Genomic DNA, 144,179 nt, shown 5'->3' with positions numbered 1-144,179 from the left:
TCCAAGTCATTATTTATGCTAGATGCACCCAAAATAGGTGCTTTATAGACAAATAATAAAGAGCCTGGTTCCTATCCCAGGGAGCTTGCAGTCTAGACAAAAACATCTCTGCTATTCCTAATCATATCAAGCTGAATCTGGTTGTTCACATTTGGAGCCCAGATGAGAATAAGATTTCTGAGGCATGCCCCATGACTACTTCCCCTCTGTGAGTTGAGTAATCAAGTTATAAACCATATCATGATGGGCTTGGCAATTAAACATTCTCTAGCTCATCTGAAGAGATTGCTATGGTAACAATTTCTATACCAGCTCTATTGTTGGTCCCATTTCTTCTACCCTTCTTCTTTATTTAGCAACAGTCATTCTTTATCTTCTCTTTAACCATACAAGGTGATTGTCCTGATAGGAGCAGATATACATAGGCTAAGAATATGGCTATATAAGGAAAATGTTATGGCTATGATATGTCTGGATCAAAGAGAAAGATACCACATACCTAAACTGTGATATTAATTCCCTGTATGAATGAGAAGCTTTATGATGGTATGCTGAAAAAATTAACAGTAAGAGAACACAATACGTCATTAAGTGACCTCCAAACAAGTACTTTGGGGGACAATCACAGGACAGCAGCGTTCTTCCAGTTGCATAATTGTTTTGACATTGATCAGACCTAACAGCTTGATAGCTGCAAGATACCTACAACAGCTGCAGTGCACTGTGGCCATTATCTGAGTTAGCTTTAAATTAGCTAACAGGAATACCAACTACTGGTCTAAAGTTCGCTGCTTTAAAACTTCCAGACTTGGGCCATACATTAAGATTCATCCCACTCGCAGATGAAGGAAACCATCTGGGGCAGAAGCCCAGTTATCATTGACTGCTGCACAGCAGCACTGCACAATAAGATCAGGAGAGGTAATGAAGAATACTGTGTATATTTGAAATATATGAATGAACTAGGTTGATTATAAACTTGAATAGAAATAACTCTCCTAACAGTTTGGACAAAGGACAAAGTACTTCTGCAGAGCAGGGAAAATTCTGATGTTACATCTCATTCAAAGGACAGAAGGAAAAAAAATCTTTATATCTTTAAGTTTTAAAGACGACCATTTTTATGTTTTCCACTGTACTCACCTTTACCATGAGCACAAAGCACATTTCATGGAATCAAAGTTCTTATGCATTTCCATAATAAGTCAACTTTTTGTATTGGGAGAGAGGACTCAAAATCATAGTCTAAAGATACTGGTCGTAAACTATTCCTATAGTTTCAAATTTTACCTGCCACCAGCAGAAGTCGCCCTCACAAGAGGAAAGTCTATGCCAATGTGAACAGATTGGGGTTTTTTTTAAAGCCCATTACGGGGCAAAACTGACAGCTGTAGTGACTTTTAGCTGTTTCTTTTCTTTCACACTTTCAGTTTAAGAGGAAGGACAGATAAGAAAAGAGTTTGGAGTCCCAGAAAAGTGAGACAATCCAAGAAGAAACAAGGAACTGAGAAAAAGCAACAATTGCTCTGCTTTGACATATTGATGGGCAGAACTGTGCACAGGTAAGTATTACAGAGGAAGGGAGAAGAGGAAATGACTGTTTGATAAAAGGCTCCCACCTGTTCTAAGCATCAACAAATTCACCCTCCCAAAAGAATCAGTCCCTAAGGAAGGTAAGTACATTTTCTGCTTGTACCTTAGTAGGTAGTACAGTTGATAAGAGTCTGGATATGATAAGTCATACACCACTGAAGAAAACAGATAGTCAAGATTCCATTTATTCATGTGTAATAGCATGAAATTTGTGATAAGAGTGAACCAGCAGCAGCAATGCACTGCGTTGCAAGAATGTAAGCATGTCCTTTATTTTTATGATGCAGCAGTGGTTAACTAGGGCTAACTACACAACTCGAAAAGTCACTCTAGCCCAGAAAAGCAGTTTTCAGTAGCATAAGTACCAAGGTCCTAACTATGTGAAAGACTACAGCTAATAACTCTAGTCATGTTTCGATATTTCTGCCACAGAAGGCAGAAGTACATGAAAACCTTAGGATAAAAGTTGTCTGTGGCTTAGTGAAGATGCAAAGAGTTCCAACACAGGTTTGGTTTAAACTTGGAACAATTAATTGTTACAGTGCAAAACAGGAGACAGATTGGGAGTCAGAGCTGGCATTAGTGAAGTAAGACAGGTATTTTTCATGTTATAATCATACATATGAAACAGCATATTTACTGGATTTTTGTTTCCATCATGGACAGATATGACCTCTGTTGCAAGGCAAGATATTTATTCTAAAACTTTATCACACATTCCTACCAAATCCTCTTTTTTTTTCTAAACTAAAGCAACAACTGAGCAGTGTAGATCTATTCTTCTACTCTCAATAGGACCTCAGCAGTAAGAAAAATTCACCTATTCTGGTAATTTTTTGAGGCTGAGTTTCAGGTCAGTGTGAATGTGAACATATACAAGATGAGGGAAACTGACAGAACAATGATAATGGAACTTGACTTGGGTGCTGATGCCAAAAGAAAATGACAGCATTTCTTACCCTTGTTACTGCATCGATATTGACTGCCTGCCTAAAATAAGCACGAAAAGCAGAGCACATACACACTGCACTCTGTTCTTTCTATCCAGATAGATAAAAATTACCTGAAGGATATGAATCTTGCAGGAATTTTATGAGCTTGAGTACCGCCTCATCTCACATCTGTATTCCAGAATGATTGTGGTTATGTTTACACATCACAGTCAAAGCTTCAGGTACTGCTTACTGCCTTCTATCGAGGATGATGCCTTTGTATCATCGCACCTGTTGTGAATTTTGCTTTTATTGTTTGGGGGTAAGGGATTGTTTTTAACACTTAGTTGGCTCCATGTCAAAAATACCCAATGAAATCTTGTGGAAAGGTATGGAAGATACTAAGAAAAAGACTGTAGTGAAAGTGAAGAATACCTAAAGGGATGCTCTTCAGATGTATGCATTTCCTCCAGTTGTTCTACCTCTGGCTCTTTAGTGTTGCCACCTATCCCTCTCCTTACCCTTTATCTTTCACAGGCGCTTTTTCCAGTTACAGCTGCTGTTCCTCCCCATAAAAGGTACATTAATAAAATAGAAATGCCAAAGCCCTGCTCTCTTCTGACTGATGTGCATTTTGCAGAACATCAACAGCTGGATTTTTAAGGTCTGTGTTCTGGATTACATATGGCTGGAAGACGAAGGAATGAGGGGTAAACCACCCTAAATTTACTGTTTATATTTTACACATAGAAGAATCTAGGGAAACAATTAGAGTGTTCTTAGTCATGGTGTGTAAGAGCTGATACCCATTGTGCCATATGCAGTTATTACTGAGTAAAGGTCACAGTGTCGAATAACACCACATTACCACATTCCTCGATATTCTAAGTATGGCTGACATACAGGGCAATATTTGTCAGTATATCTTTATTTAAGCAGTTTACAGCAGGGATGTGTTTGGTCAAAAGTGAATTAGCATAATTCTGAGGACTCCTTAGAGCAACTTTTGAAGTAATAACCTTTTCTCAAAGGCAATTATTTTATATCAAACTGAAATGTAATTGAGATCTAAGCTTCTCTCAGGAGAACCCAGATACTACAGTGGTCAAATCATTAACAACCAAATTCTTTCCTTACTGCAACATACATGGCGTTTCAATTTGAGGAAGAAGTGAATGTTTTCATTAGGACCCTGTTGTGCCATTTGATACTTGTACCACTTGATGCATCTATGATTTTCATATAAGAAAGGATCGTGATGTTACTAAGAATCTCAATGCCATTAAACTGTGTAGAGAAATGTCAGTGGGCATCAAAGACAGAACAGGGTTCCTATTCTGTCAGAAACGCCTCTTCTCTCAGCCAATCTCTCCTCACTAGAAGGCTGGACCTTCCCCAGGAGCCTTTTCCCGGTAGTGCCCCCAAACATGTTGGCCTGTTCGTTTTCCCTTCCATCATGCTCTTTTGTGGCGCATGAACCACAGATTCTCACTCTCCCTTCCTGTCATCAGCTGCCCTCTTGTGAGCAGCACCCTGTCCTACCCTGAGCCTTTGGTAGGAAAAGGGATGCACAGTATCAGCAGAAGTGGGGGGAGAGGGGTCAGAGTTCACTTCCCACTTCTACTGTCTTCCCGTTGCCAGAGCATGGCAGCTGTGAACGGTTGAGACAGCACCGACACAACGGGGCTTCAGTTGGCTCAGCAGGACCAATCTGGGTTCAACACGCAGCGTGGCACACGGCTGGGCACAAAACACGTATCACAGAATCAGCACCTAATAATTGACTTTTCTTTGGTTCTGCATCTAGTAGGAACCACTACATTACCCTGTCAGTCTGTTTCAGCCATTATCTCTGTGCAAACAGGCAAAAGACCATGCTAATAATTTGCCACTCAGAGAAATTATTTAGAGAAAGCTAGCACTGATATGGACCACAAATCTCTCTAAGGGGGAGAGATGTCAAGTTGTAATGTTGCATTTCTAGTGTATTTACATTGCCATTGTCTGTGTTTTCAAGCAGTATAGTGAAGTTTGTGCATTTTAAGAGCGTGAGAAGCATTTGCCGGAGTGTATCTCCCAAATTAATAAATGTTTTTATTTACAGAATCACAGAACCACAGAGTAGTAGGGGTTGGAAGAGACCTCTGAAGATTATCTAGTCCAGCCCCCTGCCAAAGGACTTTCACCTACAGCAGGCTGCACAGGGCTGCATCCAGGCGGGTTTTGAATATCTCCAGAGAAGGAGATTCCACAACCTCCCTGGGCAGCCTGTTCCAGGGCTCTGTCACCCTTAATGTAAAGAAGTTTTTTCTCATGTTGAGGCAGAATCTTATCTACTTTGAAAATAAAAAGTATCGGTGTACTCCCTTCAACAGTTTAAAGCATTTCATACTTTAAGGAAAATAAGAGGTTTCTTGAAGAGTCCTGCTTGGGAGAGGGTTCTGTCCTATGCTCTCCAGTTCTGAGAGCACAATAAACATTTCAGCAATGCCTTCCAAGCTCTTTCTATTTCTTGCTCTCTGTATTCCCTATACCAATATTTTCTGTAACTGTATCTTCTTCAGGAACTCTCCTTTTTCTGTGACAGAACTGATTGTACACTACTTGGTTTCTTCCTAATAAATGCCACCTCTCCTGTTAAGCCGTCTCAGCTTCTCATTTCTCCCTTTTTTTTACCACATGCAACACGAACTACCTCTCCTACTGTCCACTGACAAAACTGACAAGCCATTGCTTCAGGCTAAAGATACTCAAAATCCACTTTCCTCAGAGCCAAAGATATGCTCCCGAGCCAAAAGGTAAAAGCACAATGAAAACTCTCGCAAAACACTTCACAAATAATCTCTCATGTACATCCGTCTTCTATTAAAACACAAAACCTAGCATAGTCAAATGGACTTCTGCTCCGCAGCCATACTTCTGACCAAGTCTCAAGCTGTTCTTTTCCCTTCCTAGCTAATACTTGTAAAGGAAAAGTATGGATTTCTTTGTAGCTTTAATTAGAAGTTGCTGACTTGATCCTTTTCCTATAAATTTGAAGTAAATAAAAGCAAGACTTGGCATCCCTTTCTAATGCTGCTTTAATTCAAAATACCCTCCACTTATCACCCATCACATGTCTTACAACACTAAGCACTAAATGTAGTAGTGGCTTTTTCCATTTCTTGTTTGTTTTGTAGCTAAACACAGAATTTCATAAAAGATCCATTTTATTGATCTCTTCATCTAAATAGGGCATCTAAAATCTATTTTAAAGGTAAGCCCCCGTTCCAGACAGCACCTTAACCTTATGGAAAATACAGTGTACATGCACGCTAAGGTGCTTCTATTATGCTCCTTTCTTGGAAGAGGCTAAAATGTTATTAGGTGTAACTGAATCATAGCTCTAATACATTTTTGTTATCCAGAGGCCTAACTCGTTACTGTTATGTACAAAAACAGCATTAGAGCTTTTATATGAAGAGTTTGGGAATACTTATTAGAACCAGAAACAGTGCATCCTAGAAATTTCTGTAGAGGGTACGTTTGTTGTAGCACAAGTGATAAAGCTATTACCAACAGCCAAGTTTCTTTCCAACTTTTCATTTCTGAGTAATTTCTGCAATGAAGACAGAAGTGTAATAGACATGAAGGAATGTGGCAATCCATTTGTTTTATTTCTATGAAATTATTGCTGATTGCAGGTTTGGAGGATGTGTGGGTGCAGCTTGCTGATTTATTTCAGTTTGGTCAGGAATGCTTTTTTAAAACACCTTTAACCTTTTTCTTCCAAACAGTTAATTTGGGTCAATACTTTTGCACTGAAGCTTTGATTGTTAGAGGAAATACTTCTGCATACTTTTGCTCTGCTGTAAGAGAGGCAATATGTTGTGGGCCATATGCCAACAGATTTTAACCACAAACTTAGGGAAAGGAGATAGATTAGATTGTGGTGGTCTTATAATCAGGGTTTCTCAGTATTCTTTTCCTGCTAAGAGCAAGTATTCGCCACTAAAGTGGTTCTATGTCATATGGATGGCATATCCATCGTAATAGGCAAACCAAACCCCCTCAGCTGCATTCCTCTATTCCCTGATAAGCATTCTATAATAATTTTATCACAGAAGAACTTCTTTAAAGCGCCCAGCCAAATAATATACTTTAAGATCTTCAGTGAGCTCTGAACTATTTTTCAGCTGTTTGCATGCAAGAATCTTATTCCATAGCAGGAGGTATTAAACAAAGCCCTGGAGGTTTATGATGAGGAGGAAAAGCCCAACTCCTGTTCAAACATTTACAAACACTGTTCCTTTTGAAAGCTGGTGGTCAAGGAACAAAGAGAAACAAGATCTGTTTGGTCATAGCATCTATCTGCCAGCCATTGCACGTTTGCCTCCAGTAGCAGACTTCCTAGTTGTTTGGGCAATCTAGCTTCAGCCACCTAAGGCACAGATCAAATAGATCCTCCACCAACTCTCTAAGGAGACTACTCAATCATTTCATAAATTTCTGTGAAACTTTCCTGATAGAACTGGTTAAAGTCTTCCCTTTCTTAAAGTCTTGCCTTTCTGTGAAACAGTCAGCGACCGTGTACCCTTATGCTGTGCATGCTTTTATTCCACCCCTTGCTCTTCAGCAGCCGACGTGGTGACTCACAGAGTTAGCATCTGGGCCTGTCTAGACCTGAAAGTGCGTGAATGCCCTGGTCAAGAAAATGTATTAACACAGTGGGTACTCCAGGGAGCTGGGAAGGAAGGGTGAGCCATGCACACCATAGGGTAGAACTCCAGAGTTTTTGAAGTCCGTAGCAGGCTACCCAGATGCACAGGTTGTGTAATGCGACAGCTGGGGAGGGACATTCCTCTCCTGCATCGGCACTGTGACACAAACGTACTGCAAAACCTGACTGTTTCCATGCTCGATCTTCACTTGAAACACAAACGTGCAAGTGAAAGCATAGTCTGCTGTCAGGCTGCTGCAGTCAAGAACGCAAACACGTTATTTCTTAGGCAATGCAACAGACACCAGGTAGAGCACGAACCCACAAAACCACTGATAAATTTTTAGATAGAGGGAGTGTTAGGAACCACTGATTTCTATTTTGTATCCTAACAATTCTGAAATTTCTAATGAGGATGCTGCCTGTTTCAGTGTTGGTTTTGTTTGGTTTTTTAAAATATTTTTCAAGTTTACAGGGACTTGATTTTGTAATTTTTAATTGCCAGAAGCAACAGCTGCAGCATACTAAAGGCTTTAAGTTTTAAATAACTTCCTGTAAATTAAACTTTCAGGGTTTATACCCATATTTCCCAAAGCCATGTTAGTGCAGCGCTAAGCCCGTGCTAAAAATCTCCCTACTAAGCCTGACACCGATTTGCAGAACAGGAATCCATGCAGAGTGTTTCTTCTCAGACCTTATCATCTCTTCAGTGCCTCTGCTGTATAGAAAGCTGGAATTTGTTATGGAGGAATCAGACTTGAGAACTTGCAGAAGGAACCTCTTTCTCCTGAGAAAGAATGACTAAATGATGGGCACCCACATGAGACAGTAACTTCAGCTTTTGCTTAACGTGCCCATAACAAATGCCCATAACTAACTGAGGAAGCATTTTGCTGGGGGGGGGGGGGGGTGGGGGGGGGGTGGGCAGGGAGGAAAATGCAGAACTAGCAAAACAAATAACTTAAATCAGCTTCCCACCTTAAAAAACCCATCAGGTCACAATTTAAGTTTCCATGTGAAAAGTAGCCCTGTAATGCTGGCACATGAAAAAGGATGGTTGAAGAGCTTTGTTCTGCAAATTAAGTCACTTTTTACCCAATTAATAATCTCTAGGGTTATCTCAGGAGCAGAAGCAGAAAGCAATGGCAGTTTCTTGCCCTGCTTAAGGGGATCTGAAGTATGAACTTCTGATGGTCACTTCTCTTTCTTGAATTACTCAGACACCTTCATTTGACAATTCAAATACATATAATACAGATGGTGTACAGATTATATACAAATTCATATAGTACAGATGGGCAAAGTTGTAACTCTAAGTATGAATAAGCAGTCTCATACAAATGAGCATAGTAGTTAATTGGGTTGCTGTCTCCTCAAGAGGTATTATCATCACTAATGCATTTAGCTTAGCTTTAAGTATATAGAACTCAACTGAACACACTGGATCCCACACTCAAAGGGATCCCCAGAGATCAGCTTTCCATAGGATCAGACACACTGCTTCACATTTAACTCTCTCCATCCTGTCCTTGTTTACCTCTTGAAAGTCACCCTTGTACAGATTCTCTTCAGGAGAGGAGGTATGATGGAGACACACCTCATTAAGGATTAAAGTGACACTGCTGGTTGACTTTTTAAAAAGGTAAAAGATAAATCTGAACAGCTACAGATTAGCAAGCCTTTCTTCCAGACTGAGCAAGTGATTTGACACTGTAAGAAAGAACAGAATGGCATGCACAGATAAAAATACTAGAAGGAAGAACAAGCTGACCCTTGTAAATAGAAATCAAAGCACAAATTTTTCACAAGACACTAGAAAAGACTCTCAGCTATCATGTAAAAAGACAAAAGATCATAGAATCATAGACTAATTAGGCTGGAAATGACCTCTAAGACCATCATCCTTTCTTTTAAATGAGAGAAAGAAAAAAGTAGAGATTCAATGGTTGTTTTGCACCACAAGTTGCAGCAGAAGTTGGTCCCAAACAGCTGGGACAAGTACCATTCAACCTATTCCAAATTGTGCAGAAAATGAAGAGAATGGTAAGAAGGCACAGACTACCGACAGCACAGAATTCAGGATAAACAAAATTTAAAATAACTATGAAGAGCTGAAAAAAGTGAAGTCTTTGTCACATGACACTGAATGAGTAAATAGAATAACAGGAGAAATTCACTGCTGATAAATACAAGGAAATGCAGAAAAGTTAAACCCAACCTTAATTATACATGTTAATCAATAGGATCTATGTTAGCTATGACCTCTCAGTAAAGAGATCTCTCGGTCACTGTTTTTCAAAACCTGTTTATATCAACTCAATGCTCAATAATAATTAAAGAAAATGGATTGGTAATAGTCATCAGGTACAAAAGTGAGAAAAGAAAAACAAGGATCATCATACCTCAGAAAGTATTACGTGTGCAGCCTAAATGGACAACGTTGAGAACAGGCCAGCTATCTCTTAATTAGTTACACAGATTATGGTAGAAATGTGCATTAATTTATTCTTACGAAGAGAACAGATTATGATGCAGAAAGAAATAATTGGTCTGTAATGATGGAAATTAGCCATGCTGGCAAAATAACACCTTTGACTGTTCTACCACTTTGTCCTTTCAGACACAACACTGTAACTTGTGGGAAACAGAGTCCTGGCAAAGTATGCTGTATCACTTTACCCCAAATGAAAGCTACCGTGTAAACATGTAGGTTTATTAAGCTATTCAGAGCAAGAAGTGATTATGAAAAAAGTAATTTGGTAGGAGTAGTAGATTCATTTTATTGTGTTCCAAAACAGAATAACTTTAATCACCATTTCAGTGCAAAAATGAAGAACAACTTCTCTAGCCACTCTTGTCTGGCTTTACTGAACTCTAGTAGAGACATTTGAAAGTGTCAATGGAGATGTGCTGTTCTGCTATTCTGCTATAACACACTATTTTGTATCTTTTACCCCTAAAGCAAAGGTATAAATATATTTATCAGCTTCTTACCCCTTCCATCCCTTCCACAGATAATTTTTCCCTTGACAAAGCTTTGCTGTGAACAAATGGTGCCTTCCAGACCTCCTCAGAACATCAGTCTGAGTGAGTGTATTTTGCTATCTGTGTTTAGCATATTGATTAACTTGTTTTTAGATAAAAGCTGTGAAGGAGAAGATGCTGCTTTCTTCTGTTCCTCAGCAGGGATCTCAGCAGTTTCTCATCACCTCCAAACTACATGCTGAATGGAGGTGTGGGGCCAAGTTGTCTGCAAACACCAACAGCTGTGCTTGGTGTAGGCAGCAACCCAAGCACATGTCATCTCAGCACTTCCTGCCAGGTAGGTTATTTACTTTTAGTGGGATAAACATGAGAAAGAAAAAACTTATGGGAGAAGTTCTTCTACACAACATGGTAGGAAATATTATCCTGTTAGCTCATTGTTCTTCAGCTATCCTGTAGAGTTGATACTAATAATATTCCACCTAGACTATTTATCAAAAAACATACAAAACCTACAAGGAGAAATGAGGTTCAACTTGTTATTCGCTAGTACATGTAGGTTTTCAAAAGTCCCTTTCAGAGAAACATATAAATGTTACTCCTACCGTATTCTAAAGGCTCTTCAGAAAGGAATGGGAAATCTAGGATTCAGAATGATTCAAAATATCATTCAGGAATAACAACTTCTGTTTGATTTCTCATTTTGGTGACAGACATGGCCCTGCTTTCCAGTCTTTACCACAGCTGCAGTTCTGGTAACCCACTCCCCAAGAGTTTTTGAAAGATGAGGCAACAGCCTTATGACTAGGGATTCACAGCATTTCATGTTCTTCAGCATCAAACACTTCTAGCACGTTTTTAAGCATTTTTAACAAAACCTGCAAAAGTTATTTTTCTCTGTGGAAAAAGTCTCTGCCCTGCTGCTCACACGAATCTTTGAAACAGTTTTGTAGGGTCACTTATTAGCCACGTACTGTTTGAGGTCAAAGAGCACGTAGGCATTCATACAGCCACTGCTGGATTTCAAGATCACTCAGGAGCACTTTCCACACCGACCCAACAGTGATGTGTCTGCCCTGCAACGGCAACGCCTGACTGCAGTCAGTGGTAACTTGCCAAGACTGGCTCTCCCCAAACTAGTCCAGCACAACAGCAGTGAAATCACGAGAAGACAGACCATCAGCTTGATGCTGTTCAGGGGCCCAGGGCATCATACAGGCTTTCTCAGGCTTAACCGAAGTTTTTGTGGAGCTTCAGTTCACGCTATTGGCCCCGACGGGTTGTATCTTGTTGTGGGAAGACTGCAATGACAGGGGACGACGTACCAGAAAATAAATTGCATACAGAAGCTGCTGCAGATCACTGCATGGTAAAAGCTCTCCTGCTGGCAGGGGCATTCCTCACAGTTAGTAACAAAGCAGAGCGTTTCAGAACCCAACTCTCCAGTCCTTCCCTGACATACTGAGATAGAGCAGTGCACATTCTAATTGGATTATAAGAATTAAAGCAACAAAGCAACCCTAAGTTGCCTCCCCCCAATTCAAAGCTTGGTGTTTGTTTCGTAAGAGGATGCAAAACCAGAAGCACAAAGTACTCTCTTTAAAAGCTAGGATGCAGCTGAGCAGCACTTTCTGTCAAATTCAGGTACCATGGGAACAAGGCCATGAAGTATGCGATGAAGATCCATATGGTCTAACACTTCCATTCCTTCTCCTGAAAGAAGTTATTTTTTTAATGTTGTTGGAGTAATGAAGAATAGTTGCAATCTCAGGGTTGACAACTTCTCTTCAGTGTCATGCTGCTTTTAAGTTAACATCTTTAGAAGAAACGCAGTCATAGTCATGTCCTCAGCAAGCACATGAAAGAATATCACCAGAGAACTGGAAGTTCACTAACTAAACACATGGTTCAGAAGCTGGCCATTTGTTTGCAGGCATATGTAACATTTGTTTAAATCCCCATGCTGTTGAGATGATTAACAAATAGCTCATTCGCCCTGGGTTTTTTCCCATGTCCTAATAGCTCAGGTAATAAATAATCCTTTGCAAAAGGTAAAAAAATAATTCCACAAACTCTTGTAGGAATCCTTTGGATCCCAGTAATTGGAAAATACTAATTTGAGAGGCATCGCATCAAAACGGGACATGTTGTATTGAGTATAGATGCTTAAAAGGTATATGCCCAGGAATAGCCATTTTGGAAACTAGCACACATTTTTCTTCATCTTTCTACATCTGGGGTCATAATGAAAATTCCAAAAAGTTGACTCCATACCAACAGTCCAGAATGTGGTCAAGCAAAATGTCACCCAACATCATCACATCACACATTAAAAAAAATTAAAACCAAATGTACTAGGTCTTTTTCTGGTAGCCTAATACTCATTTAATCCGAGTTAACCACTGAAACATATTGATGTACAATTGTTTCCCCTTTACTATTTCATATTCTACGAAATTAAGTATTCTTGGAGTGTAGAGATATAGAGTAATCCACTAGAGATTCTTCCTCATTTGCCCATGAAAATCCTAGCTCCCTGATGTAGCAGAAGTTACCTATTACTATTACACTTCTTAAAGAAAAAAGAAACCCACGTAAACTGCAGCTGGCATATGCAATCCAACCTGCTACAGGCAAAACAGCAGTGTTTACCCACCCTGTATTTGAATTTTACTTGTATATCTGCACCTGCATGAATTCTATCCATATCTATACTAAGTGCTTTTTATGAAACCTTTGTTTTTCTTTTGAATTCTCTGTATGATCCAGCTCAGATCTATCTGTCCATGAAAATATCTCATGCTATTAATCAGAGGCTGTATCAGAATCTTTGTACTATGAGCAGGTTTTACAGGCATTAGTACTTGTGGAAAGCATGTTGCCTTTGGATCTGCCGGTGTTCTGCTGAACCACAATAACATTTAATCAAAAGTATCATGAGAGGAAAAAGGCCTGCAAACCAAATTATTGTTTTCCTTTGCAATTTACATGGCTTGTAAGTGGAATGTATAGATGACCTGCAGGCATTTCAAATACACAGAGGAGCAACCTCAGTGAAACTCCTCCAGTAGGAGGAGTTGACATTCTGATCAAAATTTTTGTATTTTCAGGTCAAGTTTTCAACTTGATGACCACTGCAACAAATTGGATTCTTAGGACATGTGACACATTTTCTGAAAAGGCAGGGCCCTGAAACATGTTTTGAAATACTCGCTCAAGAACTGAAGCACAGAAAGCCATAATAATTTCTGCTCATGAGTTATCCCACCTGATGGGAAATGGTAAGAGAACATAGAACAACTTGGCACTTGTTCTAGTCACTTGGAGCTTGGAAAGGTTTTAAAGGACATATATAAAGACCAGTTTAAGAATGGATTGGAAAACATAAAAAATACTTCAAATGGAATTTGAAATTTTCAAAACTACTTTAATGTCAAGGCAAATAATTTTACTTTTGATCATTCATTTAAAATTTGTACTAAAAATTACTCTGACATTTGGTTTTTATACTCTCATTTCTCTGTTTCCTTTCGCTGTTTGCTCTTGAAAAAAAGGAAGATGAAAGCGTGGAGGACAAAATGTGGAAAATGCTTTTGTCTGTTGGTATTATTCTACAGAAGAGAAAATACCTACATGCAATTCACTATGAGAGAAAGTGTGTATACACACACACCTGTCCCAACAGTTACACTTTATATGTGCAGTTGTCTGAGGATGGAAAATCTCTAGTCAAAACACTCGTACTTCTTTAAACCTTTGAGATTTACATTGGCTATGCAGATAATTATCCCATGGATGAATTTATCTATTTGTCTGTAAACTGAACCACAATCTTGTATCTAACTAGCTAAAAATCAAAGTTCTGCTTGGGTTTATTTGATTTCATATGCAATGCAATCAGGTTATGGTACTTTGTGAAGGCAACAGCTTACAGTTTGGCTAGTGTCGTATCCAGCTGCCTTGGCTTGCCCAGTCTATGTGAGGAGGTATCCATTTGCACCTGGTTTGGGAGGGGCAGCTTGCAGGACAGACTAATTCTAGACCCAAACAACCTGATCCTTTCTGCTACTTTATGCAATTTACCTTCTGAAACACAAAACCACATTGTACCCACGTGCAATTTTAATATTGCTTGAAAAATCTTTATTCCTAAAGTAACTCATACTGATATCTCATGTCCTGTTGAGATTAGAAAATAAAGCCAACTGCAGTTCTATACAACTCACAATCATGAGCATTGCTATGTCATTACCAAGCAAAATTATATGTTAAGTAAGTTAGACATTACAAACCCTTCACAGAAACACTCCTCATAAGACTTTAAGCATTTGAATTGTCCCAGCAGCACTGCTTTGTCTGTCATGAGTTTTTTGTTTAGCAGCAACTCTGCAATATATTTTCTCATGTGCCATAAGAAAATAATTTTCTTAAGCTTATTTTTCCCATTAGTAATTTGGACCTAATCTTCCCATATCTTCCTCAGATACATACAAACCAGAATAGATTCTGTCCAGAGACACTTGTCAACAGGAATACTTGTGAGTAAAGGATCTCAAATCCTTTATTAAAGCCATCCAGTTCAACACTAGATACCACAAGTACCATGTATTTGAATTTTCTCCATACTTCATATTAAAAAAAAAATATATATATATCTGAAGGACGGAGGCTTCTCTTTCCCAATGCTAACAGATTCTATCATTGGACAGGTCTGGTTGTTGAAAAGGAGCTGCAGAACCCAGCCCATGCATTACTGTCTAAGCCATTTGTTTTGTTAACTACGCGTCAATGTTGCAAAGTGATAATCTAGCTGGGGAACATAGATTCACAGCCTTCTTGAATAAACACTGTACTTCCCCCACCTGGAACTTCTAAAGACAGAATTCAAAAGAAAAAGCCAAGTTCATTTTCATACACCAAAACAGGCAGTAATTAACAACCCTTAGTTAAACAGAAAGGGGTTTATTCCTAACTTGTCAGTTTACTTGTCAATGCATTTGAGCAACTAAGTAATTGAGCTGTGTCTGTCTATAATGCTAAATCTGAAACTCCACATTAAAACAGAAGTTGTGCCTTTAAATGGGATGTGGTGTGAGACACATTTCACCATCCCTATTAGTATTTTCCAAAATATTATTCAAAATGGGAAATGTATATCAAGGCAGCTAAGCTATTAGAATAGAGAACACAACTGACAAATCCAGCGTTCTGCTGAGCCTTTAATAAATTTTATTATTTTATGCAGCACTGTAGCACATTTATTAAGTCAAACAGCAAAGATTTCTCCTCCTTACTAGGCGTTGCAAAAGCCATAGCGTAACATTCTTGCGTCTTCAAATTTGAGCCCAAAGGTAACAATGCATGCATCAAGCCTTCCATCATCCTAATGGCAGACCACTGGGAATTAGGATAATTTATAAATGTTTTGCTTCGTAAGCAATCACCATTTCTCTGATGTGTTTGCCCAAGAATTAACACAAATTATTCCCAAAGTACTTTTTTTTTGAGGTGTAGTATCTGTTGGAATAGTCCAGCTAGCATTGGAGAAGATCTTACAACCCTGCCAAAGTAGATCTACTTTAAGTTGCAGCAGTAACATTGCTGTTAACTGTGGTGAGCAGGGCAGCACTCCTAGAATGAAGTGATACCCCTTATCAGATGAAATCACAGAGCTGGGAAGGACAGACAAGATTTCAAGCATGCAGGTCCATCTATTGATTTAGTATCTCACTGCCTCACTGGTATTTTTCAGCAGAGTGTCAGTGGAATCAAAAACCCTTTTAAGCTACAAAAAAGATGACTCAGGGAATTTGCTATATTACCAAATAGGTGTGTATAAGGCAAATCTTTGAAGTAAGACAGTTTTCACTTCGGAAGAGAGTATCTGTCATTTAGGCTCCTGAGCTGTCAGACGTGCTGCAGTTCTGGTACTTCACCACGGTTTCCATTTGACTAACCCTTCTTTGTCTCATTTCTCCATTCTTTTTTTTTTCTGCATATCTTAAGTGACTTTTGTGTTCTATAGAGACTATTTTTGCATTTTCTTAGCATGAATGTCATTCCTCATGGAGCCCTTTAAGAAGCAGAACTCTATGCAATAACGTTGCTTGCTGCTTTCAGAGAGGCAATGCAACTGTAGAAATGCAGTTTTAGAAAGGCTAGTTCTTTACTCAAAAGGCCTTGAAAGATGTTTTATATCTGATCTCACAGACACGATGAACAGGATGAGAGTTCAAGGTGCAAAAAGTCAACCTGAGTGCTGTTACTCCAGTGTTGAGAGATACAGAAGTCAGCAGTCTTGTTCTGGCTGCAGCTGATTCCAGTGAAGAGGTTACTGGTCCCAGCTGCTTCCCAGCATATCCAGCATCACTGCCCCACCACTTGCTTCCTAATCTATTTCAATTAAAGTGACTAGGTTAGCTTAAACACTTAAATATATGCATAACTCTTTTCTCAGATAGTCTAGAGAGCATTTACACACAAAGTTATCATGGTAGATCTCTAGGGAGTGGGAAAAGAAAGAGAAGAGAGCCCTTGGGCAGTAACCTGTTCACCCTGCAAAGCTGCATCAGAGCAGAATGTGTGACTGTATTGTATCTTCACATTATGGTTCCCTAGATAGCACTGACGATTGTTCCCTTTGTCCATAGAAACAATGGCGTGTATAACTCCACATGAAAAAGTTATTTGCAGAAGTTACATGACAGTATTGTATTAATCTGACAGAATTGGGGGTAGCAATTAAATTGTGAAATCAACAGAAAAGCACAATGTGTCCATGCAACATACATAATGAAGGAAGTGGATATGACAAACAAGCTAAGGAAAGGTCAAGTTGTAATAGGTACCAAAGGACACCAGAGGGATTGTAATGGAGATTCTCCAGAGAGAATTGAGCTGGCATGAGACTGACAACAGCTGGTAATTCCCTAAGTGAAGAACGTTATGCAAGTCTGCAAAGCTGGTAGGCCCTGAGGAAAGATGGACTTCTTGTAATTGGAGTACTCACCACAGGAGGTATTTGGTCAGTGCCACAAACATCTGAATGCCTGGACTACAGGGAAGATGTTGAGAGAGAAGGAAGAATACTTGTAGAAAGCAGAGTCTTTTGTTTAAAGAAATGTGGGAATAAAGAAACTGCAAAGCCTGAATAGATAAATAAAGCTGAAGAAGAATTCAGGGACCAGTTTTAACTTCCTTTCAGCACAACAGTTCAACAAGCACTGAAGATTCTGTATCATTAGCACTGTGTAAGTGATGTCATCCATCCACATGCCAAGGGACGACAGCATTTGATCTAGAAAGGGGCAGTGCAGTCATTCTGCCAAGTATTTGTCTCTGCAGGTACAACTAGAAGTTTGAAGAGACCCCAGATTAAGTCCCTCTGTGTACTGAACGCTGTGAATTAAAACGTGGAAGCCCAACAGACTGCATGCTGGGCAGCACAGGACAGGCCTGCTGGAGGAGCACAGGAGAGGGGTTGTATAGCACTAGAGTCTTCATGGGTCATCCTGGTCAGCACAACCTGCAGCAGCCCAGAACACGAGATGCTCTGGAGGAAAGCCCTCTGCCTCCAGTCTACCTCCAGCTGATTACAGAACCCATGAAGATGACCACTTTGAGCCCTTTTTTACTGTCCCCACTAGTTATTTGCCTTGAAAAGTAACAAATACTTTTTTTTCCCCTCCTTTTAAAATAAGAACAAAATAAAACAGTAAAATCGAGTTAGAAATAAATTCTGACTTATTCTGTGACTCTAGCCATACAAACCCTCTGCAGGATATTGAGTTACACAATAGCCTCAACCAACAAAAAATAACTTACAGGCATTACATCATCTGATCAAACCCAGAGGCAACAGCATTGTTACCTAACAACTTCAGACAGCTGATTAACCACTTTTTGTAGGGTGTTGATTACACCACACCCTGCTTGTTCATAACTATGTTGTTGACAGCACAATACAGCAAGAGAAAAGCACACTACCCCCCACATACACACCACCCCATGTACACACACTAATGCTACTGCCAGAATGATGTGTTTCATTTGTCACGAACTCAGCTAGAAGTACTTAGAAACCTTCAGTAAATAAATAAACAAGCACAGCAACATAATGGCACATCTGGGCTGGTTACAGTATAGTGCATGGTATAGTGAAATTTTAAATTTCTTCATGTTACGTCACTTGTTTGGGGAAACGGGGTTATCAGAGGAGCAATGAAGACCTTCATGAAGGGAGCCATTCACTCTTGACTCTTGAGATTCGAGATTCGTGCTACGGAAAAGGGTCTTTTCTTAAAAAAAAAAAAAAGCAAACCAACTTCGTTTTATTCATTTTCTCTCACATTCTTTCTGTTCATCTTTAAGGTACATTTCATCATTATGTACATTACTGGCGCTGAGGAATTTAAAGTGATCTTTTCAGTTTGACGCAGAACTGCAGAACTGATAATGCACACTTCCCTTAGAACCTCTCCTTTCCATGTGCCTGCTGGAAATTGTTTTTCATTGTTCATAAATCCAAGGCATGTTTACACTGAAATACAGGAAAAGCTAAAGGAGAATGCTAGTGTGTAAGCCATAGTGGCTTTTTTTGGCTTTTGCTGAGAAGTGATAAATGATTCTTGGTCCCCCATGGGTTAGAGGGCACCAAACTTCAAATAACTACAACATCCGATAACAAAGTTTTTCTCCATCATTTGCAATCAAAACACCAAGAACACAGCCCTCTGGACCTCTCATCCTTCATGTTCAATTGTAAATCCTGATTAAATAGCTTGCAGGTGTCAGGATTAGAGTATATTCATTGGGAGCCTAAACATAGCACCAGCTGGGTTCCTCATTTGCCAGTTGTAGTTGCTTCTTTGTTTTGAAACTGTTGACAGTACAACTAAAAATATTCCTTTGGGTAGAGACGGAGTTAAATAACAAGCAGGATGAGTAAGAGAACAGCTGTAGATATTTTTCTGTGTTTAACATACCTGCCTTGTTGATTTATAGTAAGCCCTCCATATAATGTATATTCTGTGTAATCCAAAACATTTAACCTTTCGAGCTGGGGCTGTGATAAAGCTATCAAACACAGGAAAGGGTCTTGACAAGTCCTGTATTACCAGCCTTTTTCTCAAAGGAAAAGTGAAATATACTTTCACCTCACTTTTAGTATACAACAACAAGCAGTATTATGCCTTATCAGTTGCTACCAACTAAACTGTATGCCAGACACCTACAGAAACATAGAAGACAAGACGTAACTACGGCAAGTTCTCCAAATCTTGCTCTAGTGAGCGTCCAGTTGGTCTGAGCATGGCTCCCGTGAAGGGAAGAGAAGTTCAGCTCTTCTTTAAAAACAGAACAAAAGCGAGGAACTGCTTAAAGAACAGAGAGGCTGTTTTCATAGTCCTTTGCACAAAAGCAAGCAGCATCTGCCAGCATGCGAGACCATCAGTTCAAATAAATTTACTATGATTCTGTAGTGCAAAGGTTCTCCACTGCCAGTACTGTTGTCTTAAGCTGTAACACCAGGGTTGCAACTCATTTCCATCATTAAAGATTTTCTATTGTTTTCGCTATTTTGTCCAAAGCCATGTTCTCTTTGGAAATAAGTTCTGGCTACTTGAAAATCCCTAAAGTTTTCAAATAGTTATTCACTCTAACTTCCTGTCCCAAACTCTTGAGTAAAACGTTACTATGTTGTAATCCCAAAGGCCACTTCATTTCAGTGGGCAGTGAACCAAGTCATACAGAATAGATGTAAAGAGAGAGACATGTGTGTACAAAAGACATTACTACTTTCCCTGTAAAAGAGTAGAGGGAAAAATCTGAAAAATTTAATAGTCTTTTTATTATACAGCACTGAAGCAAAGGAAAATTTTTTTAAGGTTTCGGATAATCAGTCCAAGATAAGCTTAAACAAAATATTGACTACTTTACACATCTGTATTTATGAGGGGGGAGGATCATGAGTAGACATGGGCCAAATGGTCCCAAAGCAATTTGCACAGTAGTGAGGCACTCACCTCACTCATGACTAATTGAACTCACTTTCCCCAACGTCAGGTCTCTGGAGAAATTCAAAGCACATTATAGCGTCTATCTTTAATACTGAGATTTTAACAAGTTAGCTTGCAATGCTGTTAGAGTTTTAAAGGCAAGTTCTTCCCAGTAAATAATATAATGAGAAAACATCAGCACTTAAGAGGATGCCACAGGGTTAATGCCAGGTTTTAAAAGAGTTCAAAATGGATTTTACCCAGTTCACATGTCAGGAGGCACAGCACGGAATCAATTTACAGCAGGAGCCAAAGATCACAAATTTTAGGGGAGCCTGGGGACTGATTCCCCCAATCGGTGCCGTGGGGTGCACAGATGAAAGAGCAAACTTGTTTTTTTTCTTTAATGGTGACAGCGTATTCTGAAATTACGCACAGCAGGCAGGAGAAACCTGCATAGATTTCAAAAGATACTGCAGGTTTGTGTGCTGAAGTACACATTTAAGGTCCTAGTTAATGTGCTAGCCTTTCACCTCTGGAGGCCTGGGCTCGGATTTATCTAAGGTAAAGGGAAGGAGAATTCGGGACTTCTATCTTCTTAACCCTTCTTGGCCTTTAGTCCACATCACAGAACTACAAAGCAGTTATCAAACGTTGGATCAAACTCTACTTATTTTTACTATTCTGAAGTCAACACGAAGTAATTCATCTAAACGCTAAGAACACAGTTCTGGGTTTCCACTGATTTAAACTGGACTTGTTGAATGAAAAGCCGAATTCTGTTCTTGTTTATATCAATGGAAACCTAGACCTGTACCAGTATTCAGGGAAACCACACAGAGAAATTAAGACATGAAAGAACAAGACATCTACCCAGACTGGAGAGCAGACTTTTTTCAGGTCCAGCATATTTGCTCAGAACCTGCTTGGAAGATGCCATGTTCTCTATTTCACTGGTCATGAACTAATGCTGTGTAAGTATACCTTCTGAAACTGCGTGAATACATTTGGCTTTTACTAATGTTGTTCCAGATAGAATTAGAGCTCAAGATGTGCCAGGCAATTTCAAACACACCAAAATAATCCTTCCTGAAAGTAGAGAGCATTACAAACAAAAGAAACAACTCTCAAAAAACCCCCTAAAAAGTAGCTATTTGCATGGAGACTATTCTGACTGAGTGGTAATCTAGCATCTGTCCATTGAAGAAATGAGTTCTTAAAACAGGGAAAGAGAGCTTAGAAGATCTATTGGATTATCCAGATCTGTAATTTTTAGGCCTTCTACAGGATTGTTCCTATATAGTCATACTTCCAAGTGTTTTTCTTAATCCCATTTCAGAATTTCCAAGCAACAAAGTACTCACCACTTCTGCAGCCCAGTTCCTCTTACATTTAAGAATTTTCTTCGCCATGCACTCATTCTTTCTCCTGATTTTCATTCTACTCACGTGAATCAAATAATTTGTGTGACACCTATCCTTCCTAGATCTACCAACTACAATACCAAGGTCGTGTCTAATTCTATGTACTTTTATGACAATTCTTATTCTGTGTAAATCTACGTCTCACATGAGTGGGTGTATTTTCATGTAGAAGAGCCATTTCTCTTGCAGCATGCTCTGAGGATAACGATGCTATCTTTAGCCTTATGTGCAATAGAAAGCTAGTCTGCATTCATAGGTCTCATATACAGAATTTTCTCTCTCACATCCTCTGTGCTATCAGGTCTGTCAGCTGAAGCAACCACACCTAGCCTTTAGGCTGACCAATCTGTACCCTATAGGAAGACCAAATGAACCTTTATCGCACTCAAGTACTTACTAGAGAAAGGTACATTATTACTGAGTTTAGTTCCATGATGATGCAGGTGAGGCTAATTTACAAAATCCACTGGTCCTGTATACACATTCAGTCCTTAAAAAAGTCATCTTGAATCTTTATCATCCTCTCCAGCAACAGCATGCCTGTTATCTCCTGCTAGTATAGCCATACTTGTTGCAGACTAACTTTTTGTCCTAAGGACAGACATAACTTCTAGTAGGACAAGGCATTCCTGAAAAGACATATAGCTTTTGTTTTAATACACAAAGTCATCTTAGGCAGAAATTTATCCTTCCATTTGTCTTATATCCTATATTTTTATGATGAACATCACCACCACAGTAACTCATATTCACTGTTGCATTTATATACGAAAGTCCACTTTCTTCTCAGCGTATCTGGTTGCAGTTTTCTTCCAAAACAAATTTAACCACCAAATTCTACTAAAAAAATACCTTTTTAAACTTTACAGCTTCATTGTCTCCAGAGTAGCAGAAAGAGCTCTAAGTGATTATTTTTTAAAAATATCTAAATAGCTTTGCTTAAACTGATTTGGGAGGGGTGGAAATCTTAATTTCCTCTGCAACCATTACCTTTTAAGTCCCTCTGAAATTTAACTTTAAACAAGGCTTGTAGTTTTAATCCTTAAAATACCTCAACAGTATTGTTTCCACCTTGGTTGGAGAAGTATTTTGTTGGAAAACACGATAACCACCATATCTGTTTACTCATCAGGAATGTTTGTCTTTTCCATGAAGAACCTGTGAGTAAATTCAGTTGATAATGAACTTATGAAGCCCTCAGCAGGCTGAGAGACTATCAGTATCACTTTTATACCCACCAAACCAAAAAACTTCCTGTATGTACTCACCAGAGTCTCCTTTCCAAGTTCATTCGGTAATCATGAAAAAGAAGCCTAGCGTACACAGCTGTTTCAATATTGCTGGCTAAGGAGTCCGACGTGAACATACAAGTTTGAAGTTTGGCAGTTGTTTGTATTGCACATGTTCAACAATGTTTTGTCTGTACTTCAAGTGACAAACTGATTTCAGAAACAGGTTTAACATGACAACATAAATAGTGATGAAAAGGGCCACTTCTAGAAGGTAAATGTCACACACACATTATCAAAGCTCTCACACAGAGAAAAATATGTCAAAACAGAATAAACAGACAACAGAAAGGAGTCAGCTATGCCCGATCGCTTATGCTAACAGGAAAGATGCGTTATACTATCCCATGCAGAGGAAAAAAAAAATAACTGTGCGAAATACGACATATTACAATCTGACACAGTAAACAAGCTTCTAATACACAAAAACATGAACAAATACACTAGACCGAAGGACTGAACGCAAAATGACAACTACACCTTTGCACTGGGAGAGGCAGTCATAAAAGATGTATTTTGCTAAAACTCTAGCTCTAGGATAATTTCCTTTGGTTTAGAAAAGTGTTTAAAAAAAGAAAAAGAAAATCCGTATTAGCTCATCTGAGCTCTTCAAGTTTTTTCTAAAGAGGACAGGTGAGTGAAGTGAGGAAAACAGTGCAAACTTCCCTAGCTACAGCTTATAAGTGCTGAGCCACACTGCACAGCAAACAGTCTGATGAGAACATACAGAAAACAGAACCTTTCTCTTTATAGGTTTCCTGCAGGTACGAACCACCAAATAACCTGAACGTCATCTCCTCTGATCAGACACAATACACGTACATTCGTTCACACAAAGCTGATGTGTGTGAGATGTTACTTTGTAAGCAGCATAAAACATCCTGAAGCTTTTCTTCAATACTGTTCTACGGGTAAATATGAATAAATATATTGCCCCAAACAGTAATGTCTTCATTCTGTTCTAATTAAATGACTGAGGATGGAAACTATGTGAGAAAATTTTATTTTAATTGGTGCTTTAACTGTTTTCTTACTGACAAAAATTAAGTGTATTATACATTCTTTACTGGACAGACAAGTCATCTGATCTGTTCTGACTGAACCACATGCATATAATATACACATGTTGTGTGTGAATATGTGTAAACAGAGAGAAATAAAAAAACCCTCCATGTCTTACATAAGCAGATGGTTAAACAACTCATTTGCCAAGTCGAAGCTTTGATTTCATCATTAAAATACTGTCAATGCTATGAAGGTCATTTCAGGCAGCTCAAGTATGATGGACAGTCTCGTGTCCAGAGCTGTCTGGATTTTGTTTGTCAAAAATTACTTGGAATAAATCTCAGTCTATCCATAGAGGCTAGGACAATGGTGTTCCAAGCCAAACTATGGAACTACCTTCAACTCAACTTATTTTAAAGGAGACTTGTTTGGTTTCTAGCAAACAGATCAGCCTGAAGCACGGCCACCACAAGCAAAGCATGAAGGCGTTAATTTAACTTTAAACACTTGAATGGGGCTTTTGAGATTCCTAATCAACCTGTTGCTCTTGTTGTCATTCATTTTGAAGATACATTCATTGTTTTCACAGCTGATACTCAACACCACCTATGACAGTATTTTAGCTCTACCACATGCAGATGTTAAATGTGCGTCAGACACCCAGCAATGTGCCTTCTGCATCCCGTGCCTCACAATTTGCACCTCACTTTTGTACCCAAACCACAACAGAGTGGTTTGTTGAAACTACAGTATGCTAGCAGGAAACAGCATCGTCAAAAACAAACAAACAAAACCCCAACAGTGGCCTATAAGTGATACTGCCTGTAATTGTTAGGTTTTCACCAATTTCTTAGTCCAGCTAAAGCAGAGATCAAAATGACTATTCAACAGAAATCTAAAAAAAGCTACCAGAAATGCCAATTTATACATTTTAGAAAGTATTTAGCATGGTACAAACTGTAGTTTAATACTAACAAAAACATCACCTTGCATAAAAAAGGATGATTTTTCAGTATACATTTTCATAGAGCACATGAATTCCACAAACTTTTATTCATTAAGTAAAAGAAATTTAAGATCAAGACACATGGACTGAAATTGATACAGCTATCTTGGTGACATATGGCAACTTAGGGTTTTGTCTAAAATAGGCAAAGTATTCCTAACCAATACAGGTAATTATTTTCAGAATAATTACTTTCTGAACAAGTTGCTGCCATGTGTTCTACAAATTCTGCTTCAGTACTCCTGAATGTTTCCTAAAAACATGATGGGACCCCTGCAAATTCTTCCTAGTCATAAAAAACAACGCTCCTATACAATCTCAAATTCTTAAATTGGCAAGAACTAATTACGAAATGATGTTTCACTGAACTTATGCCTGATCTACCATTAAGTATTTTCATCAAATATATGGCTAATTTTACTATAAGTAATAAAAACCTCTTTCATGTAGTGGCCACATTTTTCAGCAAATGAAACGACATGTTGTCAATGAAATTTAAGCATCCTCAGGAGCATCATAGCGGTTTGACTAAATAATGATCAGATGAAAAATCAGTTGATTAAGTCTTACCACGGTTGTCCACACATTAGAGTTGTCTGCACTGAAATGCTGCATAAACATATACTTCTTTAGGGTGTCTTTTTTTTTTTTTTTTTTTTTTAAAGTGAGTGGTTTTCATTTGGAGATTATATCACGAACAGATGTAGGATAACGTTAATAGCCCCTTATGGAAACATTAATCACAAGGTTTTACTTATTATTTGGTGTCAGCATTTAAAAAAGTTAAAGCATTTCCAGAACTGTCACCACTGAAATATTCCTTTTGCTTAAAGCTAAATTACGAAACAGTAATTTATTTTACAGTCCCAGCATCTTTTCTAAAGCATATATAAGCATATATAAGAAGGAAAATGGCAGGCAATGCTCTGTTCTCATGGCAGTAGTGTAGACCTGTTCCTACTTTAGGAAGAGCACCGAGAACCCAACTCTACCAAAGTCCTTGAACATTTAAGCAAATTTAAGTCTCCACAAAAGAGATTCTGGTTGTCAGTGTGATACTAACATGATGCTTTCAAAGGTGGATTTCCCATTCCCAGCTCACTGAACAAACATTAACCAGAATCAGAATAAAAGCAGGCTAGAGCCTTGTTACAAAAAGAGACCTCAATCTGTCTTCCATATATATTCCACATTTGGAACGTTGTGCAGGTGAAGCAGACTTCTACTACTTCAAAATACTTGATGTATGTGCAAAAATGTCCCACTAACTATATTCAAAACACCCAAGAAAGTAACCAAAACAAGTCCATATCCTTCTATTCCCAGGTAATGACCTTGTTGGTTACTTCAGTGTCCTGGAACTCAGGAACCCTATAATTCTTTCAGTTCAAGATGTATCACCCTGGACAGTTTCAGCAAAGAGCTCACATGCACTTTTGTATCTGGGCTCTTGAAAAGAAAAAATAAATAAAAATTAAAAAAAATACAAGCCTGTCCTTAAAGTGTCAATGAAATGTAATCAAACACTGCAGCACAGTCTCAGCATCCTCAAAATCATTCTCCATTCATATTTGACCAAGGTGAAAGTTAACTGCCTCACATGAGATTTACCGAAGGTTTAAAGCATGCAGACAAGAGAAAGACTACTCACTTGTTAAAACAGTGCTATATTTGTCAGCATTTAGAGGCCAAGAACTTTTTCTATAATGTCCTCCATCACCTCTTCCCTTCTAGAACACACAGGATGAACAACAAGTAAAATCCTCCTGGAGATGCCTGTCTCTCCACTGGCTCTAGAACTGAACCGGCTTCAACTAAGCACCAAGTATTTAGAGTGTGGAAGGGATGTGAAATCCTAAAGACCATTTAGCTATCTTCACATCTTCAGTTCTGAAATGTCAGTCTTAATCCTCCTCTGCCTAACTCCACTAACTGGTCCTTTAGATCTTGTTTGGCACCTCTGGAGAACAATAGCAAAGAGCTAAAGTAAAGATGGAACTGCTTTTGCCTCCATGTTTAGTCAAAGAGACCGCATCTTGCAGTCTCTACAGAAAAAGTGGCTTAAGCCTGCTCCCTGGCAAACTGATTCTCTATTTAGTTTCCACAGGATAATTTTCAAAAACATCCATTTGAAAATGCAAGCACGTGCACCAAGGATTATTTTGACACATGGTATCCATCATTTGGATTTACTAATTTTCCAAAATAAACTGTTTTGTCAGTTTCCCTGTGCATGTGAATTTTTGAGTAAAGGCAATGCATAACGTTACAAGACACATTTATGTGCTGACCTTTCAAAAAACCAAAATTCTTAGTAACGCTAGGGTGGTGGGAAGCACTCCATTTTCATTTTGGCCACAAGACTGAAACACCCAGAGTTGAAAAGAGAAGCTGACCGGCACTAGCCTGTGGCCTCATTCTGCCACCTCATTTGTGTGATCTGACTGAGGATGCAGCGTTATCGCAAGTTACTGGCGCGACAAAATGTTTATATAGGTAGATCCTTTCAGAAAATTTAGCTGATAGGTTCTGCACAAATCAGGCCTGTGCAAGTAATGGTAACTAACCACAGCTTATTTCCAGATCGGATTCCAAAGGTTCTATGTTCCTTTAGTTTGGCACAGGTATTTCCACAGCACACACATACAGAGCCAAGTTCTGTGTATTCCTTCCTATAATCACAGCTTAACCCCTACTTTCACACAATGTCCCCAACTACTACCCATTCAAAGGGTGTTTACATACATTCAGTTTATCAACAGACTGAATTCTTCCTTACTTCACGAGATTTTTTTTTTTAATGTCTCGTATTTCCAGTTAAATACTTCACTGTATTTGAATATATTTAGAAATCAAAATTCCAGCCTTTCTATATAACCACCCAGCAGCTATGGGACTCCATGAAACTTAACCACAGAAAGAAGAGTTACCAATGCAAGTCACTTAAAGCTGCAGCATGCTCCCCTCCCAGGCTGCAGAACAATGTAACTACAATTTCTCACTGCACTCCAGTCTCCCTTCTGGAAAAGGTTTATACTACTGCACACATTTGCAAGAGAGTTTGCATGAGATCAGTTTATATGCACTCTACTTTGACCAAACCATAGCTCACATTTTTACACAAACAAAAGTTTTTTCAGCACTCATGCATGCTGTCTCATAAAGTTAACCCCTAGTTGAAAGGGCTTACAATAACACAGGTTTTTAAGCTGCACAATATAAATTTTAAATACACAGAGTTAAAACTAGCTTTTCTTCAGTTCAGGCTGGTCTCCTAGGGGGAGGAAGCTTATGCAATCACATGCTCTATCCTTCTTTCCATCTGTCATCAAATTTTGAAACCATTCACTCATTTCAACTAAATGCAATAAAGACCAATCAGCTATAACTCCTGTTTTGTTACGGTAAACCCTTAAGAAGCCAGCCTCGTTCCTTCTCCTTTCACTTCCACCAAAGGCAGGAAGAAGCTTCGAAGAAGCTTCAAAGAAACCACAGGAGTCAGAATCACCATCTTCAGAGAACAGCAAATCTGTTTCATCAGGCCTGTGTTCCCCAGATCAACCTTAACTTCCCATTCCCAGCTCAGATATGGCCTAGGCCTATCCGGTTACTCCTCAAGGCAGTGAAATCTAGTTTTGCCTGCAATGACAAAAAGCCTTTAACTGGCAGTGAATAATCCTGGTACTTCTCCATGAATTACAATAGTAGAGCAAAAATTCCCGCTTTGTGGACTCTTAACGTCCACTTCCCTACAGCAGTGACGTTCAGAACAGCCAAAACACTCTGAGGGTCTAAAAACACATCTTGTTGCAGCTTCTGGGTACCCAGCTCTGGACAACAACATCAGAACTGTCAAGGATCATCATCAACTTAAGTCCATGTTCAGAAAGTACTTCTGAAAACAGAGTTACAGACAAAATAGTAACACTGAGCAGCTCTTAACTAAGAATCTTTCACAGAACTAAATTAAACCCTTACATAGTCCTTGTAACATTGTCTGGAGCTGCACTCATCCTTTCAGGAACTGCTGTGGCTGCATGACCTGAGCTGTGCCCTGACATTACTACTGGAGATATTAACTAATTCCATACCTTATTGCAGCTTCCAACTCCAATTCTTCTGGAAGATAGAAAGGAATACTTCTCTCTCCTCCTTCCCCACTCCTGCCCTGTATAAAAATCCCCATATTCCAAAAACCCAAACATAAAAAAAAATAATAAAACTTTTCTTCCCCTCGAAGCACTGTTCCTGCCTTAAACAACACCAAGTAAAAGCACTTCTCTAAGGGGGAATAATCAGTTTATCTTCTTACAAGTATCTGTATATAGAAATAAGGAAACAAACCTTAAACAGTATAATCAGCCTCTGTAGCAGAAGGAAGTTCATTCTGGAAGGACACAGAACCTCCTGCCCACACAGCTCCAGAGTATGCCCGTCAAGGACATCTGACTTTGTACCTATTGGATTACATGACTCGGTAACAGGGGCTAATGTGTTCAGTTTGCAGTTTCTGGCAGGATCCCCAAAGTAATTTTCAATTAAAAGGTTAAAAGCTGGTACTTGTCAAATGTGAAGACGTACAGTGATGAAATATATGAATATGAAATAGCTTCCTTACAATTATATTAATTTCAACAGGTATTTAAGTAGGGGTTGCAAATATTATGTCTTCGGGTAACTTGAAGAAATACCTAAATGAAGTGCAATCATTTTCTGTCACTACTGTGTCTAAAGTGGAATACGAGCCTGGCCTTCAAACCCTTTCAACTGAATGATTCAAATACACATCAACAAACATTCAAATATTTTTGTTTCCATTAATTGCCTGGTTTTGTTAAGTTAGCCATATTGATAAAAAAAAAAATGACATTTTTGTTTCCAGTGCTAGTCTGGTTTTCTCCCCAAATATTTAAACTAGCCATAAATGAAGAAATAGTGATGCTTCCAGATAATCACACACAGAATCAACAACTTTGACACTAAAAAGAGGCAGTACTGAATAAATTAAACCCCTTCAAGTTAACCTTCTTCTAATCAAACTGTTAAATAGTAGAATTACTTCTCTTTTATATGTCCGTAGAAAAAGATTTGGGAAATAGAACACACCTGAAACAAGGAAAACATGATAAATGATAGATAACTTCTAGGAAATGAAGGCTGAGTCTTACTCTCAGCAAGCTCAAGAATAAGACTTTCATAACCTTCAAGACATATATGACTGGGCCTCTAATTCTTATATCTAATTTGATTGAGGAATGAGAATTACGAAAATATACGGAAGTATATTTAGCCAGAATTTTGAAGCAGTCTGGGCCTGTGGGTAAGGCTCTGGCCTGGACTCAGAAGGTGAACTACCAAGACTTTCATAAGTTTCCCTGGTTCTAATACTCTTGCAAACACTTAACTTCTACATGTTCCAGTTTCCTCAGGTGTAAAGGGACAATAATGATGCTTACCTTAATTTGAAATGTACTTAGACATCTGTTGATGAAAACCCATTGTTTGAAGTGTTGCAGGATTTAAAAAAATGTATGTGATTAAAGCTTTGACTCAGCAAAATCTTACAAATTAACTCAATGTAAGTGATGCGGTTATCCTTGTATTTAAAATTAAGCATATACACAACTTATGTGTTTAAATACAGAAGTTCAGCTTGGCTGCAAGAAACACTCCGCATACAGAAACAAAGCAAGAATAAACCTTCATTTTCCTGTGCAGATGTAGGTGACAGCCCCCCGCCCCCAGCCTTGTAACTTGTCCTCCATTCATCAGCTGGAGTGTTTATTTTTGCTATATGTGATGTGACTAGCAGAACTTAGGCAATGAAAACTTTTTAATCAAGTTAAGATCTTTTGAAGAAAAAAAGAGGACCTGCTCCACTTCTCAGAATGCAAGGTCAAGAGTTATATACGCGCATTTACAGCCCAGTTTCATTTAGTTAACTTTACAACTAAGAAAATGAAACATTTCTTCATGCAACCTGTGAAACCCACTGCCACATAGTTACCGAAATAAATAATTTTTCAGCAGTAACAGAACAGAACTAGTACGATACTAGACTATACTATACTAGAACTATACTACTACAAGTATATTACCATTAATAATCTATGTACTTACGCAGATTATAACTGTTATCACATCACACAGACCACATGAGTAAATCAGAGAGAAGTTACTTCCATCTACACACAGCACTACTCTTACCCCCAGACAAAGCATCACAGAAATGTGTTCTTATGCACACACCTACCACCAGAGTATCAAGTTTTTCAACAAGTAGAAAAGTGAGCAGTCTTGTATTTCAGTACCTAGAGCACAGAATCAGAAATTAGTCTCTTATTATCAGGAGTTGGCCCTCCAGCTGTAACACAGGAGTGCCATAAAGGCTAACAATAACTTGGAGTAAAACACATACATTGCTATGGAGTAAGAGAGGTGGAAAGGCAGCAGAGATTTTTGAGGATTAACTCACCTCACCTCAATTTTATCAACTTCAGTGAAGGGCACTATCTTATACTTATCGCAGAACAAAGACGTAAGACTGAAAACAGTCCTACCTCTGCTAACTATTTCCCTAGAGACATGACCTTCTCAAAACCTCTAAGCTCTTTCTTTGTATTCCTGGTAAATGCCCTGGGGAACCATGGGATATGTGGTCTTGACTTTAAAGTGCTAGCAGCATTTATTAGTGGTGGAAATGAGAAATTAGTTATTCCTACACTCTGAGGAACGAACAGGAAAATAGGGAGAAAAGAGGAAACTACATATTTGTTCCTGATTTGTTATTTATTTTCCTTGTTTATTTCCCTTCATTCTTTCTCTATAGAGGCAGAATATGGTCATTTCTTGTCTGCTTCCCAGGCTTGGTTAGAGAAATAATCAGTTTATATGAGGCTTAGAAGACAAACGAAGTCATGGGAGAAGGAAGGAAGGAAGGAAGCATACATTAGCAGAGGAGATTATACCTGAAACTTAAAGAAGACAGGGCAGTGAAGCTGCCCGCATGGCTTCACTGGTGCAAGGCACAGCTGCAGACAAAACATTGCACTGTCTCTAAAATTATGAAAAGAAACAAGTAAAAACTATAGGGAGCCTTTTCCATTCTGCCTCTGTTACTTCCTACGTATGCCCAAGATTACTTCTCTTTTTTTTTTTTTTTTAAAGCAAAACCAAAAATCACAGCTAGGTTTCTTTCTGCCTTCCAGTGCAACAGTAAGCTCGCTTTGTGCATGGCCCCTGCGACACAGCCACAGTGCCTCTGCTTCCTTCCAGCCCCCAAGTGCCTTCCAGGAAGACGGCCTGTGCTAGCCATGGGCAGATGCTGCAGCTCTCACCCGGTAAGGGCGCTCGACATTGCTGTAATCAGCTTGGCAAGCAGAGATGGATTGTAATGTCAGTCTAACAGAAAGTTTTCCACATCCTCGCGCACCACCAGGTTACCTGAAAGCTAGGTTATGTCTGCAGTGATATATATACCTCAAATGTCTGTGACTCCACGGTAAGTACTTCTGTGTGTGCTCTTACACACCACTGACCATCATCAGTATGAGTTAACTTGGCCTTCTCTCCTCCACCTGTAACTGCACCATGAAGGTCCTGATACGGCAGACCCAGAGCAGTGACAAAGGCCGCTAACACAGCATACCTTATGGACTGTGGTTTCCCTTTCACTCGTACCTCAGAGTAACTTTTTTCTGCACCCACCTGCCCAAGCATGTGAAGCACACTAGCAGCTGCCAAACCAAAGATAAAGATATGTTTCCTTACATTGGTTTGTAAGACCATTCCAAAATAAAAGGGAACACCACCCGTGTCAGGAGAAAAAGCTGGGGAAAGCAGGAAGCAAGTAAACATGAGAAAATGAGGGAACGTGTTATAAACTGTAGACATCAGGAGTTTGGGTCTGATAAGAGAGAGAAGGGGAGAGTGGGAGAGAAAGAGAAGCTGAAGCTTAGGAAAGAAAGAGTAGTTTAGCAAAAATATTTGACAAGACCAAAAATGAGATAGGAGAAAAAAAAAATAAAAAAAAAAAAAAGGAGTCAAGTAAAGATGTCTTTTGGGCTTGGTAAGGTAACTCTTTCAGAATGCTATGGGTTAGACTTAGAGCTTTTTGATTAAAATAGTTTTATTGGAGTTAAGAGCAGAGTCAGCTTCTTAGCTCAGAAGGAAATTTCCATTCAGGAAATCCTTAATTGCAGCCTTCAGTACCAATCAAGAGAAGAAGATGGGATTGTTTTCTTTTTCTTTTTTTTTTTTTTTTTTAAATTGCACAGGAATTCAGAAGGAAGGGCTGATTACTCCGCATAGGTATAAACTGTGGGGTGCATCAGCCCTAACAGCAGAACGGCCACGCTTTGTTCTAAACTATCAATAAAGAAGCCACAATTAATGATGAGGTCACATTCAAAACTACTCAATCCTTTATGGCATTTCCATGTCATAGGACTATGGCACTAAAAAAGGACTTTTATGAGTCTGCAATTGTTTTATCAAGCTCTTCACAACAATCTAGTTATTTCTATGTTTCATACAGATGGCTACAGCTTTCTTATTAAAATACAACCAACTTACACTAATTTAAGAATAAGTTTTAAAGTTATAGGCAGCTTTATCAAACTCTCACTCTATTTTCACACGTATAGAATCCACCCACCTATTTTGTCAGGTTCAGATAGTTTAATTCCATATCCAGTCAGACTAGATTCCTTCTGGGAAGCCTAAACAACTGTATATTTAGCTTTCTGGTTTATTTTGTCAACAGCTATGCTACTTACTTTTAATCTTCTACTGCAATATCCACTTTCTAGAGAACTGAAATTCAGTGAATTTACCATTACCTTTAAGCACCAAAGATAAGACACTATTAAGCCCAACAGAGGATGAAATATGGCCTTAGGGAAATCAGCAATGTCAGATGTTAACTCAGTATCAGAAATTACACGGGTCCTGGTCTTTGCATTTTGAAAAAGAAATAGTAGAATTGGAGAATAGAGAGAGAGAGCAGCTAAAGTGATCAATGGTTTGCCGCAGTTGACTTATAAGGAGAGACCAAAAAGTCTAGAATTTATCAATCTGGAGTGAAGATCAAGGGGAAATACTATCAGGAAAATGAATGTAGAAATTTTATTCACAAAAATCCTGCAATTTTCAGGCTATTAGAGGCACCGAATGAACCCATAATACAAAACAGATGAAGTACTTCTTTACAGAGTGGGCAGTATACTGCCTGACCTTGCTGCCACAGGAGGTGGCACTGACAGTGTACCAGCAGGTTCAGAAATGAATTATACACATTCACGGACAATAGGTCCATAAGTGGATAATATACAGTGATTATTGGTGGGCTGTACACAGTGATATCCCTATGTAACAACTGCAGATGCTGAGGAGTCTAAGGAGAATGGGCTGCAGCAAATGACTCATGTGCCCTCCCTAAAGAGTGTCTCCTGTTGCAACTGTGGGAGCCACAGGCCTCCTCTGACCCAGTAAGGTACTTACCTTCTTATTTAGATGACCTTACGGGAACAGTCACTTTCTTTAACCATTCACCAAGGAAATATTACCGGACCTATATAGGAAAAACTTCCAATATAGCCGCACACAGGTCAGATTATTCATGAAACTCACAGACAAATTAGGATGCTAGAGGACAGCTGTGTGCAAATGTCATAATGCATTAACCTGCACTGTATAGAGACTAGGAACGCATAAATAAAAGAATGGTATCCCTATGTTTAATTTGGAAGATCTGATCAACAGTGTTACTCATGTTTATCAGGAGTTCAGTGCACTGGTGTATATATATTTATGAAGAGTTTTTCACAATTCAATAAACGTCCCAACTGCAGAAGTCGTACAAAATGAAAGCTTCATATGGAAAACCATTACTGTGTCAAACCAGCATGCAAACTTTGAGATTGTGGGTTCTACGGGTTTTTTTTTTTAGAGATATAACATCAAGAAAAACATCACCATCCTTCCTGTGAGTAATGAGCATAGCAAGTTCCCTGAACTTCTTTCAAGAGAAGTTCTCCTAAAACCACAAAGAGCATAGAAATATATCTTAAGTAATGCATCTTAAATATTTCAGGATATATTACAAACACAGCTGTGCAAACGATAACATATGAAAAAAAAGAATTTTGGCCAATTAGCACGTGAACCATTACTTAAAAGCCCCTTTGGTGTCATTATTTTGTTTCAGTCAGAAGAACTTAAATTCCAATTGCAACTATTCTGGGATATTTATTTTATGGTAATCCACTTTTCAAAAGTTTGAATCTACTTTACCTTCATCGAAAAAGATGTTTCTAAAGTGAAACATCTGGCTAAAAGAAGAGGAGGAGGTTTGGCATTGCTGGGCTTTAAAAATCTTGCATATATGAACCATGGTGACATATTAAAAAAAAAAGAAAAAAAAAAATTAAGGAGAAAAGCTGTCATAGGCTTAATCCTGCCAGAAGGACAATCGTTTTTCTTCTGAAATAGAAGTATTACAGCAGCTTTTAGAGGATTTCAAAAGTACAACTTATCTTGACCACAGAACATAAAACCCTGATCGACGTCTCTATAAATTTCCACATACTGTATTTATTTTCATACGCTGCTGCATTCTATTGTTATGAGTGGGAAACACTTATGAACGATTCTTCTTTGAATACCACGTCATTCTCATTAGACCATGGATATGTTAACAATTTTATCAACAAGATTTCGGCTGTGTATAAGAGAGTCCTTTTAATGAGAAGAAAATTATTCTGGTTTCATGATACCTTCCTTCCTTGGGTGCTCAGAGATGGAAGTGGATACGAAGGGACTTTAGCAAAGGTATTTTTGAGCAAGTTCTAAACCAAAGATAACTGGGAATGTGGAATATTTTCTTTACTGGGAAGTAAAGATATCTATTCCATCTAAATGCATTAAGTGGAATAAGTATGCCATTTGTATGATTAATTGGTGAAAAATTAATGTTATAAAAAAGAAATTATAAAAGAGCATGAAAAATCTGGAAATCCATGAAAACTGGAATAAATGTTAGCACTGCTAGCAGCTTGTAGCTCTGTACGCCGATTTGCTAATCTTTCAGGGGGGTAATGACAGATGACCTTTAGTGCAGCTTTAATGTCTTCACTTCCAAACCCGTAAGTATTTGTCAAATTTTGTGGCCACCTAGAAAGGGTAGTTTTCCCTATGGCATCAAGGTTTGATCTACTACAGTGAAAATATCTTAAGGCATTACCAGTTCTCATGTTTAACCACTGAATCAAAAACAAAATCTCATGCAATTTCTACACACTCCTTAAAACACTGCCATCCAAGTGCTAACCAAAGGGGAGTAACTTAGGAGCAAGCAAGAAATTACAAATCTCCTCCACAAGACCTTTGGGTGACGCCATCGGTTTCATCCACAGAAAAGCATACTGTACTATTCCTCTAATAAACAGATACAGCTCCATCATAAAACTGGCTGGTTCTTCTTATTCCATCCCGCTATGCTTCTTCCAGAACCTGGCTCTTCTGTTAGTTAGAAATCTAAACTGCAGCTCAAATTTCCTCAAGGCCAGTTTAGATAGATTTGTTTGTGTTTAATTGTTGTCTTTTAAATAGCACTGCTTTTCTGGTATTTTTTCCCATGGATATATTTATAAGTCACATCTCAGATTTCATTTTGCTAGGCCAAATAAGCCATTGCCAATTTAGTTTCTTCTTGCAGATAAGCTTATCTTTCCCATGATCCCAGTAACTCTTCTGTGGATTTGTTGTGACTTCAGTTACCCTTTTTTCAACAAGGAAAATTGGAGTTGTACATTGTATTCAGATATAGCTTTATCATGCCTTGTCGGGCACAAATACTTCCTTATTTCAGCTGGGAAGACTTGGTCAATCTCAAGTTCCGTTTGCCCCTTTGTGCCTGGAACATATTGCTGGCTACTAGCTAACCTGTGATCACCTAACGTGCACAGGTCTGGGCCTTTTTCCATTGTTTCCAAACAATGAGCTTTCGGTTTATATCAGAAATTGTCAGTGATCCCAAAGCGCCTGATTTTGCACTTCATTCCATTACCTTTCAGCCTGTTCCTATTAGTCCAAACCTAGAGGTCACCCATTTCTTCCTGTAAGCTATTCCTGCCCTATCTGCATTAGCAATGGGTCCCAACTGTATAACATCAAATTTCCTCAACATTCTCTGTCTTTTTATGCCAAAGTCATCAATAAAAGTATAAGACCTATCCAGTCCCCTGACTGATCACCAAGGAACTTCATTGGTAATCTTCTTTCCTGCCCAGTACTTCTGCTCTCAGCAGAACCCACTCTCCTCTCTCCTTCAGACAGTTCCTTGTCCACAGTGCCTGTACAAATCCCCACCTCCTACAGCCTAACACTAGGAGTCCCCTGTTGCTCTCTACTAAATATTTTGGTGCAAAACGTCTAGAACAGACACAGTTTTGCTAGACAAGTTGTTGTTTTAAATACCTGTTTAACGGGCTATGATCTAACTTTGGCAAGCACATCTCATCACATGTTGTCACTTATTTTTAATCTCCGTCTTCCATTATATTTTGTCTTTAACACTTGTTCTCGAGCCTTGAAATCACATTATATCCACTACAGGAGAGAATACGGAGTGGCACACAGATCCAGATCCTGAATTGTATCTAGTCTTGAAGAACATTTTAAAATCATTTTTGACCCACATTGCTTTTCTGCCAATGGATTAGAGGATAGACTGTATTACACAGAGACTGTTTGGTTCTAATTCTAGATCATTTGTATGATTGAGATCTTTACTAGAAAGTGATGACGGATATGGAAAAGCTTCTACACAGTGGGAAACAAAATAACATTTTAGTTGAAAAGAGGTAAGTTGAAGGAGATAGGCTTGAACAGGGAATGACTAGTCATTGTTTTTCACAATAAAAGAATAAAAGTAGGAGTATCACATAAAATGATGTAAAACAAACAAAAGAAAGAATTTGTTGCCATAGGATATGGAGAAGTCAAAACTAAGAATGTCTTACGAAAGGGGTTTGATCACTTCACAAAAGATAGATATGCCCATATCTATTAAACACTATAACCCAGCACAACATATTCTCAAGCTGCCAGTTTCCAAAACTTGAGAGGGTCTACACATGACCTTATAAGAAATGGCCACTGTTGGTACTTCATTAAATGAGTATTTGGTCTGTCACTGTGATTTTCACTGTAAAACATGATTGGGTGGAACACCTAATACAGCTTATTCATTTAACAATCTCCAATTATATCATCTATGGCACTGAACAGAACTCAGGCCCCTTCACCAATACATATGCAATATCCCTTAGAAATTAATGGAACGTATTCCAGTTCTCTATTCATCCACCCACACAAAATTCCAGAAGACTGTACAATCCTATTTTATCATGCTTCTCAACAATTTACTCAGCTCTCTGATGAAGTGAACTTCATCCCACATCGCTCTTATATAGCACAGAAAGTACTTCTTCCCTTTAACTTTTACATTATTTGAAATTGTGTAGTAACAAAACATAAATAACTAGTCATGTATTGAAAACCATGAAGACCAATTTTACAGGAAATTTTAGTGCTTCGATGCACCCAAGTGAAGCACCTCGTGTCCAACACAAACTCTATCTGACGGGATACCTGTAAGATCCAACACACCCCAGAGAGTTCAAACTCAGCCAAAAATATGTTTCCTGCTGAAGCACAAGACAAAGTCATAGCCCCCCCAAGGAGGTTGTGGGTGGAAGAGAAATGGGGCCTGAATCATTTTTCTCCCAAAAACCAAGGAATTGTTTTGGCTTCTTCTTTGCTGAGGTAATTTTGTGTTTGCAGAGATAACAAATAAATAAATAAATACACACACTGTAACCATTGTGGATTTATGAGGCAACTGCAGAAAGCAAGGCTAGGAAAATAAGCTGGCAGGTTTTTTGATGTGTCATATGCCCAACTAAAACAAGCTTAAATAAAATTTTCCTTATTCATCTATACTTTTTTTTTTTTAAAAAAAAAAAAAAAAAAAAAAAAAGGAACCAACCACAGCTAGCATTAAACCCATAGTGTGTGGGCAGCTATATTACGCGCCCGCTTTGCAGACTTCAGAAGGAGCGCTCACAGCCTGGTTACAACACTGACAAGGCAAATCCTACCCCAACTGATTCTCACACACACTTGGCAATCAGTTCTCTTCCTGCTTATTTTTCTGTCTTAAATTAATGTCCCAAATCCTACACCACCAGCTACACCCTGCTGACTTTGTGTCATGCTTACGAACACAATACAATCATCAGAGGGTTTCTCCAGATGAGCCAGCACAGAAGTAAACCTCACATTTTATTTTGTTTTCTTTTTCCTGAAAGGAAAAATTCTTGATGTGGCACCTTAATTTGGATATTTACTGACCAGTATAGCAAGCTGTCACTACCTTTAGGATCCCAGCTGCTTCCTCTACAGATGTTAAACTTTTGGAGGTTCTACAGCAAAAGGCCAAGATTCAAAATATTAGGAAATAATACCATGATATTTCCTGAAGTGGACCTTATAAGGTCAATTCACCCAGACACGTAACTTGCTAACGCTGCTATTTGCTGAAGTGACTTTCAAACTCTCATTAAAATGAGTGTTGTTTTTTCCTTAGCAATGCCTTTCCCACCATAAGAACAGATTACTGGAAGCTACTAATGGTGCTATTTCAGTTCTAATTCCCCACTCATGTACAGCTTTGGCATATGGGGCCATAGGGACCTGCTTTGGAACCCCTACCAACATGCTCTACAAAAAATACATTCCTCAGGCTTCACACTATTTTATTGCCAGATTTTTGCCATTTCGTCCGTACATTTACTTAGGTAGACTTACTTAAATGAAAAAGATATAGTACGTTGCTTTTCCATTTTTAAGTTCTCCCAAGGACTGTAGATCTCATCCTTGTACCTAAGCCTTGCAGAGATAAGAGACAAGGGCAGGAGACACAAGGAGCCCCAGCCATTTCACTTGTGAAGGCACAGCTTTTAAGTAGTCAATTAATTGAATTTGCCCTGTCCCCAAACATAAAACTACTGAAAATAGACAGATCTTTCACATACAGTGAAAATAAAGTTCTGGCTGACTTAGCAGGAAGAACTCAAATGGAGTGAACAGGATAAAAAAAAAAAAAATGTAACAATATTGGCAGCCTTATAGGACTCCACATTCAAAGCTGACAAAAAGATATTTTTAAGGAAAAAAAACCCATTCTTATATCTTATCTAGGGATGGTGGCACATCTCTAAGGATATCCATGAACAAGTCCCAGAAATTAATCCGTATTCACTGGCTGAACAGGCATTTCTCTCTGGTAATGTTGCAATCAGAGGTGTCAGTTTTCTTAACAGAAAGCACTTTAAATTATCTTAGTAACATGACTGAATATTATCTATCACAACTACTTCTTGAGGCCCACATCATGAGTGAGAGAAAGGATGTGGACCTTAGTGCCTAAAGATCAAACAAGACCAGGACCCCTTCCTAGTATTGCCAAAGCCTGCATGCGCTGAAACAGTTTAAGAGAACAGCACAAATGCAAGGGATGGCACATACAAACAAGCAGAATAAGCAACATGAAACTACATAAAGTCGTGTTTGTTCTACATTTATGCATTTAATTTTCATGGGTAAGATAATATGCCACTACCAGGAGCCTAGCTAGCTGTAGGGAAAAAGCCTTTCATTTCCCATTTTTGCTAAACAGGAGACCCAGAGCACCACAGATGCATATTTGCCCACCTATGAGATTTTGCAAGGTTTTAAGAACTAGGAACAATATATTACACAACATGGGTTATGCTGTGAAGTTCCAGCTTCCCTGAAGTCCACAGCAAAATTCCAGTTGACTCAAGCAGAGCCAGGACTTCCTATCAGTTCCCAAGAGGTCAGCTGTGCTGAGAATTGTGAGCTGTGTGCATTGCAAAGAGCGAGTATCACCAACCCTTCAGCTTGCACTCGCTCTTCTTGTGATCGTTTTTGCATGTGGTTGTTTCAGCTTTGCATGCTTTACAGATCAAGAAGCCACCACAGCATTCTGGTATTGTTTTATTTATTTCATGCAGTAACAAGGCACGCTTAGTTTCTGTTTTCCAACTGAAAGTGCTGCAGGGATGGAAATTAGATAAAACCTCATAATTCACCTTGTTTCCTACCCCCACCACCTTGCTTTCTTTGTAATTACTCATTTATTGCAGCTCAGTTACTAAAACTTTTCCCTGCTTCAAATAAGCTCCAAACCTTGTTTCTTCAGCTTCAGTTACACATTATCAACAGAGCTTAAACTGTTCTTGCCTTACCGATGCACATATGGAACCTGAAAACAAATTTAGATTTGAATGAATTGCTGTCCCCATAAGGACAGTAGTTGACCGTGGAAAGACATCGCAGTTCTTTGGCAGTACTGCTCCTGACAGCTACCACTATCTACTACCTCTGGCCTCCACAGTCACGTAGCAAAGAGGAGGAGACTAAGATAATCTGCGTAAACGGACAGAGCCCAAGCTGTAGGAAATGCAGCAAGTTTGGTTTGCATAGGTTCTTCTGAAATTTTCCCTTGATTCTTCCGTATCATGTTTTTGCACCCCCTGAATTTCACTTTGAGTTTCAGGTTTGAACAAGAATGTTAAAAAGCTCAAACTGAAACTCAGTTGAAACCATCAGGTTTCATTTGCAAAACCATAAGTGGGCTTCAAGTCATTTGAAAGGTGCAAATTAAGGACTTTAAGTGAAACTCACAACAGACAGTTTTATACCTAAATGCAGAGCAAAACTTTAAAGTAGGCAAGTTCTGTGTGGTTCTGTAAGAAACATTTCATGCAGCAGTTCTCCTGGGCTTACTCTTGGTGAAAATGTGCTCTCTGCACTCACCCAAGATGTTGCAGTACTCTAATATGCCAGACTATTTTTTCTTTAAACCTCTGCTTAACATCTTTCCTCCTCACTCTCTCTGGAGCAGAACCAGCACCAAGATCTTTGGGCAATGAACTTTTATAATAATTCCCCAGAAAGCTCCTCTTCTATTTTAGGACCTAAGGGGTTCCTTGCTCATGGTTATACACCATCTGTCATTATCTACAAAGACTAAAATGCCAAGGATGGCCTTCAGCTGTCAGCTCTGCCCCTCTGAACAGGGTGTTACAGGATGTCTCATTCAGCATTTGCAGTCACAGGAGAGGGAAGATTCTTTCGTTCAGAGCAGGGAATAGCCTCCACAGCTGCAGAACATGGGAGGCCCAGGGAACTTCCTAAGGCCAGCAGCTGTGGAAGCAAATTTTGGCTGGATTGGTCCATTATTGTTGATGTACATAAGGCCTGAAAATCAGTGTCTGGAAACGGTGCATATGCAGAAAGACTCATGGTCTTATTTTTCATATTTAGCTATTCAACTGTGTAATGGTTAAACCTTGCTTTGATGCTATGCTCAATATTGTTAGTATTAATAAAAGCTTATGCCAGCTCTTCTGGTGAAGACATATTTAAAGAAAAACAGACCTGCCACTACCTTCCTTTTCAACTAAACCAATCCACCAGTCCTGCCTTGAAAAAACTCGTCACAAGCACAAAGTTAAATTAAGTCAGACATCGCTTCTGTTACACTGTAGTATTTATGAAGTTGGGAATATTCAGTTTTTACTCTTACTACGTAAGCACCAACTACTTAACCATCTTAAACTACCCAGCAGTATAGCTGTATGTCCAGTCTCATTGCAAAAGTTCATCTTTCAGAAGCTTCCTAGGAACTTGGATAATGAAGATAATGAAACCTAATGCAGTGTTTGGCACTACATTGTTTTAGTACTTCTGGCTCTGTCATGATGCACAGCCCTGAAGATGGGGAGATCTCCTGTCACTCTGCCTCCAAATTGCTTGAGTCTTCTTGTAAACTCTGAGCTTACTCATATTATTTTTGCACCTTGGTTTCACCCCTGTAACACAGAGGCAACTCTTGCCTAACTTCACGTAGATATGCGTTTAGCTCATGACCCTCTGATATTCTCAGATGCAAATTCAGAACATTATTAGCAATACCTGCAAGCCCAAAAAGGGCTAGGAAGACATTTTCCCCACCACATTCAGGCATACGCTAGGCATGGTCTTTCCATTTCCTTCCAGTTTCAGCCTGAGGCGAAGTGGCAAAGACTGCCCCTCCAAACCCAATGTTCTGCAAAGCACTGGCAGATCCAGCACTCCCTACTCCATACCCCGCAGAGCAAGCCAAAACCTAAGAAACAGACTGGCTCAACAGCTGAACAACAGAGGCAGAAACAGATCCATTCAGCAAGGAGAGCCAAAGAAGGAGTCAGAGAGAGCACCAAAGCCACCAGCTTCCTCCTGCTGGCTACGCAAGTAAGAAAGGAGCCCAGAACAATGGAGGCAGCAGAACAGGATTACGCTGGGGTCATTTGGTTTAGTTCCCAAATGGCTGCAAACAGATGCCTCGAAGTAAAATTTGCTCCACATTGCTGCTGCCTCATCGCCCTGGAGCCATGCACCCCATGCTCAGTTTGGCAAACTGTTTCTCCCTGTCTGCTTCATCTGCCCAGGCTGAGACCCAGACCTCGATGGGCCCATGTGGGGGGCCCAAACTCCACTGGCTCCCCTATGTTTTGGGCTCATCCCTAGAACTGGTATTTATTCCTTTGGCAGTGCTTGCCTGCCAGAAAGCATCTTCCAGCCCACCCCTGTGGGGTTATGAGAAAAGCATTGATGTATAATGGGTCAACTGACAAGCAGAAAAGGATCAAAGACCATTTGATAAGCACAGGAACAGAGGATAGCGAGGCAGGAGAGGACACTGAAGGACGCCAAAAGGAACAGATCATGGGAAGGGACAAAGAATTTGGGGAACAAGAACATAACAGAAATACTATGAAGTGGTGGTTCCCAGCCTACGGCTTGAAGGTGACACATTGTAATGTTGCTTGTGACAAAGGAAATGAAAATTGTCGGAGGAGGACAGGGAAAACAAAGTACAACGTTGCCAGCAGTGTGATACTTGCTCAGTGTTGTAGATAAGGCAGCACAGGTTGGGGAGCTCAGCTCTTTGTCTCCCATAGCTAGAAGTTAAAATTACTCCATCTGATTCCCCTCTGAATTTCTGCATCTCTTGTTAGAGGAATTTGGCTCTGGAGCTGGCCAGCTTTAGCTGGCTACAGCGTGTATAGGTGCATTCTGCAGCCAAGACAAAATGGTCACAGCCCATTTCCCTACATCCAAGTGAATACCACACAAAAACGTCCCCAGCACTGCCCGTGGTGCTCGTTTTGGTGCTTGCACCAACGAGATGGAGACAGGCACACAAAGAGATGCTCTCTGCTGCTTTCTGGGCTGATCCTCTTTCTGAGGGTATGAACTTAACTTCCAAAAGTGCAAATTTGCCACACTTCACAAGTACCCAATATATCACCAAAAAAAAATAAAGATTCTGCTGGAGATCAGATGAAGGAAAAGACCCTCCTGTGAGAATCAGAAGATAATGAAATTTCTTCATGTCTAAGCAAATAAACACTGGAATGTTTATTCTTTGGTCCCCATTTTATGTACATGATGATTTTGAAATATTTCTGTTTATTTTATAATATGCAGCAAAATGAATGCTCCTTAGACACAGAAATAAACAACCCTTTTTCTCCCTGTCATACATGCACACACAAAATTCTAGCAAGAAACATCCTTCCACATCCTTCCTCTGTGGTTGTGAACTCCTCTGGGGCTGACACAACTCCCAGCAGAGCCAACAGAACACTTGCCATTGCCTTCAGTCAGAATAGGATTGTGCCCCTTTCTTGTAGCAGGCAGAGAGTTAATTGAACAGAGCTGAAGATGTATTGTAGGAGATGGGAGTAAATCAAATTATATGAAAACATTCCCACGGTTTTGATTTACTTCACGGAAAGAAGCAAAATATTAGACATCTTATATTACTTCACATTTGCCTGGAGGGCAAATGTGAGGTAAATGTTCAGAAAATTCTAAAAATGTAGCAATAAGCCCTTCTACTAAGTTCTGTACGAGTTCTGCATTACTGAGAATGCAGTATTATTCTCAGATGCTGAATAGCAGTCTCTAATCCTGCTTCAGAGGGCAACAGATTCCACCGGTTTAGATGTGCTATGCCTTTGCAAAACCGAAATTAGAAAACTAATTAAAATCGTAAACAGGACTCTTGAAGTGGTAAACTGAGCAAGTTTGTAGTGTTGCTGACATCTACTGAGAGAAAGCAAAATTGCACATCTTAGCAAGGGCGAGGGGGAGACTTGGCCCTTATTTGCTGTTTTCCGGTTTAGTTTTCACCTGCATTTTACACAGGCCTGCATATTTATCTATTACTTACCTTGTATCAATATTGACTTGCTTCATTTAAGGTCGGTGAGTCAACAGCGACTTTGTAGGGACCATTTAAGAGGAAATATAAGGGACATTTAGGAGACGGCTGTATCCCTTATATAAATGCTGCAGGCTTGTTCTCATAGTTGCAAATGTCTGAGTGCCCAGATTGACACACAGCATCCTGTATATCAGGACGCATGCCTAGTTCATACTGACTGCACATAAAGCCCTCAAATTGTAACAGCCGAAGCCAAAACCCACATAATACAAAATAGTGGATTTAGGAAACCATGCTGCACAAGGGATGTTGAAAATTTACGTATCATGTGTTTTCTATAGGAAATGGATAATTCACTAAACTATGGCAGGAATAAAAATATCACCACTAAGAGAATGGTACTCAAAACAACAAGTCAGAGACACTTCCTGATCTGTGCATCTGTTGTCATGATGACATACAGCAGTTATACTATTCAGGCAGTTCAAGAAAAATTTTTGCTGGTATCTCATGCATTATAAAGCGTATTCTTTCCCCACGCTGACCAAAGAATCTATAGCCATCCTTACAACCACCGAACAATAAACCATTACTACAGATCTCATGTCTAGGGATTTCATTCTACAAAGCTAACAGGAAAGGTCTCAGTTTGGGTAGCAGCAAAACTAAATGGGGGGCTGGGTGGGAAGCAACATACAAAACTCTAATATAAGTTGGAATGAGTCAGGGTGATAATGACTGTGAGTGGATTTGTGTTTCTCCACTTCTGGGCGAATTTCGCATCACTGAAGTTATACTGAATTTACAGGATTATAAATAAAAACTAATTTGGACAATCAATATTTGTAACATAAGACAACACTATCAATAAAGTAGCTTAATGAATTTGCTTTCTGTAATAATAGAAACATCCACAGTCAAAATTAAGTACCACGTTACAAGATTTGATGTGCGATGAAGTTGTTAGGAAATGCCCCTCTTACCTTGACAGGGACAGGACTTCAGTGTCTGCGAGGGCTTTACACATTCATTTCTGCAGATTCTGAAGTGGATATAAACATGAGATCTTTGGCTCCCGTATCCGATGTATAAAATATCCCCAGTAATCACTACTCATCACATGGGGCTAGACCCCAGCTTTTTTACATGAATAGATCCACCGGATGAAGCCGATACACACTCAGCTCCCACTTCAGTTTGGCTTTGAGTAACACACATAGATTAAAAACTTCAGTGCAGTGCTGAAAAGCCTCTCCCAATTGTCCTCTAACTGAAGGTACCTCATTTCCATCTGTGTTCCAGTTCTCACCTTGAAGTTTCCTTAGTACCTCAAGCTTGGGTTCTACATGCCTTCTGACATGCCACAATCCTGGGAGGGCTATACGACTCGGCACGCACTTCTCACACCAAGGTCCACCAGGATTCACGCAGTCATCACTTGTCTCTGATCCAGTACGCATTCTCATTGTTCACACTGGCCTCCTCAGAAAAAGTAGTTGCAGCCTCTTCTTTCTTTCTGGAGTAGGAAAAAGTGGGTTAGATATCTTGTCCACCACAACAATCCTTCAAAGAGCTGCTGGAACCTAACCTTTCCCTTCCATGTGTCAGACAGGTTAGAAACCCAGGCCATGCTCTCTCTCTCTCCCCAAGGCTTGCTAAACTGGGTAACATCTTCCCCAGAGGAGAAAAGCTTACACCAGTACAGAATAGTTTGCAGGCCTGTGGCTAATGAATTCTTCGAAGGCATACAAGAAATACACTTGAAGGGAATAGGCTCTCCGCAATGAAGGGATTTAATTCCAGCTGAATTCTAGAGTCACCTAATTTCTGAAAAGAAATAACCAAGAACCTTCTCTCCTGTCAGACTGCAAATCCAGAATACCTGGAGGCACTTCCTTACTGGTATGACCAGAATTTCACACAGATCTTTCAGAGGGGGCTTCTCATGTTGTATAAGAAGCCCTGGCACTTAACTCATGGCTGTGCCTTTCACTCTGTGCTCAGGCTTCTAAAAACTGCACAGCACAGTGCTCAACACCATAACATCTAAGTCTCAGAAAATCTCTTAATAAAATGGCATTTATACACTCATATTCATGCCCTTGAAATGGCCATTTATAGGAGGGTTAAGTATCTAGCAAAGCAAAATCCCACAGCCTGGTACTTGGAGGGAGTTCTAACACAGTGTTGTATTTAAAAAGACATAGATCAGAAATAAAGATAAGGGAGCAGATATATTTGAACAACTGTTCCTGAACAGAAACTGTTTCCTTATTCTATTATAAATCTATTTCTGATTACCTAAAAAGAATGTTGAAACATTTGGCTTTCTAGAAATAACTTGGTTCTAAAGATGAGTCTCTGAAAAGGCTCGTTCTGGCTTGCACTCATTGAAAACCAAGGCACTCAAATTAATATCAACATTTTGGCAAGTCTAATAACAAAGACTGCCAGAAGTATGTTGTCTATCAAATGTACATAGAAGAAAGATGTTAGAATATTAAGAACAGATGTCACAGATATCTTCGAAAATACTCATGCTCCCTAAGTACCCTGCAAGGCAAGACGTACAAAAGCTCATGAAAGATTAAAATGATACATTTTGTCCAAATGCTTCCAAATGCTGTATATGTGTGTAAGCTTACTTCTAAAATAAGTACATTTAAACATGTTAGAAAGGATTGTGTCATAATTTGATAATGGCCTCTTTCTTAAAATTTAAAGCTTCAATAGCTCAATAACGTATTAGAGACCTCTTTTGATAGGCTGTTACTTAAATCACTTTGTTCCGTTTCAGAGAGTGTTTTACACAAGGTTTTACAGTTATCAAGCATTCATTTATTTACATTTTAATTATTATTCTACTGACAAAGAAAGTTTACCAAAAAACTCCTATTAGAAAAATATCTAAATGACTTAAAGTAATCTTTACACAAAAATAGCTTATTGTCTAAAATTAAAAGACCACTTAGAAAACCTAAATATCTTGGCAGTTTATTTCAATGGGCACAGAACATGCTTTCCATCCTCTGCTCCAGTTATTTTCAGTATTGACAATTCCAAACCATAAAAATAAAACTAGCTTCCAAACAGAAAACCATGGGGATTGGCAGACTTGTTTATTTATTTGTAAACACATGAAGCATTGGATTATTTTTCATTAACAGAATTAAGAAAAGATTTTACCTCCAGACCTGATGTTTCCAGATTTCAGGCATAGAAAAATCACCTTACACAACCGAAGCCAAAATTTTCATCTATGACAGAATCAGATGGTGAAGTGTTAAGAAAACAAACAAACAAACAACCCGCCCCAAAAAAACCCTGTTGAATATTTTAAACCTCATAATAAAATAATGAACAATGAAAACACTGTCTGTCTTACAGGATGATATTTTAAAGTCAACAACCAAGAAACTGGAACACAGCAGTCTAAGCTAATGATTTTGATTCTTTAATTTTCTTACCAAAATCAGCATTTCAGGAAAAAGTGGATCATGGCTCTATAAAACATGCCACCAACTTGCATTCGCTTGAGCAACCAGAGCTGAATATGACTTGTCTTTATTTTAAGTTTAGATCTGTCTGCATGCTAAGCTGAAAGAAAGATTTTCTGAGGTAAAAGACTAACTATCGGATGTTGAAAGAGCTGTGCTGAACTCAGAAATAGGATGTTGTGGATGATATAAGAGCAACGTGATAACACAATAAAACAACAAAATCATAATGTAACAGAAGCAACAACAGTGACACTTTCTATTCTTTAAAGTTTTTAAAACAGTGCTCATTTCCTCTTACAGGCCTGTAATGCTGACGGGATAACAGCAACACAATACTGACAACCACAACAGCAACAACCTCGTGGCTACAGGCGGACTGGGGTGCCCTTGCAGCTTGGTGGGACACAGCCTGGTGGGCCCCAGCCCCGCCATGGAGGCCGGCTCTCCTCCCACCACTGAAAACCATGTTTTATTTCCATGAGCACCAGCGTGTGCGAGGGCTTCACTTAAGAGGGATCGATCTAAGTCCGGTTTTGTGAAGTACACTTGTACAGGCACTGCTGAATCGGGCGCTAAACCCTGACCGCTCTTTCTTCAAAATCCTCCCCTTAGAACTAACAGACCTGAGGGCAAACTTGGCATATATGGATGGCTTCATTCTTTCCCTTTGAATAACCTGGTTGTATCCAGCCTCCGCAGCAACTGTAAGAGTGTTTACGTTGTTTTGTTTTTTTTTTTCCACTTCCCTTTTTTAACAATACAAAGCAGACGCGGTGCTGCTGATTTACCTCGGCAGGGAGCGGGAGAGGAAGGGTGCTGCCGGCTCCGCCGCGGAATGCGCTGAGGGGGTGGAAGGGGGCGCTGCGGTCGGAGTTATTTATTTTGTTAATATCTTCGGACCCCAAGGGCCCCATTCTCGTCCTCCCTGGCTGGTCTCCAGACCCAGGCTGTCAGCCAGGGAGAGTACAATATCTTCAGGCTATGGCCCATTTAAAGTTTTCCCTCAGCTCTCACCGAGCTTTTCCCGCCGCTCGGGGGGAGGCCGCGCCATCCCGCCTTGCCGTGCAACCGCCGCGGCCACCAGGCCCCACGGGGCCGGCCCCCGGTGCGCCCGCCGAGCCCGGGAGTCACCGCCCCGGCCTGCCGGCACACCGCGGCCTGAGGCCGCCTCCTCCCGGCCCGAGCCCGCCGAGGCCCGCGGTGCAGCTCAGCCGCCATTCAGGTTTCTGTCAGCCCGCGCTTTTCTGCCCCCTCACGAACAGAACCCCCGGGCCAGTACTTGAGGCTGGGATTTCCCCTCTCCTGGCCCCCGGCTTGGGGGGTGACTTGCAGGGAGTTATCCCTGCTTTCTGCGTTTCCCTCCTTCTTCTTCAGCTCCCTAAGGAGGTCTGGTATTTAATTATATCATGAAAGAACTAGATATTTAATTACATGACTATGTCAGATAGCCTAACTTGACAGAACATCATAAATCCAAAATGTTTTAATGTTGGTGTTAAGCTGCTACCCAGAAACTGCAAACAGGCCAGCTATATTCTTCAAGCAATGGAAACAGAAATAGTATCAGTCAGGGCTGTACACACCTGTATTTTTCAGTAAAAATATCAAAAGACATTTGAAAACCCTCTTAAACAATATTCAGAATTTATCTGGATTGGTTACTCTGCTGACACAAGAGTACACGACCTAGCACACAACGTCATTCATTAGCAGGGCTTCATTAACCCAAGCAGAGCTCAGCACTAATGAGGCTATATTGCCCCCAGTGCTCTGACAAGCCAGCCAGCTTTCTGGGCTGCTGCCTGGTGCCATGTTGATGTCTCTAATGGCATTACACCAGGAACGTACTCGCCAATTATACAAAAAACTAGTTACAATTATCGAACCCTAAAGCTAGTTCCAAACAAGGCCATTTTTGTGAAAATAAATTTGGCTTCTCTCTGCCTTAGGATTTAGGTTTACTATAGCAGCCTTGAACCATTGGCACAGTGACAAAACCCACAAAATGCCTTGTACGACACAGCTCAGCTCCGCAGTGGGGAACGGGGCGAACACGGGGGGACATCACCTCTCCAGCCAGAAGCACAAATTGGGATTTCACTGAGGTCATGGCTCCATCAGACAGCAAGCCTGGTTTTGAGCACCTAGTCCCAACCACAAACAAAATACTACTGGGCAGGTGAAACAAAGAGCTACACTGATTCAGACTGACCCCATGAGTTTCATATTTGGTCCAGCTGTTCTGAAAACCATCTTTCTCCTGGCAGGCTGCGTGCCGGATTGAGTATTGCCTGTCCTTACATAGCTGGCATAAAGGCACCATGAACAGCACGCTGGCTGCTCTGGCTGAATAGACAACAGGAATAAGTTGTGTATCCACAGAGTGTCCTAGTTGAATTAGTACTGGTGGGTGATCCTGTATCATACATTACCAGGGGAACTAATAGTAAAACCATAACCTGGAAAAACGTTTCCTGCTGCAGTGGCAGTCTGTACAGTGGGGAGTTTGTCTTTCAGTAAGTCTCCTGGTTCTCCACTGGCTAGACACGGCCAGGCGGTCCTTGATCAAAGCTCATGTACGATGTATTTAAATGAGATCTGATCCAGGGCAGCCCTGTGACATACAGCGCTCCTACAAACATACCACAGACATCCACCTCACTGCAGTGTCCAGGCAACAAAGTATGGATTTCATCTCAAGTTCCATGATAAAGTGTAACCTGACTCTCACGTCTCCTCTACTCCCACCAGTAAAGCTATTTACTCAGACATCAGTTTAGCAGGGAACATACAAGTACTAAGCACAGGCTAGGTTTAAGGATGAGTGTCATGCTCCCCTTCCTGGCACATGGCTGGAAGGCCTTCTAGGCTTTCATCCTGATCTCTACATCATGGAACATTAGACCCTCCAAATATTTTGGAGCTGTCCTTTCTTATGCACCAACACCTGAAAGACAGCACACCAAGTTCTCTGGAGCACTTGCCTCCTAAGCTGTGGCAGAGAGTTATGGACCACGTACACAGGCTAGACAGATGTGACACAGGCTGAAACACAAACTGCTGCTCCCTTCAGACCTGTGAAACTTTATCTCTCATCTCCCTGCTTTTAAAAAGTAGGAAATGTACACTTCGGGTGGCAGTCTCCCACAGATCCTCAATCCACCTGTAAAAGCACAGTCTGATCTCTCTAGCACAAAACCAGAGGCAGAGCCCCTTTTCTGTAGAAGAGGAGTGTGATACCTCATAGGACAGGCATAATGGGTGAAATCTGAAATGGCGCTTTGTCGATTCCCTTTATGCTAAAGGCCAAACACAATTGATAATCCTGAGCAACTACTTGCAAGACGGAGAACAGGGCTCCTCTGAACATCTGGCTAATATACCTGACCCATACTCTGTTTTGCAGGAGGATTCTGATATCCTAATAACAATATATGCTGTTTGCCGCGGGTTTTTTTGGTTGTGGGTTGAGATTTTTTTGTTGTTTCTTTTTTTTTTTTTTTAAACAAAGTGCTATTTATAAAGCAGCAAATTGTAGCTTTATCATCTAATGAGATGTTTACTTGATAACATTTTTTTCTACATCTTGCTTTTTTTCTTTTTTAAACTTTATCTGCATATAATGTAGGTATGTGGCACATGAGTATAAAAGTCAGCTTGTAGTGTATGTACTTAAGGGTTTGTTATCTTTGGATCTCTATAAAACTTTATAATCATTTAGGAAATAAAAATACCCAAATAGAGGAATGACTTAACATTTTAAATGTACGTATGTCAAGTGTCTCAACAGCCACTAAGTACAAACCTATAAAGCTCACTTCCTCTCTACTGCATGGTAGTTTGAGTCAAAGGAGGGGGGTCAAGACATAGAGCTTGAGCTCTTTTGCCTTTACACAAAGTGCAAAAAGAATGCACAGAGAATTTACATCTGCTACAAATACTTTGAAGTTAATTTTACCACTGTTTTCTATCAGCATTTCTGATTCTTAGAAAAAGTAATCAATGTTGGAACAGGGCACAGCTGATAAGTAAGGCAGTTACCCAGACTGCCCCATCCTTTCAGCAAGATCAGAAAACAAATCTGGAGGAGGAAACCAGAACTGCCGATTTATTTCAGTTTTAAGATCTGATGAGCAATTTCCGTTAAATTTCATGGGAGTTAAGGTAGCCAAACTAGACCTTCGGGTTTTAATCACAAATAGAACCGAAAACAATGGCTGCCATGTAAGAGAGGTGTATACTGTGGTTACGGCACAGGGCAGCACCCAGAACAACAGCAGCACATCCTGGTTACCCCATTACCAGCTCAGTGCAGAGCTGTTCTCTGCAGTCAGTACTTTGTCCAGTGGAGTTCTAAGCACCTGCAGATGAGAACCTTACACTTTCCCGTAGGGGATCATTCAACAGATAATTTCTCTGTTACAAGAGCTTTTGCTTAATAGTCACAAACGACATTTTCCTCTTAGCTTTATCCAGTCAGCTTTATTTCCTGTCTTTCCTCAAATGCATCTCTCAGTAATAAACCTCTAAACAATTTGTCTTCCTCCTCTGTGTTCCTGTAACAATGAATAGATTACACTGTCTGAACTATAACACTACAAATTTCCGGTGCATAGTTTTAGCAATAAGGAATTAGGTATTCTAATAAATACAAGGTTAAAACGGGGGGAAATTAATTACCAAGCTATACATCAACGAGCAAGAGGTGAAACTGCCAAAGAGATGCTCTCATTAGATTATCAGACTCAAGGCTGATTTATAGCTTTCACTGGGCTTCCTTATCCATCATTTTTATAGTATGTAGAGAGGATTACAAAGCATAAATTGGCTTTTTTTAAAATTAATGTTGAAGTTTTAGATAGGCTCAGATCAGGACAGCCAGGCTAGGTTACTTTTTTTTTTTTTCCTTCTAAAAGATGAAAGCAGAAAACATATTTTATTGATCTGGGAGAGCTGTGACAGAACTGAATAACATAACACGCTTGTCAGCCTGCAGCTTCCCAATATGCTTGCCTACGATTTGCCCAGGGATGACAACAAGCTGGGGAGCAGCCCTGAAAAGGCCCTGCTGAAAAGGCCCTGAGGGTCGTGGCCAACAGCAAGCTGCATGAACCAGCGGTGTACCTGTTCAGCCTGGAGAAAGGGAGAATTCAAGGGGACTGAACAGCAGCCCTCCAGTACCTACAAGGAGGTCACCAAAAGACAGAGCCAGGCAGAAGCTGAAACAAGAGAGGTTCAGACTGGGTTTAAAGAAAACTCGCCGCCCGCACCCCTGCCGGAGGACAGTCATACATAGGAACAGGCTGTCCTGTGTAGCCTTCATCCTTGGAGGTTTTCAACCGGACTGGATTAACCTCCTGAGCAACCCCAGCTGGCCTTATAGCTGGCTCTGCTTTGTGCAGGAGGTTGGCCAAGAGCACTCCTGAGGTCTCTTCTAACCTGAAATGCCCCATGAACCCCAGCCTGACTCAGCACACCATTTTGACAACTAGCATAGAAGGGACTCTCTGAATTGTACACAAACACAATTCTGCCTCTTCCACCTCTGAAAGGGATGATGATCTGCAGGTCAGACTAACACAGCAGTTCCCTAATGCTTTCTTAACCTGTTGATGTAGCAGAACTCAACCCATGGCTCAGCCACACTGGCAGCCAGCTTACACGAGTGCTCCTGCTAGGGACAGCCAAGGTAGGAAACCGTAGGAACGTGTGCCGATGTTGACAGCCTGGGCTGTGGGGAAGCAAAATTAAACTGAAAGTGGCAATGAAGATTACTAAATCCTTAATACTCTTCAGAAGAATCCTTCAGCTTGTCCAGAGCCCCTGGCAACAAAGATACAGATTGTCTCAAAATAATAATAATTTTTTAAAATAATTTAAAAAATGCCTGTAGTCATTTTAATGTAATGTGTAAATAACCCTTCAACATCATAGACATCATTTATTCCTTCTGAAGTAAGCCATTTTGCAATTATAGCCCACACAAGAAGCTTTTCTAAGGAAAGCAAAAGTTGCACAAAAACTGAGCATGCTTTTTCTAGCCATTCCCTCATCACAGTTGCAAGATCACGATCGGATCTGGACGGCAACCAGTGTTTCATTCAGTCTTGTAGCTTCATTGCTACCTCTTTCAAATACTTTGGTACATATAAACATCTCTTCACTGTCTGTAAGGGATACCACGTTCTTCGCACTACCACGTTGCCAAAAGTAAAAAAGATAAGGAAAGAATCCTTAAAAATATTGAGAGCAACTTTTAAAAATGATTATTTATAATTTTCTTTTCAGCACAACTTAAGTGGTTACCATAGCTGGAATGAATTACAGTGCACTGCCAGGATTTTCAGAAAAGGCCCTTCCACCCCAGGAAAAGTTCAGTTGCATTCTGCTTTAATGACTCTTGGCAAGCTTGCGCTATTGTTTTTGTGCAAACAGAAGTAAATTTGATATAAATAAAAAATGGAACTTTATGTGAATGAAGCAAACATCAAATTCCTTAATCTTCAAAAGAAATCCTATCCCTGACTAATTAACTATGATATATTTATAAAACTAGAATAATTGAAAACAGAATTCTAAGTTGATTCATGTGGACTGTGCTGAAATATTTATTATTGCAAGTCCAGAAGATCTGTCTGGGTTTTGTCACTGGAAATGTCTAAACTCAGTGTCCAGATGTTTATTTAAGTTGCTCCCACATAGTTCTAATGTCAATTACCAGAGGTTATCAGAGAGCATCACTGTGTATCTTCCTTGACTAATATTCTCATTTCTTCTGCATCTTTGATGTTTTCTTTCATTAAAATTCCTGGCTCACAGCCACAAAAATCTGCTGTGCAGGCAAAAAACTGGTCTGCAGACATGACACATGAGGATGCCCAATGTCTGTGCAAGGATAATATTTATCATCAGCTATCATTTAAGAAGTACTATGATCAGTACAATGCCAATTTAAAGCAGCTCAGAGAAATACATGTGAAACCAGGGAACAAGAACTCCTAACCAATATGAAGTAACTTGGGTCAGTAAAGAAAATATTCTTGCATATCATGAAGATTTTGTGAATCTGTGTTGGGGTTTTTTTCCCCTTCAGGAAAAAGCAGGGGGAAAGCCAATGACAAAGTAATTTCACACATAATTACAAATGGAATTGATGGATCTGTAACTCTGGAAACCACAATTACATTGAGACTTTTATAGTAACCAGGAGACAACACAGGCCACTCATAACAGTGACTTAAGCAGAAAGAGCTTATCACAAGTCTCTGAAGATTTCCTCCATTCAAATGCAAATAGTTGGCTAACACAGCTCATTTTTATATGTGCACACACATACATGTCTGTTGCCCAAAACCAGTCGGTTCATTTGGTTTGTTGGCAAATTCTGGCAGATTTATTTTTTACGTCACGTTTTCACATTAATACCCAGATACTAACACCCGGTTCCTCTCGGTGACGAATGTTACCCATTTTAGTTCCAATCGATCAGTAAAAGACAGATGCCTTGCGACTTCAACAGATAATGGTCTAAATTACTTGGAAATGTAATTGTCACGGAATACCTAATTTACTGCTCTCCCTACACTATCAGTTTGGGAAGGCATAGCAAGCAATATCCACCTACCAGACAGAGCTCTAGTAGCTAAGCCTTCACCCTTGCTGAGAGTCATTCTCCCTCACCAAGATCTTCTATAAATGGTGTCATCGCACCTTCAGATTCAGTTGTGATTCTGTTGCGCAGTAAAAAAAATCCCAAAGCTTCTTGCAGACTCCCAAGTTTCATCACAGAATTTGCACTCACGCAGCCCAAGTTGCACGCAACCTGCGTGCGCTGGGAGGGCAGCGCAGATGCCAGCTTCGGTTCAGAGATTCTGAGTAAATGGAACGTATTTGTTACTAGCAGCAAGTAACAATTGAGAAAACATTTTTCAGAAAAGAAAAAACAACAGAAGAAAAACACGGGCAGAAATTTTGCGACTGAAATTTCTATTCAGGGTAAGCGTACAAAGAATATCTCCTTTGAAGTGCTCAGCTTTGGAGACTCAGCAAAACCTTGGACTACAACTACTTGCCCCGTTATATCACTGCCTTGATCTAATAAGCAACTACATTAGTACCAGCTGTGTGAATAGAGAGAGGAAATATGAACATGTTCATTAAGCGTTATGGCCCCACTTACCTCCCTCATGACTTCAGTGGGGATGTACCAATTCGTGCATGACACAATTATGGTCCCCAATATCAAACCTCAAAGAAAAGCAATGAGGGTGTCACTTAGTACAAATTCTTACAAAATTCCCTGTCAAGAATTCGCTCTGACACTTACAGCTGGAGGACACTTTCACTCATACTTGGACGATTAAAAGTGAAATACTTAGTTCATGATTCTAGCAAGTTGAAAATCAATTTGCTTCCCACATGCATTTCACTGTGCCCATTGGTGTCATCTCCTCACATTCAGTAATTGGTTCACAACTCTCATTCACAAATTCCCTTTCACACAGAGATTAAACAAAACTCAGAGCCAATATCCCAGTTCAACAGAGCACTTGCACATAAATGTTCCTAGAGGAATCAGGCTTTGTCTTCAGTACATGCTTCCATGCTTCACCTAATCAAGGGCTAACTTAACAAAATCTTAATAACCAAATGCTTAAAACAGTTGCTTTAAACAAGAGACGACTAAATGCCTCTAAAGCTTTGCATACATATGGAATAATGATTACAGTATTTACTGTAAGGAGTCAAGTGGAGTTAGGCACTTCTACCCCACAGAAAGCCAATGTAAGTGTAAAATGTTTGGACTACAGTTAGATAACATTTGCTCGCCACGATGTCGGCAGTGACACAGCATTGCAGAGGTATGAGAACAACACACAATTATTAGCTTACTGAAAAAGAAAAAAAATACCACAGCAAAATAAATGTTGTTTTCACACAGCTGTCTTTTCGACTTCCCTTTCCCTCCCAGAACGTGGGAGTTCACAACATAAAAACAAACATTAGGAAACCAGGAAATCTCAGTGGCAATCTCCACACATACCACCCTAAAAGCAATGGACTTGCAACAAAACACAAACCACAAACTCACAAAAAAACCCAGTTCCGTTAGCACCTCCCCAGAACAGGACCACACCATGCAAAACCTACTCCCTGAAAAATTTGTCCTTACAAGACACTTGGGAGAAATTACGCTTGCTGCGTAATACCGCTCTGGAAAAGCAGCAAGGCTGGCAAAGCAGAGAAAAGCCACCTTGTCCTACGGCAGAGCCCACAGCATAGGGCACAGCTTCTTCCAACACAGGGCTCCCATCCGCTGTCCCCTTTATGCCAGCCATTTGATATCAAATGCTAAGAACTCATTGCCATTCACCTGGCCCCAGGATACTCCTTGCAGGCACTAACTTGCTAAAGACAGATCACGAGCCGGATGCCACCCAAATTAGGCCAAAAACGTTCGGAACGCTACAGATCATTTTCCCTGGCAAACCCCAGCCTGGTACACAGCTGAGATGACAGCCAAGCCTCCTGGCTCTGCAATGGGGCTGCACGAAACAGCCAGCCAGCCAGATCACCTACAGCTCGGGCTAGCTCAGGTCCTGCCTCCTCCGAGAGACTGCTAAAGGCTGCCGGCTTGTGGCCTGCCTGCGACATGGGAGCGAGTTGTCTGCCAGTTCCTACACAAACCCCCAAACGACCGCCCGGGGCTGCTCATGGAGCACGTCCAGCTTTTGCCACGGCTTCCTGCTCAAGTTTCAGTTCAGCAGTCTGTAGCATCTGGATATTCTTTTCTCCAACTCCTGATCCTGCATCCCTGTGGCAGGTTCAGAAATTCCACAGCACAGAGCCATGGTTTGCAGAGCCTCTCCATTTGCAGGCCCCATTTCCTCCACACAGCAGCTTGCAGCTGAATGGCCCTTAGAAGCAGTCCACAAGCCATCAGATGGAAAACTGCTAACAGAACTGCTGACCTCTCAGCTAGGTCTAGCTAGCTCTAAAATCCAGAAAAAGCTTATGCATCTTTTCCACCCTCAAGTTGCTCTTATAGTCCCCCAAAATAATTAAGTACAGCAGCACGTAGATGTTTCTTCTTTCAAATGTTATTTCCAAAAGACTTAACATAAATTTTTAGGCTGCTAAATCCTCTAGATCACGTTATCACCACAGCTGGCAAACCAGATTGCATGTTCTTCCCCTCAGAAAAGGTTACAGCTGTGAACAGAAGCTCTAGCACAGTGCTTTTCTTCCGTGCAGTTTGGGGATCAGGCACTCCTAACAATGCAAAAATCGAGGGGCTACAGCTGCTGCTGCTGCACAGATACCTGCCCGCACGCCACAGCTCTCCGACTTGCGGCACACATTTCAGCCCTGTCTCTGTGCCATCTTTCAGACCTGCATGATCACCCAGCTTCAGGTCTTACGGATCTTTTCTCTTCTATTTGCATTCCCAAAAGTTTTCTTTCCCCAGTATAGCAATTCTTTCCTAACTCCATCTCCAGTGTTTTCCTTTTGGAGCACTGAAGTAAAAGGTACCAGTTGTCCCCAGAATTTGACTGCAAACTTTACGTGGTCAAAACAAAACATTATTCACACAAAGAACTTCAGAAACATATTATCAATTCTTTACTTTCTGCTGGGTTAACAGCCCACTCCAATAAAACAGTTGACTCCCAAAAAAGAAAGGAAGCTCCTCAATTCTCAATGTACATTTTGAAATGTTCTGGAAACGAAGAGCAGTGAAATACACAACAGTGATATCATACTTGATCAGAAACTTAATTCAGTATGATTAAACCATTCCATGATTCATCCTCTTATTTTCTAACCTTTTACAAACTTCGGGATTGCACATCCTCCTTAACATAGGACTCTCTTTATACCCGACTCTTTGCTTTCTTATCACTCACAAAATCTTAATTCAAAGTACATACCTGTGCTCAGAACCGAGGACCAACAAACCCCTACAAAAGCTTCCAGGTGCGCAGTGATACAAACCCTTTAGCAATAACTTAAAATTGATACCTTGAGCTTAGGTTTGTGTTCATGCAGCACTCTCTTCCCTCAGGACTCCCCCAGCACTGTGCGGCACAGCTGCAAGTTGCCTAACAAATGTATAACGCCCTTCACCTGTTCCTGCAGGGTGTTGGGGTGGTTTTCCCCTTAAGGGTGAAGTTTGCCCATTCAGGGGATCCACTCTGGCAAAGCCCCAACGTGTTGAACGCTATCAAAATGCAGATCAAGAAAACTGCCTCTGCTTCATGAAGTTTAGAGAGCAAAAGTAAGCCTCAAAGGCGCAAGGAAAGAATGATTTTAGTTAGCAAAGGAGACTGCTCAGCAGAAGCCTACATTGAGCTAGATTGCAGTAATCTAGAAAACAAATTCTTAACTATGTAGCTTTGTGTAAATTCCTTTAGCAGAGAAAAGCCAGCATGGAAAAACCACACACAGTAACCTAAAAAGGTGTGACAGGACAGTCAGTACCGGGACAAGGGTGATGATACTAAAAAGGGGGGGGATGCAAACAGGCCTGGAAGCAGTAACTCCCGCAACAGCAAGGGGACAGACAATACACTGCTGCGGCCTCTCATCCTTAAGCAGCACGACAGACTGAGGTAAGGGGAGGACTGATGACAAGCCCCAGCTAGAGGAGCAGGTGGCAGCACAGAGTTGACCCGAGAGATGAACTGCATCCACAAGAGAAGAGTGCTCCCCTGGCCTCAGGAGCCACATGCTGAAGGCAGAAACACACACAACTGAGGGTCAGATGGGTCATCAGCATGGGTGCTGATGGATGAATGAGAGTAACGGAAAATGTGCCAAAGAATAGAGCTGATAGAAACAAGTGACGGTGAGAAACTGGGAGGATGAAGCAGCAGCACAGAAAAAAGAAAAAAAGCAGCAGGGAAGGGTGGTAAAAAGGAGGATATAAGGCCTAGAAATGGCAAACACTTGGACCATCTGAAACCGAAACAGGCAATAAGAAAGGAAAGCCTCAGTAGGAGGTCAGCTGCAGCAAAACCACAAAGACATTCAGGTCTCTGCGAGACATTCAAGCAACTGAGGTACGCAGAAGGTGCTCAGGTGCCCAGCTGGTATTTAGCTGGAGTTACAGAAAGCAAGAGAAGACAGCAGGAGGGTGCGTGACACGTGGCAGAAGTTAAACGCAGACACAGGCAGCAGCATGGCATACGAAAGGGAACGGGTGGTGCAGGGATACAGAATATTAATTCGGTTTAGTGACAGAGGTAAGTCTTTCGAGGAAAAGGGAAGAACAGGCAGCTGATAAGGAGCCAATGAACAATGAGAACAAGAAACCTGTAAGAAAGGGTACAGGAAAGGGGTATCACAGATGAGCAACAGATGACTTAGTCAAAAAATACCACATATTAGCTTGGCAGCAGTTCCACCCGTCAAACTGCATTGCCAGGGGCTGCCTGGGAGAGCTTGTGGAGCGTTTGGGAGAGCGTTACTGCCTGCTAGTGAGGTGCTGTCGGCACTCAAGAAGTGGCCGAGACGTTCATCCCCCGTTTCTAGATGGTATCAAGCAGCTTTTTGAATGACTCACATCTGGAGCGCCCTTGGTTTCCAGAGACACCATTCCCGCAAGAACATGTCCACAAGGAGAGCCCGGCACACGCAGCCGCCCCGCACACACTGCTGCTGCAGCGCCTCGGAACACGGGTGTTGCCAGGCTGTGCGAGGAACCTCTGAGGTTTGTGTTTTAGAACTGAACTCATACTAGGCTTGGAATACCCTAGTCAACAGTGGAACATCATTGCGAAATACTGCTCAGGTGTGCTCCTTGTCTTTCAAAATTCATATGAAAAAGCAGAAAATACTACTGCAAGGAAGAATTTTTTTTTAATCTTCAAATAACAGCTAAAACTTCAAAATACACAGAACATTTTCTCCAAGAAAACCAGAGGGTGGATCTCTTAATTTACAATATCAGACTATGAAAAAATAGTATTCCAAAGTATGAAAGCAGTGTACAAAAATATGGAAAAACACCAAGAACTTTAATAAAAATATTGAACTCTTCAGATTAACTTGACCTCAGGATGTGCTTTGCAGTAGTAACCAAAAATGAAACAGCAGAGTCCCTTAAATCTCAAACAGAATTTGAGTTACAAAATAACTTGAAATTCTTACCTATTTACAACATAAGGACATAAAGTGTTATTTTAAGGTGCAGGCACAGAACCAAGTTCTCATGTGATAAGAAGCTAACCTACAGCCTAACTATCAAGCATTTATTGTAGCTGTCCAGGCAGCTAACGGTAAAAGCAAGATAATCTTAAATAGATAAAAGAAATATCTCACATTTATACAAGACAAGAGCTTTCATACACGTGAGCAGGTCTCGGGCACCTTAGCTCGCTCTATGGCCACGTGTGCCAACACCCTTTGCAATCGCATTTCTGTGCGGAAGAAACCTTCTCTTGTAGATGACTCGCCACGGCCTGCAACAGCGTATTAAAGAGCTCACTTTGCTGTAGCTGAACACTATGGGGCATTCCACGTGGATTAACTGCCCCCAGTGCTCAAAAAACAATCCCCAAATAACACTTAATAACACTTATATTTATGGGGTTTATATCGAACCCTTCCCATAGCTGTAATGTTAAAATTCTAAGAAAAAAATGACTAGATCAAGCATTCTCAATATCCAGGTTTGGGTTGTAAGAAGTACTGCATAAAGGTCAGTTACGTGGCCCATCCTCAGACATCTCTTCTTGAAGTCAGTCATCTGCTGAAAAATAATCTTCATCTGTCACTTCTCTGTATTGCATTGAGGCCTCCCCCTCTGGTTCAAACCTGAGCATTTTTATATTCAGTCTCTCTGCAAGCTTCTGTGCAGCAAGCTTGGCTTGCATTGCCTGTATAAAAGAAAATTAAAGAAAAGGGAAAAAAGGACACGTCAGAAAAAGTGTTCATTTGTCATTTTTATCCTGGTCAGGAAAAAACTACTATACTAAAGTCTAAACTTGACATAATAATATTAGAGTAGGCTTAATTAAAAGTTTTATTAACTAGTAAAGAAATTCCAGGTTTCTTTTCAGACTTACACATAACTGTGCTATTAATATCTGCAGGCCTTTTTGTAAGGGTTGAAATTCCCCCCCGTGGCAGTCCTCCCCTGCGATACACGAATGCCAGCTGGAACAGAACAACATCAGCCCTCCAAAGAGAGCAGCTGTGCACAGTAACCGCGCAGCAAGAGCCACACTCGTCAGTGAGCAACCTCCGCAAAGAATCTGGCTCCATTTTCCAAATTACCTCCCTCAAAGGTCGAGATGACTAAATTAGCAAGTGCTTTTAAAACAACAGCAGCAACAAACGCTTTCATAGTAGTGTCTAATGCGAACGTTCGCTTGGCACCACTTGGAAAGTCGAAATCAAATTCCATTACAACAGAATCTGAAGAACCTCAGAACTCTAATCCTTCAGGCACAGCCTAAATAAAGGCAAATGCAGATACTCACATACTGCAGGAATAACAAATACCGCTAAGCCTTCGTTTAGGTAAGGGCCAGAGCCTTTTTCAGACTAATCGGCAAGGTACGCACTTAAACTTCTAGCCAGAGGCAGAGTGAGTGCAATGAGGTTAGTGTATCCACCCACAACGAGTAATTCTAGATTCTGTTTAACACAGGAACAACAGTTGCAGAAGAGATGAACACATTCTTTAATCCTATCGTTAAAAGAATCAAGTACAAGATAAAGTGCCTTTCCTCAATGTCTGCCCACCTCAATTTCATCATCAAAGTAAATCGGTATGAAAACAGCTCTTCATGCTTTCTTTTTTAGGACCGATCCCAATTATATAATTACTTTTCAGACTAAATCATAAATTCGTACCTCGTAAGCTTCTTTCTGCTGTATCTGAATTTTTATGGATTCCTCTAAGGATAAGAGCTTAGCAGGAGAATGGTGAAGTGGTGGCAGCCGAGCTGCGGTAATGTCATTCAAATGTTCTTTATCTCTAAGTCGCCTTTCTTCAGCAGTAATTGCAGAGCCAAATCCCCCACTGGACTGACTGGATGGGGAACCATGCGATGACCCACTTTGCTCTCCTGGTAATCTGGAAGAAATAAAACATAAACGTTGTGACCCAAATCTGCAGCACAAGGTTGAACAACTTCGGTTCCAAAACTCATTATTTTCAACATGTAAGAGCTGAAAAGAAATCCGCAGTGTTACACCACCATAAACAATTAAAAAGTGAGCAGCGCTCAGAAAAACTAGAAAGCTTCCTCTGCAGAGAGATAATATTGAGGTTCCTCCTGGCAGCGACCAACAAAGGTACGCCAACGCATGAGCAACGTGAAACGAAACAGCAATGCCTTGCGAGTCACACAAAGGATCGACTGCTGCTGCCACCAGCACGGCGCGAGTTGTACTTTCTCCAGAGGCGCAGGACACGCAGCAGCCTTCCTGCTGTTACAGTTCTGCAAGTTCTAGAATCGATCCACAAGAAATTTTTGCCAATTGTTCAACAGTTTTGTAGCTCAAGTTATGAAACTCCATGGCAGAAATTCATGGCAGCTGTTTCAAAGGAGCAGAATCAGACTGCTGCTCCATACTGAGATGCTGTGGCACCTCATGCTAACGAGGCCACCTATAACCTCGCACGCTGTGTGACTTTGCCTCTCTGACATCATCACAAGAGAATAAACCCGCCACGATCGTCCTGTACCATTTCCAATTTTATACAAGTCAATCATTTCACCAGAGGTTTTTTGGTTCCATAATACTTACACATTTGGTTTAAATTTGTTTTTTTTCATGACTGGGTTTTTGGCTCTAGACTCTAGAACTTCAATATAATGAGGTGTCTTGGGGTACAGGCTTCCAAAGATATTGCCCTTATGTTTAGCCACATTCTGCTCTTTTTCCAATACTTTTCCACTATTATACTCATCTGCAATTGTAACTTTTTGAAAGGCATCAACCAATGCGTCTTTACGGTTGTCCAAAGCACCTGTACTTCCTGTATCATCCTCAGTAATGCTCCAAGATTCCTGCTGCTGATTTTTGAGGTGACTGCTCACGGCTGACTTTGAGACAACTTCACAAAAAAGATTCTGATCTTTTGTAACAGTCTTTACATTATCATTTTTCTTGTGAAAATTTTCCAGAGCTGTATTTGTGGCATCTTGCTCAATACATTCTGCCTCCTGCCTTTGGGAAGAAATCTCAGAAACTTCTTTAATAGTAGAGTTTTCCTTAAAAACTGAGGAATCTTCATGGTTTAGTGTGTCCTTGTTTAGGATAACTTGCTGTTTGCTTGTACGAACCTCCTCCTGTTTCACCTGAAACTCTGACCTGACAGCTGATAACAGCTCAGCCGTCCTTGCTGATTCTTCCTCTTGTAAAATGGCAAGCGTCAGCTTTTCAGCAAAATCGGAGATCTTCTTACCCTTATCTGGAAGCCTAGCAATGAATTTCCTACGAGAAAAAAGAATTTATTTAACAGAGTATAAACAATCTTATTTCAATCTGAGATACAGAACTGCTTTATTAGAATAGTTGATGTGTCGGGTTTCTCACTCTAACATGAAGTTTCTTACGTACATACCAGATTTCTGGAAAGCGGCAAGATGCAGAGCACTCGCAGCTCAGGTGTACGCCGTCGTAAAGCAACTGTCACGGGTTTTCTGTTCGAAGCTGCGGCCGCTGCTCTGAAGAGCGCAGCGTGCAAACGGCGTTTACGGAGTTTTCACCAAAGCGGCGCACACGCGTCTCTCCGCCCGCGCTCCCAGGAACCCCCACGCAATGGTTATGGGGACGCCCCCCGCTGTCACACCGCGCAGGGACGGACAACGCGACCGGTGGCCCCCGGCAGCCCCCACGGGAAGGCGCCGCGCGGGCACAGGGAGGCCGGGCGGGAGGCGGCCCGAGGGGAAGCGCTGAGAGGCGGCAGCCCCGCACCCCGCGGGGAGCCCCGTCTCCAGAGAGCGCCTCTGCGGCGGCGGCGGCAGCGGGAAGCCCCTGCGAGGCCCGCGCCGCCTCCCCAGCCCCCGCACGGGGCGAGGCGAGGGGCAGAGGTTTGCCCGGCCCGGCCCGCTCCCCGGCGCCCGCGCCCCGCCCCTCCTCACCGGTCCGCCAGCAGCCGCTCCTGCCGCCGCAGCATCTCCCGCAGCTCGGGGAGGCTCCGGCCCCGCAGGCCGCCGCCGCCGCCCGCCTCCGCCATGCCGCCCCGCGCTCCCTGTCACCGGGGCAACCGCCCGGGCCGGCGCCGCGGGCGCCGCTTCCGCAGCTCCGTTGGAGGCCGCCATCTTACCGGAAGCGACGGCGGGCGGCAGGGCCGGAGTTGGGCGGAAGGCGAAGGCCCGGCCGCCTCGGGCCGCTGCTCCTGCGGGAGCCGCGGAGGGGCCGGCTGCGCTGAGGCGGCGTTCCCGCGGGGCGGAGCTCCCCCCCCGGCGCTCGGGACGCGCGGTGATGCCTTCACACAAGCCCCAAGTCACCGGGGTTACCAGGTCCCGGTAATAAAGAACGGCTCGCCAGCCTTTAGGAAACCAGCCTGGAGAAAAGAGCTGCTGACCAGCCTTTCGAGAGGGGGAGGGAGGCCGATGGGTGCTAACCCTTATGCAGATGCCCATTGCTGACTGACGCACTCTTTAGAGATAAGAAGGAAGCAAAGTTCGCCAAGTGAAGGACACCCGGTGGAATCCTCCAGTCAGGCTGTGGGGCTCAAGGAACACAAAGGCCTGAGCAGCAGAAATAGGGAGGGCAGCGAGCAAGAGCTGGTTCTGTGAATGGGAAAAGACCCAGGATGGTGCAGGGCAGGCGCCACAGGACAAGTTCAACCCTGAGGAAGGCTCGGACCTTCATCCCCAACGACCACCAAGGACTCCCGACGGAGGCGTAACTTGGGCGGACTGAGGCAGGACTATGGGAGTTAATAAATTCCTGGAAATGATCAGAATAACCTGACCTTTTCTCAGGAATGTAATGAATAAGCATGAAAGCTGTAAATATAAGGCAAGAACCCTAACACTTGGGCACGCAGGTATGGAAGGAGCCATCCCCCGTGCTGCCCGGTGCCGCAATAAAGAACACCTGCTGAATAACACTGAGTTGTTACTGAGTTCTCTCCAATTCATCCCTGCTGCAGGAACTGACTTCACATTCAGGAGACGTTCTTGGCGTTGGCCTGGGCATGAGAAGGCGTGCAGAGCAGGGGCAGGTTGCCGTTCCTGAGCTCAGTGCTCTTCGTATGCTCAAAAAGCTGCGAAAGCTCACGTGTTCCTTCCATTAATGATTCTGCATTTTCACTGACAAAAGCCATGCCATTTCCACGTGTTTGAGGAGCTTTTAGCAGAGTATCAGTCCTATTTAGGACTCCTAGTTTACTTTTCAGAGATTTGTTAAAGTTTTCATTACACAGCATGCATTTTTTAACGTGTTTAGGTATGATACAGGGGCTGAATATAGAAATTCAGACTGTAGCATGACGTTGGCCTGCTTACTCCAAGCTTTCCTAACAGATACACGTGCCACGAGCTTTAGGGAGTCCACTCCACCTAGTAGTAGTAAGGTCATTAGCTGAATGGCCATTCCCAGGTAGCAGATGCCAGCCTTTTTAAGTTGATCCCAGCTGAGGTTTCTTGATCCAAGCAATAGTGAAGAGGCACATTTCTCAGAGACTGCTAAAACAGTTGTTCTATGAGCAGGATGAAGGGAGGGCCTAGCCCGGAGGGACTGGAGGAGGAAATGTATTAAAATGGCTGCCAGCCCCTTTGTTTGCTCAGCTGGACGGTGAGTGGAGAGGCTGCGGGCCAGGGGAAATGAGGTTAATCCAGTAGGCAGCTACCCATGGAAAGAACACCACGACCAGGGAGAGAAAAGCCAAGTGAAGTGACTAGTTGAAGAGACCGCTTTGCTGTTACGCACAGCCTGGATCATCTCCTGTGGAAAATCCCTCAGGGAGTTTTCCCTAAGAGTTCAGGGAAGAGGGGGTCGCTGTGCTGTTTTTCGCACCGGGAGACCACCCACTGTGAAAGGGCCCAAGGTCTCCGATTTGCTGCCTCTGCCATGCAGCCCTAAGTTATGCCATCTGTGTAACATTCCTGCATCTTGCAAGAAGGAACACTTTATCTTGCTTTTTAGCTGCTTTTCTCCTGTGCAGATCGGAGGCAGTGGGAAGGCTGGGCATGGAGACAGAGCACGGCTCTGCCTGCGTGGAAGCGAGAGTCCAGAAGGAACCATCTCATTAGACCACTGCTCTGCACTTGCATGGTGATGGCTCACCTCAGTTCAGCTGCTCTTGTTACCTGGACAGAAGAGTAATGCCCGTATTTAGAGCAGGTTTCAGCTTATGTGCTAAACTGCAGAAATAGAGAAACAGTGCAAAAAATGAAGAGAATAAAGCCCGAATAATGTGACTGCTGGGAATCACGACTGATCATTCTGTAGCCTCACTTGGGATACCGTTCACTCTGTATTCGCCCAAGGTCCCTGGGAAGGAGTATTGCTCATCTTTATTTACAGTCCGGGATGGTTCCGTTTTGGAATGCCATAGTCTGTTTACAGGTGACACACAGTTCCAGAATGCTGAACAAAGAGCTGACATTTGGAAGGTGCCAGAACAAAGACGTTCTTGCTCAGGGAGAGATGGGCAGCATCTAGATCGATGCGACTTTCTCAGTCAAGGAGCAGAAGTATGGAGCACTTGTGGGACTGAGGAAAACCATATACTTGGGCATTGCTTGCCCTGGGGCAAAATCCAGGTGCGTAGGAAAATCCTCGCTAGCCACACTCTGAACACGAGCAATCACCATCCAGCAGCACCTACTGCAAGATTTAGTCTTAGGACTTTGCTTCTGGTTCTCCTGGGAGACTGAGAGACCATCAGTGTTTGCAGTGCACAGTCATATTTTTATCGTTTTCCTCAGAGCATTCTTGACCTTTTTGGTTAGAGGCTTTATTTGGTATCACTTTTTGAATATTTTGATCAGGATCCATGTGAGCCAAGCATATAAAAAAACTGGGGTTTTATTATTTCTTACCTAATGGCTTTCCTATGTTTCTCACTTAAGACATTATCTTGAGCTAATATTAGATAACAGTTTTCAGTCAGTCTGTTTTCTGTCACTGAACATCTAGAGTTAAATATAATTTATTCTGCAATATCTGGAATTACTCTGCAACTTATTTCTACAAGAAAATTAAATTATTAGAATGACAATGAAGAAGAAAATCAGATATACTAACAAAAAAGAATAAACCGCATGAAAAAACCAACACAAAGCAAGGTGTGACCCAGGAGCGTTCATCTTCATATATAGTATAGCTAAAAAGAAAGGTATTTAAACAACTAAGTAACTTATTCTGGCATAGATTTTTTTAATAGATTACACCAGTTACAAGGAACATTACAACAGACACTTGTGTCTGAATCTTTAGTATTTCTGGTTTATCAATGGCAGTTATGGCTACGCTGATGTATTCTAGTCATATGACATTTTGGGGGTGGAAAAATTTCCTGTCAGAAATATCTGAGTCTGCCCAAAATTCATATTAAAAGGAAAAATTAACACACTTGCTTCTTTTCTGTTAAAGGTGTAATTTCCATTGTCGTTTTCTCCTTTCTTCAACTTATTAAAATACGTAAGTTACTTCTTTTCACTAGGAAAGGGGGCAAAAGAGACTTTAGAATGTAGGGTATGTAGGCTTTGATGGGAAAACTCCCTACTTTTACAGTTTCTGTGCTCCTAGGTGGAAATATTGAGGGGCAGGAGGAAAGGAAAGCCATATGCACAAAATAAACCACCCCCAAAATAACAGATAAAATGGTATGAATACTTGGCATTAAAATTAATCACTTTCATTTAAAAAAGAAAACTTTTTTAACCAGCATGATGCACCTTTGTAGTAATGAATTGTATTTTCCTTAAAGAAAATAACTCCTCCCTTAATCTTATTTCTCTAAAAAAAGCCCCAGACACTTTAAAAGCAATCCTGGATGTGCTTATACCTATCAAGAGACTGTTTTACACAAGGGAGGCAACCATCAGATTATTGTAGTGTGCCTACACACCACGTACACCTTTACAGAGCACTGCAACCTCAGAGATGTTCACTTCTACGTATTTTCTGTTTAATCCATCAGGTCCCTTTTTCTTTTGAAGATTTTCACGTACCTTAAGTTGCAGATGGCTCCTGTCACCTTGTTTTCCTGTGTTTCTTCCATGTTCTAGTGCTTAAGGTAGGGCTGGAAGGACCTGAACTCATCAGGTCTCTTAAGCACATTTCTTCTACATCTGCACGTAGCCCTGGGTGCTGAATGGGAATGAAATAAAACGTAAGTGGAATGAAACGCTCAGCATGTACGTCTGTCTTCTGTGGAGCAGGGATTTCCTGTACAGAATGACAGACTTAATGTGGAGAGAACTTATTTCTTACCTATTTGCTCATCTGTCCATGTCTAAAAGTCTTCAGATGTCACAACACGGATTTAAAGCCTCTCTGAAAAGCAGTAGTATCCAACTCCCAGAATCCTGTTGTGGATTCAGCACTGAGCATTGCTGATCTCAGCAAGATTTTACGAATACACGTACAGAGGGAAGCATTACTCAAGTAAAAAACTTCACATTCTTCAGCTGAGCGCTGCAGACCAGCAACACTGTGGTTGTCACGTTTGCATGACCTCATTCAGCTGACATGTAGAGTGTTTCATTGTGACAGTCTTAGAGACAAATCTCTGTTATCACCGAGTGGATATAAACTGTAAGAAAAGATGGGCCACGGTCATCCCAGTCCCACCGTGCTGAAGCCTGGGGAGCGTCACCCCAGGCGCACTCAGACGTTGTCTGTGGGATCGGAAGCGGTTGGGGTTCTTTTGCAAGAGCTGCACTGCCCCGGTCTTGTGTATCCTGTGCAAGGCAACAGTTCTTTATTTCATGAAAGAGTTCATCTACTTTTGTTACTGGGCTTTGAGAAGAGCCTTCAAGATCAGTATGGGAGGGCCTTCCCGTCCTCGAGAGCCCATCTGCCAAAGGAAACACGGACAAGAACACCAGGGCTCCAGAGGAGCAGCTTTTGCATTCATACGTGTATTGAGCAATCACGATTGGGTAGAGTAAGAGTTTGCAAGGCTTTAAGGTAAGTTTATTTCTAAATGAATGTTAACACAACAGAATAGAAAGTTTAAATACAATATTTATTGCAATTTATCATTTTCACATCCTACATACAGGATGTATTAAAAGCATACAATGTAACTGCATTATTTATACAGCATATATGAAAAATGCATCCCAAAATACTTTCCAGAGTATCTGGAACAAATCACAAAAGAATACTTACCACGGTACAAATGCAGTCATACAATTGACTTACAGTTAATGCACTTTCTGGGACCTATCTATATGGCTTTTAGTGATGTTTACAGAAATTTTACTACTTTCCATTGTTATAGTGCTAATTGACCCAATCTCAAATTGACAAAATTTATACTGAAGTGTTACAGGCTTTTCAGTCAGATTTGTTACTATCTATGCAAATTTACATGGCTGCTGATTTGACTGGAAAGCTATACATTTCGTGTAACACAATTGTATAAATACTGTTCCTCTCCTGTTCTTCACAGCTACCAAATTTAGACCAGTGGTCCGTCCAATCAAATGATGGTCATCCAGCTCATTGCATGTCAAAATGCTCTTAAAATATAGCAGAGACTTCAATCCATATTTGGTTTAGGAAACACACACACACCCCCCCCAAAAAAAAAAAAAAAAAAAATTCATCAAATAGTCAAGACAATTTATACAGAAAACTTTTGCAGGAAGATTTCAGTGCCTTGCTGCAGTCTTGGTAAAGTCTTGAGCAGATGATCACAGTTTTGCAAGTCTCAGAGTGAAAATAGCTTGCAGTACTGTCAGAGGAGATCCTCAGGAGTACATTAAAAGCAGAATGAACTTCCTTTTGAAGTCTGTGTCAAAACAGCATTTTGATACTTCATCCTGCCCTCTCCTACCACTCACTGAGCATGTCACAGTCATCAGGTTCTGTTTTCTGAATTCTGGCCAAAACCAGAGGGATGAAGTATTCTTACTTATTTAAACTTGTCTTTTACAACAATATGCATTTCCTTTTATCTATAAATACCACCTTCATCCATTGATCTTAACTCTGAAGGTAACTTTCACAAACCATGGTTCAGAATTAAATCCCAGAAGTCTAGAGGGACTGTGCAGGCACAAAAACTGCTAAAAGGCATTGTGTACTGAACTAAAGCTGTGTCCCTCATGGACATTAACATGGCCAGCTGAGAGTAGTCCTTAGTACTTCTCTCTTCGAAAACAGATACTGTCCAAATATTTCCTGTTATCAGCCACTAGAGGGAGATACGATTACACAAGTACAAAGCTTAGCCCTGAAATCTGAGTTGGATCATTACCCATCATTTTTCGGGTTCATCAACATATGCTTCCAATTTAAAATGTTCTCTTTTAGAGGTTCACGTCATGATCTTAGTTGTTCATAATCATACTTCATTTAGTTATTGATCAAATTAACTGTTATTTGGGAACTCTGTTCATCACTCAGTCTCCCAGGTTCACTCAAGCATCAAAACTTCAATCCAGAATCCCCTGTGCGCTGTGCAGGCCGCAGCTTCGCCATGTGTCAGCTGGTTCCATGTGCTGGGGCGCAGGTACAAGGCAACTGTAACAAGAGGGCCTTTTGCCTGAACTCTGTTTTCATGGGGAACAGACTTTGTTCTCGGGGACCTTCCCTTCAGGCCATATCCCACTCCAGAGGTTTTTGCCCCTCTTCTCTGGGAGCAGCTCTCTAAGCAAATGTGTGGCGTCAGGCCTGTTGACGAACGTGACAGCTGCAGGGTTTTCTTTGCCCTTTCCATATCCATGAGATCTTTTGCACTCCCTCATCACATGCAAAGTAAACAGAATTTCCTTTCAGAGCTATTAAAACTAACAATGTTTTTTTTAATTATTCTTTTCAAAAAAACCCAAACATTAAGCAGCTGTTAACGTTTGCAACTTCCGTACCAGTGAAGGTAACAGGCTTCCTTCACACAGCAAAGAATTTACCTTTTTGTTAATGGCTTTGATTACAATTATTTCTTGAATTTTGTGCATAATACAATCTGTAACATTGGGACTTTTTAGAAAAAAATACCATTTTTAAGTTCTCAGGAGTTGAACAGGTCACGAGGAATCAAATAGCTTACGTGCAAACAGAGGATGATCTGAGCACAAAAGCTGGAGAGGTTTGAGCTTGCCATTTTATTTTGTGTATGCTTTGATTATATCAAGCAATTCATGTTCCTGCAAGATACCTGTACCACATCAAAACATCCTTCAATCCATCCTCCAGTACAGGCTTCTTTATTTAGTAGTTAAACAGCACAGCTACAGAATAAACAACGTTCTCTAACAAAGTCAGAAACCCATGAAATAACGCAGGAATAAGATTTGGATTACGTGGTCAATGTTATTATTTTAAATACAGCTCTACTGAGTATACTTAATTTGGACAGTACTGAATTTAAGAACTTGCATTAGACTGGAGATAAAAACAATCGCTTTGTGAAGCCCTGTAGCAAGGTAGGTACCTCCTGGGATTGACATTCAGTGCAAGAATGGTATTAATCATACAAAACTGAAGTTGTTTGTTTTCTACAGCAGTTGCTGGAATTAAAGAAAAATGCCCTTCATTCATGTTAGTAGAACTACATGAAAATAAAATTCATTTTAGTTCACTAAGACTGGGAGTTCAAAACAAGATGTAAAAAAATACCCTATAGATATATTTAAATAAGTTCAGTACTAGATGCAGTCAGTCCTGCTGGTACTTTGACTGTGCTTTGGGGGCGTGAGGCGGAAAGTACTCAAAAAACCAAAACCCTGGTTCAGGACTGCCGTTGCTATAGGAATTGCAGGGACTGCTGCAGGTCGCTGTAGGCAATATTCTGTTTAATGACAATTCCTTCCTCTAATGGAAACATAAAAAAAAAGCAGCAGCAGGGATTTTCCTACACAGTGACGACTGAATGTACCACCAACAGTCACTCTGTCCCGTGACTGAGGAAGTACAAACCAGTGCCTCAGTCCAGCAAAGCCAAACCCGTTATAATCCGCTCTGTCGCCTACTGTTTTGAGCATCTGCATGTGCTGAGGGGATTAATGGAGATAGCCCAGTTGCACCTCTCCCTCCCAGCAAAGGGTGCTGGTTGCGAGTGAACTTCTTCCAGGTGAACGGAGCCCTCAACCCCACCAGGTCTGTGCCAGGCGTGAGCAGCCCTCACGGACAAAGGGGGAGCTTTCAGACTAGCATACTTTCAGATGCTGCTTCTAGTAGTGTGGCAAATAAAATATATTAGAGCTCGATTACACAAACAGAATTACAACACAATTGAAGAAAAAACTGTACAGCTATACAACTCCCTCCTGGCAGGCATCGGAAAGGACCCACTGCACTAGGCAGCTTCTAAAGAAGCCACGCGGACTGCTGTTTCACTCGTCGTGCTGCCTCCGTATCCCCCTCACGGTTAACGTCGGTAGTAACTTCAGATACGAAGTCACTAAAAAGCTGCTTTAAGGGTACATTTAGCAAGACTCCATGCTGCTGTTCTGCTCTATGACTTGATAAAAATTTATCTAATCAAGCTGCAAAGGCGCAAGATATTTGCTCGTGTTTAGAAAGCAGGTGGACTCGAATGCTCAAGATGTACTGTTCTTTGTGCTGAATTCCAGCACTCTCTTGAACGGGGTGTACGTCCTCACCGGCCTTGCGCTTTCAGGAGATCTTCTGTTCTCAGTACTGGTACTGTTAGGGAGACAAGAAAAAGCTACAGAGTTAATGTCAGAGTATCAGACAGCTGGGCTGGAAATGCCACGCAATGAACTTGTGCCTTGCTACTGACATTGACGGGCTACAATCAAACTATTCAGGGTCTTTTATATGTTCCGTATTTCTTTTCTATAATGCCACAAGGATTATTTGATAAAAACCATGGCAGATGCTGACAAGTTTATCTGCAGGCATGTGCTGGAGCTCGTATTGGAATGTCCAGCAATACAGCTACTAGGACTAAAGACTCTGCAACAATAAAGACAGCAATATTACATTTAAGAAGACAGTTAATTGTGAAGAGTAATTCCATAACATCTAAATTGTGTAGATGTACATTTCTGCATAGAGGTAAATCTCAAAACCAGGAAAAATACAAGTTAAGTGGGGGCTGTGGTTACATATAGAGAGAACAACAAAGAAAGCTTTGTGTTGGAACGCCGAGTGAAAAACACTGGTTTTGAGGTTTCAAAACTCATGCCATTAATGTATGCTGAACTAGGCTGAACACTGAAATGAGAGCGTTTTTAATTGGGAAGGAAATTTTGGTTAGTATTGCAGCTTGCTGATTGCATATGCTAATTTACATTCCTCAAACTAAATGATTCAACTTGCAGAGCAGTTAAGATGAACAAGCGTACTGTTGGCAGTAAAAGTCATGCGCAGTGTCCTCCTTACCTTACTACTTTGGCCTCTGTTTCGCCCTCCCCTGTGGGGACTTGTAGGGAGGAAGACTGAAGTGCAAGTCCACAGCCTTGCCCGCAGGGCGCAGTGCACCGCTCAGGGCAGAGCAGAGGGAGGAGGAGAAGGGGAGGTGGGATCCCTACATCTGTGCAGAGCCAGGCTACAGAGCCCTGGCCACCACCGGTCAGAGACAACCATTCTGGTGCAGAAGCGGAAACGTCACCGTGCCGGTTACTTGGCACTGTTCCATCGAGGGCTGGGAGAGCTCCGGGAACCGCGGCAGCCCCGGATGGGTACTGTTGGCGTTATCTGCCCTCTGTACTGGTCCTGGAGCCCTCTCCCGGCCCACAAAGAACAAAGCATTAACCAGCCTCAGAGCAGAGCGCTCCCTTGTCTGCTGCTGAGCTGCGGCAGACGCGTTTCATCCATATTTCACACATTTCACAAAGTCGGATCTCTTGACTTCTAGCTTTCCTTCCTGCTTCAATCATGTTACTTAAGTAAGTACTCCCCCAGGGTTTGCATTTTGCATCTTTAAAAAAATAATATTCCTCCTCCGTAAGTCACTGGTGTACACTACACCTAGTAGATGTGCTCTTTTAAAATTAGGAGAATTTTGCAAAACTCCACAATTCACTCTTAACAGTTTATTAGCACAACGGTTTACCAGGACAGCAGCAATAAGGAAGGGACATTATGAAGAAGTTTCTTATGAACAAGCAGAAAAAGTAAATACCTGTATGGAAGATCACATCCTACACCAGTATCTCTGGTCTCTATATTGGTCTTTGGTTGGTTTTCCATTAAGTAGTCCAATTTATCTTGTAATTCTTTATTCTGAAATACAGTAATTTTTATCGCAAGTTTATTTTATTTAAATTTTGTTAATTAAACAAGGAAATAAAATTGCAGATTGACTTATCCCCACAAGAAATAATGTAACAGATTTATTGAGAAAACAAAGGAATCCTTACTTCTGGGAAAAAATATAAATTAAACCATCAGTTTTATTCAGAAGCTTCTGTTTTAAGTAACTGTAATACTGTTATAAAATTGTATGTTAAGAAACTTAGCATGAAAACTGAGACTTTGCATTACATGCATTCCTCATGTGACTGGGGTCATAAGTTTCATTTCTGTACTGAAGAACAGCAAATACATATAGTAAATATGCATCTAGATAACATCAGGTGACATCAGTTCACATTCTACTTGGTTCCATAAAATAATCACAATAATATAAACTTAAAAGGTAATGCCTTACCTCACATTCTAAGAAAGAGATTTTCTCTAAAAGCTGTATTATAAATAATTCCTTTTCTTTTACTTTCTTCCTTAGCATTTCAATCTATGAAGAAAAAATAAAACAAAGACATTTAGTCTAATGGGGATGGGAAGAGGAGGAAAAAGACCTAGACACCATGGGAGGAAAACATGTTTATTGTTCAGCACCAGCTGAATACCTGTACCTCTTCATGAACTGCTTTAGTCCACGGACCAGCTATCATCCTGTACCGTCAGGACCATCTATATACAGATGATACACGTATACTAACGGGGATTTTAAGAATTTGTATTTTTGTCGAAAGAGAACAGAAACTCAAACATTGTCACGGAACAAAGCAAACTAGAGAAAACTCTGTCTTTGATTCAAAGGCATTTGCTCTAGTCAGTTTTTAACTACACCCAAAACCACAGTGCACATTGGCTGGTTTCTTGAAGTTCTTAGTTGTTCAGTTATGTCCTCACATACCAGACTCCTTGAAAAAAAAAAAAGCGCATTTTCATTTTACACCTAGGAAATGGAAACAAGTTATTTGCAAATTTCATGAAAATTAAAGTTAGCTGCACCAGAAGCGTTGCATCTTAGTACTGTTCTGTATGGGACAGAAGACAATCTTCCTTGGGTGCCGGGATGTCTGCTGGTCAGAGCGCCACACAGCAAGAACTGCTGCATTAAATCTTCCCCTGCTACCAGCACAAGCAGGTGTGACCAGAGAAACCAGGTATGACCCAGACTTCGTACCAGCCCCTTGCTGCTGGCCCAAAGCTGTTCTGATGGTGGGGAAAGGGCTTTCTAAGGCGCCTACAGCCACCGGTTTCCGCTTCCATTCTTCTGAACCCTTTGCTTAAAGCCAGATCCGCTGTGTGAGGTCTGTACTGTTACCAGCAACGGTCTAAGAGACCTGTCGACTGGCAGAGGGGTCGGTTCCTTCCAGGTAACCGCACTGAGGAGACAACAGCCTCTTGCGCAAACAAACTGAATTTTCCCTTCAGACCAAAGGAAACTCACTTGTTATTCTCTCTCAGCCTCTGCTGACTACACCTACTAAAACAGTGGCTAATAAAAAAGGCAAAACAAAACAATAGCTAAATACAACTTCAATTATTCCTGCTTCCCCAGGAGGCAGCTCAGGCCATTGCTCACAGCCAGCCATAGACACACACCACTTCAAAAGCACAGAAGACAAGGCGCTTCCTATATCTGTAGTTACAGTCTACTTCAGATGCAGAAAGCAGTTTTTGAAATAATTCTAAGGAGAATCATCTGAACTGCACCAAAAGCTCAGCTTGAGGGAGAAAAGGGATCCTGCATCACGTTTGCATGCAGGCAGGAACTGGGACAAGATGGATTTCCCACTGTGTTCTGTGCTCGTGCAAGTCATGTCCGACAGCGACAGCAATGGAAGCTGATAGCAGCGGATCATCTTTTTGCCCTCAGTATTAAATGGCATCAGGTCAATAATTTTTCCAATTAAATTTCAATCCACCTTTCTTGAACAAGCTGTTTCAGGCCAGACGACATGAAAGTCAAAACCCCTTTTTCCCCTATATTTACGTCCACGGGAATGGGTCTCTCAACTGAGGTGCTGCAACATCAGTAGCTAAACCCCTCTGCCTGCTCACTGACAGCTCGCTCTAACTGGGCAGAGCCGACCCAACAACTTCTGCTTTACCAAACAGTGTGTTATCCGAGGCAATTGTCTCCATAATTCATTAAAGTAAATCAAAGATACAAAAAGTTTCTCATCTTAAGCCTGAAAGCAGAATCAGAAGTAAACCAAGCTGGTAAATGGAGGGACCACATCACAAATGGCATGCTGGAGTCTGCCATGCACTGCTTCTAGTAAAGTCTCTATTCCTGTATATATTAAAAAAAGTGCACCCCTCAAAGTTGGGAGGAATTAGATGAGGAAAGAAAGATACTCAAACTGCCATTACAGCACTAGAAAAGGGTGTATCCTGCACGGTCCTTCACGGTTTTGGGCAATATGCCAACAGTGAAAAAATTCAGATCTACATCTATAGCATTTTAGCACAAGAAAACTATAAAAATACCTATGCATAATAAAGAGGTGTTTTTGTTTTCTACAAAACTTCACATTAAGTGAGGTAGCTTTATTTTGTCAGGTTGTTGATTGGCTGTGGATCCAATTTTAAGGAAAAAAGTAAAAACTATTTTTAGTAAAAAATTTAGTGGACTTTTACTGAAGTGAACAGCCAAACTGAAGTCAAGGAAAGCTCAGAATACATTAATTTTTCCTGCCAGTATTATGTTGCATTGCTACATTGATATGCAAGAATGAGCATTTCTAAATTTTCCATGCACTCTCACCAGTCACTTTTTAACTCTGTATCTTAAAATCAATTTTGTGAAAGAACATTAACAAACCCTTTCAAAACCATCAGTGTAAAACTTTTCAGCATGTCTGGAAACAGTGGTTAGTAGAAATATCCACATCCTGCTAAAAGAGAATGATAAAATACTCAAAGGTACAATAATCAAAACAACAGTAATACTATCACCCTCCCAAAAATTTACTGCTAGGTATTATGAAACACTTCAAACAAAACATACAGGACTATGAAAAAAAATGAAGAAAAACAAATGCATAAGTTAAACCAAAAAATGAAAAGTTATGCAACCCTCTCAACTTTAATTTAGCCTCCACCATCATCAGGTTACCACATCTCATTGACGCGATGGTCAGTCACTGCTTGGAAAAGCTAAAATGCAAAGTCCCCACAGTCAGTGGTTTCAGCTGAGCAGTCACAGAACGTATGAGTGCTATCATCATCCATCCCTCTCAAAATCAGGTCTTTCCTTTTTTTGTTCTTTTACTTTAAAGTGTGTGTAAAAACTATCCGCGTCATCTAAAGCTATTATCATTTCCGTTTTCAAATCACAAAGCTTGTAGCATTTTCAGAGAATCACAGAACATATTTTGATCTTCATATTTAATTACAACTTTAATGGTTTGACTAAATTAAGTCAGCTACATCTTCACTGGTTCAATAGCTTCAGTCCTGCCAATAAATTCCGCTTCAGAAAAGATAAACTGTGCTTTTAGGATGTCCAAGTGGGTCTTCTCTATTAACATTCTGTTCTCCTGCTATGCATGCAAGGACGTAACGTTAACACCAGTAATCAGTATGACTACTGGAGCCAGGCACATCTATGTGATCCGGGTGATTGCTTTGCCCTGACAGATCCATTCTTTTTACTGAAGATAATATACCTCATCAGCTGCCTATTCTGGTTTTTACATCAAACACAAATTATTTCTGTTTCCAAATAACTGATCGAATTACCTGTTATCCAACAGCAAGACCAAACTCTTGTGTTTCATAGCCATTTTCCTTAGGTTATATTCACTCTATGATACAAAGGCTCTAAGATGTGAAATAAACTGTGACAGTAACCATTATGTTTACCAGTATTAAGTACAAATAGATTTAGTGCAAGTTAAAATTAAACTTATATTTGTTTATTCTTCACATGGCCTACAGAGACACAAACTCCCTAAGGATGTTTTTGAGTTACTTAACTAGAATAGTCTGAAGGCAAAAATGACCATGGACACCTTAAAAATCTAACAAAGAATGCAAAGATGAAGACCCTGACAAACAGCTTCCTCCCCTTCCCAAACACAAACCCAAACTCCAAAAAGATATTTTGTAATTTGTCAGAAATGTTACTGGTTTTACCTTTGATTTTTCTTTTTATTTTTTTCCCCCAGTCCCCTGAGGGCTGGCAGACTGAACCACACACAACAGTACTCCCTGCCTTGTTTTAGCATGTTTACATAGTACCAGTCAGAACCCATTAAATCAATCTACTTTGTCCCTCTGAAGAATTATGCCAGAATTTTAAAATACACCTTCTCTTCTACAGTATGAGAAGAGACAATGTGGTACTATACCATCACACACACAAAGTCTATCAGTAAAACCGAGCGGAATGATTAGACCATGCAGATCACAGATATGACAAGGCTGTGAACTAGGTAGCTTCTCTAAAACCTTTTGGTGGGTCTTTAGAACATCACGAACCCAAAGTCAAAGCCACACAGGCCAAACACATTCCAGAAGAAATAAATTCAGCGGTGGCTGAAGTGAGAGGCTGTTTCAGTGCCAGGAAAAACGTCCTGCAGTCCCTGCTCCCCAGATGGAGCAGAGCCACCCTTGGAGGCCACTGCAGGAGGAGAGCAGGGCCAAAAGGTAGCAGGGCACCCCTGTTACTTCACACAGGCATGCTGCTCCCCCCCGACATGTGGCCAACTAGTTGTCTCAGCAGCCACTGCAGTCCGAAGGCTGAAACGACTTCCAAAACTCTGATGCACCTTTAACCGACCCGCAGGCCTGACACAGATGACACATCCCACCAGAGTAATTCACTACAAAAAAGTTTATTTACTGAATAAGGCTTTGAGTACAGATCATCTTATGCCATTATCACCAGGAGTGAGAAAACCTGATTTGATTAACCCTTGAGGGGATATGTCACAGGAAACAAGAAAAAACAGGAATAACTTTAGAGGAATATATTAATATATTACTATATTAAGTAAGATGCAGCCTTAATTCAACACATTTATATAAGTCACACTGCACAAAGTAAAAGTGATGGCTTCCTTTGAGAGAGGAATGTAACAAGAACACTGGATCATAATGCTCACACTGGGTAAAAGCACTTAAAAATAAAATTCATACCTTGCTATTTAATGTCACTTTGGTTTTCCCATAACCATGGTAGTTATGGCACACTAAAATAAGACTGTAATATTTACAGCACCATCAACCTGTATTGCACAAACCCGTCTCAAGAGTGTCTCTTTTTCAAGGAGTTGCATAAAGCAAGTGACAGAGCAACAGATTTCGAGTTTTGGTTGAATGTAAGGTGAGGAGAGAGAGAGAAGCAGCAAGATAGGTCAAACAAATACTGAACTGAGAGCCCAAGCAGTAGCCAGAATAGTCTAACATCAGAAACAAATCAGCACAAGCCAAAGACACTCAACTTCCATGGACTGACTCTTGGATCTGAGTCCCTTCTGAACCGACTCCAGGACAAAATTAACACCAAGTTGTTCCTACGTTTTCTTTGCTCAATGCCCAAGGCCCATAACCTACCTCGTCCTTGCTGTGTCTGCAGACTTTAGCATTTCAGCTCACTGCCAACTCAGCAACTTGCTCTCCAATCTGGCTTTTGCACAACTACCCTCTCGGGTTTCCCCACCATTTTCTACAAGTGCTATTCAGGTACATCCTTCAGCCTCTCCTCTTCCGACCTCCTCTAGAAGTGCCCAGACAGACCTTCCCTAGCACTTACCTCTGGACCCAACTGGCATTATGAGACTGACTAGATGTTCTTTTCCCCTCCATGTTTCTACCAGTATTTCTACAACGGTGATGTCCACATTAAGCAGTCAAACAAAACCAGCCACCGGCTTAGCAACATCATTTTACTTTAATGATCCACTCTTCCCTTTCAAAACAGCTCTGCTAACAGTAAAAGCATTAATTTAGCAGCCCTGGGCCACACCACCACCCTTTCTCCTGTCACTTCAGTCTCTCTTCCCTCCCCCACCCCACTGTGTTCATCGCTCCTGCTTTCCCCGCTCCTGTTGGGAGACGTCTGACTATTCCAAAACTGAGAAGGGAAGAGCTACAAGGCTCAAGTTTGTCATTTATCTGGTCTGCCAGTGACTGAGAGGCACCACGTGCTCTCAGGCCACCCCAGGGGCTGGGCAGCGTTCCTCCCAGTGCTGTAAGAACCCAGAGGTGCGCTCCCTGGCTCAGTCGCGCAGCGCACACACGCTGCTCAGGAGGTCTGCGCCCGGTGACGGGCCAACACAGCGGGGTGCACACAGCTCAGCCCTTCGGCCACCCCGCTTCAGTCCCCGGCATTTGGCTGTCAGGCACAGGAAGGGCACCTGATCTCTCTCCATGGTGGCAGGATCCACAGAGTTCCCCGCAGATCGTACTGGGTGCGCAGCTTGCATTTCACATACTCACGGCGACTGCTAATGGTCTGAATCGCCCCTAAGACCCCACGCGCAGTGTGAATCATCCTGCATTTATCCACTGGCTCAGGATTAATATGGCCACAGCACTTCTTTTCAAGCTGTCTCCTCCTTGATTCAGTCCCATTGCTGTTGTCACCTCTATGTTTTTGCTTTCTCCTGAAACACTGAGGTAATTTCTCTCAAACTCCATCAACCTCCAGTTTGTCACCTTATCTTGTAGCAGCTCCCAGAAAACTCAATTCTCCTTGTCCTTTCCATAAATGAAGATCTGTTTCTTTCTCACTACTGCACCTTATAGAGTCTCAAATACATCTCCTCAAATACCAAACAAAATTGTCATGCTAGTTCAAAGGACTGTGTAAATACTTTGTAGGAAGAGCTCCACTTCTGAATTTCTCTTGCTCCACCAAGCAACTACACTTTGCTTCGCTAAGACAGAAAGCTAGATGTCAACAGCATTAAATGGATCTCATGGATAGAACATGTAAGAAGAACAGTCAAGAGGAGAATCTTGAGATCTGAAGGAGAGGGTCTCTGAACAAATGCTAGAGATGCGAGTAGTGATAGAAGAAGGGAAGTCAACAGAATTACAAAGCAGAAGGAAAAAGCATCTTAAGAGAAAATTACAGTTGTGTCCAACTGTGGAGCCTTTATAAAGAAAGTCTGAAATAGTAAACTTTATTTTATTTGTTCTGTGTGCTCAGACACAGTTGCGGAGGCTTGAAACAGAGAGTGATCTCTTGGGTTGGAACAGATCCAGCTGTTAGGTAAACTCAGTCAACATTTACCACTTGATATCATCATCCAGTTTAAAATATTTATCAGAACATGATGGTGTTATATATTATTCAAGTATCATCTATTTTCCTTATTCACCTACCATTAATGGATTTGGCATCTGTAACACTTGATACAGAGACATGAACAAGCTGGTCACAAACATGACTAAACACAGGACAAACACATAACTATAGGATACAAAACAAGACAGACAAGACATTGCAACATCAGCCTGAACTCTCAGAGGTAATTGCTGTACCAGGGGAACAAGATTTTACTCAGTCCAATACTTCTCTGGACCTTAAGTGGTATTTATCAGAGGCTAGACAAGAGTGTTGAAATTTTTACAGGGAACATAATATAGTAAATAGGAATGAGCACCTTGGCCTTTTAATCCTCCTTAAATCACTTGAGCAACCCCTCAGTACTTTTTGTATTTTAAAACTCACATTGTATTTAAAGCAAAAGTAACAACTGATTGATTTAAATTAATGCATCAACTTAAGAGACCTTCCTAAACTAACGAGCTGCATGACCACATGGCACTTGGCTGTACAGCTATTGCTAAAGCAGCCCACAGGGCCTAGATGTCCCAACGAGTTGCAAACATTGTCTAACAGTGTTGAAACCCACCTTATGAAGAGCTACCTTAGGAACATGCAAGTTTTCTAATTAATGACTTGGCCAGGCAATTCCCAGCTGAAAGAGCTGATGCTACGTGTGCATAAACGCTCTCAGCGAACACCCGCAGCGATTCTACTTCTGCCAACAGATAAGCAATACACTGCATTGCTCCAAGTCCACTCAGGCAGGAAACACTCGAGTTGCGGGGTGGTGAGTTATTTATGTTCTGCCATTTATCTTCTTCCTCCAAGCTCCCAAGGTAGATTTCTCTTTCTACATTTGTTGTTGCATATTTTGTTGTCGTTCTTTTGTTTCTCCTGTAGGCACTATGCAATGCAGATCTTGGTTTATAAAATTTGGCATCTGTCTGCGGCCGGTAATTCCATCTTCTCGTCCTCTGTGGTTCTGTTTGGCTTCTTTTACTTGACCTAAAATTGAAACTCTACTTCCATATTAAAACTGGGATATTTTGCTATGTATCTGGAGGTGGAGTATCTTGGTACAGAAGTTTTCAGCTGGTTACTAAGTCTTTGTTAGGAAAAGTTCTTCTTTATTCCCCATTTGTGCAACACAAAGTATCTTCTGTATTTGGGACATCGTTTGCTCATGAGCACTTTGTCCTTTCACGCAAATGTCTTCCACAACAGAACTGGACACAGCTTCTCCCTGGTGTTTGGTCACCATTTATTATCCAACGAATCTGAGACTAAAGCTGGAGAACAGCTCATGGGCCATGACCTAGAGACAGTTCAATTCAGTAGTTAGGGGAATTTCATGTGAAATCCGAGTTCTGTAGGTAATTTCTTGTCATGGAATCAAATATCCTTTTCTCTTCTCAGGCTCCTTCAGAACAGCTCCCTATATCTGCATCAACCCACTCGCCTTGCTTACAAAATGCAAATGCTTGTTTCCTTCCCTCTCCCGCTTCTCAATAACAAAACAATATTACATATAAAATAAGCTTATTGTGCCATGGAACTGCAGTCCGTTTCAATGTCAACTGCACAAATCTCAAAACTAAAGCTCTTAAATCTCTCCAGATTGGAAATTGAGATCAAGCCAGGAAATACTTGAGTTGCTCATTTAAAATCAATGTTTTGTATTGCATTTGAAGACTTTTAGTTTCATCTTACACTAAACTCTCTCCCATCTCCTACACTGGCACAGACAGGATAAACTGATTGACCACAGACAACTTAAAAGACAAGCCTTCACCCCTCCCACAGAACAACAGAAATTTCAACCTGAAAGAAACAATGTGGTAGCAGCTTCCCATGCCCTCCCATAGTGCCTCCGTGCCCACATCTGCCTGCCCAATTCACTGGAAACTCCTTAGTGGAAGGGCCTCAAGTTCCCATGCTTCCACCTTTCATGCTGTGAGTCTCCCTTCAAATTCTTCCCCTGATCGAACTGGCATTTTCCTGGATTGTCTTTGAAGGTCTCTCTCTGCCCAGCCATACTTCAAGATGGCTACAAAGGCAAGGGCTAAAAAAAAAAAAAAAAAAAAAAAAAAAGGCAAAAAAAGCTGCTAACCAGTCCTACCTTTATTAATGTTTACTGATTTCACCACTGAGCTTTAGGCGACCCACTCTGGCCATCTGTCTCCTCTCTCTTTTTGAAAGCCTGCTATGTACAGATAGTATGAGAAAAGGGCTGGGTTTCTACACACCTGCACTTTCAGCTGCCAGCACTTCATGTAAAATGTACTGCACTAAGCTGGGAACAAATAGATTTATCTAACGAACAAGTTCAACACAGGGATAAATCTGTCAGCCTTAAATCATCTGCAACCTCTCTTTAACGAGAACACGAGGCTTTTAGACTATGCAGGATAACTTTCTGCTCAGCTGGTGCTCTAATGGGCTGTGATCTTGGCTCTCACAGCAGAGAATCCCTACAAGGCTGAAAAATGGGGGTGTGTGGGATCTAACACACCAAGATGTTGAAGGTCACTGACTCCAGCAAAATTCCATTTTATTTCTTCCATTTATTTTCTTCTGAAAGTCATTTTCCATGCTCCTATTTAATTTATGACTGGTCTGACTAGGTCAAGTTGAAAAAAAGTTCTGTTAATGCCCGAGATGGAAGGATTTATGTTTAGAGAAAAAAAAATTAGAAGCAACTGACTTCTTTGCTAAGAGTATAAGCACACTGAACTGTGATTGCCCTTCCCTGTCTGAGCTCAGTTCCACAGGGCACATATCTACTGCATTCAGTACCAACAAGATGGGTCCTGTGAAAAGGAAGGCTTTAATACTCTTTTCCTCCATGGCCTCCCACATTTGATGCTCCTCTGCCAGCACCCCCTTTCACGCATGCCTAGATCAGGACAGACCACAGCCTTCTAACACGTTTTTAAATGCCATCAGAACAGCACTGGAGGTGTTAAGGAGCTGCCTACTGCATCACAAAACTCCACTATGAAGCTTCTGTCACTTCCTTCTGACTGCTTGCTGTTCTTTTACAGAATGCCCTGCATCTGTCACTTGCAAATGATCCATGACCTCTCCCTAAAAAGGCCTGAAGAGCAATCTATTTTGTGATTTTGCAGCCAGCAGATTCATCTCAGTACTTGTTCAATTTTAACTGTTCTCCGTATGACTTTGAAGCAGTGTATCTTATTTGTTCAGCACCCCTTTGAAATGATGTTCATTGCTGTAGCTGCATTTTGTCTAAATTGGAGATGATAACAGCATAAACCTCTTGTGGCTTACGCTGAAAGAATAAACCCCTCATTTAAACTTCAGATCTGTCTCTGAATATACCACGATTCATACTAAATAAAGCTCATTCTGTAGTCAAACCAGCATAGGCTTAGCCATTATTCTCACCTCGTTCACACAGTAGCTTTGTTTCAGCTTCTAACAAAAGCACTGCTGCTAATTTTGGCTATTTTCTTTCTTTCCCCTTCCTTCCAACTTCTTAGTCTATTCTCATGCAACAGAGAAGCTAAGTGGATCAGAAAGCAGGCTTTCCAGCCGCTTTGAGCATTCTTTCTTTCTCAATTATATTATTTAAATATTATTTTTATTATTTATATATTCTTTATATATTATTTAAATGTAAGTTACTGATCATTATAAGACCCTCGTAAACCCTAAGATGGAATGTTATTTTACAGATACCAGCCATGAAAGCATTGCAATAACATGTAACATGGCAGGTTTTCATGACACTTTCCTAGATATTCCTATCCATTATGTTCTGCATTCAGTTAAATTTAATGTAGAGAGGACGCGCATTCAAACCCGATGAACACATTTTCTGGGGCTTAAATAGTAAATCTTCCCTATTTACTCTAGAAAGTATGTTTAGTGCCACTGCTTACTAGTTTCTAACTTAACTCCAGAACAGACTCTTCAGATAGCATTCTCTGTCAACAGCCTACCCTTTAAGAAGTATTTTTGTTACTGATTTCTCAGCTTCTATGGCATAGTTAGTAAGGGTTGCTTAAAGTGAGCCTGAAAATAATTTTCTAATGTTTACACAGAGAAGAACACAAAATCATGAGAAATACCACATGCATGGGTAGCTCAGGGCATACACATCTGCAGTGCTTTTTATCTTCCCCCATGGTGGACAGCTTCTCTCTCTGTACTATTAAAGCTGCTATTTTTAGGCCTTTAATTAAGGAGTCCAGTTTAAAACAGCGTATGCCAACTGTATCATAGCTATCTCCTCAAACACAGCACAAACACAAACCATGGAGAGCACATTAAAAAAACATTAAGGGCCTAACGCATTTGGTACCATCTGACCTGGTCAAAGCTCTGTCACAAGACAGCTCCCTAGTGAAAATACAGACGTAGCTGCAGGTGTTCGTACAGTTCTTAAGGAAACCGAATTAAAGAAAAACTAAACCACACAAGGACTAAAGGAGGGAGCAAAAATATATTCCCTATGGCTACATGGCAGTCAAGGATTTGTACAGAGAGCTAATTTACTTTGAAAAGCTGGTAGTCGGACATCAATTAAAAGCAGGCATGTTTGACAGCCAAGTAGTGAGTTGGTCACCTAACTTGTTAAATAGGATAACCAGAAGATCTAGAAGGGCTTTCTGTGTATATGAAGGCATCAGCAGAGATACATTACAAGGAATCAGGAAGCTAAACTCACCCATTAAAACTAATATTTATGAAATAATAATCATTGGCCCTAGCTTTATACATGTTTTTGCCAGAACACCCCATGGAACTGAAAGTATTTGTTTTACCAATGCAGCCCACTAGAGGTCAAGTTACATCGAGCAGTTTAAAATATATTTAGCAATAAAGGGCAAAGTTTAGGCAACTGTCCTCGTATATATTACTAGAATCATCTGGGTTGCCACATGTATCACAAAGTGACGAGTCCTTTAGAACTTTTGGTTAGAACAAAAAAAGCTCAAAATATGATGGTTGGTTTACAGAGATACAAGACAAATTAAATAATTGTTCCCATAATCCATTAATCAGATGGAATTGATTATTGGATCAGAGAAGTTTTCCTGAATAGAACAGGTATAAAGATTGTTAGGTCAGTTTTAGACCACCTGCTATGATGCTTGAAAATAGTGAAAATGGCAAGCTGAACTAGAAACAAAACCTCATTCTACACCAATGACATGCCAGAAGAACTTTAATGCAAAGAGGTAGATACCATTGCATCCCTCTGTGTAAAACACACTTAGTATCACATATCTGATCATACAGCAGGACTACATCAGAATGTCATAAAACAAAACAGATATAGGTAAATATATATAAATATAGATTTACATATATATATAAAAATATCACCTTGACAAAAATGGAAAAATTCCATACTTAATCAGAAATGCTGTAAAAGCACATTGTGAATGCAGAAAGAGCGCCTTAGGCTAGAATGGTTTCCAAACATTTGATTTTGTGAACGTGTGATGTCCAAATACCAATAAAAGATATCTCATGAATGTCTATTCTCTGGGCAATAGCAAGGCTCAGTGTAACAGTGGTGTCAGTCTGCTTTGTAAAGCTCCAATTTAAACCTCATTTACCTATTTCCTGTGTCATTCTTCCATCCACTTGGAGAAACAGAAATGTTTGCAATTACAGCCTTCTGACTGCTTAACAGTTTCTTGCCAGGTAGGTAGCCTGTAACTTACAGCAGCTTTCCAGCAGAAAGGCACTTAAAATTTTACAGGGAATTACATCAGCCAAGATGATGTCCCAAAACTAGGGCAAAAAAGATGAGTGGTGAAGAACTGTGTTTGCCTGCCTGTTTCTGTGAGGAACCACATTAAAAAAAAAAAAAAAAAACAAACCACCAGGGCAGTTTTTGCCTTCCACTTCTGTACGGGAAGGAGACTCCTAATGACTAGTCTGCGTTGTTCCTGCAGCTACCTTCTGAATGCTTCCAATGAAGTTGCAAGCTGTAGGTTGGATTTCCTGGACTACCACAAAGAGCTCCAGAAGTAGTGTCAGCATAATCCCAGTATGTAACCCGCAGCCACTGGATTAAACTGCTTTCACCCAGTCCTTCTGCTTCACTAGCTCGGGATACTAAACTCTTCTTCCACTGTTTGTAACTAAGGTGGCACAAGGAAATTGCACGCACAACAGGGCGCTCTCTGAATTACATACTAAGAGAATCAGTGTTCCCAAAAGACTCAGAACTGATTTACGAGATCTCACCTCCTCAACCATGTGCTTGACTTTCTTCTGTTGGCAGTGGACCATATCATCCAGATGTTTGATTCGCTCTCTTAGGCTAGCTGCTACCTCCTCCAAATGCTGTGACCTAGCAAAACGGGGAAGAATTAAGCACAGAAGTGGGGAGCTATGCAGTAGAAGCAAAACAAGAACCACCTTCACGATCGCACCATAAATCAGGAACCCTAGGTCAAGAGGCAGGCAAGCCAAATTCCACCGACAGATGTCAATTTGTCCAAAGTACATTTTAATGGTAGTCTTTTAGTCAAAATGGCTGTCTCCACCCAAGCTAACTCACCTTTGTCTTGCATTCTGGTGTGCTTACTCAGAGCCTGAACTGCTGACAATTAACCAATGTGACAAAGCTCATCTCCCTGAGATGTCTGTTCTTCCTTGAAGTGAAAGGCATTTAGAAAACCAGATCTTTATCATCAGAAGGACACATTTATCCTGACTTATTACCACCTGCAAACTTTTTGGAAATATATACTAAATAAAAGCCAGGAAGCACATCTGCTGGCATCCTTTTAAAAGCTCTCCTACTACAGGGAAGCCTTGAGTCAAGGATTTGGGATAGTTGCCAACAGTAGCAGAACGCTTACCAGAGTAGTATTAACTCATCAACAGTCAGCAGGAATTGTTGTGGATGTTTAAGTTTGTATGTATGATTGTTTAAATAGATTCTGCACTTCTTCAAATCTGTTTAACGCAGTAATTGAACACCCACAGAAGTCCTGCCACAAGTTGGTCTGACAGCTTGCCAGAAAAGTAGTTTCAGAATATGCAAAGAAGCAGGAGGGAAGCTTTTTAATAAGTTTTTGGCACGTTGGCCATGGGAGCCTCCATTTTTATCTGAACATCAATTCCTGAAATTCTTCAAAGCAAGCAATCATGAAATAAACTTCTGTACTCCTAGGCTCAAGACTGGACAAAATTTGAGCAGTGGAGAAGGGGAATCAAAAACAAAAAGGCTTTTTTTCCTTTTGGTCTGTGCACAGCAGAAGAAAGTGTTAAAGCTGCAAATAGAACAACCATTCTAAGGCGAAGCAGCAGATGGCAAACTGTATGACATGATTCCAATGACTGACTGAATTGTATGCTGTTTCCCCCCAGAACGAGTCTCTATTAACGGTGAAGTACTCTACAGAACTGTAACTGCAGCACTTTGACAAGGACTCAGAAGATCCAGGCCTTGCTGCAGGTTTGTCAGCCCTGCATAGTAAGGTCTCACAAAACAGATTTACATTTTGACTGCAATTGTGACACATATTTGGTATCTCATTGAAAGATTCAGAATTTTAAGCACTGACAGCAACGGAACAGAGGTCCTTCCTCCGGTGGAGCTCAAGTGGCTGACTGGGTACAGACAGGTACAGAGAACTGAGAACAGACTTTAGCATCTGAACACAAATTCATTGTTTGCATTGCACAGACTGCAACCGTGTGCTTGCTTGCATTGCACAAATTCCTGTCTACACGTTGCCTTTACCCTTTTTACTGCTGCGAAACTTTTCATGCGGAGGGGACAGGGCAGGATTCACTGAAGTGAGTGGCATCTGTTATCCAGAGGTACAGGAGGAAAGCAATCATCTTTCATCTCCATAGTCTATGTTGTATGCAACATCTGTCACTTTAAATTATTATTTCAGCAGGCTGCTGTAAAAAGCCGTTATTACCCTGAAACCAGATAAGCTGGTCACAGATCAACACAACTAGGTAGCGAGATGATCTTGGCAGGGCCCTCCTTTTATGGTTATGCCTCCTACAGAACAGCGGGATGCGAAAAGCCTTAAAACAGAATTTCTGTGTGCCACAGAAATATAAGTAGCAATCAAACACAATTACTCAGTCTCTGCTTATCATTCAAGTAGTGTCAGATAAACCTCGAGTGGCAGATGCAATTTTCACTCCAATGGCAGTTACACCATTTCAGTGCTGGACAGATTTCTCTTGAAACTTTGCCTCTGGCTTTGCTTGAAGCCTTCTTTGGCCTGGTCGTGGTGCTCTGTCACTCTCAAAGCAGCAGTAATGGATGCACATGCCACCTGTGGGCAGAAACAGCACATCCAGGTGCCACCACACCACGAGATCTTTCTTCTGAGCACATGCTTTTGATAACAAACATTCAGAGCGCTGTCACTGCCAATAACAGCACCCTCGCTTTCCCCAAATAAATTCATAGTTTGTTTCTTCCCTGGGATGCTACATGATAGATTTCTTTCACACCTTCATTTTGTTCATGTGCATATGTTAATGTGCAAAGCACACGCAGACCTGCCCCTCCAAGCCTCAAATCTATTCCCTGCCTTCCCTCTTTTATTAAAAAAAAAAAAAAAAAAAAAAGACAACTCTGGCAGTTACATGCCAAATTCCTGCTCTCTTCAAGAGTCCATCTATTCAAAGGGGATGTCCTACAGCTCAATATAGGCTACGAAATGTCTTTTCTCTTAAAACTGTGCTGAATTTGGGAATGAAGATTTAAGAAAAATGCAGTCCACAAATACATCACAACTTGTTCCATCTAAAATGTACTCTGCATGTTTGCAAACAACTTTTCAAGAAAGATGCATGAAAGCATTTTTTGTTGCAAAAATTAATCCTCTTGATATGTTATATGTAAATAAACTTACACTCAGATATCCCCTACCAGACTGCAGTTTTAAAGTTAGAAAGAGTAAAATTCATGTGTCTTCAAAAACAAACAAAAAACCCCCTAAAGTTTCCTAGCAATACCAGAAGTTCCACAGACAAGACATATCTCACCTTTCACTGTCAGAGTTGTTTTCGGATTTTGCTCCAGATATTTGTATTTCATTTAGTTCGAGTTGTTTTTGCAGCTGATGACGTTCCTAAACAAGAAATGTTATCCTTCAGTTCTTCATGTGCCAAAATGTAAAGGCTTCACAAAGCATATTTCATTGCAATTCAAAAGATCATTTGTGAAATGAAAATAGAAACTGATTAAACAAAATTCATGCACTTCCTATAGCCAGGAGCACAGAATGCATGATAATAAAATCAAATTCCCAGCTATGCATGGAAATAAGATCTGAGTTTTCAATTTCCTACTCAAAGATGTACGGTGGTACTTGAAACTGACTTTTTTTTTTTTTAATAAAAATGAGTCACCACAATCTTTAACTACATAAATGTCAAATTTTCTATGTTATCCCTCTAAAGAGAACTCTCAATCCAAGGCTGAGATAAGAGGTATTGCCCTATTTTCTTCCCCAAAATATTCCTGTTTATTTTCTAGGTGTCCATCAGCACAGTGCTCATGATGATCTAGAAGGACTTGGGGACTGAGTCAACACAAATTAAGAGGAGCCTGCTATCCACTTGAATGAGTGGATAAAACGCCAATTTAAGAGGCATTCAGTTTTACTCTGCAAGTATCAGCCAGATAAGAGCAAATTAAATAACCAATGTGAAGAAACTCGTTTGTACTTCAGAACGATATTGCAATCCTTTATCCACTGCATAATACTGACAAGTTGTAGGCTGAAGCCCAGATGAAGTTAATGAAGCTACTGAAGGGGCACATGAAGCTGAATGATTTCTCAGTGTAATCGCTAGTTCTACTACTAGATTTGCAAGCATTGGACAAAAGGGGCTCAATACAAACGCACATTAGACTAACCAGTCAAGCCAACAAGACTGGCTTATAAAAATCTATTTCTCAGTAACAAATATTTACTATACTGAACTAAAGCTGGTGAAAAAACACTTGACTTGTAAGAACAGAAGATCGTATTCCCTCCACTTACTAGAACGCTCTCTGTGTCTGTATTTCAGCTAGCAAGGCACACGCGTGTAACGATAACGAGATGCCTGCTACGGAATGAAATGAGAAATGCCAAAGTACATCCAAGAGCATCAGAGTCTTTTGGAAAGGCTGCTCTTACACCGCTTGAAGTGACGCTACTCAGCGTCAGTCATTCTCGGTTAGGTGAGCGATACCAGCAAATGAAGAGGAAATTTCACTGTAACTGTGAGACAGAAGATATAAAGCTTCTTCAGATATCTGAAAAGGTTCAACAAATTGGATTCAGATGCAGCGTACTATGCAAGGAGAAGTACTGTGATAGTCTTAGGCTTAAGAATATACTAAAATAATAATCATCTGACTACTAATCTGAGTTTTGCCCCAGAGTGAAGTCCATAACGGAGAAGATGGAACAGCAGGAAATAAAAAGAAGCAACGCAAAAACTGCTACAACTAGTCTTACAGTAGTGCTGCCAGTGTTGCAACAGGTCAACGTATCAAAGCTCTTCTGCTTTCAGAGCTTTAAAAGTAAATTGTCAAAAACCTGCTCTCAATTACAGTTTGGTAGGGAATATTTAGCCAGGGAGAGGAATAATTAAAAGTTTTTTAATGCTAGCAGGAAAGCAAGAACCTAAGTTTTGGATTAAAAGGCAGTAAAAATCATTTTTTCTTCTCTCCTCTAAATATTCTGAGCCATATTCTAAATAAGATATCTGTGTGGCACATTAAGTGGCTGCTACCCTCAAAACCTTTTAGTCTGGAGCTTTCAGTGTAGCATTTCCTTCACATGTGGAGAAATTTGGAGATAGAATTCTAATCGGGACTACAAACAGCTAAATAGTAAGGTCTATTCCTAACTAAAACACATTTTAATGGACCTACCAACAGCACTCCTAAGAGACTTAGGATCATTTATGATTACTACTTCATTAGACTTAGGAGACTTGCACGGAATGGTCTTTTAAACTCTTTCTTTAAAATAACGGTTAATTTATGAAATAAATTTTGACACCTTAGGTAGCCCTGACTGTACAGACCACTAGAAAGATAAAAGAACCACTTAATCACAGTGTCTCTACGGTAGTCCAGGTCCATCTACTTATGCAGATACAATCACTAAGTAAGATGCAAACAGCAATGGTATGTCACTGAGCAGGGTACTGAACAGGAGGCCAAAAAACCAAAAAAAAACCCCCTTCCTCCATGCACTCTGTATTTCCTTTAAAGGCAGCAATTGACTAACTCTCATACCTCTTCCATGCGTTCAATCAGTCGGTCCAGCTCACCAATTCGCTGGTCTTTTTCCTGTATGCTTGTTTCTGTAATCTGCATCTTCTTATTTGCCTCTTCGATAGCCTTCAGAAGCCGATTCGTTTCCTCCTTCAAATAAGAACATTTACAGTCACATGAACATCCAATGTATGAATGAAGATTTTATTTATGTTTTTTAAGGCCACAGAGCCAGGCTAATAGCTTTTCAGCAGAGCTCAAAGCTTTTCACTATACCTGCCCAGAAGTCTGGAAGAGTTGTGACCCTAAATGTGAATTGTATCGAACAAAAGATTTGGGACACTTTGAAGCGCATAGCTATTTGTAAAGCATAATTATCAAAATCTGAGAAAAACTACCCATGTCTTAGATAGTTGTTTTCTCTTCTGAGGATGCCATGAAGTAACAGCATAAGAAAAATATGCTGTTGCAGAAAATAGCGTTTTAAGCAACAAAGTTTGCTGCGTTCAGCTTTGTACTTTCCTCACATATAAAACAAGAGGAATAGAAAGAGACTGGGGAATCTACCTTCAATGTCAGTCATTATCTTCCTCTATCAGTTAGAAAAATGCAGTAACTAACTGCTCATATAAAGGTTTTACTTGGGGGTGGAGGGAAACTGGGGGACAGGAGAAGTTCTTGCTCCAGTAGTGTCCAGTGAAGTTGCTCCCCCTCCCCTTCTTAAACTGTCGGTAAAATTGGACATTATCTTTTCCTTTTTTTAGAGAATCAGAAGTCAAAACTCCAACTTACTCCATTTCAAATTCTGAAATCTACATTATCATTACTATTACTGTGCTTGAACACATTCATGTCTTAGCTCTACAACCCCAAAAGCTTGGAAGGCTTAGTAACTGTGCCACGACTAGTCACAGAGACGGGAGTGAAGGAGCACAGGTCAACTCTGGAGCACTAAGCGATTGTGAAACAACACCAAGCTAAACACCACTCTTACAGCCTGGCTATACGTACTAGGAGGATTTCTTTCTCAGCTTTATGTTTCTGCTCCTCTTCTCTCATTTTTTCCTCATACTGACTGTACAGTTTTCTTGTCATCTCTCTCATGACTTCAGCATTGGCTTCCTGTGACGATTCCACCTAGGAGAGGGGAAAGTTGACACATCAGTCAGTACAGCACTGCTGGCAGCAGGAGAAACAGAGTTCACACGATATGAGAAAAACACTGAACTCCAGCTCCACCTTGTTATAAATTTGACACTGCTGAAGCAGATTCTCATTTGCATCGAGGCCATTTACAACACTTTGCCAGTATATAAGTCATTTGAACTTGTAGAAGTTACTGTTTCATCAACTTTCACGTTGTCTGAATTTAGCTAATCATTGCTGATCCAAGACCAGGCGATGCCTCTTTACTGAGCCCTTCCATAACAGCCTCCAAGTCACTTGGTTTGCTTCCCCATTGGAAAGACATTGCCTCCCCCCATTTTACAGCAGCATAGATTAGAGATGGTCTAGACTCAACTCCTGTTTCTAAATGACCATGACCACTCAAAGCAGTAATTACTCTAAGCTGGACCTAAGTACGTGTTGTTAACTAGAAGACACAGCTGTGCCCTCCCCTCATCTCTTGCTTTTTCACACACTGCTGTCTGCATAGGCATAAGAACGGGGGTGACCATGGAGCGCAGCAGATCAGGGAACAGTCAAACTTAATACACTGAGGGGTGTGGAAGAGTTAATTTTTAACCACAGGACCAGAAATTTTACTACTGCTACAGGGAAGAGGGCAGGAATGGTAATTGAGAGACAGGATTTCCCCCCCCTCTGTTGGCTCAGAACACTGACTGAACCACACCCTCAGTGATTAAACACCAGATAGGATATTCACAGTTTAAAGCCATCTACTCTGTAAACCCCAATAAAAGCCAAGTAAAATAGCTAGTCCAGGATTTAGTTCTCTTAGCAGAGATGCTATAAATCAGACAAGGTTATAGTGAAATGCTGTGGGTGCTACAAAAACACCAGGAAGAGGAGGAATTTACTTTCATCTGGGAGAAGAATAAAGTGTTCCCTGCTCAACTACAGTTTACACACCTACAAAATACCTGGTTCTGATGATTAAGGTTTAGGGGTTTGGGTTTTTTTTTCATTTCAAGGACTGAAAGATTTATTAAACCTTTGTGTTCATCTCGCATAGTAGGAACATGCTGTTTTACTACCCTGTAGCACAACAACAGGGTATTTCATCTTTTGAAAAGGGACTGAGCTCTGAAGGACTCCACTTGTGCTGCAGCTGCCCCCTTTGGCATCTCACCTAGACCAATGCTGGGGCAGTGGTAGCAACCTGCACTTTGTGAGATGGAGCGCAGTTAAATTAAGTTTCAGTACAACATGAAACCTTTCACATTTTGGGAAGCCTGAAAGAATCATATAATTCAGAAAAAGCCAACAATCAAAACCCAGACTCCTTAAGATACACAGACAATACAGAAAAGGTGAAGTTACTGAACGCTTTTGCTTCAGTCTTCACCGCTAAGGCTGGCTGTCAGGAATCCCAGACCCTGGAGGTAGGGGAGAAAGTCTGGAGAAAGAAAGACTTTCCCTTGGACAAGGAGGACTGGGTTAGGGATCTTTTAGGCAAACTGGACACCCACACAGGCATGGGCCCCAATGGGATGCACCCACAAGTGCTGAGGGAGCTGATGCCTGAGGACTGGAGGAAAGCCAATGTCACTCCAATCTTCAAGAAGGGCAAGAAGGAGGACCCAGGAAACTACAGACCAGTCAGACTCACGTCCATCCCTGGAAGGTTGGCGGAACAGCCCATTCTGGATGTCATCTCTAAGCACGTGGAGGAAAAGAAGGTTATTAGGAGTAGTCAGCATGGATTCCCCAAGGGGAAATCATGCTTGACCAATCTGAGAGCCTTCTGTGATGTCCACTCAGCCAGTCACGCCAAGGGGAGAGCTGTGGATGTTGTCTACCTCGACTTCAGCAAGGCTTCTGACACTGTCTCCCATAAGGTAAGCTTAGGAAGCATATGATAGAGGAGTGGACAGGGAGGTGGACTGAGAACCGGCTGAAGGACAGAGCTCAGAGGGTTGTGATCAGCGGTGCAGAGTCCAGCTGGAGGCCTGTGGCTAGCGGTGCTCCCCAGGGGTCAGTACTGGGTCCGGTCTTGTTCAACATATTCATTAATGACCTGGATGAAGGGACAGAGCGCACCCTCAGCAAGTTTTCAGATGACACAAAACTGGGAGGGGCAGCTGACACTGGCAGACCTGGACAGGCTGGAGAGTTGGGCAGAGAGGAATCTGATGAAGTTCAACAAGGGCAAGTGTAGGGTCTTGCATCTGAGAAGGAATAACCCCACAAACCAGTACAGGCTGGGGGTCGACCTGCTGGAGAGCAGCTCTGCAGAGAAGGACCTGGGAGTCCTGGTGGACAGCAAGTTGACCATGAGCCAGCAATGTGCCCTCATGGCCAAGAAGGCCAATGGCATCCTGGGGGGCATTAAGAAGAGTGTGGCCAGCCGGTCGAGGGAGGTTCTCCTCCCCCTCTGCTCTGCACTGGTGAGGCCACATCTGGGGTACTGTGTCCAGTTCTGGGCTCCCCAGTTCAAGAGAGACAAGGAACTACTGGAGAGAGTCCAATGAAGGGCCACGAAAATCATTAGGGCACTGGAGCATCTCTCCTATGAGAAAAGGCTGAGACTGGGGCTCTTTAGCCTGGAGAAGAGAAGACTGAGAGGGGACCTTATCAATGCTTATCAATACCTAAAGGGTGGGTGTCAAGAGGATGGGGCCAGGCTCTTCTCAGTGGTGCCCAGTGACAGGACAAGGGGCAACAGGCCCAAACTGGGGCACAGGAGGTTCCATCTGAACATGAGGAAAAACTTCTGTACTTCGAGGGTGACAAAGCCCTGGAACAGGCTGCTCAGGGAGGTTTTGGAGTCTCCTTCCCTGGAGACATTCAAAACCCACCTGGACGTGATCCTGTGCAACCTGCTCTGGGTGAACCTGCTTTAGTGGGGGGGTTGGACTAGATGATCTCCAGAGGTCCCTTCCGGCTCCTGCCGTTCTGTGATTCTGTGGCTCTCCGATTCTATGATCTCTGTCACTGTCCCTCCACAGCAATGGAGAGCATAAAAATGATGACACATCAAGGCACCTGTTACAGGACACTTTAGCACCCAACCTCAGTTATTGTTATGATTGTATGAACAAACCAAACCTACTTAATAAGCTACATGGGTGTGTTCTTCAACCCAGAAAATAATCATGCCATACGGTAGTTAGTGCTTTTCAACTGCTAACCTCCCAGATTCCACTCCATTCTTTTACATTCACCCCTGGAATTAAATCCCAGATGTCTTTGGCATCTTTGATATACAATTTTTTTGTTTAACTTTTAAAGACAGCAATGAGGTATTTTATCCACTAACTTTGTAATAAAACTGCAACTTTGAGGGCAAAATTTAAACTTTTTCCTCAATAAGGCAGGGCACATGCTTGAAGATAAACAAATCCTTAAGCATTCCGTTGAACTGGGACTTAACCCACAGTTCTCTGCCCTTAGAAGCAGACATACCTTTCCCTGACTTGTTGGTGCACGTCCTTAAAGATTATAGTAAAGTCCAAATTTCTGTTTTGAAATCTTAATTGCATCAGCTTTGTTTTCTTCTATTAATTGGTTTTTCCCTCTTTTTATTTCCTGCTGACAACAGCAGGTACAAAATACAGCTACTTTTATAGCCTGTAAAGCTTCACTATGAGAGGAAACTAGAACATGAATTGTAAGATGAAATAGACTTTTGTTAATGTTTTCTTTTTTAACCATTCATCATTAAGCATGAAGCAAGTCACTAAGGAGCCAAAAAGAAACACCATCTCTGACAAAATCAACCATGAATAAACCAGCAGTCACCTAATTTCACAGTGACAAATTCTGATACAGTACCATATCCAAATCAGTCTATTTTGAACAATTTTAAGAGACACTAAGGTTTCTGGAAGAGGTCGGTTGTGGTTTGTTCTGTTTTAAATGAGATTAAAGGAATACATTTGGCAGATGAGGAGAAAATGGTCAAACTTTCTAGCATACAAAACCTTCCAGTTTGTGTTTTAGTCCCTTGCGTTTCTCTGAAAGAAACAGCTTAATTCTCTTTCCAAGACACTTGCTGTTACAGCACATACCTGCTGACCTCATGCTCATAAGTCTTAACAGATTATCTATTAAAAATTGTGCAATACCCAATAAACAAATTCAACATCAAGAAATACTTATAGCACTGTGTAAATATTCCTTTACTTACAGCAATGGACACTAATAACTATTTCATGGTTTGAATTTTCACCTGCCAAAATCCCTGAATGGTCACCCCATGTTACCGAAGGACCGACTGCTGCCAGCTGCCATTCTTTGTTATTAAACCAGCATTGATTCACAGAAATATGTCAGCTGTAGGGAATGATGAGGGCATGAAGAATGAAGAACCCATTACAAATAAGGCCAAGGAATTCATTTAACACACTCGTAATGCCCTTACTGTGCAATATTTTAGGGGAGTTTATATACCTCACCTTTAATTTCAGTAACTGATTTTCAATTTGTGCTGTTTCCAGTTGCTTTTGCTTCTCTCTCAGCTTTTCCATAGACTGCTCATGCGTATGTTTTAAATTCCTTATCTGTTCCCTTATATCTGTGTTCTCCAATGTAACATCCACTAGAGTTTTCTAGAAGAAAGAGGCAAACCAATATTAAAAATCACAAATAATTTGGTGAACTAATATAGTCAAGAGATTATGGAACAGACAGAACATTTAAGAGTTTCCTGACGTATCAATGCAGTGTGAACAGTTTTGCAAGTTTTAACATTTAACATGATGGCTTTTGTTGTATTTAGTTTGCCATAAGATATTTCCATGAAGAAACTAAGTCCTGAAACACTATAAAAAAAAAAAAAAACCAGAAAGGAACATGGATAGATTTCAGTAGGAATGCTACTTCCAAAAATCTTCCCTTCTTCTCTCCAAGGGCCGTGCTTTAGAAATTAAATGCACAAGACTGAGAAAAACTGTGACACACAAGAAAGCAGTAACATTAAGTTGTTCAGCTCAGATACATGGGAATTTGGAAGTCTTTAAAACAGAAAATTCATTCCCACCTTCTCCCTCCCCCTACATTTCACAGGTATGTAAAGTCTCAAAGTGTTTAGCATCCAAACATGCCACTTCCATTTCTGTTAACCAGCGAAGGCAGGAATAAGTCAGGAGATGTAGTTTTGCACAATACAGAACAAATCCCATTTTCACCTTAGATATTTTGTAGAGACATGACTAGTGGCATTAGTCTGCGGCAGATCAGTATCTCTTTATTGTACACTTTTTTAACAGGTTTTTTAAAAACACAGGTGTTGGATTTTTTTTTTTTTCTTAGTTGCCTAAATTAACTGCCTTAGATATCCAAGACAGTACTTTATGGGCTTGTTTAGTGTTAGAATCTGTATTCATCATCCATGTTTTATGTATGCTTTTAAATCCAAGTGAGAAAAGGCAGTTGTCAGCTGTGAAACAGCTATTAAAATGTACCTGCAAGTCTATTGATGCTGATGTCAAGGAGCTGTTCATTTCACTAAAGCTATCTAAGGCTGCAGCCTGCACTCGCACATGATTCTCTAAGGATTCCTGATGAGCATTTGTCACCTGAGCAGGAAAAAAAAAAAAAGTTTTATATTGAATAATGATCAAGTTTACCTATTCTTTCAAAGGGAGCCACAGAAGAGAAGGACCCCATGGTTAATTTTCACAGTGCTAGGATGCTTAAAATACACAGGCCTCAAACCATATTCTTGCACCTCAGAAACAAACAAACAAAACTTAGAATCCAAATATACTAATAGAAATAAGGCAAAAGTATCTATCTTTATTGCTAGGCTGTAATCCCTGTAAAAGCTGTTATTTTGAAAGGACAAGACGACAGTTGGCAGATGTCTATTCAGAAAGTTTGTATACACAGAGTGGGCAGCTTGTACAAAGTCACAGAGTGAAATGCAGAAGAATGCAAGAACCAAGGAAATCTAGGTTTGGGTGAACTGTAGAATAATAGCCTTAATTAAGAAGAAACTGACTCATCAGGTCCGTAAAGAAACAACATCAAGAAGACTTAAGGATGAAACATTACAAAGCAGGTAGGAGAAGTCTGTAGAGAGCTTTTTTGTGTGAAAATTCATCATCTGTTACATACAAACACACACTTAAAAACTGGAGGGGGAAAAAAAAAAAGAAGGCGCAAAATGACATCATTTAAGAAGAGACCAAAACCCAAACAGTGTAAATAATTATGAACCATCCAATAATAAAGAGCAATAAAATGTTATTAATGAAGGCCAGCCCAACTCACATTTTTATATGGACCAGATTTGTTTCTTGATAAAAACGTAAGAACACTAGGGACTGATATGGAGAACAATGAGCGTTTAGTAACCAAGACACACACAGATTAGGCCAGCTAAGGGAACAGAAGCCAAGTAGTTACTGTTAACCCTATATACACATCTGCTTATGTAAAAACAAACAAACAAACAAAAGCAGAAATGCTTTGGATGGATTAAGAAAGTTACAAGATAAGAACTTGTGTGAAGAAGCATACCGCCCAGGGCAGGATATTGGAAGTACAAATTTCAAACAAACTTTATGAACAAAAAGTAGTCCTGGAAATTGATAGGAAAAAGGCACAGTGATTCCAAGCTGAAGCGAAGAGTGTATAAAGGATTTTAAACAGGATCCCCTAACAGCGTGAAAGATGGCAGTCATGTAAAACCAAAATGAAAAACCAGCCAACCAACCAAAACAAGCGTACATTATTAGGCAGAACGACATGTGTGCTCTCTTACAGGCAGTCTAGAGTATTAAAAAAAGGGGGAGGGTGTCTCGTAATGTGCCATTTCTGTCAGAAGGAGTGCTTCATAAACTGCCAGAGCTGGTCAGAAACCCTTAACTAAGAGACATGTTCAGACTGAGCGGGATTTCTACTGGTTTGATGGAAGATCTGGAAGTGCAGGTTATCACTTCTACTATCCAGTAAGGATCAGCAGCAAACACAACAAAACTGAGCCTGAATCAGCATTTGCCTACATGCATACTGCGTGGGCAACTTACCTCGGCATCATTAAGACTATTTAACACAGTTTACAGAAATTCAGCTTTCTCTCCCTCCTCCTCTCAAGTTACAGTGATTTTTTTGTTGTTGATATTTTTGAGACTAGTGGCCACAGAATAAAAGTACCAGTTTAACAGCAAGTTCTGATCTTTATACATAATACAGCCTCCAAGTGAGGATGGCCGAAGGGCACAAGTCAGGGTCCCAGTCCCTTGAAGTCAGAAGATGCTTAACTGCCAAAGCTTCATCTGAACCAGGGCTGTAAAAATCAATGTTGAATACAAAATCCACAGCAAGTTTTCAGGAGACATTTTGGACCACAGAACTCAGCAGTTTAATATGAAGGATACTTCTACAGATGCAGCAGCTTTTATTGCTAAAGCAGCATGTCAGAAGAAAGAGAGGTCATCAAATGACCACTGAAAAGTTCACTTAACCAAAAGGTAAGTAATTTTTAGAGCTGTCAAGCACTTTAAGACTAAAGAATACTGCTACTTCTTTTACTATAATGTCTGAACAGTAAAGTCAGTAAACAGAGCAAAGTCTGTTAAAATGACGCCAACTAAGTTGCACATTACTCTTAATTATGTAAGTTAGTTATTCAGTTCACCTGGAAGCTTACTGGTACAAAAACTCCACTAATTACCAATACACAGAGATAATGCTATCAAGATCATTCTTTTATTTCCAAGAAGCAGACAATTAGTAATTCCACATGCAAAAGCATCCCTGTCCTACTTTACCTTCCTGGAGGGAAAAATAAAGAAATAAAAGTATAGATGTCACATAAAATAATGAACTAAAGTGGTCTGAGAAATTATTTCTGTTCTGCTGAAGCAAAAAAAAAGTTTCTAGGTAACACCAGGACAGTCATTCTCCTATGCTTTCCCTACAAATGAATGTACACTTACTTTCAGTTCATTTGTAAGCTGCTGTATTTTTCGTTTCATTTCATCGTATTCACCATACATTTTCTTTCTTACTTTTTCCAGAGTTGCTCTCACCTGGTGTCAGAAAAAAATCAAATACCTTTGTTAAAATTATTGATGATAGTATTTATACTAGGACATGATTTTTTTTCCTACGTCTTCAATTGTTACTTTCAGTAACTTCCGTTATTCATCTACCTTTTCATCAGCAGTAATTTACTCTTAAGAAGACGACAAAAACTTAAGTCTCAAGACTTCTCTACGTAGAGATTATACAAATAAACGTCTCTGAGTAATTCTAAACTTGTCTGTACACATTTAAACACTTGTAAATTAATAATTTAAATAATGAATTTCAGTTAAATTATCCATAACTCATTCTAACCTGATTACTAAAGGAATTAAAATTAATTTGAGCATATAATGTTTTCTTTCAGAAAAAAAGCATCCACACATGGGTTTAATACACCTTCATACTTTTTAAAGTGGTTAATTAGTTTTCCCTGAGTATCCTTTGAAGATAAACCCTTTAATTTTGGACTTTTAGGCTTGTATCTAGCTAATCAAGATATTAGCATAAATTTACCAATGCAATTTCAGATCTGAAGAACAGAGAACTCAATTTTATTTAAGAACTATGGATGTAAATTATACCTTGCCTTTCTAAAAAAATTTAAAAAAAGCATGCTGTAAGGCAGCTTGGGTGTACATGCCATTGCAATCATGCACAGAACCAACCTTCTCAAGAGCACACGTTGTAAACACTAGTTAAATGTTTGTCTACAGTCCGCCTTCCAGCTACGTCATTCAAACTCCTTCTTCCACCCCCCTCAGCTCTATCAAACACAGACTGGTTGCAGATAATCCAGGGCAGAGTGTTCACCTCATCTCTGCATAGGCTTGGGGAAGGAGCGAAGACAAAACACCAGTAGGGCCGTACAGAAGAGGGGACGTTTCTAGCAGCTCTCCAGTATACCCACTCCTCCCAGGAAGAGGGGCATTAGCCACCAAATCTATGCCAAGTGGGCACAAACCTACCCCAAACTACATGCTCCCTTTAGGATGAGAAACAAAGGAGGCAGCTGACTCCTGCTCTTCACCTCGGGAAAGCACCCCTCTCCCCATCCCTACCCACACATACACACATGCACACGCACACCCCCTCCTGCAAGGTGCGAATTTGACTCAGATACAGACAGAGGAAACAGTCAGCAGTTCTGACGTGGCCCATCATTTTTTTTCTATTTAAGTCAGCACACACGTGGCATAAGCTGAGGACTCCTGTTTAAGACTCTACTTTTAAAGACGAAACTTATCTGGCAGACTAAAGTTCACAAATTTGCATAGCTGAACACAGCTTCCACAAGACGGGAGAATAAGGGCCAGGACATCTCTTCCCACGTCTTCCCCACTTTTTCCTGAAAGGATCAGTACCCTGAACACCCATGCAAGACATGCAGTTCACCTGGTTGACATGTCCTTCCATGCCACAAGCCGGCTGTGAACAGAAAAGGGCAGGGAGATGGTCCCGGTCGAAGCAATCTGTGCCAGGTACCAGAAACAGCGCAGCCCAGGAGCCAGCCCTGCCCCGTGCCAGTTCACCCATCACCTGACACCACTCCAGCAGGGCAGATAAACTATGGGTAGGAAACCAGCAGCCCAGGCAGCTCATACCCCTTGCCTGCCCTGCAGTAGTGACATACCCTGACCGTGAGTGGTGAGTACAGGAGCTAACAAACTGTGAGGAATAAAAGAGAGGAGCAAGTGGGGACAGCTAGAGACCAGGCAGATGTTAAGAGCACACACCATTACAGTCTCTTACACTGCTGGCTTGACTCAGTGTTCCTCCCTTTGATATCAACTCAGTTTGCACTTGAGTAACGATAACCATTGACCAATAGCTTCCTGGGTAGGGAAGGTGGATGGAAAGAGAAGGTCAAATTATTTGCCCTAGTCTAACTAGGGGGTTATTGCCAAAGCCTGCGAGCCAAGGACTAACAGGCAAAGAGCTGCTGAGTTTCAAGCACAGAAACCAGCAGCATCAGAAATGCATTTTTTTTTGCTTTCAGGAGAGGTTCTGCTAATTACGATAAATGAGCATGCACAGAGAAAGTAGTACAAAGTCATTCTTACTAGGCTGACTATTTTAATGCTGCCCCAAAATACAGCCAAGTGATTTTACTATGTGACCTAATTTAGGAGCCTTTTCAGAACTGAGGGGTTTGGGGACAGGGCAAGCTGAGGAAGAGAGGAGAGAGTTTCTCCTTTACAGTGTCTCCTCACATAGTTTCTTCTGTATCCCATTTGAAAGGACGAAGGCTTCAGGACAGGAACCCTGTTTGGCACTCTGCTTGCCCAGCTGTAGCCCAGTCAGCATGCATTAACAAGTATCACTCGGCACAGAGGCCCCGAGTCTGGACCACACAGTTCCCAGGTAAAGAGCACGCATTTTTTCCCAACTGGAATCCTACCAAGGCAAGCCTTTAACTTCAGAGGAGGTTACCTATTCCAATTCGGGTGTTGGGCTAGACATCAGTCATCCCATATACACTCACAGCTCTACAAGAATATACGGAAAGGGTATTTGATAAATTTTGAAGCTTGAAAGCATAACTCACTTCTTTAATGTAATTCATCTCCTCTTTCAGCTGATCAGCTGACCAGCCATAAACCACCATTTCTTTCTTATGGTTGTTGTCAGTTCGGTGCACAACGCCATACACCATCCCATGGGAGAGCTTCCCTGGAGACATGCCATTTGGTACCTGGTAGAGCTCCTTAAAAGTAAAAAAATAAAAATGTTATTTATAAATCAGTACTAGAATAAAAAACAGCAAACCAAAATACAGTAACACAGGGCCAAGAGAGACAGCCAACTATAGTGAAAACACAACAGTACCCAAGAACACTAGTTCCTAAATGTCTTGGGGCCAAACTGTCAACCTTCATGGTTTGGGGAACATCACTGACCAGTTTATAATTGCAAGAGCTGACAGAGATGTCTAATTTCCACTGGCTTTAATGGAAGTGACATAGGTACAGCTGGAGACAATAGACTGGATTTGTGCAAGGAGAGGTAGAGGCCTGTAAGAGAAAAAGTTATCCTGGCTTATTTTCATTCACCAACATATGCTACTTTTCTGCATTCTTCCAGAGCATTGTCAGCTCTTAAAGTTCCTTTTAAACTCTTGCAACTGCAGAATTGCTGCTCACTCCCCAAACTCCCCGCTGCTGGAATACAAAAATTCACAAGTTTAATCAAAAATTTTAGAAAGTTCTCAGAAGAAACTGAAATTAAAACATTTTAGGCAAGGTTACTTAAAACAGAGCTCAGAAAATATCTGCTAATCTTGCAGATAAGCAAAGCAGAATTTCAGTTTGTATTGAAAGCTAACTAAGGATTTCCAAAGCAATCAAACATTCATTTCAGGGCTGCATTTGTCTTATAAAAGTTGTAGAACTGACATTGTAAGAACCAAAGCAAGCTATGAATCAGCATGCATGTGGGTGTTCCAGTGTTACTAACTATTGCAGGAGGATAAAACTTTGAAATCAGGTCTTGTCAGGTAAATAGAAAGGCTGTTTCAAAGTGCCTACATTTGTTATTTTAATGATCTGCAGATATATATAAAACGTAATAATTGTGTGTTTTACTTTAAGGCACTCTTTGCAACAGACTCCTCTTATTCATCTCGTCAATACACTTAATAAGAAAAGTATTCATGCCAACAGTCAGAATAATTTCCCTCAGCATGCAAATAAATATCTGCAAGGTCAGATGTAACCACCTGACCTGACTACTCACCTAGCCTCCCTTCTAATCAACCCAGAGAAATGTCTTTCTGCAGCAATCATCTGAAATGAGTCAGTCTACAGAAGTACTAATTTATCTTCTTGATTACAAAGAATTTAAACAACCAGTTTAGATGAAGACATCCATGTTATGATTTTTAAAAAGAAGGGAACAAAATATTCTTACATAACTTTGAATATTTGCAAACTAGGAACCTAAAATTAGTTGATTATTTCTGAATAGAAAGTTGGAGAGACACAATCTTAGAAACACAGCTGTTACTGCTTAGATTTGCATGTTGGTTTTGAAAGGCCAGTGCTGGGGACAATCAATTATAAGTAATTTTACCAAACTTCTTTCTCACGCTAGATATATACCAGGATACGGGTATATTGGAGAATATTTACTATATTGACCTTAGAATATGTTTGGTTTAGTTGTTCAGTGATAACACTGTATGAAAATGGACAAACTTTGAGATTCTTTACTAAATTAAGAGTCTAAGCAGTATCTAAAGACTCTCTTTGACATCAAACAGAGGCTGGAAGAGATTAAGCTCAGCATCTTAGATCCATCTGCAGCTGCATCTTAGAAAGTCTCCAGTCCTTATGGTGACAGACAGTGATGACAGCATCTGCAGCCTAAAGCAGTAGCACTTGCAGTTTTTAGCAGCCAAACTAACACAACTATGGTGGCAAGGTAAGAATGAATTCTTCTTTGGGTAAGGGAAAAATGAACAAGAAAATCTACTTGCATTAAGAAGAATGGTTTAAGATAGACATTCATTTCATATTGTGTCCCTCTCACATGGCACTAACAGATTTTCTCAACGCTGTAAATCCTACACATTTTCCTTTACCGTATCATTAATAGCTTAACTATTTCACTAAAGCTTGGGGGGGTGGGGGGTGGGGGGGTCTCTGTGTGTTTCCAAAACATTGGGGAACAGCCCTACCTGTACATGATAACGTTTTGCACTTTGAAAACATCGTATGCAAAGCTTCATATCCTAATAATCAAAGTTTCAGAATTACGTATTCTTGGCTTTTTTGTTTTGCTGTTTGGAGGCATACGAACAAAAAACCCGCACCCAATTTTTTGAGAGTAGAGAAAATACAGAAACTAGATGGGGACATGACTCAAAACTTCTTTGTGTGTGTTTGCTTCCAGGGTTGTACAGTTTCTTTGGTAGTTTCATCACAGCTCCTCCCCTGCATCTGAATAAAGGGATTACATACAAGTTTCCATCTTCCTGGTAACCAAATGAATAATCACTTTGATTGTTTAGGAGGTTACTAAGGCGCCAGATACTGTATTCATAAATCCATACCCTTTACCCATGATCATTCATTTTTTATGAGGGGAACAGCTGAACACCAACAACTACCAAGATCCTTTGTGCTTCAAAACATTAGCAGAATTGTTTAAAGGGCTGTTTGCAGAGTTCTGTATGAAAATTATGACCAAGTTCCTTATTTTCAGAATATTATAAACACATTCCTAAGGAATGCTTCGAAGGGTTTTTTTAGCCCTCTAAGAAAGACCTACAAATTCAGACCAGTGGGTTCACAGCTGGAGAGTCACCCAGGGCACTCACCTCTCTCGCAGCCAAACAGACTTCAATTTACATCACAATGGGCAGTACATGCAGGATGAAGTATGCACAAAGCCAGGCGGGTCATATGTCTCTTGCAACAACGCTAAACTTGCCTGTTGTTTAGACTTGCACAAGCCTCCCAAGATGCCTTCGTCATTTCTCCTTCAGGTGATTAAAAGGACCTGTTGAGTGTTCCAGTTCTACTATGTGCTACTTAATACATAGGGCACTGCTTTCACCCCCTCCTTATTCCTCCTTCGTATCCCAATCCCCAGGCAAGCACCTGTTAAAATTTCAGTACAGTTCTTGCTCAATTCACAGCTGTGTGAACCAACAGCTGTACAAATAACCGCGCTCATATTTCTTTTTCCTTGCTGCTCCATTCCAGCTACACTTACCTTCTATTCCCCCTTTTCTCTGGCTGGTAACTCTTAATTCCCACTCAATGACCACTTGTTTCAGGGTTCAGCATATGCCCTGACAAAAAAAGGCTAACCTGATAAAGTCTCCTCTTAGAGGAAGGGCTACAGTCAGAAAACGTTTCTCAAAGCAGGGTTTGAGAGGTGGATAAGTTGCTTTGCTTGTTGACTAATTTTTAAACACACCTTTGCCTCTAAAGGAGGCCTTGCTGAACGGCTCAGTTCTCAAACTCCTCCACAGAACTCCATCGCTAAATATGCATCAGGAGTATTTTATGGCAGTTGGTCTCCTCTCTGATGCTACTTCCACCCAGCTTTGTTTATTTTTCTCCCTTCAGTGTTTTTTTCTTTTCTGCCTTGTCCTCTGTTCTTCCTCTGTCACATCTTCTCTCCCCCGTTTCCTCTTCCACAAATCCCAGATTTTCCACATTCCCAAGGACTACAGAATTATTTTAAGTCAAATACTTTCATTTGCTTTTCTCTATGCCCCATACATATTCACTCTCAGAACTCAGATATTTTTCTGAGAAGGTCCTCGCCTGTCTCCACTCTGATCTGCAGTAAGGCATCTCAGTGACGATAACAGAATAAGTAAACATGGTAAAGCTAACTTAACTTTAACCATTGCTGTTTAAGGTAAAAAATATCAGCCAGTTCCAGAGTAGAGGGAAGCCCTCGCTCCCCACCTGCCTGGGCATTTGCTGCACTGGAACAAGTGCAGTTGTTGTCCCAAATTGTGCCCAAAATCCCTTCTGATTTGAGCTGCTGGTCTGAAAAGGCGGACTTAGCTTAAGCAATTTGTGAGTATTTCTTTGTACCTATAGTCAGTTATATGACAGTCCAAGGCAACAGCAAGAACGCATCACGTTGATGAACATGAATACTATAGCAGCTTCCAGGAACACGCTCTGTCTGTGTTGCAGCAACAAGCATAATGCACCTGGTGTGATCACACAGCATGTACTGAAGAAACAGAGACTGTGTTTACTTGATTAATAAATATTTAAAACAGAAGCCTACACCCCAAGATTGCAAAAGTTTTGATAATTGCCATGTATCCTGTTTATGTCTCTGTCCAAGGAAGTAGCATAAGTAGCATGAAGACAGTGAAGCAAGGACACTATAAAAACAAACCCTAAATAGGAGTTGTTAGCTGCTTTTTCTATTGCCCATGGGTTTATCTGCATTACGGAAATAACACTGAGGGATGATTTGCTTCCTAACCTATCTCCATTGGTTTTTGAAATGCAAGTCAGATACCCCCATACTTTATACTTTCTCCCTGACCCAAAATTGGAAGCAGAAGCACAGAAGAGATATCTTACTCTGAGGGAAAAGGACATCCAATGTAACGATTAGCACAATTCTGGGATTAGCACTCATATGGCCTTAGAATTTTGCTAAATCATGATCTTCTCTTTACTTACACAATCTAAACACTCTTCTTTCGACCAGAATTGTATCAGTTAAGCGAGACTTGAACTTTTCCTCAACTCCCCCAATCCAGAAGCTTCCAAAATATCCACTTATCTTTTGCTTGTTCACTAGTTATACAAGGAACAGGAACACTCGCATTATTACTTAGCTTACATATTTTCTGTTCTGTAAAATGAGAAATTTATAATACTGAGCTTACCAAGGGAAGCTACTGTGCTCTGACAAAAGGCAGCTATGTTTGCGGGTTTTTTCATACTCATCTACATCCCATGAAACTCATGTTACATTTAGGGATGTTTCATATATAAATTATATTAAAATAGGCAAAATATGCCAAGACATAGGCATGAATGGCCTTAAATTCATGACGCTAAATAAGAAGCATCATTTAACACATTCCAACCTTTAAGCTCCTTGAAACGTAGAATTTAGGTGCCTATCTCAAAAAGCAGAAGTGACAGGTACTATAGAAAGTCGTATCTAATCAATGAAATCCGTACACAGAATACCAACGTTTATACACTAAGAAAATAAGATGCAACAAACACAGCAGCAACCACAGAAGCCAGTGGAAATCTTTCTGCGGTTTCATGTCGTGCTGTTTTTAATGAAGGTGTCACTTAATTAGTACACATCAAAAAAAAAAAAAAAAATCAAGCAATCTGTGCTGGAGAGGCAGAGAAACAGTAACATCAGCCACCTGTAGCAGGTGAACTACCATTTTTATGACACAACTTCTGCTGTGCTGATGGGAGTGGGCTGGCAGCAGCAGATCAGCAGAGAAAACCGGCACTGTCCTAGATTTAATGTGCACAACAGCCCCATGTTCATGACACTCATACTCTTTGGTGAAGGCCTGACAAGTTTCTGCTTGATTCTCTTCATCACATACAGGAGCAAATTCCCCTTCTGGCTTCTTTACAGCCTACTTTTTTTGGTGGGGAAAAATAACATTTGCTATGCTTCAGTATTCCTGCTTAGGAAGCAAAAGCAGTTTCACCTCTTGGTTGTGATGCTTTAAAAACATAAGAAAATTAAAGAGTTGGAGGATATATACAGCCAAAGCACCAACTAGAGTTTAAGACTAAACTCTGTTGAAAGCCACAAAGACAGGAGAGTGACACAAATTTCTAAAGTGTTATCTGATTTTCATTCTCTTGTCCATATGCCCAAATGAAAAAGGAAAATCTGCCTATACGTATCCCATACTCTGCTCTCAAACGCCTAGCTGCAGCTTCCAATGACACGTCCAAATTTAGCCGTGACAGAGAAGAAAGGGACTGATGGATAAAAATAAGCCCAATCCCAAACAGGGACAATACAATTGTCTGGTAGCCCTTTATTATGCAAGGCAAGGCAGGCTTCAGGACATGCAGACTTTGCATACAATCTGACGAGCACAATATTCCTTTGTACTTCACGGTGAAGTAAACAGCCTCACACTACTGTCACCCATTGTCTACCATTAACAGAAGCAATGGAACAAAGTCAGGATAGTTTCAGATTCTCTCTACCTAAAGCACTAACAATTCAGAGATAGTTAGCTGTAGGCTTTTAGCCTGTAAAAAGCAAACCAACCAACCAACCAGCCTCTACTTGTGACTTCAGTTCTCATCTGCTTCTTTCACAGTATCATAGCCTAAATGCGAATATAAAAATCCAACCTGACACACTGGAGCACAAGCTCACTCCCCCTCCAGTTTTTGAGATCAAGTTCTAACCGTGTACCATCTGCCAGCCTTTCACACGAGACAGGAAGAGGCCACCACGGCACAGTAATGCCTGCAGCAATTTTGCTGCAACAAAACTGCACAGCTCCATCGCTTTGTTTTCATCTCTTACATTGTTCATTTTTCTTTAGTGGATGTATGGCAATAAAAAAGTCAATCTAGAAACTTCATGCACTGATACGGATTTCATGAAATACAGCATACATTTGCTGCTACGCTTGGACTACAGTGAAATAGGTTAAGCTAACAGCTGCTAACATAACCAATAAAGAATCAGTTCTGATCTGACATCAAGCTCCAAAACAAGCTGTTGGAGCATCAGCATTAGCAGGAGCTTCTGTGCAGTTCACCAGCTGATGCTGCAACTGAAGCATCTCTTAATGGTGCTGAGCCCCAGAAAGATACAAGCAACAGTCACTAAGCCACCACTATGTCACATTAGGGCAACTCAAAATCACCTCCTTCTAATGAAAGCTTTGAAAGAGGAGATTGCAACCAAATGTCACCCCATGGTGTATTTATAGGCTTCTGGCATTCCCTTTGACACAGCAAGGTCTCTGCTCTCCTCCCTCACCAGCAGCAGGCAGAGGCAGGGAAGAGTCTGTCTCTCTCAGCACTTGTCCTGCCCAAACAGGAGTGTGCCTGGCAGCCAGGCTCAGACTGCCTCAACACCCTGACAAGAAATGTGGAATCCTACAGATTACCCCTGCAGTTCGCCTCCATAAATCACTCTAATATATTTTAAATACCAAAAACATTTCCCATGTTCCCATTTTCTTAACACTCACCATTTAAAGACAGCACAGAACTCTAGATTCCCAGAGACCTGCTGTTAAATTTGATTCTTGGTGAAGCTGTATTTTTTGACCTTAAATTGTAAAGTGCAAGGCAGAAAAACTGAGCAGTTCCCTCATTTTTTCTCTATTATCCCTATTCCCAACAAGGGGATACAGTTCTTGTAGGACTGCACGAGGATTATCTAACATTTGTAAAACCTGTTATTCTCAAAGTGCTTTAAGCCATTTCATCAACATGGAGCCAGTTGAACATGGGTGGATCAGCAGAGACACCTGATCACTGCTTTGAGGAGATGATTTTTTTTTTTTTTCTTTTTTAAATTAAATTTTGCAGCAAGAGAAAAGTATCACGGCATGACTAGTCAAGAGTCCTGTGTGCACTGTAAATTCCTGTGTAACTAATTCAAATACATAAAGCTATACATTACATAGACAATAAAAATCTACAGGTAATACATTATTGTCTTGCTTTAAGGACATGAGGAAAAAACAGGTCGTGATCAGTGACTTTTTTGGTAGCTGTTTCTGTACACTATGACTGTACAACCTGCAGGGCTATTTTTTTAATTACACAAAGACCAGAAAACACAAGTAGATGGCACAATTACTCTGTGTTTTTTAATTGCTATGAAATTGGCTAATTAGATGCCATCTAGCTCTGAAGGCTGTAAGTATGCTTTCTAAAAGTCTTTAAAATTGTGTAAATGTACTGAACTTTAGTAAACTGCTCAGAACATACAATAATTAAATTACCATTTTTTTTGGTCTCAACTAAAAAGTCACATACATACTGGAATGCAAGATAAGCCAAATAACGTATTTATTGCTTTTCATATCCTCTCCTTAACACTCTCTGATATAAACCCCACTTGCCTTGACTTGCATTATGGGGAAAATACAGCTCACTAAACGTAAGGTCCCACAGAGAAAAAAAAATTGGTCACATAAGAAAGTCAGTACAAATTGTCCAAGCCCTAATCATCCATGCTTCTTTCTTATTATTACCCTACTCAGCACAGTAAAGTGAGTAAGCCATGAGTCAATAGCTATCCTCCTCAAAAACAAACCTCCCTTGCTCTCAGGGCAATGGGCCCCTATGCTTAGGCCAGCTCGCAGTCAGACACAAACTGATACAGACTGCAGAGTACGTGGTGGGGGAAGCTACAACTAAACACCTCTGTACAAAATGAATTGTTATTATTTGATTGTGGCCCAAATTTAGTTTGCATTAAGGCCTCTCTAATCCATTCTGTAAGCAACATTTATGGATGCTCAAGGACCTATTACCCTGCCAGAGCAGTATACGAAAAGCTGAGTGTATCCAAGATTCCAGCACAAGATAAGGAATATTTATCTTGACCGTTTTACTTTGCATTTATTTTTATTGCTTTAAAATGTGTGTCTTTCTGAGTAATTTTACAGTTACTTTTGATTCAGAGTACCACTAAAAAATTATTTCAAATAAATCCTATTTTTATTTTGCTTCCTATCGTCATATTGCGGTTCAGACACTTGGTCTGGTAACTTAGCCAACTTCTTCACAGAATCACAAAAATTCTTCTTTGATTTTGGTTTATCGAAGTGTAAATGTGACAAAGTTGTGGAGCCTGTCCAGCTTCCTGTCTTAGTCTCCATCCTTACGTCAAATTAAACATCATCTATTGCTCCGAAACAGTTCTTAGTTAGTTCTGCACCAAAGCAGCTGTAAGATTTTTGTGTGTGCGTGCATGCTACTCGCTTCTACAAAAAACCTGCCCTTCTGAACCCTTCCACGCACATGACCTTCAAATCACTTTCACTTCAGAACAGTCTTGAATTCTTTATTTTGTATTTCTTATTAGTACATCACCTGTCACAAAAATTGGCCAACACAGCAAAACATCTAAGCCCCAGGCAAGCCAGCTTCCACACACATTCAGGCTCAAATCTTGCACGCTGTTAAGCCTACCTGAAACATAAAATCCCCTTCAGGTGAGGAACATGATCCTGTCTCATGCAAGACCATGCTCATGGTAGCAGTTTCCTACTTTTTAACATATAAATAGTAAATAATCAAGCCTTAAAGGTACCTCAGTCACAATCGCCTACAATCTCTGTGCTGTTCCTCTACTACTGTCCTATTTTACATGCAGTTTTGCTATCCCCAGCTCCAAGGCTCAGGCTCAAAGCTCACAGCTGACCTGCTCAGCTTCCACATGTTCTTCAGTCTTCCAAGATGACTGGGCTTTGGGCTCCCAGAACAACTATTACCAGATTCTGTGGATGGAAATATTTACTCCTTGTTTATACAGAATTTAACTTTGATTCTTAAAACTTACGTTTTTCTTTCTGTCAGGTTCCTTTGCTCCCTGTTCAGGCTGTGTGCCCTCATCAGGTGGTACTGTTAAGCGTAACCTACAGACATTCATCTGAAAGAAAAAGAAAGGTTTGCTTTTAGATTGGTGTTACAAAGAAATATTTTAATAACTTGCTTTACAGAACGAACTGTACTAGCATCCAAGTTTTCATTTAGTATTTTCTACCTTCTGCCACACAGCTGACAAAAGATGCTTTTTTAAAGGTTGGAGGGGTTTTTAGCTGGCAAGACATAATTCAAGGGCATTCCCATAATTACATAACTGAAATAGCAAAAATCCATTTCAATCAACAACATGTTCTTATGTACTCATAAATGACATTGAGAGCTGAGATAACAGAACAATGAACATCATTTTCTAGTTTCTCAGTTTTGTTTGCAGATTTGGCATACTTTTATACTTCAAAAGGGATTATTTAGAAACACAAAGTGAATGCCTCTTTGCTGTTCAGTATATATCCAAGTATTTGACCCAAGGATACCTCAGTACTGCAATTCCACTGAATGTGAATAGGAATATTATTAAAATTGGATACATACAAGTTGTTTGGAAAATCTAAGCTTCAAAATGCTTCAGAGAAAATTTAAGAGGTATTCTTTCCTACCTGATTTCAGAAAAGCCATTCTCTTGCTGAGGCAACAGGCCAATAAGGTGGATAACTTTCTATCCTCAGTTGCAGTTTGCCTTGCTTTTGGCTGAAAGATCTTTGGTGTAATGGTACTTTTAAAGCAACATATTTCATACAAGAAACTTGGTTAAAACTTTCAGTCTTAGTCCTATCCACGAGACATTTTCATGGAAAACAACTCTAAGTCCTAAACAGAGCATAGCAAATGATGAAATGAGAAAACTGTCTGTCCAAAGTTGCACAATACCTTCCCGTGAAATCCCAACTGTCTGTTGACAACAAACAGGGCTCTTAAAGCTCTTCCTCAAAATACCTAAAATATCTCTTTCATGATTACTGTAGGCCATCACCACTGTTCTTCTATAGCCCAGCATCTCATCTGATCTACATCTCTCTAGTTTCTCCTGAACTACTTACCCCCAGTCGTGCTGGATGTGTACCTCCTCTCTGAAGTACACCTTTCCATCGCACTCACCCAAGCACACAGCTCATGCCTTGGTCAGTACAGCACTGCCTTTTGCCTTGAAAATGGCAATCACGTTCTGCTCACAGGCATTCAGAGCACAGCAGCAAAGTCCTTTTCATAGACCCCAAATCTTACCATTTTATAATTCACTTCTTCCAACTGCCTCTCATATCAATTGAGCTAACTTCACTTCACTTACACGGCTTTTTACAACACAGCCTCCTCAGACCACCACCATTCAGCATCACGACAAGGATTCCCTTTTCCCTGTTTCTAAACAATGGACCTTTTTCAACTTTTCAAACAAGCTTTAACTTTTTCTTCTTCCCAAGCAAAAGTAATTGGAAGAACTATCTGCAAATATCTGCAGCAACTTCACTATTTTTCTTCCAGCCTTTCTTTAAATCTGGTGACATGACAAATCAACAGTGTTTAGACTAATATAGTTGACAACATGCCAGTAAAAAATGCTACTTTGCATTGCCTTCCATCTTCCTCTCTGTTTGGTCTTGCAGGTCTTCAAGGCCTTCTACGAATAAGGAACAGTGCCCCGAGATACAGATAAAGATCGTATAAAATATGTGAGCTGTGTTTGTATTATAAAGAAGAAAAACAAAAAAAAAGGAAAAAAAAGGAAAGAAGTCTATAAGATCAAGGTGAAATATAACCTACTCTTTAGACACATCTGTGGAGGCTACTTTTTGCACAGTGGGCTCCTCACTATTAATTTATCATTAAGCTGTATGCTAGCAAATCCAGAACAAGAAGCCACAGAGAAAGTGACATAAAATCCCCAAAATGTAGTATAAAAGCAGGTTATGCTTTCATATTTGCTAAAGAATTCTGAAACAATGAAATGCATTTAAAAACAACGAATCCTTGCACATTGGCTTTTCACACTGACTGCTATGTTCGTTCTTCTGAGAACACCAGATTCTCCCCATATACTGCAGAAGCTGGAGGTTCTTCCTGCTTACAAGTTAGTTATCAAGATATATTAATAATAAACTCATCAACTTTTGAGCTCATTGATTCATAAGGTAATTAATACCACCTTTTCTTGCCTATTTAATTTCCATTTGCCCCTGTTCTTTCTTCCCATTAGCTTAGCAAGGCTCTTTCCTCTTAAAACATGCCTGTTTACAACAAGAAGGGAAACAGTCTGGCATTCCTCCATGTAGACGAACAAAGATGAGATCCATAAATAGGAAATAGAACTGAATTTGTGCTTTGCTGTGCAGGAAGCGATAGACGAGGCCAACTTTTTCTTAGTGATTTCAAACGAAGGAAAACTGGACTAAAAGGAATCAGAGGATTGTTAGGAGAAAACATGAAAAATATCTCAACTAAATAGAAACGGATAATGACTGGCGACTCAAAGTCAGGAGAAATGGGGTTGTGTACGATTACCTGAAGCTGGCAAACAGCTTGCCTGTTAATGAGTATGAGACTAATTATAGCCAACACACATAGATTGACAGCACGGTGACTGTAAATAAGGAATTATCCCTGTACCTGCACACCAGTCAGTGAATCATGACTGTCACATTACAGCAATTGATGTGTTACAGGGTTACTATGAAGGAAATCACAGAAGCCCAGTACAGATGGCAGTCAAATAACAACTAGGCTGGAAATATAAATTAATAACAGTAATTTGTTGAGACTAAAACCACTGTACAATCAAAGGTTTTTTTCTTTTCACATTGCCTTCTCTATTAACCCCCCAAATCACTTTTTCCTCCCCTACGTCCTCATTTCCACGCTAGCTCCTTACTTTTAAAACACCTCAAATCAGTATCATATTTTTAGCAGTATTTCTGACCCAAAATAAAGGTTTCATGCTTTACTTTGCACCTTGTGGCATGCAGATGCCAAACAGAGGGTGGCATTGGCAATCACCTAAGGATGCCAGCCTTGAAGTCATGCCCAGTGAGGCTTGTACAGCAGCGGTAAGGTACCACCCCATTCCTTGCTAGGACAAACAGACGGGCTGTGCTCTTGCTATTGTTTGTAACAACAGGACTTCCTCAGCATCCCTGAGGAAACAGCTGCAAACGCATAAAGCAGGCATTCACTCCTGCTCCCCCTGGGCCACCGATGGTGCACTCTACCTAAGGACAGAACTACAGACCAAGCTGTTGGAATTCAAGAACACTACAGAGACTGGAAGGGAAAAACAACAGGCACCACTTTTTCCTCTAATCTCCAGAAGGAGTTATGAATGCTGTACCTATACTGTTCTTGCTATGCAGTACTTCCTGAAGAAACACCATGCTGTATCATTTGTCAGCAAGTTTACTTGACCAAAGGAACAAGCAGGCTCACGTGGAAATCGCAGCAAGCCCTCCGCCAACAGCAAGGCACTGCTGCAGTGATGCCTTAAAATGGAAATGAAATTGCAACAGGAAGAGCCTCAACTCAGTGCCAAGCAGTGGCAGAATAACGTGCAACTGAGGATGAAGGAGTAACTTCCAGAAATAAAGTGGGTTATGCAGAGAGAAAGCAGGGGGGAGAATGAAAGAGAACTCCCCTAGCAAGGAAAAGGCTGTGATTCAATTTCCTTCCAACTGCTGACTGACAGTAGGAACAAGTGAGGAAAAGCAGGGACAGACACGGCTTCCACCCTACCTTTATGTCACTGACATTGCAACTTTGTGAGCATAACTTTTAAAAAGAAATACTGGGTAGAAGAAGAATCAGGTATCAGGTTTTCTAGACTATCAGACTTGAGTTTGATTTGCAGCATCTGTAGCTTTGGCAAGCCAACAACGTAAGTAATCTTGATTGTGCCAACATTTTATATTCGCCTCCGGCTTTCTGACACCAACAACCCACAAGCGGTATTTCCAAAGCTCATCTGACATCATTTGTGAAACAAACACGCAGAGGGGAAAACAAAGACTGATAGGTTCAGCCCAGCACAACCCCAGACAGCAGAAGTTTGCGGAGCGCAATGGGCATTAACAGGTGAAGCCACGCTCTTTTACCAATTTTCTAAAGGCCAGCGGGACAGCATAGACGAGAGCTACCGCAATATGGCAGCGAAGAAAAAAGCCAATCTAGGTCAGTTAAAAATGTTAAGAATTCGTGGCCCAGATCCACAATCCACATTCATGTTTACCATCCTACTCAAATCACTAGGGTGCAAGTTAAAACAAATACATATGACAGATTCAGTTTCAGTAATATTCTTCAGCCTCTTCTTCCCCGCTTCTAAAAAACAAAGCACTCAGAAAGGCATTGATCGTAGTTAATTGTGTACTGAAATAATTACAGAGCTAGCATTAAAATAATGAGCAATGTTTTTATAGAACAGCCAAAGTTACTAGTGCAGCAATAGAAAAATACAAGCTGTTCTAATAACAATCAGTCCCATTCTAAGATTTTTACAGTACACCCACAGGGAAGATGAGGTTCAATGCTGATGTAGCTTCAAATCAACTTCAGAGTTAACATCATCAGAATTTAATATTGTTGATCTTTCTAATGTCTGATAATAAAATAGTTTGGGGGTAACATATTTGTTCGGTAACTATTTGCTAACCTACCAGCTCAATGGCCAAAAATCACTCCATTTGCCTAAGACCGAAAGTTAGTTTTAGACTTTTGAAGGTGAAAGCAGAAAAGGAGTGGGTGTTTCATTTCAGTCAGTCCTAAAAAGCAAAAAAGAAAGTACTTTCCGTGGTCATTTATCTGTTGATTAGGCTGCTCCATTTATGAAATCTCTGCTGTGAGATTCCCCACACAATTAAAGGGCACTTTTCCTGTGACCACAGGCACACAGGAATGTGACGCACATCTTTCCTTTATTCAGCAGTTATTCAACTGTCTTCCTCCTGTCTTTTGAGAACTCATGGTAAGGGGAGTCACATTTCACTTAAAAAAAAGGAACAGCAGCTTCCCAAAGGGTTTTAACTGCAAATTAGGTTTACACCAGTTTCCTTAAGAGCATGTATCAAATGCAGTTCATTTTACATCGTCCGCAGGAAATACATCATGGGTACGAAAATCAGAAAATTATCACTTAAACACAAATTTTCTTAACTTTAACTTCTTTAAGAAATACTAAACCAGGAAAACTCATGGGAACACAGAAGGCATGTGGGGAACATAACTCTTGACTGCCAAGTCATCTTAATTTTTCCACATACGTGAGAAATTTCATTTTTATGAAGGTCAGGGATTTTTCCTGTGGAAGAGCCTGACCCTCATGTCATCATATAAAAATGACAACATGACATTCTTTGTTGTTTCAATTATGAACTCATAATTTTGAGGTGTCAAAATAATCACTAAGTAATTCAAGAAGTAACATGATCACACAATTTTATTTCTTTGTAAGCACAAGCTTATAAATTATTTTGATTTATTTCTTGACTCGTGGAACGTGCTCACAATGACAGCAGTGTAGTGAGAGCAGCAAAAAAGGGCTATTTAAAGCAGGGTGGCTGTGGAGACATTTCTGTTGTATCTGCCAGAGTTTTAACAACTTTTTAGAAACATTTCCCACCAGAACACCGTTATTATTTATCTCATTTATGAAAAATTAAAAAAATACATCAGGTTTTTTTTTTAACAGTATACATATTTCTGTATTTGAGGCACGGATTATAAAAATAAACTACTATTGCCATCTAAATCATTACGGTGAGCTCCCTCACAACAGACAGAGTCTAGACAGGCAACTCCTCAGCTGTAAACATCAAGGTGCGTTTCGCGGGGGGAATGAAAGAAGCCTCCAACAGGAGCACACCTTCCTCGCAGGTTCCCAGAAGAGCAGCCAGGGACCAGCACTAACGGGCGCCTTGCCGGACACCACAAAAGCTCTTCGTTTCCCAGTACCTACTACGAACGCCCAAAATGTTCTCACACCCCGTAAACTTCACCGGAAAACACCGAAAATAATAATAATAATAAAATAAAATTAAAAAAAAAAAAAGAAGAAGAAGAAGGAAAAGGCGCTTCGCAGGTAAACCTAGAAGGGTGGCGGTGGTGGGGTGTCAAACCGCCGCCTCGCCCCACCACCCCGCCCGCGGGACCCCCCGCCACCCCCCCGCCGCGCTGCCCCGCGCACCTTCCGCCGGGCGCGGCCGCCGTCGCCGGACGCCCTCCGGGGGGTGGTGGCGGTGACCGTGAGCCCCGAGCTGTAGCGCAGCATCCCCGCGGGCCGCCGGGCCGGCGCTGGCTGCGGCTCCTTGGGCCGGCGGCGCCGCCGCTCCGCCCCCGCGCACATGGCCGCGAGCGGCCGCAGGGGCCGGGCTGCCCCGGCGGGGGCGGGCCGGGGAGCGGGGCTGCGCGCAGGGCGCTTGCGAGGCTCCGCTTCCCCCTGCGCGGCCCGCCCCCCGCGGAAATTGCGCCCCCGCGGCGGCTCTTGCGCCGCGAAAGCGCCCGATTCCCAAGCGCGGCGTGAAACGGGGCAAAGTGGCTGCGGGAGGGCGCCCCCCCGAGCAGTTTGTCCGGGGGGCGCTGCGGTCCCGGGGCAGGGCGGCATTCCCTCAGCTCCCGGGAGATTGGGGCGTTGGGGGTGCAGCGTGAGGAGGGGGGCTTTGAGGGGTGACCCAGACGGGTCCATGTGTCACCACGCAGGCAGTGGAAAATGGGGGTTAGGGCTCACAGGAGCCACTGGAGCCCACCGAGCCCCCTTCTTCTACCGTGCTCTAACCCGAGGGATCCAGTCCTCCTCCCCACAGGGACCACCCCAGCCTGCCAGTTTGGGTGCCGCACGGCTCAGAAAGCACCCACCTCCAGCCAGCCCGGGGCGAGGGGCGCGACGCCAGCGCAGCTCCAGGCCAGAGGGCCAGGGTGAGCCTTCGTGCCAAAGGCCCAAGGAGGAGGCGAGCCTGGCGCGCTGGCCTTGGCTGGCCCTGGGCCAGGCTGCGGGCGCAGGCTTCGGCATTGCGGAGGCTCAGCCCGTCCCGGTGCTGGGCCGAGGGGACCCTGCGCCGCTGGGCGCGGGCCTAGGCGGGCACATCTTCATCTGCAGCCTTGGGCCTCTGTCAGCAGCTGTACCTTCCTCGGCAATCCAGGGAGTTACAACCAAAGAAGATACTTTCGTTTGAAAGAAATGGCAGAACAAATACCTATAACGGCATTTTTGAAGCAGATTGTCCTTTGCGCAATTACCTTGAAATAATTAAGAGCGTAAGAAAACACAGCTATGACTATGCAATGTCCTTGCCCGTTACAATGCTAACAATTGTGCTGGTTCCTGGTTTGGAGAATGCTGAAGAGAGGGAAGGAATTTGCATTGGAAAAACAGAAATTGCACTGAATTACCAGTGCCTCACCTTCTGCTTGGAATTTGGCTGTTGTCTGGTTCTCGGTTCCCTGTCCCTGGGGCAGAATCCTGAGCTATCGACAGGACACAGATCTGAGGAAGAGAGGAAGAAAGCATTGCTCAGGACCAGAGAAATGAATGAAAGGTCTGCATTTAGTATTCAGCATCTTTTCTGCTGTTCTCCCAGCTACTGTTACCTTCACCTCAGGAAGGTACTATAGCCCAAGGCAAATGAGATAGAACAACCACTCTTCTCTCAACTCAAGGCTGCTTTTTTTTTTTTGTGTGCCAAGGTGTCTTGTGCCTACAAACAATTGCATTTCCATATGAATCATCCACTGTCTTAGCTCCCGGTTGTAATGCTGCTTTCAGAGTGGGTTTGCAGGTGGAGAATAGGTTTACCTTCAACCACAGGAACATGTTTCTTCGCAAGTATGTTGCCTACCCACTGGGCTGTCCCTTAGCAGTGGTCATTGCTTGTTCCTGGTCATTCTGGTGAGCAGAAATGTCTCAACTGAAATTCTGGTACGCAACCAGCTGGTAGCCTTTGGGGTTTCAGCTGGGAAGGAGTTCGTGCACCTGTGAGATTCTCCTGGTTAATGAGAAGTTGTGCCTTCTGGATTTCATTCCCCTCTGGGAACAAGTGTGCACACAGGGCTGTCTAGTCCCCTCAAGGCACAAACAGGCGAACTGCTTTTCTAAGAACAGGCACAGAGACTAAACTTGTGCCACCCCATGGGAAAGGACCTCCCCATATTCTAGAGCATGGGGGAATAAGGTACAATAATCAGATCTCTGGGAGAATTTGCAAGGTCTGCATCAACTTTGAGAATTTTGGTAATTTTGATGGAAATCTTATTGGTGCAGATGAGGAAAAGACTTGTCCATGGAAAATACAAAGACAGATAATACAAATGCAGTTTTCTCAGTTCCATCGATGTTACTATGCTCTCAGCATTTCTTGGAAAATAGCAGCAGGACATGTCTATGTGATTTATCAGTATCTGTTTGAACACGAGCATCTTCTACTTTTGGGCGTGTCATCAAATTAAAATCCTCCAAGAAAGAATAATCTGCATGCACAGTTAGTACTCTGCTGCTTTTGGACACTCTATGAATCATCTCCTTCCCTTCCCTGCAGTCAGCAAGCCGCACAAGTGTAGTAAGGAGTCTAATTTGTTTCCTGCCTTGCTAGTTGGCTGTGTATCCCATGCACCCACCTGCGGTCTCTTCAGCCCTTGCATAGGCTGTCTGGTCCTACGTGCATGGTAAACACCTGAAAATACCTTACAATCTCTAAGCTCTGCCAAGGCCGAGAAGAACATGTGGAAGTGACTCAAAAAAATAAAATAAAATCAACAAATACCTCTCTTTGCATGAAAGCAGTAACTTTTTCTCCATCCACAAAGCTCTGATACAGGGATTATGGAGCCAGCTGCTAGTATTGAATGAGCACCTGGTACCCCCAGGTAGGAAAAAGGAATCTCAAGAGAAGATGTTGTACACATCTTCTGAGATGTACACAAAAGAGCTGCAAAAAAGCTCAACGTTACAGAATTATTTTTGGATGAAGACAGGATAAACGGATTTGGGATCTTTGTCTTGGACAAAAGACAATGGGGAGGACTGGGCAACAGAGGCCTAGAAGATCATGAATAGTACGCAGAAGTGAAAGGGGAATGGCTATTCATGATTTCCTACCCTTGGGAACAATGGATTTTAACCAAACCAGGCACCACATTTATGTGGAAAATTAAGTTATGGCAGAGGATGCTCTGATTATGAAAAGTATAAATGCTCTCAAAAACCAGCTGGATAAACTCATGGAGAACAAGCTCTGAGGGCTACAAAACATGAAGATGTCTACAGCTACTGACTCAGGAGGTTCTTGAATTGTGGGTTTGCTTTTTTGAAAGCTCTCCTGACCACTGTCTTTTCAGCCTTGACATGCCAGACTCCCCACCAACAGAGGTAAAGGGGACAGGCTTCAGCAAGCAACAGTTAACCTCTGCTCTGGAAGGAGCTCTGAAAGGTGCTCAGCATCTGTCCGTGCCTAGGGCATGCATGTCTGGGTGCAGCTCATTATTCCACATTTGCCGTTCTCTCTCACCCCCAGTGGAGACTTAAGCCAAGAAGTGACAATCCATAGAGTCACTCCCGCTTTCACTCCCTGAGAGATCAAGGATAAATGTCTGCTTGGTTTCAGCTTCTCCCTGTTTGCCAGGAGCTGGGACCCTACCTCCCCGGGTCTGATACAGTCTGAAGTAGATTTGCCACAGTTTGCAGCTCTTTTTCCCTGCAAGGGTCACAGTACGCTGCTGTGAGCGTTTCATGCTGTCTGTGGTTTGGACAGGGCACTAACTTACAGAGACAGGATTGGGGGAACGGAAAGTAAATCACTACTTGGGAATTAGTTTGACTAAAACAACAGCATTCTACTGATTTTTACAGTTGGTCAGACTACACAAGAGGTACACACAGTCACACAGACTGCTCATAGCAATATACAGTGCGGTGGCAGAACATAATCTGACCAGGATGCTGAGCTTTCAGTTCAAAACCTGCCAGCGCTTTGTGAATGCAATGATCCAAAGGCACAGCAGGTTAATTACAAGATGACACTATAGTGTGAATATCTAGAGCAATAGTTGTTGTGAAACAGCTAATATAATTACACAGAAACTGCAAGAAATTTAAAGTGTAGGCACCTTCTTCATTTTTTTTGCAGACTCCCTTGTTCCCTGCCACAAGCATTACTGACATGTTTTTTTCCCAGGAGGCCCAAAGATCACTATGCTCAGGGAAAAATGAAGCAGGATGTCACAGAATCAACAGGCCTTTACATGAAAAGCTGTTGGTCACAAGAGGCGCAACAATACATAGAGCAGGAAGTAGGTCTGCCCTCACAGAGTAGCAGATCATAAAAGAATTCCTGCAGGCGTAGGTAGCCTGGTCTTACCTTAACAAATTGCCTAAATCTGAGCAAGATTAAAGGTTAGGGGTTTTTTTTCATCAAAATCTCCTCTTCATCTTCAGGCTAACTCCTGTCAGAGTCCAGAGGAAGAAGAAAAGTTCCAATAACACTTGATCAACTGGAATATTAATCCTGTGGGATTTGGGAATAATTGCAGAGTTAAAAATTGAACAAGAACTCACACTTGTGGTCATTAAGATTATAAAGTCCCATTTGTATTGCTACAAAAATGAAGTGTTATAATTAACTTCTAATATTTCACTTTCCAGGGGGATTAAAACTAGTCTGCCTTCACCATCCCTAAGGCATGAAACCCATTTTTGCAGAGATTATCAAAAGGGCAGGTGCATGTAAAATATTTCAGAACCAGACTCAGTAAGGCTGTGGGCTTGATCACCTGTTTTTCCTCAGAGATGTTTCTTTTTTCTGCTAGCTTTCACCCTTTTATTCCAGACATACACTTAGCTCAGCATCATGTAACTCTCAAGCTCTCTTTTTTGGGCATTACAGCTAAGCATGAAAATTTTTGCCTGCTAACGGTCATAAAACAGCTTGTTAGGGGGATGTGTATCAGAAACGGAGCCCCTAAATTCAGTGGTCATCGGTCCCCTTATATGCCATATACAAACCAACTGATACTGTTGTTCAGCTCTTGAGCAATATTTTGTCTTTCACTGGCAAATACACCTCTGCTGCATTTGGAGCTGCTGTGGTTTATGGTTCCCCTTTTGAAGCAACCTAAGACATGCAGCTATCTGAATGTCCACCCTGGCTACAGCTACAAGCATCAGCTCACTGCTCAACCCTATTGATGTAACTATTTGCTGTCACTTCACACTTTCGGTGCGTGGCTAATACAGGACTACTAGAGAAACACAGAGCCTCCTCTGCTGATCTCACATGTACAAATCTATAATTAGGAATTCCCACACCAGCAGTTTGAAGTGCAGAATATACATTTATTTTGCAAAGCCCTCAGTACCCGTTTTATGTGACTATTTCAGTTATGGCTGAATTACATAAAAAAAGAAATTCCTGGAGTTACCTGCAATAGCAGCTTGATTCCATCTTTACTGATAATGTAGAGTTACAGACTATAATTGCAATAGTTGTTGCTTTTAATGTTTTCTGCCTTTCATTGTTGTCCTATTTCCTACTTAAAGGCCATCTTCCTGTTGAAGTTCTCAAATGAATTTTAACTACGTACCAATAAAGTCACAGAATGCTAGATAGCTCAATAAATAATGCAATGCAATGTGCACTACCATTTCCTCTGGAAAAGACAGAAAGGACAGAAGAGAATGGGTTAGTCACTCAAAGCCATATCTGGGCAAGAACATAGAGCAAGTCCATCGAAGCCAGGCAGGTAATGATAACAGTAGCAGGATTCTGCAGTGTACCTTTATGCACATACATGGATGTCAGGGTGCTTCACACAGTTCGTGCACCTAGCCCTGAAAAAAATGAGGATTACACCTGGTAGCTACGATTTACAGACTGACCATTAAAAAGCAATTTATAGTGAAATAAAAATTACTGTTAAGATTTTAAAGAAGGCTGCAAAGCCCTAGAGGGACATGTTTTTCAGGAAAAAAAAAAAAAAAGATATATTTTTAGCTTTATTTGGGAGGGCTTTTGATTGAGCTTGTCTATAAATCATAACATTTACACAGCTACAGTAATGGCTTTTATTTTATTAAGTAAAAAATAAAAGCTTGGACTTTACCAAAATCAACTGAAAGATATGAAATGTATTGAGACAAATATAGGACAGTGACATTTATCATGAATATGTGGCCACATATGAATGAAAAAATAGCACTGTCATTTTTCACTCACAAATTCTTAGGGATTTAGATGGCATCACTTCAGATTTTGCTGAAGCATACAGGGCATCAATCCAGCTCTGATTCAGCAGAAAAAGTACCACCCCTTGATTCATCTTCACCATTTCCTCTTTCATGTAGGTCTCCCGTTCAGCCAACAACTGTGTCACAGCCCATAGCAATGTGGCCCAAGACACACGTGCAGTGCTAGAAACCTGTCATTCATCCTTCAGCAGCAGCCTTGGGTTTAGTCAGTCCACGCAAGCAGGACAGTTCAGCATAAATGTCACGTAAAAATAATGCAGCACAGGAGCAGCAGCATTGTTCACACGGGGGTGTGACTTGGCCAGGTCACACCATTGAACTGGTTAAGGTAGGTAGGAGGCTAGAAAACAGGCACGCCCCACCATTAGCACCACAGTTATATTGTTGGGTAGCTGCATTTAAAATCATATTCCACTCCCTGGAGATAATATCAAAGGGTATTTCTCTTCCAAAAGACTGATTTCAGTGTTGTCGTTGTGGCAGGAAATAAGGAAATTTTAGAGGCAGAAATAAATTGTGGAGTGCAAGTTCTTCTGTAAGTGTAAGGAATGGACATATTTGAGGGAGTGGGAGCATTAAGGGCAGGAAATCACTACAGGTATTTGACTGACTTATTTTAGCTTACAAAGGGGAAGATGAGACATATTTCAGCTTTATTTCTCCACAGGAAAGGAAACATAGAAGAGGAAGAAGGGGAAAAAAAATATTCTGCTTCAGCTCTATTTTATGATAGAGGGCCAGAATAGCAAGCGGTCAACTTCAGCCCTGCTTCAGGGCAGAGGATGATGGAACATTTCTCTAACCAACAAAGCAACCAGGCATTCGTCTAGAACATCTGCACAGATGCTACAGAAGTTCTTGGTTATCTGTTTTCCCCCTTATTTTAGATTCAGTTTAGGGCCTCCATGTACCCCCTATCAGAGTGATACCCGTGGGAATTTAGCAGTTCTTAATGAGTCTCCCAGCCCACTGCCTGTTCCCATATATAGCTGGGACAGGGAACTGTGCATAAAAGTTGTGAACTACAAGTGGAAGATCCGGTTCTATTATTTATTTTCTTTCTACATACTAAAAAGAAATTTATTAGAATTCATATAAAAAGAAAATAAGGTGGAAGGGGAGGTATTTTAACCACAAAATATCAAGTCATAGTGACTCTTGATATCAGGGGACTTTCATTAGGGAAACTTTGGTCCCTCCGGCTCCAAAAACATTCTAGCAGACCCATCTGAATTTACAGTACAAGAAATTTTCTTATCTCACCAAGAATTCTCTCATTTTCTCTGTGCATGTCATTGCAATAATAGAAAAGGACACACAGTTATAATCAATACAGAAGATATTGTTGGGCCTAACTGAAGTAAAGCTATTAGGAAGGGGTGTAGGGAGGACGAAATAGTTAAGGGTACTTACTAATAGCTCAACCACAATGACTAAGTACTACTTAGGGAAATGCCCCTCTAACAATAGACTCAGTCCTAGGAAGGAAATGGACTCACACACCTAACCACTCATGTACTTGGTCACACGCTTATCTGTGAACCTGAATGGCCACGCCCCAGATGTCCACTGTGTCACCCTGCAGGCCACCTCAGCCCGGAAGGAGGAGTATGTTTTCCCTCATCTGCATATGGAGCATCATGCAGCTAGCACGAATGCAGCTGAGAATAGCATGGTTCTGGGTCCTGATCACAGAGCAAGGGACTTGAACTATTCCAGGAAGGCACTTTCAAGAAATATTACAGACTTTGAAACAAATCAAACCAGTATCAGTGACTTAGAGCAGTAGAGCAGGATTTCCTGACATTATCCCTGCTTGATGGTAATGTGAAATCTAAATAAACCTGTGGCTTTTGAGTGACAAAGGCTGGTCTACAAAAGGAAATAAACCAGTTTGCAAGATCACTCATAATTCTGAAATCAAAGTTTCTACTATGAAATTAAATTGTTTCTGCAGTGGAACTATTCTCATTGTGTTTCTCTCCCCAGAGAAAACAACAACAAAAAGTAGTAAGTACTTAATCAAGAGACCTTTGAAATTACTTGAAAGTCCCATTCACTTCCAGTGGGTTTTGACTTACTCCATAAATTTATTCCAGTCAGGAGATTTGGATGGCAGAAGTCTCCCTAAAATTCTCCTGCTTTCCCTACGTTTCAGAATGTTCCTAACATTTACTGTGGCTAATATTACTTGTATCCAAGGGAAATGCAGAAAAAAAAGTACACAGAAAGCCGTGCACAGTGACTATATCATGACAAACTCTTTGCAGGCTCTGGGGAAGGCCAGTTCTCTTTCACATCACTCTTAACTGCATTTCATCTCACTCTTCCTACTCAGATTCCTGGCCCTGTCTCTAATGTTTCTGACATGCCTTTGTAAAAAGATTTCAAGCCATGTCTGTTGATGAAGTCTTTAGTTGCCCAAATTAATTTTAATAATACATATTTAATTTTGTAGATATTATTTCTAAAAGGTGTCATTAGCATCAAAGTGAAAATTGATTTTCCCTCAACGATTAACTGCTATTCTTTCTCTTTCTCGTAACTGCACCATGCTTAGGCATTTTGCTGAATTTCTGGCCTACCCAGATTACATCTTCAAGAAATTTATTTATTATAGCTTAATAGAGCACCGTTCCCACCTCTGGAAATCTTTGAGAGGAGTTACCTGAAAACTTGAAAAGCTACTGGAGTGGCTGGACCGAGTAACACATGGGATTTTATTAGGCCTCCTTGAGTTGGCCTAATAGGGCATACATCCTAGAGCTTGCTTGGACAGAATCTCATCTTCACCTGGGAGGGGGAACAGAAATGGCGTATCTCAAGAGACATATTTGAATTCTTCCCTGGTGCAGGTTTGGGTTTTGCGTAAGTATTTCAGCATGGAAAGCGAGCACTATAGGGCTGCTGTATTTATTCCAAAATGCAGCTTCAGCAAGGGGTGTTCTCTTTCCATTAGCTTTATCTAAGTATAACTTACAAAGCTTTTTTTAAATGCGCACATACACAGTCACATGCATGACAGCTGATTAACAATGTCTTTTAGTTAGTACAACTTGATCTTGCTGATTTTAGAACTGCCGTGTTGTTCTAATGTAAGCAGAGAAAGAGATAAGAGGGGTATGGATAGTAATGAATGCTTAGAACTGACCTGTCTGGAACACCTATTCTCTCTGCTGCAGAACAAGAACAGAAAGACACACACAAAAAAACAATCACTAAAAGACAATTGTCCTACTTCTGATCTCATTTTTACTAGCATCTGTCTGATAATAACTGAGAAGTAAATGGAGATGCTCTAGATAGTAATGTGGGTTAATAGAATTAAAGTAGTACAAAGGAAATATTGCTTTTTATAATTAACCTGGAGATCCATTGCTGCCGCAGGTCACTGAATAAAGTAGTTACTAGCATTAAAGGAAGAGATACATACAGATATGTATACAGGATCCGTTGGGGGACAGACAAAATGGTGAGCTAGCTAGCATGAAATCGGCCAGCGCTATCAATCAGGTTTGCCCCATGGCGAGCAATGATCAGAGAGAGACTGACAGTAGTCTCCTGGGACACAACTGACACTAGACATGGGGGGAAGGAAAGGAGGGGATTTGCCTTCCTGTGGGGCCCTGAGAATTGGCCACTGTTGAAAACAGGATGTTAGACCATCACTCTGCCCCTGGAAATTTCTATATTCCTACCTTTTAGGGAAATATGTACCAAATTATTAATATGGTAACACAAGGCCCAACCCTCCTCCCTCTAAAATCAACAGCAAAATTCCCAGTAATTTCTATAGAAGTCGCACAGAGACTGTAACATATTAATTCATTAATAGCATGCACAGGGTACCTTGAAAACACCTGATGGTCATTCATTTTCTAGCTCCTTTTATTTGAATAAACCATTTGAGGGAGTAACAAACACTACAGAAATCTTCAATCCGCTGTCCTATGACATACAGTGTACTTTTGATAAAGCATTAGAATGAAAAGTACACCAAAATATTCTAAAAGCAGACAGGCTAGCAAGCTCTTAAGGGAGAGTTTTGGTCCATTTCCCACTTCTTACATGACTGGAGTTATGGAATCTCTATGAATTCCGGGTTTCTCAATATACTTGTTTAGTATTTTGGTGAATTAACAAGAGAGAGAAAATACTTAAGACAAAAAAATCATGTGGAATTAAACACTGGACAGAAATCGTTGAAGTGTTCTCCAGAATTGTATTCGTGCTGCGCGTTTCTGTCCCTGTCCTTCAGGAGACAATGTTGAAACAGATTTTTCAACAGAATATTGTTTTCCTTTCCTTGGCTTATGCAAGGGGCAGTGGCCAATGTGGGCATAAATTGCAATGGAAGACGAGTTTATCTAGAACGCTTTCTGGGTCCTACCCAGTTGGTCAAATATTCCTGTTTAATGCTGTGCCTTTTCTGCATAAATCTGCTGTAACCATAAACAGGATCTCACCCTCAGCTTTGGAATCATTTCAGTATACAGCTGATTCTCTAATGGCAATGGAAGGATCTAGAAAAATGAGTTGAGACATATTTGAACATTTGACTGAAGTTCTGACCCTGATGGGAACCTGACATTAACTTCCACATCTCTAGGTTGGATTTTTGCAGTGCAGAACAACCACACAAACAGATGAACACCAGCATTAAGGACGCCTGAAATAAGGTGGGGTTTTTTTTTGCGTGCTTGCTACTGGCCTACATCCACAGATTTCTTGAGTGCATAGTGTCAACCACATAGCTTTAAGATTGTTTGGAACCTGGTTTTGTATTGCCAAAATAGCACTGCTGGTGTAGTTCAAATGTCTGCTGTTCGTTTCCCCCATCTATGGAACATAGACCATTTCTTCAGTTTTTAACCTTTTGAGGCTGATGTTGTTTATTAATTTTCTATTAATACTGCAGGTGTTTGGCGTAGTTTCCACAGATCCCATCAAATTCTCTGGAAAGTTTTCAGCCTGTGGTTAGATTGCTCTTTGTCTGACAGTACCAGAAATAGCTGCAGTATAGAGGTCAGATTCCTTGGCTACCTTTAAGTTAGCATGTTTGGGTATCAGCAACCACTTTGCAACACAGTGGTTATAATACGCTGACTCACCCTGTTACGTAGATATAACTTGAATTCCACTGTTTCTGTAGCCACATATGGTCTGAACACTTATAATTGCTTTGGCTGAATTTTTAGCCGTCTTTTGGTAAACACCATCTGATCATTTTGATGTAAAACTTTTCAAAAAGATTAGGTTTTCCCTGTGTAGAAATGCTAAGGTTCCCCTTGGACTAGAACAGCATGATTTTGTACAGAGCTTGGTGATACAAAGTGGGGAACCTGTTCAAGTAGAAATTGTAGTCTTGTTTACCTATAAGATTTTACAGATTCACAATGACATGGCTAGTAAAGGCCACCAATAAATAAACCACATGCATTTCACCACAGCTATTTCTGACCTGTGTGAATTCTGGAAAAGTGGAGGAACTCTTGGGGCCCACACTGTGAAATGGTGACTGCTCAAAACTCACTGGTCTGCAGATGTCACATTCTGCACATCACAAACAGTACCTTTGCAACTGGGCTGGCCACTGGTCTTGGTCCATATTCCAGTAAGAAAACATCAAACAGATGATGTTTTCAGTGAAAGAGACAGACACTATAAAGTCATATTTAGATAAAGATATATAAAGTCAGATGGAAAAAAGGGAAACTTCTGAGAAAGATCACAACAAGAAGTGCAAACACTCCAGTCCCCTAATGAAAGCGTGAACATACCTGCTTATACTTTTCTTACGCTGCTGACATCTTCCTAGGTCAGTACTTGAAGCTAGGTGGAATCAACTCAGGTCTAAAGCAGTACTGAAAATAATTTGTATGAGAATATGTTGAAATGTTGACACAAAAGACAACTTGGTTTCTGATAAATTCTTTCTGTCAAGTCATAGTCCAGCCATAGTTGTGAACTATCTCGTATGGCCTCCCAGATCCTCACTCAGTATTATGCAGGGTAGTACAAATGCCCAGACTGCACCAGAGCTGCTATCTATTCTGTCAGTGGTCAGGACTTCCTGTTTCAGAAAGATATGCCAGAACTTCACAGGAGATAGATCTTAATTATCCTCCCACTCCCTCCAAATATCTCCCTGGATTTCTAATCATTAGAGACTGACTTACTTCCTGAACTATAGGTTTGGTAACTCCTGCTGACACATTTTCATGAATAATGCATATTCTTACCAGCTATGAACTTTTGTTTCCTGCTAAATTATCACCATCAGCACCAGTGTATCTAATTGTGCTGTATAAAAAAGTACACATTTTGATTCTCCTTGCTCCATTCTGGTAATTCTCATCTTACAGTGTCACAAAATGGTAAAGCGTAGATGTTATCTGTGTTCTTTCTGTCCTTCATAAATTAATTTCTCCAGACTCAGGACCACTCGGTTTTCTGTCCTCTTAAGAGTCATGCAATAGTATCTGAGTACTTCTTAGAGCAGCAGCATTTTGATAGGAAAGCACCATAACCCTTCTGACATTAGTCACTTCATGTACCTTAACATCTTGAATGCTATTCTGACTGTAGTTCTATAGTGAAAAGGATCTTTGTTAAGCAGCAGGTGACTTTCTGTACAGACTGCTTCTTGAATGGCAGCCTGGCTGTTCTGTATTGTATTGCATTGCTGGAGAACTGATATTTGAGGAGGATTAAATAATTTCCCCTATCTTGCAAGAAACTTGTGCTCTGGCAGAACTCAATCTCAAGGTTCCAAAGCTTCGAGATACCCTTCAGCTTGTCAACTGCTCTTTCAGGTTTGTTGATATATGAACCCTCCTTGCAGAGGGAGCATCATGATTGGCTCCACACCAGTTGCTGACTGGGAAAACAAGACAAAAGGTGCGCTATTAGAGTGTAATTAACACAAGTCAACTGGGAAGGTGCAATACCTCAGCTGCAATGACAGCCACAGCAGCACTCCCCGACTGCTTAGCAGTGCAGAGGGATGAATTTTGCCGTCCTCACTATATTAAAGGGTGCCAGGAACAAAATAAGGCAGTAGTGCCACGGAGCAATTTATGACCCCCATGGGAAGTGCTCACCAGCTTCACCGATATAAGCGTGAGATTCTTCGCAGCAAACCCTTTATTTTGGCAAAATGCATACAGTCATGGCATACAGAGGGCATCGCATCATTATCACAGTTCACAGTGTATTAAAACGTACGTGCAAAATGGGGTGAAGACCCACGGCTGCAGGAGGGCTTGGGGGACAGGGCAGGGCACCCCCGCATCGCTGCCCGCCCTCTGCTGCCACCTGCGGGTCTGCTGCCCGCGCCCCTCCACAGACAGCAATGACTTCTCTGAGGCGGCGTAGTCATGGCTGCAGTTCCCACGTTTAAGACTTTCAAAGGTTTTCCGTGGAAAAACAGTCCTTCTTTCTCCAGAAAATTTGCACCAGCTTTCTCCTTTTGTGGCCTTCCCCGCCCCCCCCCCCCCCCTCCCGAGCCAGAATTGTCAAGCTCTGCTAAGCACAGGAAAGTTTCAAAGGAGCAGCAAAGTTAATGGATATAAATTTCCCTTTTTCCCTTCATACAACTTCTAAATTTGTAAAAATTATAAAGGTGATAAGAACAAATGCACTGACTAGATAAAGGGCCAAAGTTAAAACATGCTGCTTTTACCTGATTCTCAGCACTCAGTTGCAGAGCATCCTCAAAGGGCCTCACAGCTGGTCTCTGGCAGCCGTGCACACACATAGTGCTCAGCAGCATGTCCCTGTAGGCTTCAGGACACTGTAAGTGCGATTTGTGCCGTAGGCATCACGTGCACACCACATGAAGTACCACACAAGGCCAAGTGCAAGGTCCTGCACAGGGGTCGCGGCAATCCCAAGCACAAGTGCAGGCTGGGCGATGAGTGGGTTGAGAGCAGTCCTGTGGAGAAGGACTTTGGGGTGCTGGGGGATGAGAAGCTCAACATCATCTGGCATGTGCACTTGCAGCCCAGAAAGCCAACCATATCCTGGGCTGCATCAGTATAAGTGTGGCCAGCAGGTCAAGGGAGGTGATTCTCCCTCTCCGCTCTCATGAGACCCTACCTGGAGTACTGTGTTCAGCTCTGGGGCTCCCAACATAAGAAGGACGTGGACCTGTTGGAGCGAGTCCAGAGGAGGGTCATGAAGACAATCAGAGAGAGGGCTGGAGCATCTCTCCTATGAAGACAGGCTGAGAGTTGGGGTTGTTCAGCCTGGAGAAGAGAAGGCTCCAGGGAGACCTTCATAGTGGCCTTCCAGTACCCGAAGGGGGCCTACAGGAAAGATGGGGAGGGACTTTTTACAAGGGCCTGCAGTGATAGGAAAAGGGGTAATGGTTTCCAACCGAAAGAGGGGAGATTGAGATGAGATGTTAGGAAGAAGTTCTGTCCTGTGAGGGTGGTGAGGCACTGGAAGGGGCTGCCCAGAGAGGCTGTGGCTGCCCCCTCCTTGGCAGTGCTCAAGGCCAGGCTGGATGGGGCTGGGAGCAACCTGGTCTGGTGGGAGGTGTCCCTGCCCATGGCAGGGGGGGTTGGAATTACATGATCTCTAAGGTCTCTTCCAACCCAAACCATTTTATGATTCTGTCACCAGAATGCTCTGTGGATGGTTGGTATCTTTATATTCTTCAGAAGAAGTGCTAAAACAACAGTAAGTTTGTGGAATGAAAGCTCAGTTACCTGGTATCTGATGCTCTAGGTTTGGCAGGTATAGGAGGTACAGGCCTATTTAATCACTCAGTGTGGAGACCTACTCTATGCAGGAGTTACTCATCCTGCACACTAGTGGCAAGCTTGCCACCATAGAGAACAGATCTAGGCAGACTCCCCACCCCATGGAGTTTCCAAGTATTCAGTACCCTCCTGCCACCTGCTCTGCCCTTCAGATGCAACTGCTAACATCATTCATTTGATGGCACGTTGACATCTATGGATGAGTCATAAGCACCCGCCTTTCCTGGAAACAGCATTGTGAAGCTTTACAGCAAAAGCCCTCCAGGTGAATACAAACTGATTGCAGCAAGAGGCTAGGTAAGCAGTAGTTGCATGAGTAAAAAAAGCTCATCATTTTGCTCAAATAAGCTGAAAGACAGGTGTTTAATGACATGCCCACAGTGCGTCATGACATTTCCTGTACTACCAGCCTGGCAATGTCACCACAGCAGGCTACAGATACCGCTGCCTCTTGCTTTACTTGGTGACACAAGGTAAGCTAAAAACATAAGTAAAATAAAATCCCATACACGTAGTCAAGATATCACCCACAGAAGAGGGAAGATCTGACAGACACCTAGAGAACAGTACCAGGACAGAAACATCCCCAGATCCCCAGGCTCAGTTCTGTTTTTTTTCCTCTGACCAAAACAAAAACCAGAACAACCCCCCCCCCCACCCCCCCCCAAAAAAAAATTCCAAATTTGCCCCAAAAAGCACAGTGTCCCAACCTATCAGCCAGACCTTTCTGTCAGCAGCTGGGAACCTCTGCTTGCTGTGAATAAGCTGTTAACTCTGTTTTTGCAAACTTCTAGTGGTCAGGACTCCTCACTTCCTCTCTGCTCTGGTGCATCTAATGCCATTCATTGGGTCTTCCAACAGAGTGTCTGCGCTTGTTACTGATTCCTTCCACTGGTCCTTCCACACAAGGAAGGATCTCAGCTGGGAAGTGCAAGAGAGGCCATCAGCCAGGTATCAAGTTAGAAATTGCACCGCAGCACAAATCAGTAGTCCTGAGATACTCACCCGCACCTTTGTAGGGCTACTGTGCGGTAAGCAGCTGGCCTAGCAGGGACGGTGCTGGGGCTCGCTTCGTGGGAGCTGTCACAGTGCGACAGGTCCGATGAAAATCCAGTTTGGTCTTCGAAAAAATACTCTCATGGGACCTATTGCAAACGTATACTTGTTGACTTATACATTTCTTTAAATGGAACCCATTTCATTTTAAAAACAACTCAATAGTTTGTGAGCATTTTGAGTTGGTTTGTTCTGTGTGTACAACCCCACAGCTGTCTTTCTCCTGCACAGAATACGAAGGACTCTAGCTTACTGGGCAGGGGTTTCCCCAAACCACTATAGCTTATTGTCTCAGCAGAGAAGCCAGCAACAGCAATAAGGGCAGAAGAGGAAAGGAGGTTCATTAAGTAGACTGCAGTTTTCCTTCCACCATTCCCACTCCGTATCAATAGTGTGCTACATGCCGACAGGAGGCTTATTGTGCACACACCTACAAAGATTCCTTTCCCCTCATACAGGTAGCAGCTGTAGTGGCCCTATTTCTTACCCAGCCCTTTCCCTTCTCTGCTTATCCCACAATGCTTATTAAATTCAGTCCATCTCAAAAGGTTCCTAGCCAGGCTCTCGTGAGCTCTATAGGGGGCTCAGACTGCCCTTGGACAGCCTGACAAATATTTATCCTTATGCACTATCGCATACAGCACCACACAGACCATGGTCTTCCATTGAGACTCCTACTAACGCTTAGGAAGTTCACAGTTGGGAGAGACATTTTGATCCAAATTGTGAACTTGATCTTATCTTTAAAATAGCTGGATACCACACACAATATGTACTGAAACAGCCAGGCACAGTGAGCTGCGTTTAAAGTAAACATAGCCCGATTCAGGAAGCTTCCTGTCTTTGGTTGGCTGGTGTTTTAGCTTTTACATAGTTTGCTTGGTCTTACTTAATTTTTTTTTCCTTCCCTTTTTTCATAGCCATTCTATCTGTTACACAATAAACCATTTTCTTATTTGAAGAAAACCAAATTTGAAACTCCTCCTAAAGCAAGGAAATCTAGACTTAAGGCTGTCATTCTGCAGCAAAGACACTCCACAGAGCCTGCTGGTTACTGCAGAGCCAGCACAAGACCTTCAGTCTCAGATGTGTGGCAAGTAAAACAGCTCCCCACTTGGAAAGCATTGCAGCATATGACAGATTGCAGGGCAAAGGGCTACACAGAGCACAGAAAGCAGATACGCTGAAGAATCAGATTCACTGGAAAATCAGATCCTTGGCAATTCCTCCTAATATTTTTATCCAGGAAGTTTCAATGCAGACACAGTATCAAGTTTTCAAGGTCTAGTTTTGTGCTCCATTTTCTAGGCATGTTGACAAAAGAACGAGGAGGTCAAGGACCGTTAAACACTTTTGGTAAAGTGTTTAAAAGACAAATTAAAAGGCTTGTTGGGACTGCAAAAAGCTATTTTACACAGCAGATATCCAAGAAAATGTCAGAAGTCAGATGAAGGTGGTCTGCGCTGGGAAGGGTTTACAGCAACCACAGTGTAACCGTAGCCACTGAATCTGTGTATCAGTTTTAAACAGTTTCAGGCAGGCACCAAACCAACTGATACAGCACTTGCAGCAACGCACACCCATCTCTGCCTTCAGAGCGTGCGTGTGTGTGTGTGTGTGCGTGCGCACACGTATTTGCTCTTCCATGCTCTCGTGACAAATACTCAATGAGTCCTTTTTGCTTAAATACTATTTGCTGTACTTTTAATTTTGTTCTTCAAATCTTTTGGTTTAAGTATTCCAATCTCAATCTCCTTTTTAGTACAGAAATCACATGCTGGTAGCCTCAGCCAAGTCAAGTTCCAGGTCTCAGTCTTTATCTCCCAGGAAAACAAAGGCCAGACTGGGCTGAGAACAGCCAGCTCTGTACGTGCGCGAGGTGAACTTCTAGTCAATGGCTCAGGTCTCCTATGCACAGTGGAACTGCTTCCTAGGAAAGTAAATTTCATTCCTGGCACAGACTGAGTCTTCCCAGGGATGAGTCCCAAATGGTCTCATCTCTCTTTCCACTCCCAAGGGCAGCAATGTTTTCTTTCCTTCTCACAAAAAAACCCACAAAAGTAAACAGATCTTTGACAAAAGCTAAATCCAAGGGAAAACACAGAACTACACACACAATTTCTTTCTGGAAAAAAGGTAAGATAAAATGTGGGTCACACAAAATAGATGCTTCTGATACTGACGGGCACTTGGGTATCCAAGGTTTGAAGATGCTGAAAGCATTTCTGCAAAGCCAACCTACCCGTGCTGCACAGGGGCATGTAGCTAATCAGCCTCCATGAACAGTGCATCCACAGAAATACCAGAAATGCACGATGCTGCTTCTTCAGCACTATCATTTGTCCCAGCCAGACTTCTCTTGAGAATCTTTGCTGCAAATGCATACAGGAAATAGGCATTTCCTAGCACGACTTCAATGTGCTCCCTACCATCACGATCTTGAACCTTTATAGTCTTTCACTGGAAATAAAATCTTACATCTATCCCAGCCCGTTAGGTATCTGCAGGTTTAAGATGGCTTAAGCAACATTCAGTGCCAGGCTCTTTAAGAGGAATGAAGGAAAGGTCAAAATCAAATTAATCAGAACTGGATTCTGTGTTGATCTTTCTTACTGTCTATATTTTCCTCCCTTCCTTCACATTATGCCATTCGGTAGATTTCATCCTAGCCAGACTGTATGCAACCAAAGTAAAAGGACTGCTTGAAACCAGTGAAAATAGCTTTGTAACCTAATACATACGGTGTTGTTCAGAAAGCCTGTTCTGCTGAAGAAGCAAAAGTACACAGAAAGCACAGAAAAGCTCAGGTTACCTTTAATGAGTCCCTTTCTGCACTCACACAGAAGCGTTCCTACAGATTTCCTATTGGCAACTTGGAGAGCTTAAACTTTCATCATCCACCTGTGCTCAGAATTTAAGTAAAATTTTTTTGTTGCTTGTTCTTCTGCTAATAGCATGAAGCTTCAGGGTCTGAATAAAGCAGCAAATTGTTATTAGAAGTGGAGAAAAGATCAAATGTTCCATCTTACATAAAAGATACACTCTCTGCTGACTTCCCATGAGGTTCACTGATACTAACCACTAAACGGCTGTCACAGGTCTACTGAGGTAGGTGAGCCCAGTTCACTTGACCTTGTCTCTTGAACTTTACTCCTCTTCTTCTTAAGTCTTTCCTTTCTCACATGCTAAAAGAAAAACCTAGAATACAAACCCCCCCATTTTATTAGTTTCTATACCTTTTTCTCAATAGCCCAGTGCTCACGAATGAATTTTGAAATAACAATGACATTTTCCCCATCATAACATAGTAGGGTCAGAGGGTTAAATATGTGACCTAATCAACACCTTATGCAAAACAGAACAAATTAAACATGTTATAAACCCTGGCAATCTCTAAAGAATGTTGCTCTTTCAGCAGTCTCTGAACGTTTCGCAATGTTACTTGATAACTGCAGTTGGTAGAAATTAAGCAGCTGAAATGTGTAGCTCTACTCATAAGACAGGAAGCTCCAGTAAGCTCAAAGCATCAACATTTAATTACTGAAATATGCTGTGTGATCCAGAAAAGGCCTAAAAACTGAAGCTATTGCACTCTGCAGCTCACTTAGCAAAGCACACAGCTGCTCTGTAAAAAGTGAGGAATGCACATGGCTTCTGGAATAGTTTAGAAAATCAGCTATAAATCAGAACAGATTATTTAATCAGGAAAAGGGAAATAATTAAGTGGAGAAGAATGAGGATAAATCAGGAATACAGAGATTAATCAACAAGTTAGAGTCTCATCACCAAGAAACTACATTGTGGGGGGGGGGAAATCTGCCTCACAATTGAACCGCAAAAAGCAACTGACAATGCTGAACTAAAAGTATTTGCATAGTGTAGGGTTTTCGTTAAAGGGCAGTGCAGGGAAGCAGGTACAGCGAACAGCAGGAAGATGACGACTTTTCCTTTTTGTTTCTCCATGCACTAAAAACAGATATGATGTCTGAAAGACCTTAATGCTTTTACGAAAAGCGATGCCTTCCAAACTCAAGGGCATTAAAATCCATTATATGTGATGAATATCCTTAATTTTCTTACTTGGACAGTGAGTGAGGAGTCCACAGAGAACAGGAGGATTTTGTTCACTTGTATGTTTTACATTTACATATTTTGCACTGTATAGCAATTTCCATTGAAAGATCTCGGAGCGCTTGCCAAATGTTAGTGATTTAAACCACCAAAACACTCTTGTAGAAGTTAACGTGTACTCTCCTATCTACAAAAGCAGGCTCAGAAAACCAAGAGGATCTGCCAGGGTGTAACAGATTAGTGAAAACAGAACTTGGACTTGATTCTCAAAACCAGGAGTTACAAATAAGTCCTCTTAAGGCAGAAGTTGTCAGTAACTGAATATGTCAATATTAATCTTACACAGCTGTTTGAAGAACATGTATATTTAGGCAGAATAGAATTCTAATGGGAAGAAATATTGGTTTTACAGAAAATCTCTCACCACATAAAAATGGTCAAAATCTCAGTGGGATATGAAAGGCCATTAATCCCAGAAAGGACAAAAAGTTCATTGTTCATCAAAGATTACTTACACAGAGAGAAGCATCCACTACATAAGTCATCAGGTTAGGCTTATATCAAGAGTCTGTTCATGAGATATTAAGGTATCATCGAAGAAAACCGAAGGTTTCTACAGCTCAGAATTCAAGCCATGTCTCTGTAATACAGCAGAAACTTTGATGTTTGTACGAACTTCTGGGCACTGAACGTCTCACAACCATGTTTCTTCACATATTCTCCCTCTTCCTTCCTTTCATGGGTCAAGAGCTTCTTCTGAAATTCACTGTAAAATAGACTACATGGAAATATTGGAAAAATTTTCTAAACTAAACCTTGACTTAAGGTGAGTTTTGATCAAAAACGGCCATGAGATGGAGTGAACGAATCAGATGTTCTTAAAGTATTATAAATGCTTTTCTTTGGCAATCAAGATCTAGACACTAACCTCACCTCAGCTCCCATGTATTGAGAAACAGAGCTACCGACTGCTTTGTGAATGAGCTGAAATACCCTTTTCCACACCTCAAGATTGTCTTTGATTTTAGTCATATCACTGGAGAACTCTAAAGAGGAAATGCCATTTCCAAGTCTAAATGAACAAACTAGAGACCAGTTCTTCTCATAAAGACACAGCGGGAGGGAGGTCTAATAAGCAGGATCTCTTCCACTAGAAGTATGCAACAACGTGTCTCCCTCTTCCTAATAATAAACTCAAATGAGAAAAGGAGTCTTCTAGATATTACACCTGCCACCTGCTTTAAAGTTACAAAGAAAGTAGCTAACCAAAATGAAAAAAGCAGAAATTTGTTCACACAATCAGTATTTCCCAGATAATTTTGTTATATTTTAAACACATGCATCTTCCATAAGAAATTCAACTGTCATATCAAGCTATGTGCACATACAAAGTAGAACTGAAAGAGCTGACTGTTTATTTTAAGTGAACGTTTCCTTTACAGTTTAGTGTAACTGGAGGTAGATGCAATATTAAGTGATTTTCTTCCAGTGGTTTGAAATAATAGTCATCTATGAACATCAGGACAGAGTACTGGAGATTGGAATCAGTTGTCTGAAGTTAAGCCTACATAAACATGGAAATGAAACCACAAAAATAAATCACAGCAGGTTATACGATGATTGTCAGTACAGTATAGTGCAGATCTTCTTGGAGGAAAGGCTGTTTCTGTGTTGTCAAAATAGTAAAGCTAGTACTGCAAAAACATTGTATGATGTGTGCTACTTGAAAAGACATACAAGATTCAGAGACAGGGTATTACAACTATGCTGTTCATATTATTTTCCATATATCTCAAACCATCAAAATCAAGTTGAAGGGAATTACACGGCAAGAGAGTCTGTGATCTCCTATGCATGAATATATTTCTGATCCTGCAGGCAGGAGTTTCATTTCATATAATCATATGAAAATGGATACTGCCATTGTCAGGACTTGCCTTAACCAAGTCTTGCAGCCTCACTTTCAGAGCTGTCCTCTTCATCAGATGCCTTCGTGGGAGTAGTGGAAGCTCCCAGCAACTTCAGTTTAAAGTAATTTTTACAATCACATTACACTATTATTGGTCCATTCAATGAAGAAGTGTTCACTAACTTGTAACTGGGGACAAATACCAATAATCAGACAGGACTTAGCTATGGTTTATTAACAAAATTATGCAGTAGTGTCCTTTC

At 41.2% G+C, this 144,179-nt stretch overlaps 2 protein-coding genes across 2 annotated transcripts; both read right to left on the bottom strand.

Moving 5' to 3' along the window:
- Positions 1 to 61,635: 61,635 nt before the first annotated feature.
- Positions 61,636 to 65,990, bottom strand: POLR2M (RNA polymerase II subunit M). Its single transcript, XM_086471344.1, has 4 exons — positions 65,896 to 65,990; positions 64,556 to 65,245; positions 63,656 to 63,878; positions 61,636 to 62,673 (listed from the first exon to the last, which is right to left on the bottom strand). Exons 1-4 carry the CDS (start codon positions 65,988 to 65,990, stop codon positions 62,536 to 62,538), a joined length of 1,146 nt encoding a protein of 381 aa, XP_086327470.1. The 3' UTR covers positions 61,636 to 62,535.
- An 8,494-nt stretch (positions 65,991 to 74,484) lies between these two features.
- On the bottom strand, positions 74,485 to 122,361 carry MYZAP (myocardial zonula adherens protein). Its single transcript, XM_086471427.1, has 13 exons — positions 122,065 to 122,361; positions 115,855 to 115,944; positions 106,382 to 106,540; positions 103,746 to 103,838; positions 101,265 to 101,378; positions 100,257 to 100,409; positions 95,686 to 95,811; positions 94,696 to 94,824; positions 92,442 to 92,527; positions 89,661 to 89,766; positions 76,563 to 76,646; positions 76,035 to 76,135; positions 74,485 to 74,590 (listed from the first exon to the last, which is right to left on the bottom strand). Exons 1-13 carry the CDS (start codon positions 122,221 to 122,223, stop codon positions 74,485 to 74,487), a joined length of 1,506 nt encoding a protein of 501 aa, XP_086327553.1. The 5' UTR covers positions 122,224 to 122,361.
- Between the last annotated feature and the right edge of the window lie 21,818 nt (positions 122,362 to 144,179).

This window comes from Leptosomus discolor, chromosome 11 (genome assembly GCF_034619465.1).
Source record: "Leptosomus discolor isolate bLepDis1 chromosome 11, bLepDis1.hap2, whole genome shotgun sequence".
In the NCBI taxonomy this organism is placed as follows: domain Eukaryota; kingdom Metazoa; phylum Chordata; class Aves; order Leptosomiformes; family Leptosomidae; genus Leptosomus; species Leptosomus discolor.
Note: the sequence above shows the minus strand (reverse complement) of the source record. Positions and strands in the feature narration are given on the sequence as shown.

Coding starts and splice junctions, on each gene's coding strand:
- POLR2M (XM_086471344.1), bottom strand. CDS start 65,990: ATGGCGGAGGCGGGCGGCGGCGGCGGCCTGCGGGGCCGGAGCCTCCCC. Junction 65,246..65,895: donor GAGCGGCTGCTGGCGGACCG/GTGAGGAGGGGC, acceptor TTTTTCTCGTAG/GAAATTCATTGCTAGGCTTC. Junction 62,674..63,655: donor AGCAGAAAGAAGCTTACGAG/GTACGAATTTAT, acceptor TCTTTTATACAG/GCAATGCAAGCCAAGCTTGC.
- MYZAP (XM_086471427.1), bottom strand. CDS start 122,223: ATGTGCGCGGGGGCGGAGCGGCGGCGCCGCCGGCCCAAGGAGCCGCAG. Junction 100,410..101,264: donor CAGCATCAATAGACTTGCAG/GTACATTTTAAT, acceptor TCTTTCTTCTAG/AAAACTCTAGTGGATGTTAC. Junction 89,767..92,441: donor AACAACTCTGACAGTGAAAG/GTGAGATATGTC, acceptor CCGTTTTGCTAG/GTCACAGCATTTGGAGGAGG.